Source organism: Xenopus laevis, chromosome 6S, assembly GCF_017654675.1.
Source record: "Xenopus laevis strain J_2021 chromosome 6S, Xenopus_laevis_v10.1, whole genome shotgun sequence".
Classification (NCBI taxonomy): Eukaryota; Metazoa; Chordata; class Amphibia; order Anura; family Pipidae; genus Xenopus; species Xenopus laevis.
The window spans coordinates 106,115,817-106,259,995 of NC_054382.1; the positions used below are offsets into that span (position 1 = coordinate 106,115,817).

The following is a 144,179-nucleotide window of genomic DNA, read 5'->3' on the forward strand; positions in this document are numbered from 1 at the left end:
ACCGGTGGCAAAACACAAAATTTTTCCATGAATTTGCGCCTGGCAAATTAATTCATCCATCTCTATTCAGAAGGCTTTATTCAGAGGTTAGAAAATGTTATGTGCTAATTGACACCATGCAGAAAATAAAGGCCCAGCGGGCAGAAGATGCCAGGGTTACTTTGTATTTACTAATAAATTGACTCTGAGGAAATGGCCCATATTTAGTCAACTATATAATTGTACAACTGAATTATAACAAGTGTTGGGGAACTGTGGAGCCCCATTCACAAAGATAAGTTGTTTTTTTTTTTTACCTTCCATTGCTCTTATTCTGTCACAAACCCATCCAGTCAGTTTGGGTAATTGCAGAATTTAGGACTGAACACTAGAGGAAACATTTAGACAAAACGAAACAAGCAAATGAAATGGAAATGTACTTTTAATTGTTAGACATAAAAAGAGACTGCAAGGGTTTTTGTCAGTGTTCGTTTATATTCGTTTGATTTACAAGTGCACGTTGAAATGATTTAGGTTAAACAGAGCAAAAGGCATTTTTTTTTCTTGTTTGACTAAACACGTATATTGTTGCTATGTAGAAGAATTTAACTGAAAATCATCTGAAGAAACTTCAAAAATTAAAGGCCCTAAGTAAGCAAATGTCTTTGCTGGTGCACTAAGGTTGTTTTCATAGCAACCAGAAAAACAAATAGTGAATAATAAAATTAAGGACCAGAGCTGTCTTTTGGGGCTGCAAACAGCGGCAAATGAGTCTGCAGACAAGAATTTAAAAAATTACTGAGAAAGACATAAAATTACACAGTCCCCTAAAGTTTCTTGCCATGTTTTGTGATCTGCATAAAGGTGAGATTCCAGGTAAAAAGGCATATTTGAACCCTCCTACAATTAAAGAGCAACATTTAGGAATTCTCTTTAATTCCTGGTAATGTATCATCAAAGACAAGGTTCTCAATGTGCTGCATGGAAGCAGCATTCCTAGATGGTTTGAAAAAGTAATCCATTTATGTCCAACATGCAACCTCTAGATTTGGGGCCATTAAAGGCTTGTCTACTAACATTCTACATGAGGCGGATGCATACATCTACAACTTAAGGGTGGTCATTGGTTTAAATAGAACAGGGATCCCCAACCTTTAGAACCTATGAGCAACATTCAGAAGTAAAAGGAGTTGGGGAGCAACACAAGCATGAAAAATGTTCCTGGGGTGCCAAATAAGGTCTGTGATTGGCTATTTGGTAGCCCCTATGTGGACCTACCTACATTAAGGCTCTGTTTGTCAGTACATCTGGTTTTTATGAAACCAAAACTTGCCTCCAAGCCTGGAATTCAAAAATTAGCACCAGCTTTGAGGCCACTGGGAGCAACATCCAAGGGGTTGGAGAGCAACATGTTGCTCATGAGCTACTGGTTGGGGATCACTGCTTAAGAACATGGATGATCATTCAAATTATAGAATGAGCATCTAACATAGATGTTATGTTAGATGTTATGTTATGATAGATGTTTTGGGATATTTTTATCAATGTTTTATGGGAAATATACTTGGATGAGGAATATTTTTGAGTCACAGAGTAGTTGAAGGGGGCCCAGCCCAGCCCAAACGCCAGTTAGACAGAGATTTGTAGTAAATATTCACTTATTTTCTATACACAGTATGTCTTCTTTTTTTGTAACTTGTAATTTTTATTGAATCACTTTTTATGAAAAACGAGAGAATCAAGAATAAAAGAACAGTTTTACAAAGCAGGTAGATTACAAATTGCAAACACAGAAAGTAGTTTAAGAGAGTATGGTTCAATATATATTGAGGAGAAATGAAAAAGGGTAGAAATAAAGGGAATTTCTCAGGACATTCCATTGTGACGGAGGGAGTCAATTGTAGATGTGTGGCGAGGTTGGTTAGGGAGATGAAGAATAACCTTGTAACTCTTATGTAGACTAGACATTGCGTTATTGAGCTGTGTTATTTTGCAAAGAGGAAATTCTAGATTCGAAAAGTCTTTTGCCATTGGCCCTTTTTAAGATTTCAGAAATGGGTCTGTGATTTTCATTTGGAAAGACGTGTAGCTGTAGGCACCTGGTTGAGTGTGTTTATGCAAGGGTTTGCACAGAAAAAAAGTCAGAATCTCTTTGGGGATTGGGTAACCCAAAAGGTGGCTCAATAGTGCTGCTATTTCAGTCCATAAAGGATGAATGAATCGGCAATCCCAAAATATGTGGAGTAGAGTGCCATGCACCCCACAGTTCTTCCAACAGGTAGAGGGACAGTTTGCGAATATTTTGTAAAGTTTGTCAGGAGTTTGGTACTAGAACATAAGAAACCCCAACAACAAAATTGGTATTCTTTGGTTACTTTGTCATTATGTGACTATATTAAACTGGCAATACCTGGCTTGCCACCATCTTTCAAAGTCCTATCAAAAAATGGACTACCAAAAAAAAAATCTTGACATCTGCTGGTTCAACCCTGGATCAATTTACTCAGCATGCTTATATGAACAAGTATGATTTCATTCTACAACAACCTCACAACTTCCAACACAGCCTGGAAATCTATAAGGGACACTGCAAAAAAATGGTAACGTGTACAACAAAAGGAGAAGATCAATACATTGCTTTCTATGTATTACTAGACACACAGCCTGATGGCCAGTTACAAGTAAGATTTGGTTCCATAGATATTATTAGATCTATAGCAGGATCTATTACATTTGTAACCTTGTGATTGTACCCAGAAAATATGGAAAACTCTGCCATAGAAAGATTGAAGGACATTTGTCTAAAGCTCCCCATAGATGCGACTATTCTTCTTGCCGAACGACCGATTTTAGGGAAGCCCGACCAATCCTTCGAAATTATCACGCGGTTAGTGGTTTTTGAATGATCGAACATCTAACTATTTTTCGGCCGACATCTGTCGGGAAATTGATCGGCCAGGTCAAAAAATCTTTATCGGTCCCAGTGCAATCTATCTATGTTTGCAGGGCCAAGCAGGTACGATCTTTCTGACAAGATCGTGGTCCCACGATCAGGATCTGATCTTTTAAAAATCTCAACATCTATGGCCAGCTTAAGACTGCAAATGGCTATTAAAAATTCCAAAGGGGAACGATGGGAATTGTAGAAGGGTTGGGGAAATACCATAAGGAAGAGTTTGAGAGGTAAGGTACTGTAGAATGATAATTCTGTCGAGGTGGTGAAAACTGAAGTATAAAATATGATGCCCTTATTAAGCCTACCATATTTCCGATATTGGGATTTGGCTAAAAATGTGCTCCTCCAGGAGCTCATGTCTTTTATTTTCAATATTTGTACACTGTTCTAGTGTGGAAAACATTAATGAAAGGGTTTGTTATTGGCTCTTGTAAAGCAAGAAATATATTTTACCCTGAAAGGGGACCTGTCAACTTAAGGAATAATTCCAAATCCTATTTTACGATATTAATCATGCGAATTAAACTTCACTTACATTATATAAATGATGTAAATCTTGTTCCCTTTAGTCTGGGAATTCACTATTACAGCAAGGAAGCAAGCACCATTTTGCAAACACTGTGATTAAGGCAAGCTTAGCCCAAAATCGAATTTATGTGCCAGAATGGGGGCCCTGATGAACATGCCCATGCAGTGGTTACAGAATAAGATGGTAAGGAAGGAGAGGGTATGTGGGCAGGGCAGAGACATCAATGATGTGCCGAATGGAAAGTGAAAGTAGTTACCTACATTAAATGATTGACAGCCAAGATTTTAAAATTAGTTTATAACAAGTATGGAAGTTTTAATTAAAGAAAAAAAAGAATTTAGGGGTTCATATTCATCTGAAAAAGGCTTCTTTTATACAGTTTTTTATGTCTGGGTGACAGGTCCCCTAAACAGTGGATTGCACTCTTTTCTCTCTTGGGTGTTTTTCATGAAAACGTCAGTGTGGTTGCATAATAGATTTTATAGCTTGGAATCTGCAGTGCATTTGCAATACCCCATATTAGCAAGGAATTTCTAACTTTTATGTACCAAAAATTCACAATTTCATTACAGTCAATACCCAAGCAAGACCCACCAATGTGTTCTCAGTGCTTTTGAGCATGGGCCCTACTAAAATTCCCTTCTAAAATCAGATGGGATTACATTTGGGAGAATAACTAAATAATTAAATCTATTCTTGGGTCCCAAGGCTGAATCCAAAAATTCATCTGGGTCAAATTCAGAACCACAACTCTTTGGTGATGTTTAAATTCTGTATTCTTTGTTTTCTTGTGGTTATGCTATTAAGCATCATAGCTATGATATCCAGTGATAATAAAACAGCTTGCACATTTAGTAATTTACTCTTCCAATTTGATTTCAGCGGATTTATTTTCTTCAACTTTTCTAGATTTTTTTCCTCTTACAGAAGCTCCCCAAAAAACACAACATACAAGTATTACAATAATTACAATAAGTACATGTAAAAAATAAAATTAAGCACAATTTAATTAATATTTAACAAATTAAAATTTATTAATTTAACACAAAAATTGGATGAAAAAAAAAAAAAACTATACACATTTTCTGTATAGAGCACACATCTTTTGTACAATAAGGCCAACATGTCTGAATAAGGACTGTTAAAAAAAATTCCTGTGTATTCTTCTCAGCAGAACATTAACACTACTTTACACTGTTGGTAACAAAGCAATTTGTCAAATCCACAAATTACTGATTCTAGCAGCAATATGATTCCTCTGCTGGGAGGAGTTTGCTTTTGTTTAGTCCCAAACTAGTTTTTCTCGTGTATATCTCTAGTGTAGAGCTGGTATTCCAAGCAAGCAGGAATAGAAAGGTAAACCTGTGTGACTAAAGGGATCTATTAAACCCTTTGTAAGGCTGAAATGAAAAGTACTGAGAAAGGAAATAAGCTTAATATGCTGTAGCACTGAATTACCCCTTGAACGGACAATTTATGCCAAAGAATAGGCTTTACAGTTCAGAATAGTCAACTCAGAATGTGATGTGGATGAGAAATTGTGTGTTATTCAAGAAAGGGGTATGGTTTAGTGGACCCCATCAGTCTGTGGGTCAACAAACACATTCATTATTATTACTACCTGGTAGCAGGGGTTCACAGACTATTTTCTATTACTAGGCCCAAGACAGCCAATCAGGTTCGAAAAGCAACCCCACTCACATGGAGAACTCCTACCTTAGAACTTTCCCTGCAAATAATTATAAAGGCTTTGGTGCTCCATTTCACCCGAAAGACATCATTTATTTGTTCTTTGGTACCATTGTATCCACTCAATATTTTTTTACTCAAGTGAATGTATTACATGTGTTATTTAAAATTTAACAAACATTGGGTTAGGTAACAACGAATCTCATTATGTGCAATAAGAACAACTTGGCTTTTTAGCTCGTTGTAACATCATGCAAATAATTACACTTTACATAGTCAGCCCCATTATTGATTATTATGATAGATCATAGCAGGGAAAATGCATTGCATGCAGAAAGCTGTAAGCTGAACCATTCAGCACTGAGGACATTTAGGGGCAGATTTATCAAGGGCCAAATAGTAAATTAAAATTTTAGAGTGTCAAAATTCACACATTCAAATTCTAACCCACTATTCAAATTAGGGATGCACCGAATGCATTATTTTGGATTCAGCCGAACCCCCTGAATCCTTCATGCAGTATTCGGCCCGAAAACCGAACCAAATCCGAATTTGCATATGCAAATTGAGGGTGGGAAGGGGAAAACATTTTTACTTCCTTGTTTTGTGATAAAAAGTCCCGGAATTTCCCTCCCGCCCCTAATTTGCATATGCAAATTCGGATTCGGTTCGGCCAGGAAGAAGGATTCGGCCGAATCCCGAACAGAATCCTGGATTCGGTGCATCCCTAATTCAAATGTAAATTTGAATGTGATATTTATCACAGCTCGCCCATGGAAACAGTCCTAATTAGAATATTTGCCACCTAAAACTTGCCGCGTTCATGTACAAGTCAATGGCAGAGGTCAGTTGAGCCATTTGGAGATGTTAATAGCCTTCCTGACATTCAAGGTTTTTTTTCAGGAGAAAAATTAGATTTGTACATATCAAATACAAATTGAATGTGATTCATATTTTTGGGTCAGAACCATTTGATCCAATATTAGCCATTCAAATTTTTTCTAAAATAACCTCCCAATCGAATTGTGAGTATATTCGAATTAAAAAATTTCACATGAAATCAAAATTCGACCCTTTGATAAATGGGCCTCCCCAGGTGTGTGGATTAATGCCAGGTAACAGAACTTTTCGATTCGTATACTGCAGGAACACCACATCTTGATTCAAAGAGAGCTAATGAGATATTTGGGAATAAGGATCAACATATTGTGCCTTAATTCAGTAGCTCACATATCAAACAGCCATCACCGATCAACCACAACATGGTGATCATCTTTAATAATACAAAGTTGTGGTCTTCTCTTACTATTGGTATATTTTATTAGATAAACTGAATGTGTACCAAAATAAATAAGAGAAAGACAACAAAAATATATAGACTAGATTGGAGAATAGTAGAGATAAAAGGGGGCACTCCTGTTACTGGAAACATTCCTGTCTGGGGGACTTTATTGCAAGTTGATTTGATATTTAAAGCACAACAATGCGGAGGGTAAGTTCTCACATATGTTTCACAGAAATGTCCACAAGTCAATGCTTTAATGACTGTGCTACTGTGCAGCAATCTGAATGAGTGGAGGCAGGTCGCACATTGGCTAAGGGAGGCTGAAACACCCTCAGCATGTCATACCTGAGAAGTTCCTTTGTGATAGGTAGTGATGGGCCAATTTATTCGGCCGGCGTGAATTCGCAGAGAATTCCCGTGATTCGCTGATTTTTTGCCGTTTCGGGAATTTTTCGGCCGAAATCTTCCCATCACTAGTGATAGGTTGTGTGTGAACTGCTTTGCACAAGGCAAACTGGAGCAATTATCTTACACTAATTAGTGTGTCTTGTCAATAATAATGTTAGTATTGGAGGCTTTCTCACAGTGAGTAAATGCAATAAGACAGTCGCCTGTTTTGACCTACCCTAAAATGTTATTGGGTTTAAGATGATATTTCTTTTTCTGGTGGTCAGTCACCCTTACGTTATGAACAAGCAAGCATGTTTTCTATTTTCATTAGTGTTGAAAAGAGGTAATGGTAAAAACATTATTGACACTTGACATCCATGCTTTTGGTCATAACAAATACCACTACAGTTAAAAAAAAAAATATATATCGACATATTTATATCTAACGCTTTGTTAAGGCACTGCACCACAGCTCACACACACGCACACTGCCCCGTATATGTGCCCAACCAAGGCATTGCTACCCTTTAAGAATATTTACCTAAACAATATGTAAAAGAATCCATTATTACAAATTTACACAAAATCTTTCTGTACATGATTGTCTCAGTGATGTGTATAGTTTAAATTACAGTATACAAGTTAGACTAAAGTCCAAATGAAAAAGCCTTTTAAAAGCTCACGTGCCTTACCATAGAAATCCTCATGTATCTGTATGTTAAGTCCATTCATAAATATGATTTATTACTTTGGATGCAAGAAGACAAACAGTAAACTCTTCTTCAGGCCAACAGAGAGAATGGAGCTGCATGGAGAGGGGCATTTATTTCAAAGACCCTCTCATTCCGATTACACTAGGTAGTCCAGTTTTTCTTCACAGGAGTAAACCTTTGTATTGTCTCTAGGAAAGTTATGACGGCTGATCTTTAATGTTTTTGAGGCATCGTTGCCATTTTCAAGCATTAGAAACGCCAGCAATATTACAATAATGATTTTTCAATGGCAATTCCATTATAGCTTGTTACAAATGACTGATTTGCATAGTGACAAAGGAAAGAATGTTTTGTGTTATCCTTTAAATCTCTCCACGGAGAACAAAGTGCCATTTGTTGCTATAAATATTCAAGTTCTAATGCATGATGCAGGGCCATCAGGTCTGAGTGGCTTGTGATTCTCCAAAATGGCATTGAATGCTAAAAAAAAAGACAAAAGAAATAATCAAATATAGAAACCATTACATTTTTGTATTAATGTTATTGTAAGCTTATATTAAAACTTTTAGCTTAAGAAGTATTTATAAATTCAATATTATGTTCTCTGGTTCAGGTCAAGGCCAATAACAAAACAGCCTTAATCGACAATGATTTTGCCTCCAAGTTTTCGTTTATTTCCTTCATAAATAGATTTCACATATTTATATTGGAATACACTGAGATATACGTTATTTTAAGATCTATCCATGCTGTTCCTATCCATATATAATGTACCTGGAATATTTTAAAGTAATTATAAAGCACACAATGATTACCTTTTTGGCTCCTTGTTCTTCCTCAGCTCCATCACCTACTACAACGTATACAACTTTCCTCCCAAACCGCTGAATAATTCTTTCAAAGCAGCTTTCTTTTCCTGCACAAAATAAAAAGGAACATTATAGTAATTTGCTGTTTATTTAATGCTCTAGGGAAATTGAGTGTAGATCTATTTAACAGGATCAGATTGTCGATAAGGATTTAGCAATGTATACTATAATCTATTCTGGTCATTTTAGAATTAGAAGCTAGTTATTAGTGCAGTTTCATGTACTTATTAGTAACTCTCAATCACTGGGGGACACCTGACACACATCCACATAACCATAGTTGACAATTCCATAGAACGGGTTAATGTAATAAAAGGAGCAAAGGTGTGAAAGGGCTGAGGATCGGCTGAAGTCAACATTGGAGAGCTGCACTTAGTGATGGGCGAATTTATTCGCCAGGTGCGAATTCACGGTGAATTCCCGCAAATACATTTGCGAAACTGCAGCGAAAATTTGCTGGCGTCAAAAAAAATGGACGCCGGCGTCTGTTTTTTTGGATGTCGGCGCATTTTCGCTGGCAAATGTGTGCCGGCATCCAAAAACCGGACACCGGCGTCAAAAACTAGACGCCTGCGCCGTTTCACGTTTTTTTTCGCAGTTTTTCGCAGGAAATTCGTGAATTTTTCAGGGAAGCAAAAAGGCCCAAATTCGCCCATCACTAGCTGCACTAGCAGACATATGCCAGTGGAAAAGTATTTTGCTGGAATGTTGGGATCTGGCTGTGGAGTAGGGTATATGGGTGGAAAGGTGTGCTGAGTAAATGTTGGGGCTGAGTTAAATGGCATAATGCTGTTACAGAACGGTAAACGATGGCTTTAAGGTAGGTTGGGATTAGTGGCCTATGCAACAGGGTCAAATCACAAGAGGAATATTTTGAGCCTCAGCTACCTTAAACTATCCTTGTTGGATGAGCAGCTTGAACCCTTGCCCGGGGTAGTAGGTAATGTAGTATAGAACATGCTGTGACACTTACATTTGCAAATGTGAAAAAATGTTTCATTTAGGTCAAACGACTAGGCAACATTTTTGGCCATTTCTTGCCCTTTCTCAAGTTTTTCTCAATAATCATGACAAGAAAGCTGTCTAGTAGGATTCAATCAGTAGGAGTATGCAGGAGGGTTGAGATTTAAAGAAGATAACCATGCCACTTAGGCTGCTATAAGTAAGACAGGGCTTAGGGTACGGCCACACAGGCTGTTGTCTCCGGCTGTTGTCAGTCTGCTTAATTTTTCAGGCTGAGAAAAGAAGATCTGTTCAGTGGCCCTGCTCCATTGATTTGAATCCAATCAGCCTGTATGCGGTCAGTTTCAGCTTCACTGCCTGTGACTGTAGACAGGCTGATCTGATTCAAATCAATGGAGCAGGGGCACTGAACACTCTCACTCTGCAAAAATATGTATGCTGATGACGGAGACAACAACCTGTGTGCCCATAGCCTCAGTAATGTAGGAATATGTGAATTGACTGACATAAAGGGGCTTCGTAAACAAGTGGAACCTCCATAGGTTTTGTAGTGGAGTAACCACTTTCTGTCAGCCTTTGTACCTCCAGGAACTTAAACAAGTGTACAGACAGCCCAAACCAAGTGAATACTCAGTTTCTGTCATACGATATTGGTGTCTGGCACTGACAATGGCAGAGAAAGATGATGGATATTGGAAATAGCAAAGATGACAAAGAAGCATGATATGGTGAAAAAAGACAGAGAACAATAAGGGGAATATGAGATGCAAAGTGTCGGAAGGAGGAATGTGGTAGAAAGTAGAAGATACTAATGGTGGAAAAGTGACAAACAGGTGTTAATCAGAGATAATTATAGAAGGATCATCATAATTCATGTGGGAACATTGCCATTATATGCAATCTGCTGCCTTATTGGTGGACTTGCAGGAGCCAAAATGTTAACCCCACCAACAGATTTAGTGTGCTCTGAGTGCAGGTGTCAAAACGAATTTCTCTTATAATTTACAATGGTACATTAATTACATTGCATTCAAGGGAAAAAGCAAATATAAACCATGCAGGTGCATCTGTCTTTAATAATCCAAACAAGAATCATTGCAATCACGAGAGAACCTTCTCTAGCATCCCACTAAAGACCTATGTGAGGTATAATGGCCTAGATAAAAGCTTCACAGTGTTGGCAATTCTATAATAAATGGTTATACTTTGTTCATTAGCGTCTGAAGCAATCTCCTACAGCATAAGGAGGAAATATCCAATTTGTAAGTGGGACTTACTCTTTATATTTTTATAAATGGCCAGTTAATCATATGGCTTTTTTAGCTAACAAAACAGTACCCCAGGTTGCCATATTGTCCTGAAAATGGAATAATTGATTTGAATGCATATTTGAGATTGGAATATATCTCAGGCAAAGAGGCACCTGCTTGCATTAGAGAGGGGAACTATTCCAAAAGCCACCTTATATGCCTATTCTCTGTTTTACCTAACTACTATAGCGAATAGAACAATTATACAAGGGCCCTGAAGTTCAAATCTGGTTATACCTGAACCATGTATTCAGTTATTGGTGGGTTTCCACCCCAACTATGAAAGCCAGCGTATTTCTACATCAAAAATAATATCTTAATCAAACTCACCTATTTTGGTTGCACTATAAATGTTCTCAATAGGGAAAGCTACTCCCAATCCATACAGCAAAACCTTTGCCAGGGCTGGAATAAGCTGTGTAGTTGTAACAAGTATATTTACACAGTTCGTCCTGTATGGGAATAAAGGCATACACATTACGACAAATGGTAAACGTGTCCTGGTTCTAATACAACTGATGGCTACCAATGATATTCTGTATAGGTATAAATTTTACCTAGAATGGATTAAAGTAAGGGCTTTCAGTGCAAGCGTTAACCAGGAATCTGTCAGTGCTTCAATTTCTGCCCTTAGTTGCAACCATGCTTCCCGTTTGGCAGGACCAAGTAGACCTAAAATGCAAATTAAAGATCCAAAGGATTATGAAATTGTATGTGTTAAACCCACAGATAGATTTTTTTCCAGTATGGGTTAATTATATTTGAGTTAGAATCATGCAAAATGTACTGTTTTAGGGGCTGATTCACTATGGGTCGAATATCGAGGGTTAATTAACCCTCGATATTCGACTAGGAATTGAAATCCTTCGACTTCGAATATCGAAGGATTTAGCGCAAATTCTGCGATCGAACGATCGAAGGATTATTCCTTCGATCGAACGATTAAATCCTTCGAATCGAACGATTCGAAGGATTTAAATCCAACGATCGAAGGAATATCCTTCGATCAAAAAACCTTAGGCAAGCCTATGGGGACCTTCCCCATAGGCTAACATTGACTTCGGTAGCTTTTATCTGCCGAACTAGGGGGTTGAAGTTTTTTTTAAAGAGACAGTACTTCGACTATCGAATGGTCGAATAGTCGAACGATTCGAAGTCGTAGTCGTAGGTCGAAGTAGCCCATTCGATGGTCGAAGTAGCCCAAAAAATACTTCGAAATTCGAAGTTTTTTTTACTTCGAATCCTTCACTCGAATTTAGTGAATCGAAAAAAGGTTATCATTTTTTAAAATGTAAATTATTTGATTAAAATGGAGTCTACGGGCTTCTGGATAACGGATCCCATACCTATGTAATAATAATATGTGATCACTAGTTTATTGCTGGGACAAAAGCTGGGTTTTCATTAATCTTTGCACAGACCATCCTGGAAGCAGAGCAGTGCAGAAACATCATAGTGGTGGTGAACAGAGTGTGGCCATTGTTGGACACTTGGAAGGTGCATCCCATTAACCCCATAGCTAATTAGCTTCCTACTTAGATTTCTTATTCCTTTATCCCTATTACATTATTTCAATTACCTGTTGGCCATTCAGGCTTTTCAATGTGTATGCTTTGTATTGGATAGAAAGGTTAGAAGGGAATGTCCATAGCTGACCTGGTTTTCTGGCTGTGGGTACTGGGAAATAATGCATGCCATAAATGATGAAAGAGAAATGTATTTTAAACAGAATATATATTTACCTCCAACGTTGTTTTTGTATGTGCTGTAGATCTCTTTTACTCTTCTATAACGAAAAGCCAATTTTCTCATCCAGTCCACCCCTCCTCGAACACCCGTTGCTAAACACAGGTTTGCGCTGGTTGCTGCTGCTGGAAAGCCATCTGTTCCAAAGTTATATGTGCTATAATAATAGGAACAGAGGCTGTTGAACATACAGTATGAAGGTATACAATGGGACTACATTTGCTGCTTACTTACAAATCAAAATGAGTTATATGAAACATAAACATGTTTCTTAATTGAGTGAAGGCTTCGTTGGGAAAGTCACAGTGGGATTTGGAGTCAAGTAAACCCTGATAGGATGCAGGATGGACATTCCAAGAGTATACACTAAAAATATCTGCCAATTGTAAAGTAATATAGGATCCTGTGAAACTGGGTTCCCAACAGCCAATATTCTCTTTTACCTATCCAATACCAGCCCTGCCTTTAAGTGTTTATGGGAGATTGCAGCTTTAAATTTCTCTCTGAGATCAGATTGGAACTCAAGAGACTCTGTCTAGTATGGGTTTCAGCCACTTGTGTATAGAAATGGTTTACAGAAAATGAATAGGAATATTTGTACAGAATTACAATTGTTGTCAAGATGGCTCAAATGGCTTATTGAAAAATGACTACTTTTAACAACACAAAATAGTGGCATGACAACAATGTGCAAAATGTACTAGAGGTTTGTGAACTATCGAACCCCTTTCCTTTTATAGAGATGAAGAGACAATAAAATTCTTTCTGTTGTCATGAAATCAGAGAAGCTTTTACCTAAAGCAACAGAAAGATTTATTTACACTGAATGCATTGAAGCTATGGAATTCACTGCCTGTGCAGTACATATCAAGAACAAGCCAGATATCATATTAACACTGATGTGAATAAAGAATGTAAGAGCCACAATAATGAATACAGGGGAGTATCCACTGAAAACTCTGCTGCATTTGATGGAATTTTGTTATTCTCTTTAGGCAAAACTAGAGAAAGCTTTAAAGCAGGGGTGTCCAATTCCAAGCTCAACGAGTATTCTTGTTTGGGTTATTGCATGTGGGGTGACTTATGTATTTCAGCTGGTAGAGATGGCCTGAAACTGCTTGTGTCACCTTTAATGATTTCATAGGGACCAGCTAGAAACAATCGAATGCCCATTTCTGGATTGAGAACAGGCTTAGTAGGCCTCCATTGAAGTTAATGAAAGGTCAGTGAAACAGTTTCAGGCACTTCTCTACAGGCTGATGCACATGGTTGAAAAGCCACTTCATGTACCCTGTACCCAAACTGGCCATAGACGTGCAGATTTTATTTTTTTGCACGACAAAAGATCATTTGTTGCAATGTAATGATCTACAACAAACCATTCAGAAAAGTAGGAAAAATAACAAAACAGATAATGTTCTGGGCATTAATTGACAGGCAGCAATCGTACAAAAGTTATGTCTGAGAAATAGTGGTGACAGACACCCATGGATATCATCAGATAGGCAATCTATGCAAAGATATTATCGTTAGCCAACAGAAATCTTCTGACCTTTCTGATCGACTAAGGAACGATTGTCACGGTTGGGATGATTATTCTGAGCCCACACACAATGCAAAACACATACAAAACTAAAGTTTTATATGACTAGATCTTTGCCTCTGTGGCCAGCTTTAGATTATGAGTAAGGTCTTGAAAACTTGAGGTCAGTACTAATGCTAGGCCTGCTAAGATTATAAGGCATCAAGTTAAGACTCCCATCATCTTTGTAAAATATATAACTTGATGGATTCATGATCTTTTCCAACCACAAAAATTCTGTTCAACCCAATGATTATAATATTCATCAACTATAATACCTGATAACATTTGATTTTACTAAAAACATACCTTAAATCTTGTCCATTGTCGTCTGAAGAAACATCATCAATATGACCCTGGTCACATTCCTAGAAGAAGACACAATACATATGTCCATACTGCTTTTTACACAGATACAGCTTTACCTCTAAAGCAAAACCACATGGGTCAATTTGGGCACCTAAGATATTTAGCAGATCAGATGGTGGGCCAAAATGCCTAAAAAATCCTGCATGTGTTCTATAGTTCTTTTTAGAAGTTGAAATGGTAGGTCAAAATACCTGAAATATCCCCCATGTGTTCTATAGTGCTTTTTAGTTTAGATGGTGGGCCAGAAAATTCCTGAATCATCTCTCATGTCTTCGATAGTGCCTGAGACTGCACATCAAAGTGCTTTTCAAATGACTGGATACATGTAGTGCAACTTTAACAACCTACAAGTGTTTGCGCTATTGCTTTTGGGTGATTGCTATAAAAGACAATGGGGGCCAGTTCTTGAGCTCCTGAAAATCACAGGCTAACACTATAAACCACTGTGTGCTATTGCCCTAGGATAGTTCTCTTTGTACTGGCAATTTTGTTAGAGACGTTGAGTTGAAAGCGCAGTGGTGAGACCCAGATTTAATAAGTAGAGTAGCACCATCTTTCCAAATATACAAACGAGGGCCTATAACAAATAGAAAGTGCTATATACTAAAAGAATAGTTTCATCATGACATATTCAAAAGCAAACACATGACCGCCATCTTTGCATCTGCCAGGAATATATCAAAAAGTAATGGAAGAAGAACCCCCCACCTCCACATGGCCAAAACGAAATTGTTCATTCTATTCTACTTAACCATGGAGTTTAAAACACATAGGAGCAGATTTAGATTTTGGGGATATTTAGAGTCATAGTTATCCAATGGTGAACTCTAACTTTTACGTGGCACTTAGCTTTTACAGTCGTTTACTCAGATAATGATCTAACCTAAAACAATTTTTTTCTGAAAGCCAGCTTGTTTCCAGATGCAAAAAATGAAGATGCCAGGAATTCTGATCTCAATCCACTAATGAATGAATGAATTCTATTTGTTGTATAAAATGCAGTTGTGCACTTGATTAGATGCTATGAGCCATTTGTTTTGGTACATGTTTCTCTAAGTTGCCTAAGCTATAGTTAACAAAAGATGCCTAATAGCAGTCTGCTTAAATAGCCGGAATTGGGACACTATAACAAACATTTCATTGGTGTTGAGAATCAAGATTAGTGTGCCAATCTCTTTATATTTTACATTCACTATTAATTTCACCTGGCAATTTCTTTTTTTTTTTGGAGCACTTCCCATTTTCCGTCTGCTCTCCTTCTCTAAATATACATAGTTTGCATTACTGTAGTCATGTGTTACACAAATGAGAAATGAAGAGCCACTTAGTCCTGGTAGTTACAGTTTGCCTTTAAGTGTCTTTTAAATCAGTAGGTGGCAGCCTTGTAAAATATCCATTTTATGTCTTAAGTGCCTTAAAAACTTTCAGCTGTCATTACATTTTACTGACGTTCGGATTCTTATTTTAAAGCACATTCTTAATATTTACTAAGCTGTTAAAAACAATTAGCCTATGTGCTTTATAAAGGCCCTTTGCTTTTTTTCAGGTACTTTAAAACATCTTACTGTTTAAAGCTGATGCAGTCACTATTTAGCTTAACTGAAACCAGACATTTCAGCAATGTAACATGCCACAAAAATTAAACCTGATGCTAACCGCCAATGAAATTATGACCTCTGATTGCTGTTGAGCCACACACTAACACAGCCTGAGGCCAAGGTTTCTGAAGAGCGGAGACAAAAATCTGTTACTGGTTTGCCATTTATTGGAGACCTGTGAGAATTATTTATTTTGCTTCAGTTAAAAACAGTGCGTACCCATACAGAAAATATGAATTTGAAACACTGAAACCAACCTCAATTTCACTCAATTTCAATTTTAGTAGCAACATTCCTTTTGCATCAAATTACATTTTTTTTTTCCTTATAGAGATACACCAGAATAAAGTACTGCTGGAAGCAAACAATTTTAAGCAAACTTTCTTCTTAACATTATAATGTAATAACTTGAGTCTGTCTCAGGCACTGTGATTTTAAGGGTCCTTGGATTTGCCTTGGACCAATAATTCATAGCAATGGAATATTAATGAAAGCCAAAGTCTGGTTGCTATGAACTACCTGATCAGGTCAAATATCACTCTGCAACTTTAAGTTTCTCTACTCTAGAGAGAAAGAGGGACAGTTATTCTGATGACTAACTGCTATAGAGTACAATAGGTTATAGCAGAAAAGGGGAAATTGTGCTCGCCACTAAATAATTCTAAACCATTAGGAAGGTGTGCAATGAGGGTGTGACCACAAAATTCATACAGGCAAAAACAAGAAGTCTTCTGCACTCATCTATTATCAATATATTAAAGGAGAAACAAACCCCTTATTAAAAAACCCCTACCCCACGTAGACCCCCTGCATTAAGCTACTAAAAAATATCTAGCCTGTAAACAAAACAGGGATTATTTGTTCATATATTGTAATACATTTAAGTTATTAACTACGTCAAAGTCATTCCTGGTCTTGCGGGTCCTACACTCACTTTCATCTGATTCATTAGTAATTCTATTGCTTTCTTATACATTTTTTACACCTGCAACATTATTTCCATGAGGAACCTCACAAATAGTTGCCCTTTTTATTGGACATCACTGGGATCACCTGACTGTACTTGGAGTATGAGTGGAGCTACAACATGGAGCTGGCCATTGCTTGTGTATAAACTGTAGCAAAAAAGGGAAAGTTGAGCTCACCACTAAACAGTCTTAAGCCATTAGGAGGGGAGCAATGATGCTGTGACCCCAAAATTCATACAAAGACAAGAGCTGTCAATCAAAATATGAGCTGTCAATCAAATATTATCTGCCCTGCCTCAATGCCTGAGGCATAGAGTTGGGGCAGTCAATTACTTTCACTTTCCATTCTGCATTTCCTAGATGCCACTGCTTTCTTCACATTCCCCCTTCCCTCCTCAGGTTCTAGAATTTTGTAGGGCACTGTGTACTAGCATTAGGTCCCCCATTCTGGTGCATACACAAGATTTTTAAGTGATACACAATTTGTCTTAATAACAGGGTCCACAAAATGGCTCCTGTCTGTGTGCTGTGTTTGTGGAATTCCTAGTCCAAAGGAAACAAAATGTAAATAATAAATATAGTTTAAGTTTTTTAATTTTGCTCAACTAACATTAAAGAAAATAATTTGGAATTATTTTTTAGGATAGCAGGTCCCCTTTAATTGATGCAATGTCTACAATAGCTGACCAAAATTAAATGCTATTGCTGAGGCTGGACCTATATGACCTAATATAGGTGCTGTAAATGCATGTTTACAAGCAGGTGCGATTGGTAGAAAGAGGGTAGTGAGATATTCTGTCAACATACACCACTTCTGACAGGTTATTAGCAGCATCATGGGTAACATAGGTTTTAGGACAGCACAAACTACAGCTACATTTATCAGCTTATATACTTTATATATCTTGTTAACACTATAATAATTTACTTGAATCGGTTTGGTGAATGTTAGATAACTGCTAGAAAAACAGACTTCTGTTAAAATAGATTAATTTAGCTACTCTGGGGCCCATGCAATGAGCTTGTGAAGCTGCGCTGCTCTTTTACTAGTCCAAGTTACAATATGGGGCAGATTTACGGGTCAAAGTGAATTTTCAAAGTTGAAATTTCGAATTTTTAACCATTTTTTGGGTACTTCGACCATCGAATAGTCCAAATTCGACTTCGATTTGAAGTAAAAAGTTTGACTTCAAAAATTGAAGTACTGTCTCTTTAAAAAAGTTTGACTTCAAAACTTAGCCACCTTAAACCTGCCGAATTGCAATGTTAGCCTATTGGGACTTGTAGAACCTATAACAAAGATTTGGCTACGTTTTTAGAAGTCGAAGTAAACTCGTTCGTTCGTTCGATCGATCGATGAAATCGCACGAGCAAACGTTTTTCGTTCGGCCGAATTTGACCAAATTCGATTAAAAAAAACTTCGACTTCGACATTTGAAGTCGAAGTAATCCAATTCGACCCTTGATAAATCTGCCCCTATGTGTCATTACAGTTTACTGTTAAGATGCAGGAGAATAGACAGCTCTGAGTTCCCTGGTAATGCAGGAACACTTGCTCCCCAATTTTAGAACTAATAAATCAAAGATAAACAGTCTGAGGAACTCCATCTGAAAGTTGTAAATCAAGAGCAGCTAGAGCACCACAGGTTGGGCATCACTTTTTAAAATGTTAAACATTAATACAATTAAAAAAGTATATATAATTATAGCTTCTACCTATAGTATTTATTGACTAAGGACCTTTCCTGATGCTGGGTTCCCTGGACAAGTGATCTGTTCTCCTACTGATATGTGGCTGCTCTGTATAATATATCCCATGTCACCCACAGCATCCTTTGCAAAGAGGCCTCCAATATCATCATACACAAACCCAGAGACCAAGGCATAAAAACAAGCACGAGGTATAGTGTACTAGCTTATTCACCAGCCTACATGCACTGGTGGAAATACACATGCTTGGTATTGCAATATACAGTATTCTGGCCTAAAGCTGGCCACTGATGCAAACAAAAATAAGAATTATTGATTTGACCTGAGATACTCTTTAATTCCTGTTCATATTTCTTTGGACAGAAGTCCTGTTCTTTATTTCAGCATATTTTACATCAGCTCTGTTGTGTACAGTCATCCTAAGGGTGGTGACACACGCTAAGATTCCGGGGAGATTAGTCGCCCAGCAACAAATCCCCTCTTTTTTGGACGACTAATCTCCCAGAAAATGGCACTCGAATGGCTTTGTTTTCCCAAGTCGCCAGATGTTTCCTCATGAGTCAACTTCGGAATACGAAACACTCTGAGCGCCATCCCGCCGGCGATTTCGATTCTAGCCAACGGAAGCCTTTTTGTGGGAGATAAGTCGATCGAAGAAGAGGAGATTTGTCGCTGGGAAACTAATCTCCCTAGAATCTTAGGGGCACATTTACAAAGCTCGAGTGAAGGATTCGAATTAAAAAAACTTTGAATTTCGAAGTGTTTTTTTGGCTACTTCGACCATCGAATGGGCTAGTTCGACCTTCGACTACTACTTCGACTTCGAATCGAACGATTCGAACTAAAAATCGTTCGACTATTCGACCATTCGATAATCGAAGTACTGTCTCTTTAAGAAAAACGACCCCCTAGTTCGGCAGCTAAAAGCTACCGAACTCAATGTTAGCCTATGGGAAAGGTCCCCATAGGCTTGCCTGCGTTTTTTTGATCGAAGGATATTCCTTCGATCGTTGGATTAAAATCCTTCGATTCGAAGGATTTAAAAATAATCCTTCGATCGTACGATCGCAGGATTTGCGCTAAATCGTTCGACTTCGATATTCGAAGTCGAACGATTTTAGTTCCTGGTCGAATATCGAGGGTTAATTAACCCTCGATATTCGACCCTTAGTAAATCTGCCCCTTAGTGTGTGTCACCACCCTTAAGCCATTGTCTAAAACAAAGTCTACACCTGGCCTATTGTGTAATTGAACCCGACATAATAGATGTTCACACACTGACCCTTCCAGAAAAACAAGTATTTTGCTTTCTAAAAAAGGGGCAGTATGTTTTTTTTCTTTTCCTGAGCAAACAAGGAGATTTAAACTACTCCAAGTTGATCCTTTGTGAGGTAGATAAATGACTGAAAAGGTGTACTATTATTAACATTGCTTCGAAAAATGTTCTTTTACTGCAAACTGCTCAGGTACATGAATATCAGAGAACTGAAGCATTGCTTAATAGCTCATGCAACCAGATATCAGGGCTTACCAACTCCTTCTGAATATTTTTTCTCTTTCATTTTTTTTATGGAGATTTCAAATGGGGGGGGGGTAAAAAGTTGAAGAAAACTCAAACCAGCTGTTCTGTAACAGAGTTAAACCGTGACCCTCAACCCCACTTTTAAAACATCTATTTTCCAGCCACCCTTCTCTCAGCAAGCAGCAAACTCTAGGAGGAAAAGACTTTGACCCTGTAACCTTTTACTCTCCTCTTAAGGTCAACTGCTCGAGATAATTAGGAAAAAGAGGGAATAAGGGGCCTCATATTATGGCTGTAAATGCATAATTATGTAAATAAAGCTTTGCTTTGAACTCTTCTGTTTATTAAATAGGTGTCTGACAACCTCAAAACAACAGCCTTCAGATCCCCAACGTTTAATCAGGGAACTGCCCACTGTTATGGATTTTATTCATTTATCAGGGATGTCACTTGCAACTGCCATTTACTGCAGCTTCTGGCATCTGCTCATAGCCAGAAAAAGTAATAGCGATAGCGGACACTGCTGTTAATATAATAATATAATATAGTCTGAATGTAAACGTAGCCTTAAATAGACTAAGCATTGTGGGGTCATTTCTACCAGTGGAAAACCATGTTTTGTCTAATTATAGAATATTTTCCCAATGATTTCATGGAAACATAATCTATAATTCATTCAAACGCTAAGGCAGCTTTACTGAATCATTGGAAACTGACACTGAGGGGGTTCATTTACTAAAATCTGAAAATGTCTCACTATTTTCTTAAAACCACTTCAACCAAACTCCTGTGCACATTTTTACCTTATTTATTAATAATAATTAAAACTCAGAACCGAAAAAAACATACTTTAAAAAATAACCCTTTGAAAATAAGGTTTGAATGGTAAATTCAAATTTGAATTTTCACATTTTTTTTGTTGGTCAAAACTCACAATTTCAAATTTAAAACCACCAACTCAAATTTGACTTCAAATGTGAGATTTATTACAGTCCGACCCCTGAAAAATTAGAATATTCACCAACTCATACCTGCCAAGTTCATAGTAGCAATGAGCAGAATTATTCGCCAAGTTTTGCAGCGAAAATTATGCCCATAGACTCCAATGGGAGAAAAAAACGTTCCGCATCAAAACAAAATTTGACGTGCAAGTTTTCTTTCCTGGAGTTTGAAGGACTATTCGATCAAATTTTAAAATTCAAATTTTTTCATAAATAATATACCATTAGAATTGTGAATAAAATCTAATTTATTAGAGTTTAAAAAAATTCTCATTATTAGAAAATTCGAACTTTGATAAATAACCCCCTCAGTTTCATTGAATCATATGGGGGAAAAGTTAAATTAACTATATTGCTAAACTTTTGTCCATGTACACACAGGATACTCACTGTCTTATGAAACCATTTAGTGATTTCTGAATACAGTATAGTTATGGGATCTTTTATTTGGAAATCGCCGAATTACGTAAAGACCATCTACCATAGGCAATACAATTTTATTGGCTTATTAATGTTTATATTAATTTTAAGTAGACTTTGGGGCAGATTTATCAAGGGTCATAGTGAATTAAAGGGAATTTTCAAGTAAAAAAATTCGAAATTCAAAGTAATTTTTTGGATACTTCGACCATCGAATAGGATACTACGACTTTGAATTTACTTAGACATTGATTCGAAGTAAAAATCATTCCAATATATTTTTATTCAATCTAATTTTTTATATTTTGATTTAAATAAGGAAATAATGATACATTCGATATTCTAAGTTAGCGCTGTTTGAAGTAGAAAAAATTTCTAACATTATACAATTTCTACATTTTGAGACATTCGTTTATTAGTTTGTTTTAAAAAAATAGATGCAGTGAATATAACCTCTACTTATACATTGAGCATTTTAGAGACCATAAAATAGGCAGATATAGGGGCAATATAAGTCACACAGTTTGCACTCTCTAGGTCTAGGAGGTAGAATTTACTGGTTTGAAAGCAAGAATTGACTGCCATGGGCTGCTAGATCTAGTGAAAATGTTACATTATTAAACTAACTTCTCCTTGTTTGCCTTTATACAAATGAGAGGGAAATGCTATACTACTTTCCTTGGCAAAGGCAATAACTACGCTCTATTTAGGGTTTAAAAGAAAAGTTTCCACTGGGAATTTTGTACAATTCTTTTGCAGTAAAATATTCAAACGTTTGCAGCTGATAAACCAGGAAACTCTTCATTGCGTCCTGTGATAAGCACTGTAATGATCCACATTCCGCTGCTTTGATTGTTGTCTCTATAATGACAGCAATGCACATATTTACTTTTATCTTCTGTTTGACCTTCTTATCTCTCACCTGATAAGGGGACAATTATATGGACTTCCTTATTGACATCCTACTGTTTGGCTTATTTAAGTGTGTTTTTTTTATTTTTGCTCTCATTAAAGTGTCAGTAGGTGTCAACAGTTTGCAATTGTCAATTAATGGACACAACTCATTGCAAATTGATTGTGGGTTGTGATGAGTCCATGCTAATCCTAGCTGGGTGATGGCACATATCATTTGGAATTCATGGAAAGGATACCTAGTACTGCCCATTGTCCATAATAGAGGAACACACAAAACAAGGCAGCAGAAGTTGATAGTGTTGTTGCAGCAATGAATAACATAATAATAAAAAAAAAACACCCAGTGCTTATTGTCATGTTCAATACCTAGGCTCAGTTAGTATATAACAAACAAGACAAAATAAATGTTAGCCCTTTGAGCTGTTTCTTCAAATAACCTTATAGAACAGGTTTCCTTAAATCTCCAAATTCTCCACCTGGTTAAAGATGAAAAACAATGAAGTTGACTTGAATCTTGCTGGGCATTTAACTGCAGCAATTAATGGTATAAAAAAAAAATTTTTCCGCAAGAAAACTTAGTTATGCCTCCTAGTAGTCTAACTGATATCAATGGGTTGTGTTCAGTATAAGCTGGTATCAAATAGGCAAATTAGGACATTCATATCGTTCTTAATACACCTTATTCATTTTTCACACAGATATATACATATACATGTGCACATTTCATACAAACTTCACATGCATTACAAAAACTCATACAAAAAACTCACACTCAGACTCATACAAACTTTACAATCCTCAATCGATGATGACAGGAAAAACACAAAGAATATATAAAGGCATTTACTTTGTATTTTTCAGTTTATCGTGAGAAAACTAACACTGTGCTCTTTTGGCTAATTGTTCCAATGCTTTACTTTGCACAGTAAAACAACACTCAAAAAAATTCCCCTTAGAACCAGCAATTTACATTTTCTTTTTACATCAGCGAGCCCATTGAGTCTGGTTGGAACCAGGCCAGCGTACAGGAAATGATCAGTGCATTCTCTGTTCTCTTCATATCTGTCATTAGGCAATTACTTCTACCCCTTCCTTCTCCGTGTTGAATAATAAAGAACCCTGCCTGAATTTGTGAGAACCTGCACTGCACTAAAAGGGTCCGACTTTTGTTCATAGAAATCACCATTGGGCTATAAACATGCGTAGAAAAATATAATTCTTACTATAGTCTTATTTTTAGTGTTGAAACCAATAATTATAGATTGGTGTACACATAAAACCCCTAATTTTTCTTTAACACTAACATGATGCAGGTCTGTTTAGCTAGAGATTTTGAGCAGTATGTCGCCCTTAAGGGATATTTATATAATTCCCATCTTGTGCTCAATTCCTTTGTACAATATGATGATTTTACTTGGGTATGTATGCATATATATATAAACGTAGATGCTATAAAACGGATTTCATTAGGAGTCATTAACAAGTTTGCAAAGAGTAATTTTGGACTCAATTCATCATATTTTTTTACCCACAATGCAGCTTTTCCCCTAACGTCATTACAGCTGAGCATCGCAACTAACACAAATCAGAAGCAAACCAGGTCTATTTCCAGAAAAAGGTTGTGTTGCTTCCAAAGTGTTGGCTCAAAATGGCATTTGCATCTGATTCGCTGGGCACAAGTCTGGAGCTCCTGTTGATGCAACCAATTATAAGATCCCTGGAGCTACTGCCAGGTCAAGGGTAGAGGTAGCTAAAGGGTTTCCTAGCATCAGTAAGTGAACCTTTCCTTGCATTTTGCACTTGTAACCACTTGAGCTGGGATATTTGGTTTCTGCCAAGCCATTTTCCTACATACATCTCTTTATATGGTTTTAGCCACAACAAGCTATTTCATTAATATGATGATATAACATCAATATCTGACGTGTGCTGTTGATTTACACTGTGCAGCCAAAGTGCCATATGGGCAAAGTTGGATATATTAGCCATTAATATGCATTGAAGCATTTTATGCCTTTCAGCTGAAAGCAATAAAAGTTGTAGAGCTGAATGTTGCTCCTCCATATCATCATTAAATTCCTTTAACCTTTAAAATGACTCCATGTGAATGGGATGAGTCTCCAGTTAACAGGTTTTCAACACTGGCAGTAAATTGGCAGAGTCTGTCACCCCCTTCCCTGGTGTAAACTCTGTGACCTTTACATCTTCTCTGCTTTCCCACCATTATTATTCTAGGAAGGAGGGGAAAAAAAAGGTGCGGATTACCTGTGGGTCCAGCACAGGATGTGAGCACAATGAGGTTTTGAAATCCCCTGCATTATGTCTGACAGCAGGGACAAGAGCAGACACAAAACATGAAGTTATTTAGATGGAGGAGGAAAATTATATCTACATGTTAAAGTGTCAACAGAAGGAATCTGTGCAGCTTTTAAAGCTTGCTGAGAAATCTTATAAAAATTCAGAAGAATAAAACTATTATAAAATTTTATATGAAACAAAATGAGAGCATGACTACATAGTTTGCCATGTTACACTTATCTGATTCAGAAATAAATATTTATATACTATTGTAAAAATTCCGACAAACATAGTAGGGCAATGGCACATGGGGAGATTTGTCACCCTCGGAGCTACCGTGGCCAACAAATCTTTTGAAAAGTTTCCATAAATTGCGCTGGACAACGAATCAACGCGTATGTTTTCCCATTGGCTAGTTACGTTATTGCTGGTGGGAAGGCAATCTTGTCACCTACGGTAGTACATTTTTAGCGCAGGTAACAAATCTCCCCGTGAGTCATTCCCCTTATTCAAGGGGAATTATTCATTCCCAGGATTGAAATTTAGTCCTGGATTTGGTGCATCCCTATTAAACAGTGATGCAGAAAATAGTATTAATCAACATTTCCTTTGTTAGAAGGTGTTGTGGCCTCCTTTAATATGGCCCCTCTGTTTGTTTTAAATCTGTTTCTCTCTAGGTGTTGTTGTGTTAAAGTCCAACCTATGAAAGATGTCAGCACAGAAAGAACCTTGATTATTTTAAAGGCAAAATAAATAAATACATGAATAAAATCATATGGATGGCAGCCCTGGGCTACTTATTTTTGAGGGAATTTCAACAGGCTATTCAATGTGGGCCAATGTTGTTAAGCAAAACAAAGAGACCCAGAGTAGTTGAAATGTTAATTAAATGTTAATTTCAGTAGAGTAGACAGAGGGCGTGGTGTCTAATTAGTTTGTCAGCACCTCTTTTTCACAGGCAGCCCTTATCTAATCTCTCACTTGCTGGCTCATGTGTTTACATTCTTTGGGCTTTATTCATCAGTTTGAAGGCTGTCCAAATGGAGGCTCCAAAAGTTATACCACAGTGTCCATAGACTTTTGTTGTAGGACATCACTCTTTCAATAGAACCTGGCCTGCTAACATCTGGCCCTAAATGATACTCAGCCTTCCATTTGGAAAATATTGGACGGTGCTGCAATAATAGCTTTGACATGCTAAAAATGTCCTCAATATTTTCATAGTAATTCTAGTAAAATATGCAAGTACAAACCATGCACAGAGTCATCTCGTAATCTTAGAAACAAAAATACTTGAAGGTCAAAACCAAGATATTTTTTGCAAATTTCTGAAAGCAGTAAGTTGTCATTACTGAAATAGACATTCTCTACTTATACTTTCACTCACAATGGAAAGCTGGCATTACATGGGTCTTTTATATACAGATAGTGGCTGTGGCCTAACTATATAGGCTAGAAATGTTGTAAATTATATTTTGGGCTTCAAGGCCCAAGGAAAACGCAGCCCTTTTGCAGGGAAGATCTGTGTCTCCAAAGATGCCCGAGTAGCCCCCATATTTTTTTCTGCTAAATCATTGCACATGCTCTGGGCTGCCATCAGTTACCTGAGCTTAGAGACCAACTCACAATATACTGTTTATTCAGAATAGAAATGTCACAATATAAGGCTGATTGGTAATTAATACAGATAATTACTACATGGCAGCTCAGAAACCAGTGCATTTAGCATCAGGATTTCATAATCAGTCTTGTAGTTTCAGCTTATATTACAGGCAAACCTAATTTTCTGCTTGTAAATTTGCTTAGCTTCTCAACAGCTGCTCAGAGCCCACTGAGCATGTGAGTGTCACAGACACTTTCCAAGATGGTGACCCCCTGAGACAAGTTTGAAGTCCTGAATCATTGCTGCTATTGAGAAGCTGAAACTTTAGGCTGGTGCAATAAGTTCAGTATATAAAATATGGCATTTAACCATATTAATTTGTTGGGTTTAGCTTTACTTAAAGTCAAAAAAATATTGTTTTAAATACGATCTCTTACCTCAGCTGATATATGATACCCAGTTAGTTAAAGACAGTATTGGGCTGTGGATTTGGCCAAGAACCAACAGGTTTACAATAGTTATAAAGCAAACAAATGTTAGGCACTGTGTACATTTGGGGAACCCTTGATTCATTTAGCCTTATCTAGATTTCTAAATTCTGAGACTTCTGCATTATTTTCTATGATGGCAAAAGCACCACCTACACTGTTTATAATGACTAAAAGATATGGTATATTTTTCATACCATGGGCATACAAGGTATATTGATAGGCATGGTCCTTTGAGGTAGAACCACAATGATAGATGATTAAAACTCATGCAGGGGAATGTAATAAAAGTCGCAAAGAGTAAAACAATTCGCACCAATAAGACTAAAAATCCACATCTCGCAAAGTAATATTGTTCCTTAAACTGTTATTGCATTGCGAATTTTAATCGCGCATTGCGAATTTTAATTGCGCACTCATAAGAAGTGCTTGAAGGTGTCGTAATCTTTTGGAGCAAACATAACGACTTTTTCAGTAAGAAGTTTTATTACATTGACTGCGCATTGGCGCAAACTATAAAATTCGCAAACGGTTTTTCACTGTCGGAAGTGGTCGCTAAACAGTTTCCAGGTTCGCAAAAGCTATATTAAATTCGCACAAAGCAAAATTTGTTCGCGCAAAGGCATAACTTTTCGCATTGCGAATAGTTTTTCCGTTAGCGATTTTTATTACATTCCCCCGTTAATGATTAAAACCCTTAATGTACCCACATGCAATACATCATTTTGGTAATTATATGGCACACTTATTAAGAACAGATGCAAATGTTGTAGGTAATTTCCTTGTTCTTCAATGAAAGCAGGTTGAAGGTAGGAAAATTCCCTTGCAACAAATGCATGCATGTGGGTTGTCTAATGGTAGAAATCTACTCCTTCAGCTACCAGATCAAATGAGGAGCTCAAATGAGGTGATCTAAAGGGACATAGGAGAAAGGAAAAACCTTTACTTAACCAGGTTGGTTATTACATTTCCTCATGTGCCTCCGGGGGGCTTTTGAAACTACCTACTGATGTGACACATAGGACAACCTAATTCCATATATGAATAGAGTTAGGCCTGTTGCAGTGTATTATGATTGTTTTGGTCTCCTAAGGAGAACCACAGCCAGGGCTAGCATCAGAACCTCTTGTTGAGGCTACTCAGAAGAACTCTGCAATTTTCTTTCATTCATTTTTTCTTTCTTTTTGGAGGGAGGTTGTGGTGTGGAATGTCAAACTTCCCCTATTAGTGCTCTTACTGACAAATTTATAATCCTACATCTACTGCCTGAGGCTTATGGAGATAAATTTGTCCAAGGTCACAGAGAGCTGTCTCAGGAATCAAACTCAGACTTCCCTGATTACAATCTACTATTCCAGTACCAACTCTGAGTCACTTTTGTAGCTATAAAATATATGTGTTTTCAGAAAGAAACATACAAGCTTTATTCTTGCTTTTTCCAAACATTTATGGTTTCATTTATAGGTTTCTAGGGTACAACAAAAATAAAAATGTCCCTCAAAACAAGGCAAGGCAGACATTTCGTCCCTAAAACATACAAAAAAAATATCACCAGCTTTTAAAAAACAGAGCCAACAGAAGAGCTATCAATAGAAATGTGTAAATACTTTGTGGTTTTCATGGCTATGCCTCTTTTTATCTTTTGTGAATGCAAAACTATTAGCTACAAAAAGACAGGTATGCAAATCATTAACAAGAGATTCTGTTGACGTATTTATTATATTGCTTTAGACAAAGAAATTGTAATAGACGTGCACAGAATGACCTGGGAGAAGCTGCATGTTAATGTCTGTTCAAATAAATATTAAGGGTAAAAATACCATTATTTTGCTTTTTCCGCCTTAGTTCGTTCACTGGCTGACCACAACCTTTCTTATCTCCTTCAGATTCCCACCTGTAGTTTTTATAATTCCCTTACAAATAAGTGGAATTCAAGGTCTAGGTAATTCTTTGAAAATAAGCCAAAGAATGAACCTGCAACCATATAGAATGGGAGACCAGTAATGTGATAGCATAAGTTAAAAACAGCATATTGAAATTGGACTATATACTGATGTGCTGTATTTAGAAGTGGCTGGGTTGGACTAACTAGGACTGTGCTCAATCAATTAAATTTGGTCAGATGAAGCAGAATTTGAAAACTGTGTGTATAACAAGTGAAACATTGTCAATGCAGGATCCAATGGTTTTAGTCAGTTAACCTGGAAAATCATCACTTGGGATAAGGCATGGTCATGGTTTAAATATGTAATTAATTGAAATGACTATAGAGAAACAGGTTATGGCAGTTATAATGGCAAGTGCTTGTAATTGGTATAAGTGCAATAAGTGAAATATAAACAGCAATTGCGAATAAAGCCCCTCATCCAAACCCATTAATGAAAGCTCACAACAGCCTACAAAGACTATGAGCCAGTTTTCTTAGCCAAGTATAAAATAGGAGGGAAAATATTTCAAATAAATTCAGTGGAGAATAAAAAGCACTTTGCTTTGAAATGGAAGGAAAATAAAGCCCATGCAAGCGATGTGATTGCACTATAAGTTGCCAATTTATCTGTGAGTAGTTCCTTTACAGATGAAAGGAAACCAAAATACAGGGCAGATGTTGAAGAAACCACATTTAAGGTCTGTCACATACTGGCATTTTTAAAATGATTTTGGCTCATCCATTAAATAAGGTGCATTTTGCTTGATTTTGTACGAGGAAACATCAGGGAATATTTAAAGGCCAATTGCTGCCAATTAACTTTGATCAGGGAAGGTTGTATTGAATCTTTCAAATTCCTTCTTCTGTCTGAAATAACATACATTTCCAAGATCCAGCAAAACAGCAACCTGATGATTAATGCCTGTTGGCAGCAATACCACAGGCTCACAAGCTTGCCTAACGGCTGGGTTTTAAATAAACAGCTGTCCGTACCCCGGTGCGACTGAATGTGGCCTCATTCGTGAGCTCAAGTATAAAAGAAAAGTGGCTTTCTAAATAAAGTGTACTTGGGCTAATATGCCAATCATTCTGTGGCTATAGGCATGTTAGAGAACAGAAAATAGAAATATATCATGGTAAATATTGATCTTAATAATGTACAGTGTGACTTGACACCAGAAGTGAACAGCGTTACTCTATGAAAGCAGTTTGGCCTGCCAGCAGTGTGTACATTCCCATGGTAAACCAGAACCACCACAGAATGTTGGCGAGGACCAGCAGGTCCATCAAAGCACAAAGTGGCATCCACTGTGTTAGAATCTGTATTCATCTTTAAAACTTGAACTGGTACTGTATCTTAAAGGGATACTGTCATCGGAAAACATGTTTTTTTCAAAACGCATCAGTTAATAGTGCTACTCCAGCAGAATTCTGCACTGAAATCCATTTCTCAAAAGAGCAAACAGATTTTTTTATATTCAATTTTAAAATCTGACATGGGGCTAGACATTTTGTCAATTTCCCAGCTGCCCCCAGTCATGTGACTTGTGCCTGCACTTTAGGAGAGAAATGCTTTCTGGCAGGCTGCTGTTTTTCCTTCTCAATGTAACTGAATGTGTCTCAGTGGGACATGGGTTTTTACTATTGAGTGTTGTTCTTAGATCTACCAGGCAGCTGTTATCTTGTGTTAGGCTGCTATCTGGTTACCTTCCCATTGTTCTTTTGTTTGGCTGCTGGGGGGAAAAAGGGAGGGGGGTTAAATTACTCTAACTTGCAGTACAGCAGTAAAGAGTGATTGAAGTTTATCAGAGCACAAGTCACATGACTTGGGGCAGCTGGGAAATTGACAATATGTCTAGCCCAATGTAAGATTTCAAAATGAAATATAAAAAAATCTGTTTGCTCTTTTGAGAATTGGATTTCAGTGCAGAATTCTGCTGGAGCAGCACTATTAACTGATTCATTATGGAAACATTTTTTTTCCCATGACAGTATCCCTTTAAAGGCAACTGCAGGCGCAGTTCTCCAGTCTTTGCAATTTTTCTAGAAGAACAACATAGATCAACATACAGCTTCAAAATATGGTGTATAAAAAGATGCTAACTATATACACAGAAGTGAATATAGCAAAAATCTGTAAAGCCTGAAACGTCTCATGTGCCATAAGAATAGACAGACAGTTGCCAAATAAGTGATAAGACCACAACTTGCTTACTGGACTGCTACACAAAATCTTCAAGGACCCCCAAACCTTGCAGAAGATTGGAGAAGTTATGTATCAGTCATATTATGTCATATATTTTTTTAACGTAGAAGATTGTGGTGATCTTTATGCTATAAACACAAAGGGGACCCCTACTTCACTGGCTTTAAGTATTCTTAAAGCCATATGACAACTGGTAGGAAGCTGCCTTTGAGGAACCCTTGAGATTTGTGGCTTTTTAGCACCCATAGCTTTTCCTGAAGCTGAATACTACCATGTGAATCTGGTGCTTCTAGCCTTATGATCTACCCACAGTGCTTTATAGTATCTGGTCCGATTTAATAATCCGTGTACTGCATTTGCATGCCCTCTTAATGTCGCAGAAGACTGAGTAGTGCCACGCAACTATTTGTCAATAAGCACAGCTTGATACGGAGGCTGAAGTAGACTGGAATGAATTACAACAAATGTTTTATAGATATATATACTCAGGAGTAAATGGAAGTTCTAAAGTAGCAATAGTTTATTTTTCAGGCTGCAGCTCCATGTTTAATGATGTTAATAAGCAGGGCAGTAGGGCTGCCATAACTTATTCCTGATATTAGAAGTTTCAGCATGCAGAGACAAAATTTTGTTTAGCATTTTTTTTATAGATGTAAAGTAACACTCAGGAACAAAAACGCAGAAAAATAACATTTGTGCCTGTTAATTTATCATGTGGCACCTACCTCTAAGTCGTTGAAGAACAAATGTGTGTCGGCCAAATTGAATATCATTTCCTCCATGCGAAGTCCAAGCGACACTGAAGTAGGTGGATCCTTGAAAGAAGAAAAATGTCAACATAAGTTTAGAACTAACTGGTCAAGCCCACTCTGCATACTGATATTCATGAATGACAACATAACAGACTACGGATATTTATTGTATTTATTTATTATATACGGATGTTTATTTCTTCTTGCTGAGATTCTTTTGGATCAGAAACAACCAGCAGCTAATTTAAGTATGAAAGTGTTTTCATTATTTCACTAGAACTGCCAGAATATGCCTGACAGCAGACTGGCCGCAACTTAAAGGGATACTTTCCCCAAAATGCTTCAGTTAATAGTGCTGCTCCAGCAGAATTCTGCACTGAAATCCATTTCTCAAAAGAGCAAACAGATTTTTTTATATTCAATTTTGAAATCTGACACGGCGCTAGACATATTGTCAATTTCCCAGCTGCCCCAAGTCATGTGACTTGTGCTCTGATAAACTTCAGTCACTCTTTACTGCTGTACTGCAAGTTGGAGTGATATCACACCCTCCCTTTTCCCCCCAGCAGCCAAACAAAAGAACAATGGGAAGGAAACCAGATAACAGCTCCCTAACACAAGATAACAGCTGCCTGGTAGATCTCAGAACAACACTCAATAGTAAAAACCCATGTCCCACTGAGACACATTCAGTTACATTGAGAAAGAAAAACAGCAGCCTGCCAGAGAGCATTTCTCTCCTAAAGTGCAGGCACAAGTCACATGACTGGGGGCAGCTGGGAAATTGACAAAATGTCTAGCCCCATGTCAGATTTTAAAATTGAATATAAAAAAATCTGTTTGTTCTTTTGAGAAATGGATTTCAGTGCAGAATTCTGCTGGAGCAGCACTATTAACTGATTCATTTCGAAAAATAAATTTTTTCCCATGACAGTATCCCTTTAACATCTCTTAAGTTCAATGGACGTGCCAGTAGGCGAGGCATTGTTTTTGTCACTAATGACCCGTGAGAGACTTGGAGTGCCTTATATATTGAAAATAGTAAGCACAGATGATCTCTTGTCTTTAGCTGCATGGATTTTGTGGTCATGCCCTGACTGCACCCCTTAATGATTTAAAATTGTTTGGTGGTGAGTGCAACTTGTGCATAGCGGCACCCAATTATGGTGCCTTTTTCACTCGCGTGACCCTGTGTTCAGTATTGCATACAAATGGCAATGCACAAAGTCAGTTGGTGTTCACTTATGCAGATGTATCACTGAGGAAATGCTGCAAGTTTGCCTTTGGTGGCACTCACTGTTGTGGTTGCAGGTAAGTGAAACATCAGGTGCCCTTCTACTGAATTTATGTCATATGCCATAATAAAGAAGTGGGACAATCAAAGGTAATATGCGATTACTTAAACAACGCTAACAATGATTCTCCGACTAAATTTGTTATGAGAATTAGGAAAGAACTATAAACCTTTTTAATTTGCTGCATGGAACAAGAATAAGTTATTTGACATCAATAGAATCTAAGTGTTCTCTAGCACATAAAACATCACTAAATATGTACACCCTTATATCCAGTAAATTTAAGAGAAGCCAAAATTGCACTCCCTTAATCAAATTTATTTTATAGGTTATGGATATTCCAACTTAATCAAAGGACTAAAAAAAAGCTGTAAAGAATTGCCACCATTATTTGGCCAAGGCCACCCACATAGAGTAAGGTCTTTTGTTTGCGATTAACGTATAACACACTTTATGTTCTCGGAAGAAATTGCCGTATCAACTAGCTCCTTGCTCAGCTAATAAAATAAAAACCCAGTGTCCAAAGTTGTGGTTTCCAAATTTAATGCAGATGTTTGTCATGTTTTCATTTGTATAATGCTTTCAGGGTTGTTATACATTGAACATACACTCTGAGCTCTACTTATACATGTTGGATTATGCATTTGGCAGTGTTTAAGATAAAAAAAACTACAAATAAATACCTCTTTTATTTTAAAGGAAATATTTTAGCGAATTTGCTGAATTTCTAGGATCCACTGTTTTGCATTTGCTTTTAAAGAATTTACATTTGAAGCATATATAAGAGCAAAAGCTCTTGCCACATGTAATTATGATAATACTGTAGCCACCCATTTTAACTTGAGGAATACATACTAATAAAAAAATTACTGTAAACCTCTTTTTCTTTTACAAAACATCCTTTACCATGTTAGCAAAAAATATTGTTGTGTAGTGTCAGTCCCTTTTGCTATATTTATTTGGGGGTATATTTATTAAAGTAAATCTATTAAAAAAAAGTTTATGTGGAAACAGTACAAATAGGACAATGTGCAGTGACAGTATAAGTTTGAAGTCTGGGTTTCCCATGAATTTACACACACGGGTTAATTTCATCAGCGGCCAATATACATGGCAGCATGTTTTTGGAATGTGCGGCAAATACACCCAGACATTAGAAAAAGATACAAACTCCCCACAGACAGTGCCAAAGCCGAAATTGAAACAGGATCTAAGACCTTTCTATATAGGCTTCCTGGGGCAGCAGCTTTAGGGTGCCTATATCAATAAACACTCTTTAAAAAATCACCCTCTAAATTGCTGCTAGGTAGTAATCCAGCAGCAGTACTGAGCCAAATGGCGGATACCCCATTGCAATTAGCGCATGCACAAAAATGTATTTTATTTGAGGAGGACAGGCAGAGGGCCAGTACCTACTGCAGTGCTGGATTAGTGGATCTAGGACCCTAGTGCTACAAAGCTGAAGTGCTAAACACTGAGCCACCATACAGCCCCCAACTAGTCACCAATTAAGCATAATAAGTCTAGTGTAGTTACAATGCTGAATTTTAATATATTCAAGTGCTGGAGTCCATTTTCCCCATATTATTGCAATATGTGTTAATATTGTAGAGGTGAAGTTGACTTTATTGGGGAAAGGTAGAATCAGAAAAGTGACCAAAAAGTTCCCCCTCCACCACTTTCAAAAAAATAGGCAAAACGGACAAAAGAGCAAAATCTCTATGTTGTACAGCAGAAGTGCATAAAATGGTTTAACGCTTTAATGTATTTGTAAAGAATTCTTTTCTAGCCCTAATAATTTTTAGGTTTGAGTTTGCAAAAGAGAATTTAGTATAAAATGCAATTATGGCTGAAAGCTGCTACACATCTCAAACGTGCTGAGGACTTTGCTGGGATGGGCAGGCTGACTTCAGGAAGACTGATTTGTACTTGTTCTTACTAGCAATTATGCTAAAATAACATATGCAAATTACTGTACCAACCAATATGATAATTTTAGTATGAAAACAAGAAAAAAATCAAGCCATGATTTGAAGGGCAGTTTATGTTGTTATGAGATGCAAACCTGTATTGAGGTGTTTAACTTGCAGCCCTTTAGCAGCTCTAAAATAATATTTTCTGGAAGTTTGAGGGTTGCAAGTTGACCATGTCTGTGTGGATAAAGATGCACAATGAAAATAGAAGCAACTTGTCCCTTTTGTCAAGCAGCAGAAAAAGTAGCAAATGTTTAAAAACTTAAAATGTAATGTTTTGTCTCTGTATTACATGCAGTTTAGAATTACTGAAAAATAGCCCGGTTAAAATGTATTGCTGTTTTCTTTTTTAAAGATAAGAACAGATACAGTATAACACCCCTAAAATACACTTTATGGAACGGTAACACCAAAAAATTTAATTGTTTTAAAGGAATGACAATATAATGTACTGTTGCCCTGCACTGATTAAACTGTTGTGTTTGCTTTAGAATCACTACTATAGTTTATAAAAACAAACTGCTGTGTAGCCATGAGGGCAGCCTTTCAAGCTGGGAAAAATTAGAAAAGGCACAAGAAACACACCAGATAACAGATAAGCTCTGTAGTATACAATGGGATTCTTCAGAACTTGTCTGTTATCTACTGTGTATCCTGTGCTTGAATGACTGCCCCCATGGCTACACAGCAGCTTGTTTATATAAACTGTAGTTGTGTTTCTGAAGCAAATACACCAGTTTTAGGGTAAGGCCACACAGGCACATTCGGGGGGATTAATCACCTTCTTCGGGGCGACAATCTCCCCAAAATGCCTTCCCCTACCTTCCCGCTGGCTATAATGAAAAATGGCACTCGCGACGCTACCTTTCCAAAGTCACCGGAAGTTGCCTCACGAAGAACTTCGGGCGACTTCCGTGAGTGCCATCCAGCTGTCGATTCTAGCCGGCGGAAAGGGCAGTTCGAGGAGATTGTCGCCCCAAAGAAGAGGAGATTTGTCGCTGGGACGACTAATCTCCCCGAATCTGCCCATGTGCCCTTACCCTTACCATTGCAGGGCATCAGTACATTATATTGTCATTCCTTTAAAACAATTTAATTTTTTTGGTATTGCTGTTGCTTTAAGAATGAAAAACCTATTTTCAACTATCATAAAAAATTTGTACCACTTGTGCTGAGCCCAAATATAAACTCCCACATTATTCAATTGTTTTTAAAAATGTAATATATCTGCACAAATGTAAAATATACAATTTATTTATAACAAACTCTCCATCAGAAATGTAAAATTTAGTTAATCTAACCTGCAAAAATTCAGGTTTTTGAAATAACAAATAATACAAAATATTTTCTAAATCTACATATGGTTAAAGTGAATCTTGAATTGGTTTCCGAAAACCTTCATCATTGTTTTCAAAACTAAGGGTAACAGCACATTTTTCTAATCATTCTTTTTCTCTGAAGTCTCTGTACACAAGTGTGAGTGACTATTAGACCACAGCTTCACTGCTTGTCCACCTGTCTCAAACTGTCACTTCTCTAAATGGAGTGCCAGCATATTTCTACCATCACAGCACAACTGAGAAGCAGCTGTTTTTTAACATCAGAATGAGAGGTGAAGCTGTTAAAGAAAATCTTATTTCTGTTAATCAGAAAGGATCAACACAGCAGTCTTGTGGGGCGTCTACCACTAGTTATAGAAAAAATCTCAAAATAACAGTTCTTTCCCCTAATATTTGGAATTCTAATCAGAAGGACTTGTGGATGAAAAAAAAAAAAAATGTATCCGTATACAAAATGTTTTACTTCTTAGTTTCTCAGTTATGTCCCCTTTCTACCGTTATTATGGAAGACAGGAATTTGCATAGGACAAGGTGTGGGAAAGCACAGCTGCAATTTATGCACGTGAGCCCACTGGTTTCTAATTACACCCTTGGTCTATACATCATGGCCTACTGCCCCTTCTCTCAGAACCTTGTGATTTCTTGAGAGATTCCTACTGACGGTGAGTCCTACAACCATGATCTCTGTGCTTGGAGAACATGTTTCAAACCTTTTGTTTCAGAGAACAACAATAACCAGAACACAACCAACTCTTCACCTTTTTGGTCCAGTCATATTTGAAGTTAAGCATATATAATTGAATCATTAATATATAAATTAATAACTTAACAGCATGACCCGTGTTCAATTTCTACAGCAGCCATTACTAAACAAAACAGTTTTAGTTTTACAAGGAATTTCCTTGATATCATAACACCAATTTCTTTTAGAAAGAGGGTTTTAGGGTGCCTGTGTTCATTTTCCGTGTAATCTTGAACCCAATGTACCTTTTTTTGGCCATGTGCACAGAAATGATGTGCAGCAAGATGAGTGGGTCTTAATAAGTGTTAATTATAATGAGTATGGGCACATGACTTGGAAAATTGACTTAAGCAAATTTCAATGTGCTCTAGTGAAAAGCTGCCCCCACATTTATGGTATAAATTCTATACAGCATTTGTCTTTATGCTCTGCTAAGCATAAAAAAACTAAAAATATGTTTTAATATTTAAAAAATATGTGTTTTTTTTAAATGTTTTAAATGTTAAAAATAAATAATAATAGTGATTTGAAAGATACTTTGCTTTTAAAGAACAAAAACAAATACCATGGCAATAACTGCTTGCCATTAGGGTCATATATTCTGCCTTTTATTTTACCATTGTCTGAAGGAACCAGGTATCATCAAGATCAATGTGAATAGACTGCACTCACTCTTTCTCCGCACAACAGTAGCAATTACCACTAATTTGAAGATTGCTGGTGCATTAGGCAAAATAAGTACTGTCTAATGAGATAAGAGAGTCCTCCAGCTATCTCCACCCCCCTTTTAGCAACAGCAGCACACATGATTATTGGGCGGATAATTGACCTTTGTCTTATTCATTCCAGAGCTTCAGACAATCATTAGCTAAGAACGGATTTAAAGATGCCCCACCTGTTCTTCCAGAAACAGGCAAATAGAAAGGAAGAGAGAAAAATATGTATTTTTTTTTTCAGCCAAAAAAATGGCTTTAAATACAGCTCCAGTGAAAACTTAATGCATTCCTTATCGAAGCCATGTGCCAAAAACCTTTCTTGGAATACAAGAAAATAGCACTTTAAAACAAATATCAATTTTATAAAGTGTTAAGAAAACGTTCAAAAAAGCTGAGAAACTGACTATTAAGAAAAGCATATAATAATAACAGGCATTAACTTTATAATTAACTTAGGGAAGGTGACTAAAAACTCTGTTTTAGAGACATATGGTTAAAAGCCCATTGGTCTTTGGTTCTCACCCCTCCCCCTCCTGTACTTTACCATATGCTGCTAAAAGTTTTGTCTCAGCAATTTCATTGGGTGCAGAGAAGCATTTAGCTACATCTCACCTCGGGTGTACAACAACTTATTTCTAACACTCAGCTTCTGCCTGTAAGTGTTTATAAATATAGAATAATAAACTCTATATATAGAATAGAATCATGGGATTGGTACCGATTATACTGCTGATATGCGTTTCATTTAACAGGATTATTCAGATGCTAATCTGTATATACTTTTCAGATATTCTGGATCCACTCAATAAGGCTTGCTGCAAGTGTATACTGTACTTTGGGTTCTGTGATGGTTCAGCCCCTGATTTCATCTATCAAGCAATTTTATCATTGGATATCAAACCAAGCAATCTTTTCTTACAATAGAATGTTATATCCCCTAAGAGTCATTGAGATGGATTTCATTCTTATGCCCTGGTTTGATAGTATAGGTTACCACTAGCCCTTCAGACTACAAATATCACAGTAGAGGAAGTTGAATTTAACATCCAGAGGAACTCCAGATGCCCATCACTGCCTTTTACTGTCTTAAAGGACCACATTGCCAACCCAGAAATTTCATTCTATGGCAAGATTTAAGATGGCCATACATTGACAGATAAGCATATTTATCAACCTTGCCAAATGAGTGGATCAAAGCCTGATTTGATCACCCATTCACAAAACCAACAATTCGATCATATGTTGGATGAGAACTGCATTAACTCTCCTCTCCTATTTTCATACCTTTCTGATTGCCCTCTGGACATTCTTTTCCCAAATATTGGTTGGGCAGGTCCATCGGTGTGCCCAATATATTGGCCAACCCAAAAGGGCCACATATTTTGGAGAAAAGTGATAACAAACTCAGAAAGGGAATGTGCTTTGCTGAAAAGGTGGTGGATGCCTAGTATAGATTTCAAAAAAACCAGATAAGAGCCACCAGGACCTGCTGACCAATGAACAAAAATAGGCAACCCTTCCATTCTCTGTTTTTCGTTTTACTACTTAAATGGATACTATCATCTGGAAAGATATTTATGGCAATAATAAATAAATAATAACAAATAAATAAAAAGCAAGGAGAGCTAAAAACTGGTAAAATGATACTGTAATCATATACCCTATTAAGAGAAAATATGCCTTCCTTTTCTCCCTTAAATAATGTATAAATGGTACATAAACACTATCTGAACTTCCAGATACAAATATAAATGTATTACTTTTTAAAACAGATACACCTGATTTCCCGGATTAAATGGAAACTGTGATACTCTAATGAATCTACATAGGTAATTCTTCACAGTGAGGTTGTGGAGTGCACTTCCGGATGTTGTTGTGATGCTGATTCTATTAATACCTTTAAGAGGGGATTGGATGATTTCTTTGACAGGCATGATATCCAAGGCTATTGTGATACTAAACTTTACAATTAATATAGATATTGGTATATGTAGTTTATGTAAGTGTAGATGGGTACGTGTAAGTGTGTGTATGTATGTATGGGTTTCATTTGGAGGGGCTGAACTTGATGAACTTTTTTCTTTTTTCAACCCAACTTAACTATGCAACTATGAGCCATTTCCCAATACACCCTGAACTCACAGTGTAATACAAACCCTCACTCACCTTGTACTATTGCAAAATTAAAGATTCTATCAATTAAAGTCCCAAATGGCACAGATTCTATGGAAAGCAGAATCCAACACAATGGTGCAGGAAGATGAGGAAGAGGGTTGCATTACACTGTGAGCTTAGCGGGTGGGGGACTAATTCCTGTGAACAGAGACACACTATCAAGATTTCCTTTTAATCTATGGAATCATGTCCCTTAGACTTCTGTAACATTTTGGCACATTTTAGGTAAAATCATTTTGATGTTTCATTTTCTAGTTTTTATTATAAACACTTTTTAAAAAAATAAACATGACAATTCTTTATACATTCCCCTTTAAATATAATTCATTATAAAATCTGTACCGTTTCTGAAATAATCAAATTACTTTTCACTCTCCCCTTCAGCAATCTATCTACAGGAGTACAGGGACTAGTCCGATTGTCATCTTGGAGTCAGGAAGGAATTGTTTCACTTCTAATGCAAATTGAAGAGGCTTCAATTTGTTGTTTTTGCCTTCTGCTGGATAAACTAGCAGTTAGGCAGTTTATACATCGAGTTAAAAGGTTGAATTTGATGGACATGTGTCTTTTTTCAACATAACTTACTATGTTACTATGTTAAAAAAGACAATTAGATCAAATATATCATTGGCCTTTGCTCCCTTTGCCTAGATGACGTATTTGCTTTAACTGTCCATTATAATTCACTGGCGCCAACTCTATGCCTGTATGTTGAGACAGAGACTGCTTGGAAGGTGATAGAGAAGATGTTGGTTATCTTAGCAGTGTTTTATTGATTATATTTAACATATTTCTTATTTACATCAAATGATGCTGAAATTAAATGTTTTGTTTTTATGATAGTTCCCTTTGATGATTCATAATAAATAAAAATGTATAAATATTAAGGATGCAAATTGTGCCCTACTGAAAGCAAAAACATTTTGAAAATGATTTGAGAAGGGTGGTTAGTATTTAATGCAGATAATCTATCCTCTATTCTAAGATGAAATAAAATCATCACTGTGCACGAGGCTATGCTTTTGCACCAGCTGAATATATTTCATACAAACCTATAAATAACACAAATACAAACCTAAACTCCCCATTTTGTTAGCAGCACCAGAAATGAACAAAGTGCCTTAACATTTATTAAAAACCTTCTTGAAAATCTGAAGGCAGTCAAAGCTTGCTGTTACATCCATAAATAAATATTATTTTCCGACCAGTTTGTAAAAACCCAAATATTTATATTGAAAACTGAACGTATACAACAAAAACTTACAAATATTTAGAACTGAGAATAAATGTTACTACAGATAGATATTGCATGCAAAAAGTAGCATGGTTTCGAAATATATGTAAACATTATATATGTTATGAATATATTTGTAGTATAAATAAAATATATATTTATACAGTTATTTCTGCCATTTTCCCACACCTTAGTATAGAGCAGGTATTTGATGGTAAAAACAAAGTATAGTAGGGAGGGATAGTGGAAATCATTTTTAGATTGATAATTATCGCTGGCATATCCAATAGGAAAATCAATGTAGAAAATATCACCTCCAAGCTGATACATTATGTTACATTCTGTTAAGATTTGGGGAGGGGGGCATCTAACACTGTCCATTCTAGTAGCGCTGCTGCCAAGCATGATAAAATGTAATGGTTAACTTTTTACTCAGCTAAATATTCAAGTGTCTGACGAATTTTTTAAACAAGAACATTTAAACAAAAATACATCTTCATGGCACATCACTATGTAAAACCCCACATAACCAACTGCAAAACTGCTGACTACATTCGCTGCTCCGACCCTATGAATAATTGCTGAGAAAATATACCAAGAAAAGTGATATGAAACCAACTGTAAGAGAATCTCGCTTTGTGGCCAAAGGCTCCTGAAAAAACTTGTTTTTTTTTTACATTAAATATACTTTGCTATTTAGAATGATGCTTTAAACCAGCTTTAAATATAATATACTCTAAATCCAAATTTAATGGCAAGTACATGATATCTGCCCTTTGCTATGACCCAAAAAAACATTTATGATCTTTTGGGTTTGCATAAACTACAGGTATGGGACCTGTTATCCAGAATGCTCGGGACCTGCGGGTTTCTGGATAACGGATCTTTCCATAATTTGGGTCTTCATGACTTAAGTCTACTAGAAATTCATTTAAACATTAAATAAACCCAATAGGCTGGTTTTGCTTCCAATAAGCATTAATGATATCTTAGTTTGGATCAAGTACAAGCTACTGTTTTATTATTACGGAGAAAAAGGAAATCATTTTTAAAAATTTGGATTATTTGGATAAAATGGAGTCTATGGGAGACAGTCATTCCGTAATTCGGAGCTTTCTGGATATCGGGTTTCCAGATAAGGGATCCTATACCTGTAGTACCTTTGCGCCTCTTGTAAGCTTAGTGGGCTATATTTTCTCAGCCTCACTAACTAGCAGAAGGGACAGAGGGACAAAGGTCCTGCAAACCCAAAAGACCCTCAATGACCTGCCAGACACAGCAGTCATGAGGTTTGCACTGGGCAGAGCACAGACAGTCATACAAGCACTAAAAGGGAATAAGTACAATAAAAAGTGTTTGCACTGGACTTATATTATAACAGTTATAATTGTAATATAATGCAGAACAGTTCAATTGAACACACTTTATAATTTATCAGCCCTCTTGAAGCTGTACTGTAACAGTCAATCAAGAAATTACATTTTTAACTTAAAGAATATGTAGAACACCATTTTAATATAAGGCCTATAACACTGGCTCGTGTTGAACATATATGAATATTGCCTGCACTATGGGTTCCTGCTCACTTTTTAAAAGACGTTTGAATACAAAGGCTTCTTTAAGAAACAGTGCTGGACAATAATATTTAGTTTCAGTGATTTTAAAGAAAAATAATGGTACCCAAATACCAGGCCTTGCAAGGAATGTTCCATAAACATGCCTGGTATGCAGTGTCTCTCAACTAGGCTTCATACACAAAACATATGGGATATATTTATGAAAGGGAAAGCGGACTGTTCACCACAGTTTACCAGAGGCGGTTTGCAGTGTAGCCATTTGATAAATATTCCTTATATTCTTGACTTCGTCTGCACGGATGTTTACCATTTTCAGTCCCTCATTGCCTCTCACTCTGCCTTGCAGAGACAATTTGGATTCATGGAAGTCCATGAACATTTATGGCAGAAAAAGGAAGCACTGCTATCACTTAGAATGTTTTGGAACTCTTTGGAATGTTGTTCGATCGACACTAAGTAGCAGAATTCTGTAACCACAATACAAACGTTGCGCACATTGACTTTTACATTACACTCACCCTTCCATATTTGTTAGCATAGGATCCTGTCAACAACGAGTGGAAAACAATGATTGTCTCATCCAGATCCCAAATGAAAACTCTCTGTGAGCACAAAGCAAATAAACAGTGACATTAATATGTACTGCAAGGCAATAATAACTCCCATGACTGTTAATACATAAATGCATATTAAATAACCATGAAAATACAGAGCAGGTATATTGCAAGAATTAGTGACCATAACAGGTGGGCTTGACTGTTAAATTTACACACTATCCTGACCAGAGAACCTACAGGCGCCTTCCTACCATACATACTTCAGATACTCCAAACTTACAGCATACCACAAACAGTTGAGCTGTTGGAGGAATTCCTGGAGTTGTACATTAGGAGAACTGGAGGTAGCCTGTACATGAATAGCTCAAAACTGCTCTAGATCTACAGCTATGCAGAGAATATCTGACTATGAAAAGTCATTGTTGGACAACAAATAATAAAACCTCAAAACCAGGGATTCTGTAAAAAAAAAAAAGCAAGCAAGTCTTTTTATTCCACAGTTAATTTTTAAAGTATGATGGCATGGATGATGAAAGCTTTTCAAGAAAACTAGATCACAGATACTAGGGCAATGCTTTAACAATGGCACCATTCTCCAATATCTAAAATCTCAAAGAATCCTATGGTTGCTTGATGCTTTAAATAGTATAGATTGGTATCATTTGGTGCCATGACTGCAAATAAATGCCACCAGCTTCCAGAAAGTATTTTAAAATGGGAATTTCCACTTTAAATGGTAAATGAAGCCTAAGGCACAAAGCCAAAGACGTGGGGTATGTCTTGGGTTTTTGGGCCTAGTAATGACCCAATAGGTGCTTATTTTATTTGTAGATTATGCCTTCTTTGTGCAACTAGTATGAAATGGAGCTGCACTGATGCTTGTATTTATGGACTGCAACCCACGTGTCCCTTATCATGTGCCTATTTTCTGTGTCTTTTATGTTAGTGGCGAATGTCTCAGCCAATGCAGTAGATATAGCCACAAACAAAATGGCAACATGCAACGATGCATGTCCGCTGTACACAATACCTTATGCTCTCTGATTAAAATAAATAAATATCTACATATTATGTGTAAACTATGTTATTCATTATAAAGCACAATGCCTAAATGCTTCAAAGAAATCGAAAGCATCTGTAGCAATGTTTAAGGACTGATTCATTTTGAAATAAGAATCAAATCCTTATTAATTATACTGTACCTTCATTTTTTATTTATGAAAGTGCAACCAGTTCTAATCATTTTTTAATGGCATCTCACATTGTTACAAACATTGTGTTTATGTAAAGTATCACGTTGCTTTATGACATACTTCAAGGTCAGAATCTGGAGGTGGGGAAGGGTTGTTGTTTCTCCTGCCTCGTCCCCGTGACTTTCCATCTGAACTGCGCTGCAATCGATCTGAATCTGAATCTTTAATAGGCGTTGATGGACTGTGGATAGTGCTGTATTCGGCTAAAAAAGGAGGAAAAAAATCACTTGCTTATTTATGCTCTGAAAGACATTTCTTTACTAGTAAATTTGGAATATATTACTCAGCATTTATGGTACATTGGAGCCAGTTTAAAATAGATGTGTAAATGTACATAGAATTATAAAATTCTATGTGCTCCCTCAGAGATTTCCTGACCAGAAACACGGCAGCTCTCAGGAAGAAGTATGAAAGCAAAAAACAGAACTTTGCCCATTAACTGGCTCATGTATGGTTTGTTTGTATGCCTCATGAATCTTAGGACCCCAGGGGGGGCGGTCCTTATATCTTAAAATGACAATTTTCTATATAGGATTACCCAATGGAAAATACTACTAAAAAAGCATGTTATTATAAAAATGGTTTATTTACATGAAGCAGGGTTTTACATATGAGCTGTTTTATTCAATATATTTTTTTATATACCCCCATTGTTTGGGGGTATAGTTTTCCTTTAAAGTGTCAAACTTTGTGCTTCATATTACTTAAAATCTGCTACTAGTAAAAAAAAAAAAATCGACATTGTTTAACTTTCTACATAAAACTATCATTACACCGAGAAGACAAACCATTGATTTTAATTGAATACTGTCCCTTTAAAAAGCACCTGTGGCTAAACTAATCATTAACACACAGGGAGCAGTCTTCCCCGGCAGACATGCACACTGCTCTCCCCACCATAACATACGTTTTGCTTTAAGCTCTTTAAAACTGGAATGAGAAAACTTTCATGCCACAAGAGTCGTGTTTCATAGACAGGCTTGTGACTACTTATTATGGAATGTACAGTTTTTCACAGCCAACTGTACCACAAGCATCCAGTGTGTTCACGAAATGCTCCTTGCAAACATAGCCAGCAGCAAGCAAAAAGTTTCATCACAAATGTAAAAGGCCCATAAGAGATGTATGAAACCAAGTATGGGGTATCTGGTGTGCTCAATACTTTGTAGCCCCCTTTTAGGTCCATTCCTTCCAACAAAAGGGAGAGAGATAAACTTGAAGGCCAAATAATTAAACATAAACACAGGTTTACACCAATTTAGTACCCCAATATATTTGCCATTATTCTAGCAGCAATGGAACAATCAAAAGTAGTTGCTGATGCCTCATGAAGAAACTTCTGGCGACTTCGGAAAAAGAAGCGCTCAGCCTCTGATTGCCATCCCGCCTGCGATCTACATTCTAGCTGGCGGGAGTCAGTTCGGGGAGATTGTAGCCCCGAAGAAGAGGAGATTTGTTTCCGGTCGACTAATCTCCCCGAATCTGAGCGTGTGCCCTGACCCTAAAGGAGACAATTTTATGACTACATTGATCCATGAAAAACCTGTGGCCAATAGTTGGGCCAAGGGCAGGACAGAGCTGCCAGTATCACAGTGTATGGTGAGGGGAACTCAAAAGCAGTCCTGCTACTTATGACTTGAAGTCAAGTGTTAACTTGCTTTTACAAGCTCCATTTCCTGAAATATGACAGATCTTAGCAGGCTAAAAGGAAACATGTTCATGTGTGTCTTGAAAGCAAGTGCTACAGCTCTGTTTAATAAGAGAACTGAATAGACCCATGCTAATACCTAAACAACTATCTACTTTTTGCACCCGTTGATTTGACTAATCAGGCTACGTGATTGTAAAGAAATGTTTGGCAAATACAAATCACAGGGTTGCACTGATTTCTGGGTAATTGCATTTAAACTGCACTGATCCTCATTCATTCCTTACACATGTGTTTTTAATATGGGCCCCTCTGATTTAGGCTATGCGGTAAGCCTAGCTAACATATGACATGTTCTATCTGGAGAACAGGAACCTGTCACATAATACAAGAAAATTACTCCCGCTGACCTGCCTCCCTACTTTAAGGGCTTGTTAAATCATGTATTGCACAACACTAGTGAAAGGACAGACATTATCTATTTTTGGAATGGTATTCTGCAGTGCCTTCCCTTCTTTGTTTGTCTGATAAGCCTGATATATATATAATGATGGCAAGGCAAACATGGATTAGAAGCAAATACAAAAACCCACAGCTAGGAAAAATGATGTTTCATGGCAGGATTTCTCCTACTCATCCCCAAACCCTATTTAAAATCCCCTTGTTGGGCTATTAAAGCTTTTACTTGTAGATGAATGAGAGCATGCACAGAAACATTTCTTGTTTTAAAGAAGGAAACTCATGAAATATACTTTCTATAGGAATGAAGTCCAGCATTGGGTATTGTCTCCTTCCTTAAAACCTTTGTTTGAATATATGTGGTTGATAAAGTCGTAATCTTGCTCAAGTAAAATGAATAATCCTGCACACCAATATACACCTAATTACCATTACATCTTTCTATTACAAGGTGTCAACCCCAAGATGTCAGCAGGTTGGTCTGTTCAGTATTCCTGCTCCCTTCCAGCTTTTCAGCCATGAGACAGTCAGCATGAAATGTGACTCTGCTAAAGAGCCATCTCAATAGAGACAGCTATGTCTATAGAGCCATTTAATTCAGTCAATTTTATTATCCAATGGCATGTTGACAACCTTATTTATTACATTTGTCAACTGCAGTCTGATTGGTTGCTGTGGATTCGACTAGACCTAGAGCAAACATATTAAATACTTTATTCTCCCTCAGCCTTCAAATATATTAAAATATAATCAAGTTATAGATATCAGGATATCGGTGACCTGATTGAGGAAAGTTGCACCCTTTTCCTGAACCAAGCGGGCAGAGCGTTTTTGGATAATATATTTCCTAGATATTAAAATATCTATGGGACAGGGAGTTGCATCTGAATAATATATGTGCATGTTTTATTGAGTGGCCTATGTTCTTAAATATATTGTAAACAGAAGTGATGCTCACCAACCCTTAGGACTCAAATAAGGTGCTCTTTTTGAACTCTGGGCTTGGACGCAAGTTTTGATTGCCTAAAAACCTGAAGTCCCCTGTAGACGTCTAGTCCACATAGAGGCCACCAAATTTCCAATCACATAATTTTGCATCCCCTGGGATGTTTTTCATGCTTGTGTTGCTCCCCAACTCTTTCAACATTTAAATGTGGCTCACGGGTAAAAAAAAGTAGGGTACAACTGGTATAGAAGGTTTAAAATGTGATGTTACCTGTTGAGTGATCTGTAACAGCTTGGCTGGTGATTCCAGATGGGGGATCCTGTAGCTGGTAGGTTGCAGTAGTTGAGGGAGTGGTCGGGCTGGTGTTACTGCTTGTCATATAATGTGAAGGATACGGCGAACTGTTATAATATTGTGCATACTGGCCCTGGCCAAAACTGGGATAAGCTGGATATTCCTACCACACAAAAAGCAAAATATAATGTTTTTATGAAACTTATCACTACTTTTTAGAAAAGATTCCAAAACATAACTGCAAACACATGTTAACCATTCAGCAACTTTTCATGAACATCTTACTCCACATGGAAAACATTGGCTCGGCTTGATGGTGCATATAAATAGATAACTGTTCCAGATTTCAAGGCTTATTTATACCACAAACGTATGATACAATGCTTACATGCATTTACGATTGGGATATAAGCAGCTATGCCAGACACATGGTACCTCCAAAGTGAATTATAGAAACATTCATCTGAAGCTCATCTGTCACTGACAGAATTAAATGTGTTTGGGTCTCTAAGACAGCAAGCAGAAACACTTAGATGTTGGAAGAGCAAAATCCAGCTCAAGGCTGAGAGGATGAGATGAAAACATGAATACATAGAAGACAGAACAGAGTATGTTTGCAGTTGAAGTTGAAACAGTCCTGTTTCTTTGACATTTACCTGCTGGGAACTATTAAATCCAGTTGAATTTGTGAGTGAATTACTTCCTGCATAGATTCCTGATGCTGTGGTAAAACTGCTCCCTGAAATGAAAGGAGAACATGCCTCAAATTACTGAAATGTGTATGGATAGACCTCCCAGACAGCAACATCAAGAGGTTATGTGTGTACCTCAAAGCTCAAAACATATCTGACAGAAAAGAACGATCCCACTTATTTCCTTTAAAGAATCTACTTATAAACTGCATGATAGAGGGATACATTTTGATTTATATTTGGTCCTTCTGTAGGCATTTTCACAAATGCTTTGAGATGGCCTGGGCATAGAATAGTGAAGCCAGTAACCTGTACATATCATAAAGCTTATTGGATGGAAGTTCACACATTTGACTCTCTTTACAGACATTTGGCCTGTGGGGTGCATTCTGATGTTCAAGGCTTTTGAATGGTCCACAGTGGATTATTCTGGTTGTATATAAATACAGATATGGGATCCATGCTTGTACCTTTGTTAAACTTGGCTCTGTTTTTTTATTTTATTCTGTATGATCATTTGGCATCATGCAAGCCTAATATGTACAGTAATACAGATCTAAATATTGAACTAAGAACATTCTGTTGAACATTGCACCAATGGAATATAAGATATAAGCCATAGAAAGCTCAAAACAATTAAATGTGGTTCTCATATTAAATCTGAACATAGCTAAACATAGTTCACATTTTCTAAACATCGTTGGGAAAATAGTCAACATTTCATATATGCACAGTAATATAAAATGGGGCTCAACTGTTGGTAAACACAAGCGTTAATCCCTATACATTGTAACATTTCACTCCCTGCTCTACATAGGCTACACCAGGGAATGCCCAATATGAATCCCTAAATATCCCAAACTGTATCCTCTTAACAGTAAGCCTCATTTCTTTACAGGGCCAAAGTTCAGGGTTAGTGATGGGCGAATTTGAGGCATTTCGCCGAAAAATTCATGAATTTCCAGCGAAATTTGCGAAACGGTGAAAAGTTCGTGAAACGGCACCAGCGTCTCGTTTTTGACACCGGCGTCCATTTTTGCGGCGGTTTTGCAAATTTATTCGCCGCCAGGTGAATCGCGGGAATTTGCCGCAAATTTGTGCCTGGAGAATAAATTCGCCCATCACTATTCAGGGTTATTCTGAAAATATGCCCTTTTTCAATAAAATTAAAGTCACAAGAAAGTTATTGACAGTTTTATTTTAGTTTATTTTAGTTTTAGTTTATTTTAAAATTAGTATACTGTAACTGTTGGAAGGATTTTGGCCTTTCAACATGGGTTAACAGGGTTTGTCTTAAAATCTGTTGTAAGTGACTTGTAACCTATATTTTATACCTCTCTCTCTCAAAAAAGAGAGCCTCTCCTCTAATGTAAATATTACTTATACCAACTATAAGAGCTTTTAACATTGTTAAAAGTTGTCATTCATGCTGTTAAGTAAGCAAAACATCTGCACATTAGATTATTCTGAATTCCTGAGACTGCATAAAATGTTGGCTTGGATCCCTAATTACTACAAGAATGTAACAAGTGAAAAGAAAATCTCATTTTATCGTACAATCAACAATTTATCTGCAAACCCATGAAGTAGATTAATATTTTTCTGGCATTCAGTTTTATACAACTGCAGGATGAGCGATCTGTTAGAGGAAGGAATGAGAATTGATCCCTGGCTGTTGGCAATAGAGGTGCATGACTTTTAACAATGGCATCTTCCCAAAACAAACTCAAGCTAGAGTAATGAGATAAACCAAAATACAGACACCGCCTAAAGATTTAAAATGGGATTTGAAAACAATCCCAATAATACAGTAATGACTTTCTAAAAAACAACAACCGTGTATAGGTCAAAAACAAGTTCCTGACAAACCAAATTACAAGTTTGCTGTCTATAAATCCAAATCTAGTTTTGGTTTCTACATCTCACGACTTTCAAGCAGTGAAGCACAGATTATAAAAGGTCAACTGTATGTAATTTAGCTGCCAACATTACTCACCATTAACTTTTAGAGATCTCTAACCTATGAGGCTCTAGTTGTTGCTGAATATATCTGGATCAATAACTTCAAACTGGGAATATCACAGAGGTTTTTGTGCAGTTCATATCACCAGCTGTTTCATAGTTTCTTCATGGAAGATTATTATATTGATGACTTCAAAATGGCTTTTTTTTAATGCACATGTAGGGTTGCCACCCAGCTGGTATTTCACCCCCGCTAGCTGGTAAAATACCTGCTAAGACATGGGCTGCTATTACAAATGTACCCGCAATGTAGTAGCTGGTAAATTTGAAATACACATAAATTCAGCCATGGCCCACCTCAATCTTCCCAGAATCCAGCTGAAACTTACTTTTCTCTCTTTCTCATTCCTCCTCAAGTCACCCCATAACATCATAGCTCTGCCTCTTTTTCACACGACCTACCCCCATATGATGTCACGGACTGGCCCTTTTGTCACTGCCCCCATGAGTCAATGCACACGCTTATTGAAAGCTTCTGGAATATCACGAGTATAAGTAATCTACACCTTTTTCCCATATATCACTTGTTGGTATATGGCTTTAAAAGGGTCTTTACATTGGAATTCAAGATTAAGATGACTTCAAGTCAAACTTCAAGTTAGACTCTTTGACCCAGCCAGCAGCAAAGCAATTGTTCACTAACATGCCTACTAGTCAGAGTATTCACCTTTATTGCCAGACTGCAATAGGTAATGTAGGAAAGTAATAACCAGACAGAGACAGGTTGGTAAACCCTAGAATAAAATTCTATTTGAAATGGCATTCTTGCAGCAATATTCAGTCTGGCAGCTTGCTCTACAGACGTATACAAACATCCTATGTGTTACAAAATAACCCAAACGGTTTCTGTAGGGAACTGCCTGATGTTCCTGCTTCTGATGTACAAAGAACATTGAATGTTTGCTAAGGCTAAACTTAATTGAGATAATTGCTCAATTCATATAAGTGAGGACCTCTCCTCTATGACCAAACCAATGTCATCGGAAAACATGTTTTTTTTCAAAACGCATCAGTTAATAGTGCTACTCTAGCAGAATTCTGCACTGAAATCCATTTCTCAAAAGAGCAAACAGATTTTTTTATATTCAATTTTGAAATCTGACATGGGGCTAGACATTTTGTCAATTTCCCAGCTGCTCCTGGTCATGTGACTTGTGCCTGCACTTTAGGAGATAAATGCTTTCTGGCAGGCTGCTGTTTTTCCTTCTCAATGTGACTGAATGTGTCTCAGTGGGACATGGGCTTTTACTTGAGTGTTGTTCTTAGATCTACCAGGCAGCTGTTATCTTGTGTTAGGGAGCTGCTATGTGGTTACCTTCTCATTGTTCTTTTGTTTGGCTGCTGGGGGGGGAGGGAGGGGGTGATATCACTCCAACTTGCAGTACAGCAGTAAAGAGTGATTGAAGTTTATCAGAGCACAAGTCACATGACTTGGGGCAGCTGGGAAATTGACAATATGTCAGTGCAGAATTCTGCTGGAGCAGAATTGACAGTATCCCATGACAGTATCCCTTTAAGCTAGAGGTACAAGAGCTGAATTTAGTGTACTAAATTGTGTACTCATTTTGGACTCACTGTGTGCTGTAGCTCCACATAGGCCAGGACAATCAATATATACAATAGGCAGATAAGCTTCTATAAAATTAATGTTGATAGCCAGGGTATGGTTTACGTCTTTTATTGGTTTTGTTTTTGTATTGAAACTGTAGGTTTAATGTAAGCACCCATGTATTGTACAGTGCTGCAGAATATGTTGGCACAGTAATTGTCGATTAATAATAATATTATTATTATTATATTGTTTTTTTGGCAAGATCACTACAGAGAGTAAGCGCTTGTATTTTACAGATGATCTGGAAAGTTGCTGACAAGATTCAGTTAAAGGTTGAAGCAAATATCTCTATCCTAACTTTTGATGTAGAATGACATTTCTTATCCTTTGGGCTATTTCGTTTTGCATTCATCTGCATCTGTAAAATCCCTATGACTTATGCAAAGTCTTGTAATACAGCCTATCTCTCCAAACAGGCAAATATTTAGTGGTAGGACTACACAAACGATTTCTGATTTCGGCGCAATCTGACGCGCTGCGACAAAACGCATGCGACAGAAATAAAGTAAGCAATAGAATTGTCGCATAGTGTCGCAGCATTGATCCGACGCGACTGTCAGATGCAGACGATGCACGCTGCGTCTGCATCCGACAGTCGTGTCACATTGGATCAACGCTGCGGCACCATGGGACAATTCTATCTCTTACCTTATTTCTGTCGCATGCGACTTGTATTTTGTCGCCGCACGTCAGATTGCGCTGAAATTGTTTGTGTAGTCCTACCCTTAGAAGTAAGCCAATGTATTGTAAGAAGCATATCTAGTTAGACATACAGGCTTACATTGCAAATAGCAAATCATTATGCACTAATCTGGTTCATGTCATGTGTGCCATGCACTCACTGAAATCCGTTTTTATTTCACCAATTCCAAGTAAGCTGCGTATTTGGCAGCTTTGCGTAGAATGACATTCATATAAAAAGACAGGACTTAAACAATCATTAAATGTTATGATCTGGCTAGTTTATGAAAGCTTCACCATATGTTTTTTTGACCCAAAAAAGGGTTGTCAGCTTTCACAAGGGGAAACCATTCTTTCCTAAAATACAGTGTGAAGAAGCGGCAAAAAGGTTTTTCATTCTGCAAGAATAAGTACAGTGGAACCTCAATATTACATCCCCTTAAGTTTTCCCTCATTTTACATTGTTGTTTTGTGGTCCCACCTATATATTATGCATAATACATTTCCCTGATTTTACATTTTCCTGGATTTTGCACCATTTTTTTCTGATCCCCTGAAAAATGTAAAATGGGGGTTCGACTGTATTACAATGCAAATGTGGCCACTTGAAAAATAAATACAAGCTTTACTTACTATATTTAATCAAGGAGTAACCTGATTACTTTAACAATTGTTAATGATTAAATGTTATGATAAAGTTGCCCCATTGGTGGCAAATTCCTGAGAATGAAAAAACACATGAGAGTTTCTAGTAATAAAGCCCAACTAAATTCACATAAAAGAGAGATTCCCTTATGTATTTAACATTGTCTTCATCTGGCAGGGCGAATTTATTCATCCCCTGGAATGTCCCTACCTTGCTTATCATTGTGTGCAAGTAGGAGAGCCAGGAGACTTGGGGGCCCTTTTCTGATTTGTACTGTATAAAGGGCAGGTCATGGGTAGAGGCACAATATGTTAGTTTATAGGCCCTGTTGGGTGCCACATTGTTCTTTGCTTATAGTGATTGAGTCCAGAAATAGTGATGGGCGAATTTATTCGCCAGGTGCGAATAAATTTGCGAAACGCCCGCGAAAATTTGCGTCAAAAACGGGCGCCGGCGTAAAAAAAAACCGTTTTGCGTTTTTCGTTTTGCGAATTTCGCGCGAAATTCAAAACGGCGCAAATTCACCCATCACTATCCAGAAACCAATAATCGGGTCAGTCTGAAGTCAAATATATAATATATGTAGATATTACACATGATTATTAAAATATATTCAATGCAATGGTCCAAAATTGCTTCAAAGAGTATAATAAAAAATCAAGTTTTAATTTCTCCTTTTTCAGGACAAGGAGGTGCATTCACAGCAGTAAGAAATTGTTTTCTATTAATTCATTTTTCATGTTGCAAAAAACTGTTGATTAAACAGTTATCTGTTTACAAAAGTGTTCATTTAGTTCATAAAGTAATGTAAAAATCAATGACATTTTCTTTTCTCGCTCTTTCATATTAGAATTTAAAGTTAATTTAATCTGGGATTTATCTAACCCAAGTTGATTTCCTTGTAAAAACAAATGAGACATTCGCAGCAAATGATGGGTGTTGCACAGTTTTACATTCATTCTAATTTATTTCTTGCGTACGCTTGCGTTTAATAAGCTCTGCTCAGCTGTCGAGTTTGATCTTTTTGATGCAATGAACCTTGATATACGTTCTCGACAAAATACTTTTTTTGGAGAAGGTTTCTTTATTTCTAGCATCTTACTGGCGGGTTAAAACATAGGTCGCACATTGAGATCTTGAACAGAAGTTCATTTGCTCTCTAATCAGCCTCCTTGCCATGGGCTATGTCTATCATCAGTGTACAATATATGTGGCAGAAGTTAGTGCAATCCTCTGGGGAAAAGTCTATGAAGGCCAGATGGACTCTTTAATCCCAGATCTTTCCCCCTCTTACATTTGCTGCTGTTCAGCTCTGTTTTTAAAACGTCTTTCTCAGTTCCTGGCCATTAGGCACAAACATAAAGTACTTTCTCCAAAAATCTGTTCTCACTGTACACTTTGCTGAATATAGTTTTTCTAAAGATTACTTTGTGCATTTTTTTCTCTGCAATACAAAGCAAATGTTGATTATTTTTTTAAACTGACTTAAGGGGCCCATGTCATGTATACCAATATCCCAAAAAAAAAAAACGTATGCCAGTTAAGTTAGGTTAAAACACGTTTTCATATTAGAAGATCACTTCTGAATATATAAATACATAGTTTGTTGAATTGGGGCTGATTCACTATGGGTCGAATATCGAGGGTTAATTAACCCTCGATATTCGACTAGGAATTGAAATCCTTCGACTTCGAATATCGAAGTCGAAGGATATAGCGCAGAAAATTTGATCGAACGATCGAAGGACAATTCCTTCGATCGAACGATAAAATCCTTCGAATCGTACGATTCGAAGGATTTTAATCCAACGATCGAAGGAATATCCTTCGATCAAAAAAAGTTAGGCAAGCCTATGGGGACCTTCCCCATAGGCTAACATTGACTTCGGTAGCTTTTATCTTCCGAACTAGGGGGTCGAAGTTTTTTTTAAAGAGACAGTACTTCGACTATCGAATGGTCGAATAGTCGAACGATTTTTACTACGAATCCTTCGATTCGAAGTCGTAGTCGTAGTCGAAGGTCGAAGTAGCCCATTCGATGGTCAAAGTAGCCCCAAAAACCTTCGAAATTCGAAGTTTTTTTACTTCGAATCCTTCACTCGAATTTAGTGAATCGGCCCCTTTATCTTTATAATTATGTAGACGAATATTGTACACAGAGTTTAGCTGCAATGCTAAAAATGGTTTAATAAATTTAGTTTTGGGTTTAAACCTATGCAGATATACATGTCGACTTATATACTGCAGGGGAAAAGCCTATCAGCAATAAGGACAAACACCTTTAATAACTGCACAATTTGCTTTCCCTGCATCCATCTGTAAAGGAGATCAAGCTGAGTGTCCGCACTTAAGGGAATTTGTATCAGATGGTCACCCCAGCCAAACTGCTGTAGCGCAACTAACAGTTCAAAGGTAAAGGTCTCACACCCTTCTGTGAAAAGCCCAAGATCAATATACAATACATTAAGTTCTGCCAAACAGAAGTGCTATTTTCTTTTAGTTAATAGGACTTCAATAAACATCAAAAGTTAAATTAGGTGATAAAGTCTACTGGGACATAAGGCTCTACCATATTTCGGCTGGTTTTTATGCTATATATACATGCCACCAATATTTTTTTATTTGCAGATATATAGAAATAGTTTACATTCAAATCTTCTGGTTTTACTGATGACATCTGTTTTTCAATACAACTAAAAAAAGGCAAAAACTTTACGTATCTATAAAAATTGCCAGGAAAAACATCCCAGGTTTGCTTTAAAAAGAGAGAGCATACAGCATTCTCCATGACTTTATAATTAGTGGTATTTCACAGGATTCTCATAGGAACATGTTTATAAATGTGTGTTTCATTTTAATCCAAAAACGTATAAAATGTATAATATTACTAATGCTCAGTTTCCCCTTTGCTATATATACAAATGTGCCAGTCTAGTAAACTCATATATGAACCAGAGTAATTAATAAGATAAGAGCTATCCAATGCAATTATTCTTTATTTTTTTTACTTTTACAATGGTTTATTCACACATACTCTTAAATACTTAGGCCAACAATTCTAAAACAAGTCAAAACCCTCGAATTCGACCCTCGAAGTAAAATCCTTCGAATATCGAATTCGAAGGATTTTACCGCAAAGCTTCGATCGAACATAAATAATTGTTCGAATCGAACCTTTCGAACGATTTTAAGTGATCGATCAAAGGGTTTTTATTCAATCAAAAAAAGCTTAGAAAAGTGCTGGGGAAGGTCCCCATAGGCTAACATTGCACCTCGGTAGGTTTAAAGTATTTTTTAAAGAGACAGTACTTCGATTATGGAATGGTCCAATAGTCAAACGATTTTTACTTCGAATAGTTCGAATCATTCGATTCGATCGAATTCGATTGAATTTGACCAATTCGATGGTCGAAGTACCCAAAAAAATACTTCGAAATTTGAATATTTTTCCATTCGAATTATTCACTGGAGCTTAGTAAATCTGCCCCAGAGAGTTTAAATGGAATAGCAGCAGAAATGCCTATTTTTATACATACATATATATCCATGATGTATATATAATGAGTACAAATATGCTATTAAAATATAAGCCAAAACAATGATCTCAAACATGTGGCTCATCGGCTGTTGTGTAAAGCTTTCCAAGAGATACCAGGAATTTAGCTTAAACAAATGGAAGAAGTTACTTTGATACCCATGCAGTTAATAACATGACAAAATCAAATCAGACATACAGTATGCTTTTTCTTTGGATTTTCTTTATCCTAAACTCATTAGAGTCACTTTCCATTATCATAGCATAATGTTATCTCGTATTATCCATTCTCAGCTGTACTCCATTGCTATAGTCATTACTCAACTACCATAGTTGCAATAAAGACATTTAAATAAAATAAAACTTGTCTCAGATGTCCGCTTATTTGATTTTGTTACCATCACAACATAAACACAACTTTTCTTTTTTTTGCCCTAGCCTCTCCTTTATGTAAATGATATAACCAGCACAATAGAAACTGTACTATGCTATAAAATAAGTATAATATAGTTGATTTCTGACATATAGTAGATCTTGACCTACCTTGCATTTGATAACTGTATGGTGCTTGTCCAGGTTGTGGTGCACTAAAACTTGAGCCATAACTTAGAAATCCAGTCTGTCCAGGTGACTGTGGCTGCGGTAATCCACCTTCCGTCTTGATGCCTGCCCACAATGCACCTAAATCAGTTAGTAACATCAGATGCGTCCAAACACAGGCAGTAAGCACATGAATAATCTTTCATTTCTTTAATTTGGGTAGCACCATCTACAGGCTATAGAGACATTGCTTTGCTATTAAATATAAATTTAAAAAAAAGAGACACGGCAAGGTCTTTATGTGTGCCCATGAGTACAGAGGCCTTACTGAAGTCTAAAGTTTAGTCATATACAGTGCACAGGTATCAAAAAATACCCCATTCAAAAACATGAGATTATTGGATGACGATCCTCTGTTAGAACATTGCCTCGCTGTGAACAATAGAGTGCAGTTATGTCAAGGTGGATGGTTGGGCTTATAATAAATTGAATAATGCTGTACTTGTTTTAGGAGTCCCATGCACACTGATGGTTTTAAAAAAGTGTCAGAAAAAACAGAATATATACAAAACAACTATATTTAACCTGTGTGTTTTTAATGGAAGTTGAGCCATGTTCGCAGTGGTAACTGGAAATAGACTCAGTCTACCTAAAATAAACATGGCTATTTCCAACAGTTTTGAAAATGCCTTTGCAATCTATTTCATGTTAACAGAAACACAAGTAGAATATTCAGAGTAGTAAAGCTGAAACTCCTCACAGCTTTTTTTAAATACAACGTAAATTCCATGCAACAATTATCTCCATCTTTCTTCTTGATCCACCGTTAAAAAGAATTCAGGGAATTACCAATGCCGCCCTATCAGTAACCCTACCAAGGCACACTAGAATTGCAGCAGTATTAAACAAAATGCTTGAAAGCATATATTTAGTGATGGGCGAATTTGTGCCGTTTCGCTTCGCCGAAAAATTTGCGAAATTCTCGAAACGGCGAAAAATTAGCGAAACGGCGCCGGAGTCTCGTTTTTGATGCCGGCGCCCGTTTTTGACGCCGGCATCAGTTTTTTCAAAAAACAATTTTTTGACGGCGGCGAATTTTTGCCGCGACTTTTCATGGGCGTTTGGCGAATTTATTCGCTGGCGGCGAATCGTGCAAATTTGCCGCCAATTCGCGCCTGCCGAATAAATTCGCCCATCACTACATATATTTAAATAAATAAAGTCAACCAAGACATCTTGCGTCAGTGGACACTCATTTGGCATTTTCTAAATTCAACTACATTTTATAAGTAATATCAGTTAGGCAACAAAAGTAAAATGTTTACAATACATTTGGAGCCTTACAGAACATTTGTTTTTTAGATGGGGTCAGTGACCCCATTTGAAAGCTAGGAAGCTAGGAAGTCTGAAGAAGGCAGCAAATAACTAAAACACTATAAAAAAAATAAATAATGAAGACCAATTAAAAAGTTGCTTAGGATTGTCCATTCTATAACATACTAAAAGTTAATTTAAAGGTGAACCACCCCTTGAAATGACATGTATTAGTGTGTACTTCTGGTTGACGACTGCGTACCATATGGTGGGATTCCATAAGGCTGTCCAGGCTGGGGGTATGTTGCATATGCTGTTGCTTGTTGCATTCCCGAGGAGAATTGTGTCTGTCCATAAGCAGCCATAGTTTGGGAAGAAGGGGTAGGCAGAATATGGGGATACGCTCTGCTATAAGTGAAGAAAATGGTAAATTATTACAACAACAGAGAAGAAAAAATACACTTAAACAAAAGCTAAGGCTTTCTTTGTCAAAGTAAACAGATATTTATTGCAGTTTTGAAAGAATTGCTATCAAAGTTATAGCACCATTTTTAAATGGTTTATTTAAAAATGATCCCATAAGATCATTAATGTCTAATGTGAAGGACATATTATATCAGGCAGCTGTACTAGGATTGTCCTTCGGTTGAGATGTGACACTCCAAAATGACAACGGCTATGAAAAAATGTTTGCACTGCAGAAGTATTAGAATGAAGCATCTGCCATAAATGTTAGGTAACTAAAGTAAATCATCTATTTTTTTTGTAAATGCATATTACATAGCCTCCGATGCCTGCGGACAAATTAGCATGATCATGTAGCTCTTTATAAAGAAGTCTAGATATTGTGCTATGAGCATTGTTTTACTTTATCACTCATATTACTCAGCTACAGTGAATTACTAATTTTTGGTTTTAGGCAGGCTGCTGTCAAGGAAATATACTACTTCAGGAAAAAGGAAATATAAGCTGCACTCCAGCTTCTAGATGCCCTCCATTGAGATGTAGGTTGGGGGGAGGGTAAACATCCTGACTACATAATATTAACCCGAACTGAAGCACTATCTTCCTTTGGCAGCAGTCTGAATAAAACCAAATTAATAAGGTTAAACCTCATCTCAACCGAATAGACTAATCACACACCATATAGGCGACTTGCAAAGAGCTACATGATTCTGCTAAATGTTCAAAGGCTTCAGTGATCATTCAATACAAATCAGTTTTAGATTCTGCCATCCTAAAAACTAGACTGTCTCATACTATAGGGTTCCAATTAACCCACGTTTACTCACTGAGTATGCTTTTGATTAAACTGTTATTTTGACTTTCTACTTCTGTTGACATTCTTTTTGATTTGTGCATGTCAAACTATATTAACATTTTGAAATTATTTTAAATGAGCATGTTCCTTCTAAATGTAATAGGATTTAACTGCATTTTAACTGCATTTGGGAAGCCTAGCCTTATGGTAAAATAAAAGGCAAATCATGCTCTGCAGTTGTTATCGGGCCCATAAGCCCCAACTTTTCTCTGACAAGTTACACTGAATATTCTATTAGTTATTTTCTCTCAAGTTTGGATGTTAAGAGGGCCTTACAATTTTCTTTGGGATGCAGAAACATCTATATCAGTGATTCCCAACCAGTGGCTCACAAGCAACATGTTGCTCACTAACCCTTTGTCTGTTACTCCCAGTGGCCCTTAAACAGGTGCTTATTCTTGAATTCTCGGTTTGGAGGCAAGTTTTGGTGCATTAAACCATGTGCACTGCCAAACTAAAAGAAAATGAAAAGTGCTCTAGAATAAAAGGTGCACCAGCCCCAGACTCCCAGCTTCAGGGAGTATCAGTCCAAAACACAGCAAAATAACAGGGCTATAATATAAGTTAAAAAGTTAAAGGAAAACTATACCCCCCAAACAATGTAGGTCTCTATAGAAAGATATTGCATAAAACAGCTCATATGTAAAATCCTGATTCATGTAAATAAACCATTTTCATAATAATATACTTTTCTAGTAGTATGTGCCATAGGGTAATCATAAATAGAAAATTGCCATTTTAAAAAATAAGGGCCGCCCCCTGGGATCGTAGGATTCACTGTACTCACAAATATACCAACAAACTATACATGTTAGGTCACATGAGCCAATTAACAGACAGAGTTGTGTCTTTTGCTTCCTCACTTCTTCCTGTTACAGTTAGTGTTGTAGTATTTCTGGTCAGGTGATCTCTGAGGCAACACAGAGACCATCACGAAATGGTGGCTCAAGGCAAGAGATGTAAAAGGGAAATATTTACTTAAATATATATTCCAGTTTGGTAAGATTCTTTAATATGCCACTTAATATGATATAAACTATCTGTTGCTTAAGTGTTCATTTTGGAAGTATAGTTTTCCTTTAAGTCTTTATTGGTCAAAATTAAAGGTATAAATTCATCTCCATATCATCTCCAATGCATAGGGCCTATGGAGATGAATTTATATTTTTAATTATAACCAATAAAGACTTAACTTTTTAACTTATGTTATAGCCCTGTTATTTCTGGATAGCCTTGTTCTTTTTCTGTCAAACTGAGCCTTCTGTAGCCTTCTGTAGGCTGTCAGTGCCCAAAGGGGCTACCAAATGGTTAATCACAGCCCTTATTTGGCGCCCCTGGGAACATATTTTATGTTTGTGTTGCTCCAAAACTCTTTTTACAATGAAATGTGGCTTATTAATTAAAAAAAATTGAGGACCCCAGATCTAGATACAAGTAGATGCTGGAAAGCAATAGGCACATTATAGATATCATTGTGATATTGTCGCTGAGGAGCTCCTTGGAAAAGGAAAATGAGCTATCGGTATTGAAGTACAAAAAATCAAGGAGGAGCATGAATTAAAATTAAGCTACCTGCAATAAATTATAGTGAGTTGATTTTTGAAGGGTCAACAATCTGTTACTTAATGCACACTTGCTATCACAATAAAAAAAAATTATGCAAAAACAATAGAACTTTACTGTGTATTCATTGTATATTCTTTTTCTACCATATATTGTATTGTTCTACAATTCATTTAAAAATGGCATTTTGAATTCTTACTTGGATGGATATATTTGTGGGGAAAATTGGTGGACTTGTTGTGGGCTATATCCACTGCTTCCAATCACTCCACATAGATAAAAGAAAAGAAATGCAACATCAAATACACTGTCAAATACAATAATTGAACATAAAGCTTTACTAAATTATACTATACCATGCAATACTTTCATTTAGTTTTATATATTATATTGGTTTGGCAGTATGGGATGCATTGTATATCTTAGTTGAAGCTTTTACTAAATCCCATGCTGTACATGGATACTATAATTGAATCTATAGTTCTCCTGTGTATGTTTTTTTGTAGAGTTGACTACATATGCTTGTTGGCTTTTGGACCTGGGCTTGTGCAAATAAAGGCAAAGTAATGCAACCAGTTTGTCTGTCACAGACACCCTCTTTTTGTTGCTCTGTAAAAAATCTGCTAGAGGAGTGTTGTGGATTATTACAAGCTAAATGGATTCTTGTTGGATCCCCTGCTGTACAAAATTGTTTGGCTCTAAAATTCCAATTGATCTATAAATCCCAGCACTTTCAGGGTAGATTTCAGTATTTGTCTTTCTTACCTGACCCTGAGAAGTTGTCTAAATGTCCGTCTGAAGTTGTGGTCACAGTGTCACTGCTGCTCATGGGCTCTGTTTTAACTGGAAAGGTATCAGATTTAATAACACAAATATTTCTCCTGATGTGTGTTATTACACATAATGATGTATCTACATCAGAAAAATTCTGCTGTAAGCAAACTTGTTGCCAAAGGGAAATATTGCTTAACAGTCAACGATAAAGAGGATTTAGAGTAAAAAGTGGATTTAGAGTTAATCAAGTGCAAACAAAGTGTTTGCTCTGTTAGAACAAAAACATAAGCAACCTTCTTTGTGACCAATGGCATTGCATACATTCATAAATATGGAATAATACGTTTAATCTAAAAAACTTCATCTTAACTTTTATAAATGCCTCCATCTTTTTCCCTCATAATTATGAATTGATTTTCAAAGAAGTTGCTGTATTTACAAAAAAATAAAAAATTGGTAATGTAAAAACACAAGCAAAGTGTTGGTGTTCTATAAACACCGGCTGGTCATTGCTGCAGAGCTTGGAACATGGACATCAGAGGCAGGTTTTCTAAATGATAAAGGAGCAGCCTGCCTCTGGCCAGAGAACAACTAGAGGCCATTGAGTTCAAGCCCAGGAGTAGGTCTCATGAAACAGTCTCATTATCTACTTTTTTATTCGAAACATCATCCTTGAATTAGAAGCACAAATGATAATGCCGTTGTACCATCAGTTAAGAAAAACAATAACTGTTGTCATAAGTGCCTTGGTATAAAAACATGCATATACCAATTAGTAACTAAGAATTTAGAATATAGGGGAAAAATGAGGGAAACATACTCTAAAATAAAGGGGATGGCAGTGAAACAGAATGTCAGGAACACAATCCTATTTTTGGTAGATGTCACCCATGTCTAGGAGAGAAGGAAAATCCTAATTATTTTTTAGCACAAGAGTTATCTGTCTGTCAAAGGGTCAAAGAAGACAAATCCTATCCTTAATGACAAGTTCGATTTTTTTTTCTGGTCTCGGTAGATTTAACTCTTTACGAATGACAAAGTGCAGATATTCAGTGCCAGAGCTGACAGGTAATAGTCCTTACATTCATTTACCCCTTCTAGAACTGGAGTTAGAAAAACAAAATTGCACGCAGCTATAGATTTACTAATATATCAATGTTTTTATCTTTTTTGTTATTTATACATTTAAGGATTTGTGCTGATCTAAGAAAAGAGCACAAAACAAACCAATTTTCTCATCATAGGTAACAATGTGATGAATTAGACAGATACAGAATCTATAATTTTTGTATTTTTAAACATCTAAACCTTTATTTTTGTTTTTACATTTCAAAAGAGAAGTTACAATTTCAACTTTAGCATTTGCTGGCCCAGAGCAAAAGTCACATGACAAGAAGGGTCCAGATTTGGTTTGAATTCAGACGAGACTTGAATATCAAAAAGACAAATACAGTAGAACCCCAATTTTACATTTTTCAAGGGACCTGAATAAAATCATGTAAAATCAGAGAAAATGTAAAATCAGGAAAATATATTATGCATAAAATACACAGTAGGTGGGACTACAAAACAACTATGTAAACTGAGGGGAACCTTAAAATCAGGGGATGTAAAATTGAGGTTTCACTGTATGCTGGATTTGATGCCTCCCTATAAGAAATGTCACAGCTGGGAAACTTCCCAACAAATAAAAAACAGCTATGGTACTATACAAGGTCAAAAGTATATTTGCTTGCAAAGCCTATTCGATGTTTCATTTACATTAAAAACATATCAAGTTATGGGTAAAGTTTCACATGCAGATATGAATTGCAGCTGCAGCATTGTGGGAGCATTAAATATAAACCTATTTTGGGATTGATTCCCAGCATGACATACCCTATTTAAATATCACACACACATATATTTATATTACAGTATCAGAAAGGCAATACACATCATCATTTTAAAGACAAGTATTTTTTATTTCTATATTTATTCTTGTGGCAAAATGATCAATTACTTGGTTTCTCCCATGGCCTTTCTCAAAACATTAGGCTGCAATAAAGACATTTCATTTGATTAAAGTTCATATTATTGTCCTTTATTTATATAGCACTGACAAGTTATGCTATGTTTTACAAAGACCATCATTCATATCAGTCTGCCTGCACCAAGGGAGAGTACATTCTTAGTTCCCTATTGCTTTTACACCTCCTACGTTTGGTTTTATCAATCATTTTAATGTGTTGTCCTACTCTTCTGGCTAATTTAGTGGAACTATATTTTGTTTTAGGATATTCTTCATTTAAAATCATCATATAACATCATATACATCGTATAGGTGGGTTTTCCCTAGTTTTGCAGGTAAACAATTTTTAATTTAAACAACTTCATGCAGCAGACAGATTTGCTCATGACTGTAACATTTGACGGAATTAAATTCCATAAGTGTCAGACTTCTGCTTTTAGTCAATTAGAAGAGCAATATAATATACTCTATTTTGTTTTTTAAGAAGGGTTATAAAATTCTTCATGACATCTAGGGGCACATTTACTAAGGGTCGAATTTCGAAGTTAAAAAACTTAGAAATTTGACTATCGAATTTTTTTTCAGTAGTCGAAGTATCTTTTTGTAAAATTGTTCGATTTGAACGATTTAATCGATCGAACAAACGATTTTTACTTCGATTGAAAACGGCCATTTTCAATCGAAGTAAAAATCACTTGTTCGATCGATTATATCGTTCAAATCGAACAATTCAAACAATTTTACAAAAAGATACTTCGACTACTCAAAACACTCAGAAAGGTTATAGGAGGTCCCACATAGGCTAAACAGCAATTTAGCCTAGTTATTTTTAAAGAGACAGTACTTCGATTTCCGAATGGTCAATTTTGTGAAGTATTTTCAATTCAAATCGAATTTTGACCTATTCCATGGTCGAAGTTTCAAAAATTACTTCGAAATTCAAAGTTTTTGAAAATTCACTTTGACCCTTAGTAAATGGGCCCCTTATAGTAAAGGCCTTGAATAGACTAAAATGCTGGTTCAACTCTGATTTTGTAGTCTTGCAATTCATAAAACCTGATGCTTTTCTATGGTCTTTTATTGTTATGGTTGTGGTCCCACAATCAATTGTACAAAAAATCCCATTAATTAAAAGTACTTGGCCCTTCCATTTAGTTGCACTTTATGCAGCTCTTGTCTTCTGTTTGGAATCATACTCACTTTTACCTATTGAACAGGGGAACCCCAAAGCTACTGTCTGGTTTGGAAGTGGTGACAGCTGTAGGGGTACCACAGAGGCCTACGTCAATTGCTGCACTGCTGTTGCACTGAAAAAAAGGTGCATAAGCCATTCACACTATAAATACCAGAAATTGCTACACCATTTATGCAAGATTTTGACACAGTGTCTAAAACTCCCCCACCTGGTGCCAGCCCCGATGCTGGGAAAAAATGTTGCATTTTGGTGAAAAAACATGCAGTCATAAATGACCCCTTTTTTCAGTTTTCAATTTTTTAACACATATATATAATTATTTATACACATAGTGACAGAGTGACAATCTTGTGCCCTTACACCCTAAGCATTAAGTATACTATAAAATATAAAGTATTTACTGCTGTGATTGACACGTATTGCGATGAGAGTAATACCCTTACATTATTGGCAGGGGTACAGACTGCACAAGGCACTTAAGTAGTTTGAGATTTACAGCAATTGGCAGTAGGAAATAAAGAGTGGCAGAGGGTATTTTAGCATAGCATGTTGTATGCCAGGCTATTTTTCACATCCAAGAAGACATAGAATTAAGAAGCCAAGCAGCAAATTCACACTCTTATTGAAGATGCACATATGATATTCTCGAAATGGTTCCAACATGCCATAAGTTAATCAAATGCATATAGCAAGGACTTTTCAGTGCCAATGTCCATCTGGTACAGATGGTTATTCAGATAAGGGTACCTTCCCAGCTAGGCAATTTAATTGGTCTTGCCAATGAAATTGCTGCTGCTGCAAATGTGATTTTTCTATTATATTTTTGCTTTGCTTTAAGTAGAAAATGCCCCAAAGATCTTTATATTAAATGGCACTGTTCTAGCATCCATCATTCCAGCCTTTCTGAACACCACAAATGTTTCACTCACTTATTATTATTATTATTATTATTAACATTATTAACATGTATTTATATAGCGCCAACATATTGCGTATACTTAATGATACTGCATACGTTTTCAATAATATCTTTTTATGAATTTGCTTCCAAACTTATTCTATACTCTCAATATTTGGTCATAAATATGAATCATGGCTATATATTACTTTCCCTGCAAGCTAAACGATTCCAACTAAAATTTATTGAGGAGGAACACTTACTTTCTGGCCTAAGGGGATAATAATTTTGATATGGTGTCACTTTATCCCAATTTTCAAATCAAAAGACTATAAGGGTAATTTATGACTGAAGTGTGCCAATTGCAATTTTGGGCACAAATATATCATGGTGATGCACCTGATGCAAGTTCAGACAATGTATTAAAACTAACACCATTTCACATGTGCTTAAGAAGAGGACACAATTGCACTTAAAATCTTAATTAGTCATAATTTCTGGTGCCTGGCTTCAAAATTATGACTGCTCACAGTTTTTTGGAACAAGTTTTCTGTGTCAGTTGAAGCAGGCTGCTGTAGGAAACCTGGAGCTACCGACACCTTTTAGGGTTGTACTAGTTCCAGGGTTCCCCTGTGTCAATAGACACACTGCACACAATTTGCAAGAGAAAACGGGAAGAAAACAGCATTGATGACGATCACAACTATGCAGAAGTGCAAGCAGTGACTTTAGTTGCAAGTACCTTTAATGAATGCTGTTTTTTACATGTAAATACTACAGCAAACTTTTACTAACTGCAACTGTGCTGAGTGATCAGAAATGAGCCCTCTTATATAAGCCAAGCCAAGCCAAGCTTCCCTACCCTGGAGAAGACTACTCTTGATATACAGTTCACAAATAAGCTACAACCTTTGGGGACCTACTGTCGCAACAAATCATGCTTTATATTGCAAAACAGAAGGTTAAAAATATTCTCTCTATGCATAAACATCAATATTTCAAACGGAGGAGAAACACTTCCTGCTATTCCCTCTTACTAATGAGGCTTAATGTGGAGAAGATTGGGTAAAGACTCTGTTTTAACAACTAGAATACAATACATATATACTGTTTTGTTTTTCAATCACTCTCCATATCTAGAAACTTCATTCCCAGTATGTTATTCTGGCCAAGGAAAACAGGATAAATGGGATTTCACCTATGGTGATACCATCCATTCTGCTTGGCACAAAGGTCTGCATTTACAGGCTCATATAGATGAATAGAAACATTAATAGCAATATTTTAAATACGTTTACAAAAAATACATCAGCTAAAATCTTTCCTACCTTGATAAATAGCTTGCTGATTATTTAACCACACTTTAGAACCTGAAATATAAATCATTTTGTATAAAAATGTCTTGTGATGGATTTCTGAATTCTCCCAACAGGCAACATTCATGACTCTGGCAATAATATAACAAGTGAAAAGGAAAATCTATCACTCTCTGAAATTATACATTTGTTTATATTATATGTGTTGTAGCTCCAAAGTCAGCTTCTTGTGTTAAATGCGTTGGCTTGATGTGTAAGGAAGAAGTCTGCATTCCCATAAATTAACACTATTGGAAAAATGTGTAGGTTTCTATATCATTTAACAGAGAACATTGGTCTTAAAGTCAGCTGCAGTTTCAGTGCTGTTGCAAGCACCTTTGTCAGTACAGTAAATCCTAATATCAAGCAGCTGTTGTGTAGAGCAGCCACTGTGCATAGAACTTCTCTTATTTTCCATAATTCTTAGGCAATGCCCATGGACAGCTTTTGATCAATGTGCGTCACACTACATCACATTTTTAGTCTTTGCGGGATGTCAACACCAGTGAAACAGGAATGGCTGATCCCTGTGGATCCATACACAAATGAGTCCATGTAAATATGAATGCGGAAAAGTAATGAGCATGCTGGTTTCCTGCGTCCGAACATCTGGCAAATGCCACAAAAAGGACAAAGCTGAGCATATATATATATATATATATTGGGTGGATCAAGACCCCTCTGAGTAAACATGTGCTTAATCTGTAATCTAAGAAAAATGTCAGGATGTCTTTCTATTTCTAAAATTCTGATCTCTGGCAGAAGCCTTTTCCATCATCTTTATGGCATTTGCATTCAACGGCTTAACCCTATGTCTACTTTTTTAAAACCTCTATGACATTACACAACCATTAGCTTTTGGCCAAGTCACTGGATCCTGGTTCAAGAAAGTCAGGATCCTCAGCCTATGTCACCTCCTGTGTTCGCTTATTGAAACCTTGGGTAAGTCACTAATCTTCTAGCAACCCAGCCATACAACAATTCTACAGGGTAGGAATTGAATGTGTCTGAAACATTGTGCGTATGGACTGTATCTACATAAGCTACCAATATTGGGTTTTCATGGAGAGCTTAACTATATACTTATATAAGGCAGTTGGTTCCTTTTTAGGGATGGTAAGCCTTCATTATTCTCCACTGTAAGAGTTTACTAAACAAAGATTCTACACATATTTGCATTTACAGAAACAGAGGAACAGGCCAATACATGTAATAGTTTAGCTGCTAAATACAGATAAAATATATAGTGAATAATGTACCCCCTATTATAAAAATAAGGATATTATAAGTCACAGATGAGTTCCATGACCATATAAAGCAGACAATGCTGAATGTCTTTTCTACAGGACATGGAGGTGATGTCTAATATCCTCATGCTTTATAACAGAAGGTACTTTATAATGCTTAAGTTCCAGTGAGTCAGGTGACACATGTAATCACTAAGCCCTATTTATAAGGATGTAATTTACAGGATATTCATGACTCTTGCATATTATATAAAAATGTATTAAATATCAATATTGAGTAAAATTCACTATCCTGAAACCATTTTCCACTGTGCTTGGTAACATTCGATCTTTAGCAATTGTTCTTTGCTTTAATTTTTCCCAGTGATTGGTTAGAATCAACAGCTCCATAGCAAACATATGTTAAAGTGCCCTTCAGAGAATCAAAGAGAATTCTTATTCATTAATGTGCCAGCATATAACAGTCTCTCCCCCACAGCTTACAAACTGCCTTTCTAACTTAGATGCTGTAGCTTCAATTTAATCAAAACTTAAATAACTTTTTGAATGGTCATTGGATATCGTAATCTTCTTAATTGTGCTTTTATCATAGAAAGCATGTTGATATGATGTTGAGAAAACGACACAAACCTGCAGCGCTCTGGGTAAGATTGCTAAGCAACCAACCCACAGTGTTCACTAGGCTCCTGCTGTGCCTGAAGGGAAAATGCAAAACAAAAGGAGCCGTTGGGCATAATTTCAAACAAATGCTACTTTTTTTTAATGCTACTTTTTGTGTGTGTAAGTAATACTTCAGCTGAACTTTGTTGGTGAGGCCTCACTGTTTCAGCGCTATCTTTAGACATGTGGACAAATCTTAACTGAACGTATCATAAGAGAATGCAGTGGTAAATACTATTAGACCTGAAGGTATTTTTTGTTGTGTATTGCACGATGAACAAATTAACTCTACAGAAACCATGTTTAAATGGGACTCAAATCAAGAAAAACAGTCTAGTTTATGTTTCAGTAAGACTACAGCACTAGTGTCTGGGTTGTGGCAGGCTCAGGAACACAATGTTAATTGCTACTTCTCATTATATTAAAGAACATTTTTTTAGGCATGGGAATTCCAATGTGATAAAAAATTGTCATTGTAAATGTAGGTACCCATAAGGTTAATGCTCCCCTATGACTTTAAATACCCACACTGCCTTGTTCTCCAGTTGCTGGGCAAAAGCCCATGTATCTACTTTTGCTTATTAGCATCATTTGTACAGTGTATGATTGGCCCAGAGGCTGATGACAAGTTCCTGCCACACTTCAGTATAGTGCTGGGCAGAGGGTGGAGCGTCCTCTTTCCCCTGCCACTTCAAGAGGGAGTGGATGGTAATGGGAGCCTGGGGCTTAGGTCTTAGTAAAGGGAAAGCTTTGGTGAAGTCAGGGATACGGGGACCCCATGAATGAGGTGAAGTCAGGACAGGGTAGTTCTTTGTAAAGCAGATAGAACTAGTGAGCAATAGCAGCCTGGCTCCAACTAGGAGGGATAGCAAGGGGGTCACTTTCCCCTTAGGAAACAATGGCCTGTAGTGTAGGGATCACAGCCTGAAAGGGATTTCGGTTTAGTGCTTTCCCTGATCCAACGTGTGGGATCCAGGTCATGGTACAGAGATTCTGAGGGTGCATCTATCCATGTGGTAAGCTATTTCCAAGTGGGATGTCACAAGGTGCTGGCTCTGAATTGCTGTGATGTTACCTGATATGTATGTGATAAATCTCAATTGTGCTTTAAGAGAATAAAGCATGTTGCTGTCTGTTGTGTTCAAGAACCTTCTGGCATCCAATTCTTTTTTTAAGTCATGCAGCACAAGTGAGGTATAGTTACACAACACCATTCCTTCACCCTTTCATGTAGCAAAGTTCCATCCTGTGCAGAGAGGGTCAAATGTAACCCTCTAACTGTTTCCTAGCCAGACAATGTCTAGCCTAGCCTAGATGGGGTTACATACATTATTATAAGACTTAAAAAACAATTGTGGAACACATTAAAAGACCTTTGCCACATAAAACAAGTACAGAAGTTGAATCTAGAACAATACATTGTGGGTATCAGCATGTAAATATAACATTCAAGCTTCTGGACCTGAAACCCTTTGCCAAATGAACCACAACTAAGTGAGGTTCTCTGGTTCAGACTTTCTATCCATAACAGAATTTAAAAAAAATGTATAAAAGTGCTGATCGCAACAAAATGCTGGAAACCACACAAAGCTGAAATATAGGGGTGCTTTCTTTACCAGCTCACAGGGGTGCTAGGGCATAAGAGGGCAAAAGAATCAACAATTTAATCACAGGAGAAACTGGAGAAGATGCGGAGCTCATTAGCCACAAGTTCAGCCAAAACATCTGTCAAAATGTGTTCTGTTGTTTATTGGAATGGTATATTATAATGCACTTATATTAATAAAATGGACACACGCCCTTTAATAGTATACCATGAAAGTAGACAGTATGTATAGAAGTTGAGGTCCTATTTTATATTAAGTAGCAAAGTGATGTGAGATGTGCCTAGATTGTTCAACTATAAACCTATTCACCTAGTATATATATACAGGGGCGATCCGTGGGCTGTTGCCGCCTGAGGCAGCAACCACGATGCCACCCCCCTCTCCCGCTCCACGCTTAAAAGTTTAGCGTCAGAGCGGGTCAAAAGGTGCGGCATCGCTAGTGTAATGAGTGTGTACTGCGCTTTCTGTACTAGCAGAGCCAAATTTCCGGTTTAAAAACCGGAAATTCGGCTCTTAAAGTTACAGGAGGTGGCTTTTTGCCGCCCCTTGTAACTGGCCGTTCCCTGCCGCCTGAGGCAAGGTGCTTACCTTGCCTTATGGCACGAACGGCCCTGTATATATATATATATATATATATATATATAATATATATATATATATATATATATATATATATACTGTATATATATTTCCAGCAAATCCATGCTGTATTACACATAGGATTGTTTTTTTTTTGTTCCAAACATGCAATACTCAGTTGATAAGCTAGAATTTTCAGCAGCTCCAATGAGGCACTGGTGTGATGGAAGGGAGTTCTATTTATTATTTATTAACACTTATTTATATAGCGCCAGCGTATTTCGCAGCGCTGTAAAGTAAATGTGTTTATACAACTAAATCCCATTAATTACATACATAGAACATATGGAGTTACATACATCACAACCAATATGGTACAAAAGGTGAGGAAGACCCTGTGCAAAAGAGCTTACACTCTAATGGGAAGGGAATAAGACACAAGGTGTGGGAGTGGGCAAGATCAGAATTAAGTGAGTGAGAGATGTAGTACTGTATGTGGTATTGCATTTGGTAGTTAAGCAGAGTGAGGGTATGTTTCTCTATGGAAGTGCTTTTTAAGAGATCTTTTGAAAGCAGAAAGGTTGGGAGAAAGTCGGACAGACCGTCAGAGAGAATTCCAGAGGAGGGGTGCAGCCCTTGCAAAGTCTTGAATGCGAGCATGTGAGGATGTAATGAGAGAAGAGTTGAGTAGCAGGTCAGTAGAGGAGCATAGTAAGCGGTTGGGTGAGTATATAGACATGAGATAAGTCATCAATATCTAGATGCTTCCAATCGGAAACAAATGAATAATATATTAGACTTTTCTTTTACCAATTACATTTGTCTCCTGCCCTATAAGCAATAGGCTAAAAGTCTATCTTTCAGCAAAGAGTTAATTAATTTTATAGCAAAGGGAGTAAAAACTAAGGCAAATGAAAAAAAAAAATCAACTTTAAGTGAACCACTACATTTTATCTCTCCCCTGTAAAAAGACAAACAGTCACTTGCTGGCAAGAGCTGCCATTACTGACCAGGCAACACATTAGCGAGATATTATCTCAAGCACTGGAATTTTCATATAAAAGCTCCATATAAAACGTAGCAGTAAAAATCAAAGATTTCAATGGAGGAAATACTAATGGCACACATGATTTACATCTATTTACATTAGCTCTTTCATTCGATTTAATCAACATTAAGTGGAGAACTGTTCATTGCCTTCATTTCACTATCGGGCATCACCTATGCCCTCACAAATGGTGTATAAACAATACCTGTCTTTAATATAAAATGAGCAGGCCAAATGCCTTTACCTTAAAGCCTGCCATTCTTGTGCAGAAAAACAGCACAGCAGGGGGCTAGCTTTCAAACAAAACCAAATCTCAGTTTAAAAGAACATCACAAATAAAAGTTGTTTTCCATCAATAAGCCCTTTTCCTGGAGGTTATTTGCCTTCTAAAGCATTGTCTATACAGTATGTCTATATAGTCCCTTCCATAGCAAGTGCCATGTGTGTTTGGGCACTTGGCTTTCGGAATTTTAATTTTAACCACATAGGGGGCCTTTTTTTTTAATCAAAATCTGAATTTTTCTGACTGTTTAAATAAAAAAAGTCCAACCAAGCTAGAATCCACAATTGGAGCTTATTTATTATTTAAAAAATCACAATTTAATCGGATCTGGAATAAACACGAACAAATCCAACGAAAATCCAAATTGTGTGATTTTTTCGCAGTTTTCTCCTGAATCATTTACATTTTTCGGGCTTCGTCCTGAAAAGTCTGAATTTTTTGTATTTTTGCTCGAAAAGTCAGAAAAAGTCAGATTTTCAGGCTAATTCCAGCTCAGACCACAGTAACTTCTGCCATTGACTAATATCCAACCTAGGCAGGTCTGAGGTGGTGTATTTTCTGATTCAGACTGTTTCCATGGTCGGGATATAATAAATCTTGAAAAATTCAAGTTTTTTTTCCACTAAAAAATTTGATTTTATGGTTAAAAATAAGCGAATTTTTTATTTTGTGGATTTGGACTTTGGAAAAAAAAGTTCTTTACATGTTAAATTAGTTTATCAATGGCCAATGTTCAGCCATAAAACTCATAATGACTCTAATAGAGCTAACAGAGTTAAGATCAACCAAAAAACCAAAGAACTTCACATTCTCAAAGTATAAGAATTTTTACAAATTTGTATTCCAGTTTTTGATAAACAACTGATTTATGTTTTCTTACAAGCATTCTCAAAAGCAGGTCCCTTTTCAAGACACTAGTCATATATTAAAGGGGTGATTTATCAAGGTTTGAATTAGAATTTTTGCCGTTATTTTAATCTTTTTGCACAAAACTCACAAATTCTGAAATATATTTTCAAAAATGAATGTTTGGTATTTATTAAGCAATAAATCTGCATATTAAAGCTGGCAAGTTCATTTAGAAGTCAATTGGGGGAATGTAAATATTTTGTTAGCTAAAAAAAAGCTCATAAACACCTTTGCAAACCTTAGCGTCCATGTTTGCTCCATTTTTGACTAAACAACGTCCTGTCAAAGTTTGCAACCAAATTGCTTTTGTGAACGTTTTGCAATTGCAATGCATCTTTTGCAAAAAAATATTTAACAAAACTCCAGAGCAGGTGTTAAAGGTTTACAATGTGCAATTAAGATTCACAATGCAATAAAAGCCTTACAAAGTATATTATATTGCAAAAGGTGAATTTTTATTCGCAAAGTTTTGCTCTTTGCAAATTTTATTACGTTTCCCCCAATGGGAGTTGTCCTATGCAAAATTCAATAAAAAATATTGAAATTTGAGTTTTTGACTTTTAATTCAGGTTTTCAAACTCACAAATTCGAGTTTTTTAAGCCTACAAACTTAAAGAATTTGAGGTATTCAACTTTGTGTTGAACAGAGTTTTTTACATTCTGTTTTTTAATAAATAAGCAAACATTCAAGTTTTTTTTAAATTGTGAGTTTATTCGAAATATTAAAAAAACTGTAAACCTCACAAATTCGATAATTTTGATAAATAGGCCTCACAGTCTCTCTGAAATTTGAGCTTACAGGTGACCATTAAGCAGAGTAATCAACAACTCATTGGCGATTTGTTTCGATTTTCTTTTTGTTCTCTCTAGTAAAGGGTTTCACAGTGATTCTGAAATTCAGAATTTTCCAAGATGAGAATAAGTCTGAAATATCACAAGAAGCAAAATACAGATATGGAATATGTTATCTAGAAACCCATTATCCAGAAAGCTCCAAATTACAGGTCATCTCCGTTCGACAACATTTTATCCAAATAATGAAAGTTTTTAAAAAATGATTTGCATTTTTCTCTGTAATAATAAAACAGTACTTTGTACTTTATCCCAACTAAGATATAATTAATCCGTATTGAAGGCAAAATAGTCCTATTGGGTTTAATTATTATTTAAATGATTTATTAGTAGACAATGTTTGGTTATCCAAATTACAGAAATACCCCTTATCTGGAAAACCCCAGGTCCTGAGAATTCTTTACAACAGGTCCCATACCTGTATTAGAATATTACATGATAGATATATGCATAATAATAATACAAAAATTTACACTGAAACTAATCTGGACATTTTTGGGAGCTCACTTGTTCGGTATGTCTACTGTCATAGGGTTCCACAGGCAGCATAATCAGTGACTTCCTACCCTATATATATATAATACACGTCTACATAAATACAACAGTTCTACAAATATTCATTAACCAAAGACAGGGGATTCTGATTATGGTGGCTAGTCCTTTAAACATAAACACATATAACACATTTGGACAGACACGAAAGCAAACATCCATCAACCTTATTCTGTGTTCTAAATCTGCTGTGATTGACATGATTCGGAACTTTGTATTTTGCCTTCTGTTCAGTTCTTGTAACCCATGCCATTTAACTACCAACTCCCACCCCTCCATAATATATGGTTACACTTAGCCAAGAATATACAAAACCAGTAAAAAGTGTGTAAGAAAAAGAAAGAATTACAATCCTTCATCAAAACTCTTGTCTAGCTTGTACTGAGGGATGACTAGACAGGGTATAACAGGCCCTTTATTAACCCATATTAAACATCAATACTGGTATAATAAATAGTGAGCCAAGAAAAAAAAAAAAGGATTCAGAAGTTCGGACGTTGCCTCAAAACTGTGTTTTATGAAGTTTTATGCCACTGGCTGGTTAAGGTCATGGGAAGACCATTCATTCTGCCTTAGGGTCCAGTAACAATCATAACGTTTTCCATAACACGTTCCATTGATTTCCATATAGAGTTTTTAGCTGACCTAGCCAATATGGCTGCTCCAGCTGATCTACATGCAAATATGAGTGTCTGGGCACACAATTATGCCTTGATGTTTAAGATTTAATATTTATGTCACAAAACAAATATAAAAATATTTATAGTTCGCAAATCAATTTTACTATATTTTCAAGCAGAAATGTCTTAATTTTACCTGTATAATATAATATAATATTTGTGAAGTTTAAACAAAGATTTTTACAAATAATATCAGGATACAATATTATATTATATGGGGTATTACTGCATGACTTTTATCAAATCAATATATCTACAGTAACTTTTTAAACTGTGTCACAATGAAAGTATTAGTAATGGGTTACTGGTTTTAAGATACTTGCAATTCACAGTTCATGCATATGCATGTATGGGATCTCTTATCCAGAAACTGGTTATCTTACATGAACCAGCTTAGTTGGCAGGAAGCTTTATTAGTAAAAATTAAAGGAAATAATTCCAAAGAATCATTTAGACTTATATGGTCTCCTTACTTTGAGTTCTGTGACTCCAATACCAGAAGTCAAATATCTCAGTTTCTTCAATTGTAAAATGTTCGTAGGGGGTTATCTGACATTCCCAAGACAATGGGCTTTTTCTTTCTTATTTTTCTTTTAAGAATGTCTATGCGTCCACTGGCTTAGTTAGTGATAGTTAGTTCTTGTTAGTTTCTATTTTATTTTACATATTACTTCATTGTAAGTTATACATTCTGTATAATATGTCATTGTATTAATCTTCTTATTCTGCATACTATTTGTTATCATATTGATTTTTATGGTTTATTGTGAAAATCGAATAAAATATTTCAAACAGAAACTGGTTATCTGGAAAACACCTGGTCCAGAGCATTCAGGATCCCATAGTACAGGTACCATCCAGAATTTACCTATACATATGGCAAATAAATCTAAAATATACCAACAAAAATGAAAACTCTACCATATATAACAGAGCTTCTTCTTCATTCTCAAATAAAACCCTAATGTCACATTTCAGGCAAGATTACACCATGGCAGCTCCTACAAGTGTTTACATATTGATATTGTTCTTGTTCTTAGTATATGGGCTATTTTTGATTACAGTATAGTCTCCCTAATATTTTCTCTCTCGTTTAATGTATGTAATATGGTTCTATGCTTGCTATAAACACATCATCAATGGAGATATATTTGTCTAACCATTAACCAAGCCCTGGGGTTTCTATACAACTGTAAAGTGAATGGGGTTAGCATAATTGTTACAGGTGTGTTAATGACTTTCCCATTAGGGGATAGCACTTATTGCTTTACATTTTAACAAATAGCTTAGTGATATTTATCTGTATTTGCAATGAGGGATCCTAGTCTTAGGCCTACTCTGAACTAACAGTGGACTGGGAGCAATTCACTTTATCTCAGCTTGTCTCATGGGCTAAAATTAGTTTTGCAAGCACACATGGGTAAATAATTAGCACGCAAATTAAAGATCTGGTAGCATATGTTACTGCACAGCAAGAAGCAGCAGAAGACCCCATCCCCTCTCTGAATAACCCATAACATCAACAAAGTCATGGCATGAACAAAGGTTTTTTTTGGGTTTCATGGCTTGTACATTTACTAGGTACAAAAGCCTTAAAAACAACAAACATTACCCAGAACAAACACTGTCTCAGACGGGAACAATAAAATGGTTCATAAATACAATGGCTTGATGGGACTCACCTTCTGTGCCATTTGGTGTCATGGAATTGCTGTTTATGTGGGAATTATCGAGGCCTGTCCCACTGGGAGAATCACCACTGCCACTAAGTCTACTATGTGGGCTGGCTAGATCCTGCATTTCCATAGACCTAGAAACAAGAGAAATGCATTTCAGAGCCGTGTGACCCTCCAGACATCTCTGCTCAGGTAACTCGCAATCAAGGCCTATTTTGCATAAGTAGCAATGAATGACATAACAAGCTCCTATATTATCCTTAATGCAGAGAGCTCTGAATTATGGGACGGCCATCTCCCATAGACTCAATTTTAAACAAATAATTCATGTTCCTTTTTTCTCTGCAATAATAAAACAGTACCTTGTACTTGATCCCAACTAAAATATAATTAATCCCATTGGGTTTTATAATATAGTATAGTTTTTGTATATTTAAAGTATGTTCATCAATATTACTGAAAGATCCCTTAACTGGAAAACCTCAGCTCCTGAGCATCCTGGACAATAGATCCCACACCTGTATTAAATTGTATACGATTTGTTAGCTATATACATACAAGTATGTCCAGCTTCCCTCATCCTTAACAGCTGAAAGCTGTCTGGGGGATGCTGGGGATTTGCAGTTTAACAACAGCTGGAGAGTTGCATGTTGGACAGCACTGATTCATACAGTTTTACCCTCTTATTTATATGCCCGTATTGACTAACTAACACACATCAACAACCCTGGCAACACTTCAAGGTGCTGGGAGCTGTAATTTAACTAGAGCCACAAGTGAAAACAATTACAGCAATTTAAATAGGAAGCTAGAATGTTTGCAAAACTTTCATTTCCTAATGCTGTCATTAGAAATATCTAAACCATTGCTTTAGGAATAAAAACATATACGTAAATGCATCAATCCTGAATTTGATTCCTAGCTGTAAATGCTGCCAACGTGTGACTAATGTGATTCTCTCTCTAAGCATCTGATCAGAGATAATTCTCTCTTTACTGTTGGAGATAACAATCTGCTATATCAGTGCAAACTGCCTACTGTCTGGGAAATTAGCACTCAGCACTCTCCAATGGCCACCATCACCCCATAGTATTGTAAGGGGCTTCCAGACACTTGAAGCAAGTGATATAGCCTTCAGCCTTGTGACAGGGGATGAGATATCCCGTGATGTATGTGTTTACTCTGGCAAACTGCTTAATTATCTGTCTGTTTCCGTTGAAACAAATGCAGCATTAAAACATTATTATGTCTGTGCTGTTGTTTGCTTTGCGGATTACATAAAGCATGCCCAATTGAATAGGGATAAGGTTAATATAAAGGCAATCCATGCAGGCTTTAGAATACTTTGGTACTGTCATCCTCCACTCAGCTGTCCCTCAAGCAAATGCGCTGACCCAGAGAGTTCCAATAAATCCTTTTAATTCTAGGGAATGATCCTCATTCATACAAAAAATCTGGGGATTAAAAGTCACCAATAAAAACCAACACTAAAAAACTTCCTTTCAAATGAATATACCAAGCCCAATTGAATACATATTGTATTGCGAGGCCTTTGTAACAGCGCTTCTACAGCTTTTCTTGAATGGTAAGGGGTTTTATATTTCAATGTAATATACAAATGAGCGTTTCTATCCAGTGATCAGTGTTTGCTAGCTCTTCAAGACTCCCAGCTCACAGGATATATTTTACTACAGTCAGCTCCCAGGATCCATGGTATATTTGCTACTCAAGTTACACAATAAGAGCATTAGGGTTCATTTATAGATCACAGCACAGTCGCAATGCAGACAGCGTTGGACTGAAGAAATGGACGGACGTGCTTCCTGCACTGCCCTTTAAACACATTTCTCTGCACTATATAATAAGCGCGCTATAGACGATAATTTGCAGAGTTGACTTCATCAGATAATAAAGAAAAATAACAACATCATTCATGCTTCCCTCTTTAGAGATATGATGATAAAGACTAAGAACTTTAATTAAACAGCAGGCTCATGAAATAAAATGAAAATAAATGTAATTTTCAGTGAACGAAAAGCAACGTTTTCCTTACCTGTGACTTCAGGAAACTGCAACATTGGAGCGGGATTGTTTTGTACACCTATAAAGTCCCAATGCACATGCTGTTATGGATATAGATCCCGGCGGAGGCAGAAGTGGAAGTTACAATGATTGTTAGACTATCAGTGTGAGACCAAGCGCAGGAGAAGACACTGTGCTAGTAAAGTCATATTGTCTTTAACTTAGAGTCTCAACTGTGGATTCTCCCTGCTGTTCTCCTCCTCTTTCTCCCTGTCAGGGGGAAGGCAGCCAAATGGCAGGGATAGTGATTCATCATTGGTCTATGACAGCTGCAAAAAAAGGATTTCCCCTCCCCCAATCAACATGCAAAGCAGTTTCCCTAAGGTAGTTAGGACAAGGTGCTCGAGAAAGGTGGCTATTAGCAGAATAAGCACAATAACTGAAGTAGCTCAAGCATTACACCCAGCAGTGCCCTCAAAGCATCTTTCATCTTCTCTTATCAATGCTTAAAATGCTTCCCTTTCTCGCCCTTTAGCTCGACTGACGAATCAATGTCCTGATCTTATAATCGTCACTATTTTACATTTTGTTCTTTTTATTTTTTCCTTTCATTCAACAGAGTCGCCTTCAGAAGTGATCTGGAAATGGGGAAATTATCTTGTAAATGATTCCTGTTCAGCCTGACAGTATTTATTGCTCTAATTGGAATTAAGTGGATACTGAACACGGAATAAAAGCTGTCAGGCATTCTGCAGAGAATTATTTTGGAGCAATATCAGAGGGTAGGTGAATGCTTGTGCATGGATGTATCACTAGGTCTAAAATGCTAAAATATTATATTGTCTGTTTGTTATACACCAAATACATGTAGCTTTGGCACAGGTTTTAGTGCCTGCCTATATGTTATGTGTGCTGTTTATAATGTGGTTTTCTGCCCAAAAATTGATTATATATTTGTGCGATTTTTGTTAGAATAATGCTTGTTTATAACAGCTAGCACTTTGGGAAGTTACAGTCATAAATACAGAACAATAATAGGCTGATAATGCAATCATATTTCAGTGTCCTGCTGCCTTTGATACATTTTTACCTTTTATAAAGGAATAAGAACAATATTAATTAACATAAGGGGACCCTTTTACGGCCGAGTAAAACGTCCAGGTGTAGAAAGGCTTTCGCAACCATGAAAGCATAAACAAACTCTTCATCAGAAACAGGGATGTATTGTCTAAAATGCCTGTATCCAAAAACTTTGATGTGCATTTCCATTCGACCTGAACTGACATCTCTTTGATGATCACTAAACAAAGGCTAAAGATGAGGTATTTTAAGTGCAATATATTCACTCAGACAAACTTCACTTCTATTTTTTTTTTCTGTTGTTTGTTTTGCCTTGATCTCCATAGAAGCACTGACTTTAACACACAAAAAAAGGAAACCATAGTGCACAACATCAAACAGTTTGATTTGGATAGAAAGTAATGCGAGGAAGTATTATCGCATGGCACCAACGCAGCCCTTTTCTCTGCAGCTCAAATAGGCAAAGTATAATTGATATTCTGCTGATGGCAAAGTAGCTAAGGTGATAGGACTTACGGATACTGCTGATATTAAACGCCTGGAGCTGCCAGTGAAAATAAGAAGCCTTCGTAACTACTTTTATTTTCACATTCCACATACAGAAGGCATATCTAGATAAATGTTATGAATTTGTATTTATTGAGTGTTTACAAAAATGTAAATTTATTTACTGAAAAAGTAAATACTTAAATATTTCTGTATATAGTTGCATTGCGTACGATTTCTATCCACGTAATTTTAAAGCTCTTACTATATTCACATTGGGCAGAAAATGTTTGACTCGTGTCAACAGACAAAATGTAAAAGTTCTTGTTCAAGGAAAGGGACAAGCGTTAGTGACCTACAAGGCACTCAGTGGGTTAAGCCATCTGTTATGGGTTACCAGATTAAGAAGAAATGGCTCCTTAATCAAAATAACTTTAAGAGACCTAATCCTCACTTAGGCTGGTCAGCTGAATCCACAGAGTGGCCCAGAGAAAATAAATGTATTCTGTAGAAGGAGAATGCAGACAACAATTAGACACAGATGTGAGCGAAATTAGTTACAGTTTACAAAATGCTACACTTCACATGCTCCCCTAACCCTCTTTATATGCATGGTAAAAATTATGATGTAGAAGCAGGGGGAAGAAAAAAAAAAAAATCGAGACAAGGAAAATATATCTCTGCTTAGTGCTGACATTTATTTTTTCACCACTGTATGTGTTATTTTTAAGCGATCCCACACTTAGGCTTGATAAGTGATAGACGTATGGAACGCTTCCACTTTGTAAAAAACCCCAGTGACATGAAACAGCCCACAGAGTTTTTTTTTTTTTTCAAAAGACAGAAAAAGTATCTTTCGAAAAAAAAAAAAAGAACCTAATATTAAACAAAGCAGCTTGATGTTTAAAATAAAATGCCAGCACTTTCCAGAGGCCACGTAAATGAGACATATTTTCCTTGACCCCACGGAGTATCCCGACTGCATCTCTAACAGCATGGGGTGCTGCAACCCCTGACACCGCGCAATACCCTTTCATAAAAACAGACTCCATCGATGTAAATTTAAGGCTAGCAAATTCAAGTTCTGATTAGTTAATGAGGTCATTTAAGTCTCCTGTTTTTACTAATTAAATGTATAATTCTTCACAGATGTAGGTTTCACTGACAGGCCAGACAAACTCTCCTATTCTTTAAAGAGTATAAAAGCCTGAAAATTGCTGCTGTGCCTCGGTTTGCCGGGGGGCCTTTGATCACGGAAGAGTTAAACTTTGCATCGTATCAAACAATCTATTGAATGGCCACATTAAATCTGTTAATAGCATGCTCTTCAACCTCGAAAAATTATTTCCAGACGGCAGGCTTGCTTAGCAAGCTCATCAAACAAGACTTTAAGTTCACATTTTCTCACATTTTCCCTACCACAGAGCTCAGGATGCAGTGGAAAATTCATGACTTTTTTAATGTTTATTATACTTTGTAAAATGGCAAAATCAAAAGCGCCTGACAGCAGATCTAGGACGAAGCCCAAATGTTTAATAATGACCTATGTAACGTAAACTGTAAATGGGACCGGGTTGGAAATTTTCAAGCAAAAAAAAGCAGAATCTAAGCAAATTATGGGTTTTTTGAGCCTTGTATTTTTTGCTTACTTGAAGCAATTTTTTCATAAAATGACTATAATTTAAAGCTGTTTTTCCAAAGGAAAAGATGTTTTAGATGTTTTTCAAAATGGAAGTATGAGTCTTATCAAAATAAATGTAGCTGACGTGCGAGACATTTTTGTTGAGTTGTTTTTTCAGTCTTTCCAAGGAAAACAGACAGGCAGAGTCATTTTCTTACTGTTCAATTTGTTTATATGAAAAGCGGCACAGAAAAGGTTTAATAATAACATTAGTGCCATTATATATGTGTGTGAGGCCAAGTTTTGCCATAATATATATTTGAAGTGCTGTTTATATAATAGAAAAGTGCTTGTTCTTAAACAAATTGTGAACTGTAATCATTTTAGCTATTCACTATAAATTAGAGGGATGAGACAGTTATATAATAATTATATGACAATGGGGAAAATGTGTGTTTGTAATTTTTTTAATGCTTTTTTCCATTTTTCCATATTCAGTGGCAAACTCAATAGACCGCAGATGCTGAATAACAAAAACACATTATCGACAATGATTTGGATGAAACATTCACACATTTGTTTGTCAGTTTTATTTAATAGTATATATGTTAGCTGATGCGTGAATGTTAGATAATGGAGCAGAATGTCTGTGAAGTGATAGGATCGGCTCTTTATTCCTTTATTTTAATAAAATTGCTATTAAGGATGTTTATAATATATAGCAAAAATAAAAAGCATTTCATGATAAAAGATTGCAACTCTTGTTGGTGTTTGTATTGGTAGAACTGATATATAAATATGTTATCGTGCGAAGGATTGTTTTTTTATTTGTCTGTTAATCTGTAGAATAATGAAGTATGAAAACATTTGCCACACATTTTTTTATCTGTAAAAGAACTGCAGACACTGAAGTTGCCGACAGATGTACAGTATTTCAGTAGACAGAAAAAACGATGGACAGGGCTGTATGTTTGCAAAGTGAGACATATTCTTTCCAAAACGCTGCTGGAAATTTGCAATAACAATAATATTCCTTTCTGCTAACTGTATGAAAGTATAGTGTAATGGTATGAGTTATTTCACATGCCTCAAAGAGAATGTCACCAATGCAATATAAACATTTGTATTATTGTTTAGATTATTCAAGAAATGTTATACTCACAGATATCTGTTCTGTCAGTGACAAATCCTCCACGTTCCCTCCATTCAATAACTCCAACAACAGCAGCAGACTCCTGGGGAGAGTACAGTTGTGTGTTTTGCTCCTAAGAAACCTTATAAACTGAGCATGTTTGAAAGGAACAGCTCCTCGGCACAGTTCACTTGTACGTTTGCTTCCAAGAGAGCCTTATAAACTGAACATCTCAGCTGAATTGTCTGCTTCTGGAAGGTAAAACCAGACCTCTGGAGGAAAATCCCTGATTAATGTTGCAGGCTCAAAAGCCTGAATGTCTGGGAGGAAAGAACTGCTTTGGAGAAAGGAAATTAACACATTGGATTTTCTCAGGAAGACTTTAACAGTAGCTTGCTCTTGCGGAGGTTGCCTGCATGCACTGTAGCATCAAGCTCCAGCAATCAGCCGGAACTCTGAAGTCAGCTCCTTTCTCAGTAAATACAGATACTATCTCAGATCCCAAGACAAAGAATTAGAATCCTCTTCCCTCCTATTTGTTTGGGTTTTCTGGTAGATCTGCTCACATATCCAGAGGGGTTTTTTTTTTGGTTTCAGGGAGGCAAACCACACTGGTTCCCTTGTTCAGACCTTATTGGTTTAAAGAGAACAATTGGAATGAGTGGTGTGCTGCTGTCTGAGTCAACCTTGCAGCTTCAGAAAATAGTATTATGTAAATGAATCCATAGTGGTGCCTGGATATACAGCTGTGTTTAAAAAAGCCTTACTCAAGCCTTATGTCAACAAGCTGTGTGCTCTTCAGTGGCTCCCAATTAATATTCCTGGGCAACAATTACATCATGTCCCTTTAAACCAATAAAAGGTACCTTGCTTATACACAAACGTAATGGTTTTACCCATGTCTCATTGGTGATAGAGAAGAGAATCTTCAGTTTACACAAAAAAAGTGAAGATATACTGGTAAGAAATAGAAAAAAAATATGAATATTTACCAAGTTTTTATATTTAGCAGCAGAGCTGCACTAATAAAGTCATAACCAACAGAACACATGGAATTAATAAAAAGAGAATGTATTGTTTATACTGTATCATAATTCCCCACAAGAAACTCATTCTGAATGTTGTAATTTTTAACCTTCCTAAAATACCTATTCTATTCTATTCTCTTAATCTAGAAATATCACCAGATGTAGTTTTTCATTATAATTATATATTATTATTACTAGTTCTGTTGCTTATTATCGGTGACAGAAATGGCAAATATAAACTGTAAGTGGGTTATTTACTAAACTCCGAATGCAAAAATCTCAAAAAATTCGCGTTTTTGTTTTTTAAATAAAATCTGACTTAAAAAATCACGAATTTTTCAGAATTAATTAAACCCCGAGGATGGAAAAGTCCGAATCTGAAAATCCGGCATCTCAGACCTGTCGAGGTTGCATATAAGTCAATGGGAGAAGTCCCAATGATTTTTTGATGTGCGCTGGGTTTTCGGGCAATACCCCAAAGTTTTCAGAGTTTTCAGGTGTAAATTAAAAAAATATTGTGAAAAACTTGAAAATTGGATGATAAAAATCCGAAAAAATTTTGAAAATCGGATTTTCTCCCGCAAAGCAAATTGTCGGGAAAACGTAAAAATAAATAAGCGTAAAAAAACCGATTGGAGTTTGCAGCAGAAAAAATTTAGATAAATACGGACTTTGATAAATAACCCCTTAGCGTGCTGTGCTTGCATTTTCCCAATGTTCCGCTTGTGTAAGTAGAGAAAAATATAATTTTTTAATTGCTCGATTTAATTGACACAAAGCAGATCACTATGCTTCTCAAAGCCATGAATGAAAGAACTATAGAGCACAGGCATCTGACCTGTTATCCTGAATTCTTCTTGATGAGAGATCTTTCTGTAATGTGAATTATGTTTATTAAAATATAATTTAAATATTAAATAAACCCAATAGGATTGTTTTGCCTTCAATAAGGATTGATTAGATGTTAGTTAGGATTGAGTGCAAGGTACTGCTTTATTATTACAAAGAAAAAGGAAATGATTTCTAAAAATTAGAATTATTTGTTTAAAATGGAGTTTTTCTGGAGCTTTCTGGATATGTTTTTTTTTGGATAATGGGCCTTATATCTGTAATATATTACCATTAGTGGTCATTTATACATAGAGAAACAATGATTGAAGAAATGAAAGGAAAATAGGATGTAACAATAAAATATATTTCAATATGTTTGTGAAAGTTCTCATTCATCCAGGTCACGGTTCAGTATATCTATAGAAATAAGTCAAATCAACTGGACTTGCTGTGTTTTTCTTGAAGACGTTTCGCCAGTCATCCAACTGGCTTTCTCAATTCAGAATAACTTGTGAAGCAAGATCCTATGTACAAGTTATTCTGAATTGAGCAAGCCAGTTTGATGACTGGTAAAACGTCTTCAAAAAAAACACACCAAGTCCAGCTGATTTGTCTTATTTCTATAGATATAAAATATATTTCACATAGAAGCATACCAGCAGATTAACCAACACCTTTAGAGTATAAAATAACAAGTGGTAATTTGTTGGCCATGTGCTGCAGTGCTATGTTTCCCACTACAAGTCTTAATTGTTTTTATTTTCCCTAGAGGGTTGGTTCCCACGGAATGAAGACCAATGCCGAATGCAGAAACATTAGATCTTGATATATTTTTTTTTTTGCATGCAGCATTGGTCAACATCCCAGGAGGTGCAGATGCAAAAGAAAGAATGAGATCAGCATTGCTGTATAGTGCTGCACTGAAAATGCATTAATGTACAGTATGTGCTTGGGTACATGTCCTGTGCCTAGAAGCTAAATAAAATTGAATGTTATTAAGAACACAGAAGCAATCATATTAATCCCCATGGATTAAATGGGGGATAGGACCTTGGTTCAGGCACTGGCACTGGATTTTATTCCTGTGCCAAATTTTTATGGCCTTGAGAAAGACAATTATGGGCTACTACATTCCACCCCCCGCCTGCGCTGAAACATATGCCAAACAATCAGCACATTTCTCTCAGTCTAGTTTAGTTTTAACAATGAAATGTCTAGCTGGTATGAATTACAGCACTGTGGCAAAATTTGTACCATGCAAAAAAAAGATAATCAATTTCCCTTTGTGCCAAGCATTGAGAGCATTTAGAGTTCTTTTTAGTAAAGGTCGATTTTCTCTGGTTGAGTTTTAAAGGGGAAAAAATAAACTCTACTTTTTGGAACATGTTTTTTACCTTCAGGATTCTCTAGAGTTTGCGCTGGTTTTCGTTCGATAATCCAATAAATTCGAGTTTTCAGGCAACAACTCAATAAAGTCGAGTCTTCAGAGCATCAAATAGAAAAAGTTGCAGGAATCGAATCGATGCTCGATTTTGTGGCAACGTTTGTGCCAAATTTATGAGAACTTTTATCAGTAAATGAACGGGATTTGGGTCAATTTTTTTCGCCAAACAGTGAGGAAAAAGTCAAGTTTTGGTCACTTAGAATGCAATTTCCCCATGGCACATATATGCTGAAAAAATATGCAAATAAGAATATGCAAGTATTAAACAAAAGTTATAAGTAAGGAGGTAGAATATGTGAATAATTTAAACACAAAGTACATAATGATGTGTTGAAATATTTAAAAAGGCAGTCATTTCTCCCCTGTTTCTACACATGTACACAGCTAGTGTTTAAAAATGATTTAGCAAGGAAAGGGTTATACAGCACAGCATGGCTTGACTGCTCTTTCCTCTTTGTCCCCATAGGAGGCTCCTTGTATCCACTGATGTGTTCTAGTCTAGCCAGTTCCACAGAGAATAGAACTCAGTAGGGGAGGTGAAAGGCTATGCGTGTTTTAAAGTGATAGGGCTGAGGGAAAACAGAAAATATTTTAAAGTCAGAACCAATGGAAAGTAGACTAAAATGCAAAAAAATAAAACATTATACAAGGCTTGTTATCATAGCTGAGCACTATATGTTTGCGTATGAAGCCTAACTAAACCTAAAGCAGGTATATTAAGGGGCCCATTTACTTAGCTCGAGTGAAGGAATAGAGGAAAATAACTTCAAATTTCGAATATTTTTTTTGGCTACTTCAACCATCAAATGGGCTACTGCATGTTTGCGTATGAAGCCTAACTAAACCTAAAGCAGGTATGTTAAGGGGTCCATTTACTTAGCTCGAGTGAAGGAATAGAGGAAAATAACTTCAAATTTCGAATATTTTTTCTGGCTACTTCAACCATCAAATGGGCTACTTCGACCTTCGACTACGACTTTGACTTCGAATCGAACGATTCGAACTAAAAATCGTTAGACTATTCGATAGTCGAAGTACTGTCTCTTTAAGAAAAAACTTCGACCCCCTAGTTCGCCAACTAAAAGCTACCGAAGTCAATGTTAGCCTATGGGGAAGGTCCCCATAGGCTTTGCTAGTTTTTTTTGGTTGAACAAAAATCGTTCGATCGATGGATTAAAATCCATTTTCGTTCGATTGAACGAATAGCGCTAAATCCTTTGACTAGTATATTCGAAGTCAAAGGATTTAACTTCGACAGTCGAATATCGAGGGTTAATTAACCCTCGATATTCGACCTTAAGTAAATTTGCCCATATGCGTTTGCTTTATGGTATAGGATGGAGATATTCCTTGAGGTTGGACATTCTCCCTTACAAACTTTGCCTTTTACATATTGTCATACTGTAGACTTGGTAATAAAACTTGGAGACAGTCTCTGTCTCATAGTCTAGTTTTTAACTTTATTTATGCCCATTGACATTCAAATAAAGTTAGAATAGGACTGTTGCTTTGAGGAGTTATTCTTAAGCATGAGACATAGATGCACAACCTCATGCTCTCCAGTTGCTTGTGATCAGCAGCACCAATCAACCCCTGACAGCTTGTTGGAATTCTGGGAAGTGTAGTTTATCAGCAGTCTAAGAAATACAAGTTGAAGGTTTGCAATTGGACAAAGCATTGCGTTAGAATCGGTGATTGTTGTTTATTATTTCACTAGTGGAAGCAATGCATGTAACTTAAAGTTAGTCAAACTTTTACATATATGGTTATAGGATCTATTACCCGGAATGCTTGGGACCTTGGGTTTTCTGGATTAGGGAACTTTCCTTAATTTATATCTCCATACTACAGTCCACAAAAAGTCTACTGAAAATCATTTAAACATGAACTAAGCCCAATAGGATTCATGCAGCTTATTTACCATAAAGTACAAGGTTTTGTTTCATTAATTATTAAAAGGAAAAAGGAAATCATTTAACATTTTTTTTAAATTACAGATATGGATCCTGCTATCCAGAATGGTCAGGACCTGAGGTTTTGCGGATAAGTAGGTCTTTCCGTAATTTGCATCTCCATGCCTTAAGTCTACTAAAAAATTATTTAAAGCATTTATTAAACACACAAGGCTTGTCTTATCTCCAATAAGGATTAATTATATCTTTTTTGGGATCAACAAATATACAGTTTTATTATTACAGAGAAAAAGGACATCATTTTTATGAAATTTTAATTATTTGATTAAAGTGGAGTTTATGGGAGATGGTCTTTCCTTAATTCAGAGCTTACTGGATAACGGGTTTCGGGAAATTGGATCCTATACCTGTATTTGTTTATTATGGGGAATCCCTTAATTCTGTGCTGTTTGGATAATGGGTTTCTTGATATACGTATTATAAATCTGTGTTAGAGAATTATGGCAATGGCATGTTGGGTATAGCTTACAAAACCTAGAATCAATATTCCTTCACCCGTCGTCTTTAACCCTTTACTGAAAATGTGGAAACCTCCAGCAGCTGCTTCCCATTCTGCTCAAAGGGATCGTGCTGCCTGTGGCACATTGTAATGAGTATAAAGTTAGAATGTGATAGTTGCCATTTCTTTCATGACACTAATTACTATGTGTCCTAGGTACCATGATGTCTATTCACTAGAATGAGAAGCGGCTTCCAGCAGTTTCAGGCATTTTTATTGCCACAGTTCTCCATGAGAAAACCCACATCAACCCAAGTTCTCCATATGACATTGGCCCTACACTAATTACAGTTCCTTCTGTATGTGAAATGTTTACTTTTGATTTGGTGACATGTATTCAAGTTTTAGATTTGAATAAACATGATACAAAAATGTAACTATTGTATGAGTTAACTGGTGTCCAGGCCAAACATTCCACCATGCATGAAATATAAAACCTAGAGGGTGCACATGGAAAGTAATAGTTGTATTAGGGTTGCTAGGGCGGCAGGCCAGTGACATAGGGTCAGGCCAGGGATATCATTGGGCGGGGAAGTGATGTCAGGGAGTGGGGTGTTGATGTCAGGGGCGGGACTGATAATGTGGCGATCAGCGATTGGCTGGTCGCCATGTCATTCACTTCAATGTCCTGTCCGGATTTCCTAATTCCTAATCACCCAGGCAGCCCTTCCAAAAAATGGGCTGTCCTGGTGAAATCTGGACAGGTGGCAACCTTAAGTTGTAGTTCTCTACCTTACAGCGCTGTGAAATATGTTAGCGCTATATAAATACATGTTAATAATAATAATAATAATTATCACAACAGCAATGGACTGAATGTGATCTACTTGATTTAAATCTGTGTACTTGGGTTTGCAGGTACTCAGGTTTCCCCCCACACACTTTTTGGATAAGACCTCCATTATTCATCTGTGCATGGGTTTTACTCTCCTTCTTTCAGAATTCCAGAACTAAATTCCCCTTGCAAATGTTTTCTTACCAGGAATATATGACTTACAGACAATCGTGTTCCTTTTTCAGACACAAGGTACAAGATTGACGTTATACCTCTCTTATGGTACTGATCCAAAAAGAAACCGAGTCTATAAATATATATAGTGCTCTGTGGAGTTGAATAGGACATAGGAGGATGTTACCTAATATATATAAGTGATTTCAAAGGACAACTTCATTCTTCATCCTAATTTGAAATCAATTAGGGAGAATAATTGGCTGCTCCTTTTCTAAATGATATAATAATCTGTTCTTGATCCCCTTTTTTCATTCTACATGATCATTTTTGTAAACTTTTAGCCTCTTCTGCTTCAGTTCTCAATGAGATTTACTTTTTGGACTATACTATACTATACTATTCAAAACATGTTAACATTGTTTGCGCTTTGCAGGTACTCAACAACATTTTTTTTCCTTGTTATTTAATCTGTAAAATGTCACTTAACTTGAATTGCTTCCTTATACCTAATACCTAATTTACCGCCATGTATTATGCTTCAGATGCTTTTGTTACCATGTCTTTAAAAAGTGATATGACTATTTTTAATGATTTGCTTTTTCTCTGTAATAAGACCATGCCTTCTAATATTTTAACAAACCCAGCATGAATCAGAATTAATGGCAAACAATTGTATTGGGGTTTTTAATGTTTACCCACAAATAGTAGGCATGGTGCACTATATTTCGAAAAGCAAGCAAGCCCCAAGTTCCAACCATGCCACAATTTATCCTGCTAAAATATTTGGGCTTTTGGTCAAACCTCCTTCTGCAAAGAACTTTGCCAAAAATAGCAATTTCAAAGGCTGAGAAGAACAACATTTTTATTGATTTGTTCTTCCTTCAGTTTACTGACTATATAGTTTCAATACCCAATGGAAGATGAAAAATGAGCTGAACAGAGAGATGCCCTAAATGAAACAGCCACCTTTTGGGATGTTTTATTATGTAAAAATCAAAGTATTAGCTTCCAAATGTGCCTCCTTGAACTTTATGGGCTTTTAGCGCTGGTTTCCACTCAATAATCTGAGTTTTTGGCCGACAACTCAATAAATACGAGTTTTCAGAGCAACAATTCAGATGTCGCACCTTTCAAAATGGTGCTCTTTTTTGTCTATTTTTTTCTCGATCCAATTTTTCTAACCTCATTAGTAAATTAGCCAAATGGATGGGAGTTAGTTTGAGTTTATTTTAATGGAAAAATTGGAGATTTATTAAATAAACCCCTTAAAATCTGATGTACAATCACAAGTGCCAATTTGCTGGTTACAACTCCTTTGGTACATGTAGCACAAGCCAAAGTGCACGCTGGGAACCATCTAACTAATACCTGTCTTGAACAAGTGGTAAGAATGGGAATCATTTTTGTACAGTATGTTGTATTATGTACCTATAAATGCTTACTATTACACAACTAGAATTGCATGGAATTGTAGGTCCTGAAGTGTAAGCCTATGCTCCACATATTTCCTAGCAGGTAAAGGAATTATGCTGGGATTATTACACAACTAGAATTGCATGGAATTGTAGGTCCTGAAGTGTAAGCCTATGCTCCACATATTTCCTAGCAGGTAAAGGAATTATGCTGGGATTCTTGGAAGGAATGTTTCTTTGTTAATGGTAAAATATGGCTAATTGCAACAGCATTTTGTTTTTTTATTCTTTTCATACTGACCTATGTACAGGAATGAGAGTATTTAAATATTGGCGTCCCAATAATGTTCACACGCTACAGTTTTAACGGAAACTACTTTTCTGACAAGTGAAGCGAATTTATGTGCCGGCGGCAAAACTCAGAAATTCGCTGTGAATTCGCACCTGGCGAATTTATTAGCCTATCACTAATCATAAGGCCTTAGAAATTCTAGGAAAATGTTAGGCACCTACTGAGGAAAGCTCTTACCCCAATTTAGGAGGTTAGATTTGGCCCTATAGATGTTCCATGTAGATGCCCCCTGTTACTGTAAAGAACTGAGTAGCAACTTATGTGCAGGAGAAGAGGACGGGAGGGGGAACAAAGCAAGGACACTGCTAAAAACCAGAGGCAATGAGACTCAAGCTACCCTGCTAGAGCACATAAAGCACTTGCCTTGTGGGTGTTGCTGAGCCCTGCACCTAGTGTCACATTATAAAGAACAGCCCCATAAAAGCCCCAATTTCAGTAAAAAATGTAAAATATTATGTTTTTAAGAAAGCATTTTCTAGAGAAACTGAAGCGGAAATTCCGCTAAAGTTTGCAATTGGAATTGCAGATTATTCCAAAAATCTAAGTGGATAATTGTTAAAATATTGGAAAGGTTGTTTAAAATGACTACTGTTCTAAAAAAAAACAAAAAAAAAAACAGAGGCATTTTCAAATTGTGCAATGCTGTCTGAGTTTTCTCATAGATAAGCTATGTGATAATTTGCTTTCTAACGTGGTTTCCCCTTACAAGACTGGACTGTTGCCTGGTTACATTACACAGCTCTGTTCAACAGTATTTACATGCCCTGCTCGCTAGTGAAAATGAGGAATGAATCCTGGCAGAAAGCACTGTTGCTGTTTTTAACACCAATAAACTGCTGTATTTCAAGTTTTTCTTTGACTAATAATAATTACTTGTCCTCCTAGGTACAGTATTGGCCAGCTACAGTTCCGTGCCCCTTACTAAGGTCTCGGCTGCACTACAGAAAACAGCTCCATCCACCTTCCCTTAACTACCCTTGCTTTATGAACCATAATCCACTTTTCCTGTTAATACAGTTGAACATATAATATGTTCTCTGTCTTTTCACAACTCAATTCACTTATTTTTAGTAATCAAATATTATATTGTTTTTTCATTTTTTTCTTCTTTCTCTCAACTAACTCTGAACTTGCTTTTCTCGCCCCTCATTACTTTGTCCCATTTTTTACTCTACTTTTTTTTTTGTAGTTTCTAAAGAGAATGTTTATGTATATATACTTTATGTCCACATGGTTAAACAAGAGAAAGAGATAGTCCAACCATCATAAGAACTAGGCCATACCATGTAAGTAAAACTACAGAGGTACGAGACAAAGCAACCCAACCATGTATTTATATGGGAAACTGCAATTCATGTGGGTATAGATTTATGTATGTTGCACATCTACAATTTAAGGTCAAGAAATATATCTGCCAAGGAATCTACAGAAGACTGATGCTATTATTCTGAAGAGTCCTCTTTTTTGTAAAAGACACTGAAAAGTTGACAATGTACAGCATTTTTTCTTTTCACATATCTGGTGAACCACCTCATGCCAAATATTATATATTGCCAACTTTCGAATGTCTCCCTACTTTGCCTATGCTACAAATGAAGTAGAGCCAAAGCTGCCTCTGCTGTCTAATACATTGTATCAAGGTTAAGTTGGTTGCAAACCAATACATCCCTGCCCCAGCTGGAATCTGTTTTGCCCCTGTATTTTAACAAAACAAAGGTTGTCAGATGGAGGTGAATGTAGCCCTCTCCCAAAGCATCTGTATGCATCTGCTTTGTGACTCTTCTGCTGTTCATGTGGCAAATGATCAGACTAGGCCAATTTGGTCTACGGTTAAGTGGCTACAATGGTGAAAAATCCACTTATTTTCAAACTTGCCAGACAAGCAGAATATGGCTATATTATCAGTCAATGAGCACTATCACTTTGAGAGTGTCATGCTGAGACCACCCCCTGTACTTGTTTGGCTAAATAACATCCGTATTTGCAGCTATAAGTAAATGCTTGAAATTAATTTAATTGGTGTTCAATGCACTTTTTCTTACCCACTTTTCAGTGGCAAAACCAATTCTACAACTGCTGCTATGGGATCATCTTTATGATGGCATGACCCCAGGGCATTTATCATTTTGGTCATCTTTGCTTTGTCCTAAGAAAGCTAGCAGTGCAAAGAATTGTGCCATTGTTGAAATTTCAACAAAAACTACGGCTGTGCTTTTTATTCAGGTGTATCAGAGTTTCATTGAGTAATTGAGAATTCGGTACCAATTGAGACCGTTGGAATTGCCACAAATATGGTACACTGACATATACTGCCCTGTTTTCAGAAAGTCTACAATACATTATCTGCCCATACATGGCCACCCAGGCAGTGATATTGCTGTTTATCTCTTGATTATGGTTAAATAACAGAGAGGCCACATGTAATGATGGGTGAATTTATTCGGCAAGCATGGATTTGAGTCCAAAAAAAAATCTGTGCGTCAAAATTGGCGAGCGCATAAAAATTGTTGCACGTCAAAATTATTCGGACGCCCATTGACTTTAATGCATGTGGACAAAATAGTTGTGCATATAAAAATTGTCGCTCGTGTCAAAATTGTTGTGCGTGAAATTTTTTTTGAGGCCCATTGACTTCAATGCGCTTCGCCGTTACGCACAATTTTTTTGCTGTTTAGCCCATCAATAGCCACATGTATATCTTCTTGCCTGACATCTGAGTAAGCGTTAACAGTTTAAAATTTTAACCCTGTTCACCAACCTTTAAGCTACTTACTCTTGATTGCACGATCATTTTAGTCCAGTATTGCAGAGAAGGAAATGAGCACTTGCACAAACACTCACACACACATATTTTTTCACATCACCCTTTTATATGTTGCCAATACTGTCTCCCTTTAAAAGTCAGTTTGTATACGGTATGAATTTGTTTTTAGTCTAAAAAAATGTAAGACTGCTAGTAATTCTGGTTTTATAGTCCTCAAACATTTCTGGATTGATAAATTGTTTATAATTTGGTTCCTTTGCAATGACCTCTGATTGAAGGCATATTTATATTAAACCTTTACAGATTCTGACTGCACTTAATTAATTGCACCTTTTAAAAAGGAAAGGTGATGGATTGAAAAATGTTTAGTGCTGCCTTGAATAATTGATAAAGTCCCTAGTGCAAATAAGTGTCCAATAAATAATTAATTTTAATCTCATTATAGACTTTTTCATAATGGGATGATTTAATTAAATAAAAGCCAATGGGTTTCAAGAGGCTGAAAGATACTGCTGTTTCTATATTTGGCTAATGGCTTGAGCATGCTTAGAAAGATAATTCACAAGGGTGCATGCATTATTTAGCAAAGCCCTAAGAGATGAAGGCACAGACAGATCAATGATAACTTGTAGTGGTGCTTACAAAGCACATTTAAACAACTCTACAAACTAATAAAAAGAAAAAAAATATATATATACTGTATATTTATATATATATATATATATATATATATATATATATATATATATATATATATATATATATGAAAGCTATATACATCAGGTACTTATTTACTGTATACATCAGAATTTATTGGACATACTGGATTATATGGTCCAATTAATAAGTCTTTATTTTAGTTCCTGGTGTGAATCAGAATTTATTTTTTAAAAAAAATGTATTATGCTTCTGATTTGCACCCTAGCATTTCATTAAATACAGTAAGGGGCAGATTTACTTAGGGTCGAATATCGAGGGTTAATTACCCCTCGATATTCGACTGTCGAAGTCAAATCCTTCGACTTCGAATATCGAAGTCGAAGGATTTAGTGCTATTCGTTCGATCGAACGATCGAAGGAATAATCATTCGACCGAACGATTTAATCCTTAGAATGGAACGATTCGAAGTATTTTAATCCATCGATCGAACGAAATTCCTTTAATCAAAAAAAGCTTAGAAAGCCTATGGGGACCTTGAGGTTCGGTAGGTTTTACTTGGCGAAGTAGGGGGTCGAAGTTTTTTTTAAAGAGGCAGTACTTCGACTATCGAATGGTAGAATAGTCAAACCATTTTTAGTTCGAATCATTCGATAACGAAGTCGAAGTCGTAGTCGAAGGTCGAAGTAGCCAATTCGATGGTTGAAGTAGCCCAAAAAAACGTTCGAAATTTGAAGTATTTTCTCTTCTATTCCTTCACATGAGCTAAGTAAATGTGCCCCTAAGTGTGTGCCTGAGCACTAAAAATAATTGAACTGAAAATAATATGGTTCCGTCTCAAACCAAAAACCATTTGGGGCAGTTCTTGGAACCACGTCTAAAATCACATTCTCTAAAATCACTAATGTCTTTGGCACCAAATGCATTGGAGTCAGTGGGTATTTTTTCTCATGCTGAATGCACTGAAAGTAATTGTCTTATTTTCTCCAGTCAAATGCATTGAAGTCAATTGTCAAGGATTAACCGGGCAAATCCAATAATTCTGGCCCTATGCAACGACTTTATAACACTGGAACTAGTGTAGACTCTTCAGCAGAAACAACATTTGGTCCTTATTATTGGAATTTCCAGCCCCAATCTGATATCAGTCAGGGAAGCTGTCTTTTTGGCTTTATACATAGGACAATAAACCAATACCATGAAGAGTGGCCAAGTTTGCAGCCCATATGATCCCATGTGTGGCCAGCTTTACTTATGTCTTTTTCCAGGTACACTTGCTAAGCTAACCAATGAACAATATCAGTTATTCTTGTTCTAATAATATGCTATAATTCCAGATATCCCTCTTTTACAAAGGACCGTCTATGAAAATGAACAATGAACATCTGTTTTTCATTTCAGTGAGATTAAATGCTCATAAGCAGTCTACCTGACTTTCTGTATTCTACAAAAATGCAATCATTTAAGTCTAAAATTAATGAAAAGCAATAGTAAGCCCATTTCTAATAAAAAAAGCTATTTAATTTAGTCTTGAATTTGTATGTGAACATATATAATACCTCCCAGAGACACTTCTTTTCTTCACTTTTTCATCAAGGATTTTCTAAGCTTGAAGAACAAGCAATTTATAGAAGTGACAAGGGGAACCCAGGGACCTCTCCATGTCATTCATTTGGATTTGTACTTGGTACACAAAGTACATAGCATTTTATCTCTCTTTTTTTCTTGCTGCCTACAAAATTTAGGGGGGTGGTTAATTAGTTACTTTCTCATCAGACATTTTGTTCTATAGTTTGAAAACCAATTTAATTTTAGGTTAGAGTCTGTGGAGCAATTATACAAACTATTGATTTGCCAATTGAATTGCGCAGTCATAGAGTGTTCTTTTTTGGTCTTCCTTTTGGAATCTGAGCTACAGAATCTAAAGTGCAGTTTGCGGCATTGATGGGGACTGAAAATCTGGGGGAAGATAGACTGCTCACTGGGCATGCACTGGCAAAGATGAATGAAGTAAAAGTAAGAGATGGATTTGTAAAGGTAACAAACTTCAGTGGAAAGGCAGAGTAACAAGTCAGTAGCTAGTTCACGCCACCAAAGTGAGGTTATAGATGAAGACATCAGAGCTGCCATCGGGAGGGACAAGGAGGACAATTGTTCCAGGCCCAGTGGGTTTTGGGTCTTAGGGGGGCAGCTATGTTGCGCTTAGTTGGATTATCTGTTATTGGCCTGCAGACTTCAGGAAGGCAGGAGTATGGGCGTCTTTGAGACATATCTGAGCTTGCATGTGTATCCCAGCTGACTCTCAGAGCATCCTAGGGGCAGCCACTTCAGTGCAGGAGAAGAGTGGCACATTAGAAAGGCAAGACGCTCAATATGATAATATGCGGTCAGTTCCTTGCTTGCAAAACAGTATAAAAATACATAAAAAATAGAAATGCCATTATAAATTAAAATCTAGGTTAAAAAAAAGGACTTCCTGGATCTTATATCGTAGATATTACCCATACTACATGCTGTGATAGGGAGGCTGTGGCCGCTAAGGTATATCAATGCACAGCAATTTAAATGCTCTAAAACCACTAAAATTAAATAAATAGGTCACCATGTGTTATACAGCTCAACAAATACTATCCTTAAACACAGAAACTGTTTTTTTCATGAAAGTACATCTCCATTACCTTAAATAAATAAAACAATATAACACAAGTGTCTCTACATATATGAAAAACACACCACCAACAAAGCACTACACATATAGAGTGTGCACATTATTTACATCCTTCAAAATGTACCACATCCATTGATCTTTAACAAATGATACTTTGAATGTTGTACAATAGGAGGCTACTCATCATACCGGAGAACCCCAGAGACTAATATATAGCCAAAACAGTACAGGTAAGAAGAATAGCCAAGTTGTTTTGTTAAAAAAAATGGGGGGACCCTATTATTGATCCGCCATATATAAACCAATGATATTCAATGTGTTGACCATTAGGTGTGACCGTATTCAATCTGTAGATCCAACTTGTTTCTTATGCAGCAAAATCCTCCCCCTGTTCCCCCCTCTCCTTGGTCTAGGAACATGTTGAATTATTTGTGACCTTAAAGTATTTGGAATTATGACATTTCTCTTTAAAGTGCCTGGCAATCAGGGTGTTTTTATCCAAATCAGTATCAGTTTTTGTTTGCTATCCTGTCTTTATCAAACTGAATGGTTTAACCTATATAACCTAGTTCACAAGGACATTTTAGGTAATATACAACAAACATGCTTAAATCGTTATGCTAGACAAAAATAGGTTTTTCCCATGCTTGGATGCATCACATATTGGCATTAATGATATGGTGCAGTTTACACAAGGAAATGTTCAATTTAAGCTCAAATCTTAGCTCAAATGTATCTGCATGAATAAAACTTTCCAGTCTGTTTAAAGGCAAAGACAGGTCTCTTAAAAATAATAATAATAATAAAATAATAAGACAGGTCTCTTTTATTTTGTTGGACTGTTGGTAATATGTTCGGACACATAATGCCCTATCATCAGTATTGGATGGCTTAACTTATGGGAGGGATTGTCTATCAATTTCTTGAAGTTTCTGTTCTTTTCTGTTCTGCCACATATAGGGTTCCTGCTCAAAACCCCCCTATCAAAAAATGTTTGTTTAAGATCAAATATATTTTTGGGAAATAGATTCGCATTACTTACAATTCTTTTTACCCTTAGAATTTGGCTAAATGGCAAGGCTCTTACCTGTGATCTTGGGTCAATACTGAATCAAAGTAGCTGTTTGTGGCGATAGGTTTACCAGAATTTTTTTCTGTACTTTCACTGTAATTTCACTGACTCTATAGAAGAGGTACAAGAGAAATGAATTGCTGTTTAGACAATTGTTAAGATATAGATAATAAATGCATCTAACTGTTCTTGGGACCCAGTCCATAACATAAAGCAAAATTGTCTATATAACTTATCTTTGTTCAGTGAATAAATTCATTGTAAGGGTGCTGTTAATAGACTAATTATTCATCAAATTTCATCATAAAGATGTTGGCACAGGAGGGTGCATTGTTTGTTCCTATAACGGTTCCCCTGGGTTAATTCATAGATTCATACCAAAAGTAATTTTTGTTAAAACAATGCTTTATTTGTCTTTACAGGCGTACAAAAATTGTACAACAAGAGTTGTTAAAGGAGAAATAAACCCTAAAAATGAATAGGGCTAAGAATGTCATATTTTATATACTGAACTTATTGCACCAGCCTAAAGTTTCAGCTTGTCAATAGCAGCAATGATCCAGGACTTCAAACTTGTCACAGGGGGTCACCATCTTGGGTCACTTACATGCTCAGTGTGCTCTGAGCAGCTATTGAGAAGCTAAGCTTAGGGGTTGTCATAAATTATGAAGCAGAAAATGAAGTTTGTCTGTAAAATAATATGATACTACAAGGCTGGTTACATTTTGACATGTATTTTCTATGGGGAATATTTATTATGCTGCGTTTTACATGGCGAAGCCTGGGGATGTGTGGTTTATTAGCTCACTGATTTTTTTTACACAGCATAATAAATATGCCTCTCAGTGTACTTTATATTGTGAGTGGGGCCCTAAGCTCAGTAAGTGACAGAAACACAGAGCACGTGCAGTGAATCAGCAGAAAAGAAGATGGGGAGCTACTGGGGCATCTTTGGAGACACAGATCTTTACTGCTAAAGGGCTGTTGTTTCCTTGGGCTGGTACACTGCTAAAGGGCTGTTGTTTCCTTGGGCTTCATTGGCAGATTGTAATATTAAAGGGATACTGTCATGGGAAAACATTTTTTTTTCAAAATGAACCAGTTAATAGTGCTGCTCCATTTGAAAAATACACCACCTTTCTGCAGGTCTTAAAAATGTTCAGTTTAATTTTACAATGTAATAAATTGAATAAATTGAAAAATATTAAATTCCAAAATAAAACATATTGTTCCTGTTTATACATTATTTTTCCTGTTACAATTAATAAAGTTCCTTTTGGGATTTAGGGGCCGGTGTATTATGTTCATGTTTTTCCCTGAATCAAAGTTTTTAGGGTTAAAAATCATGAATAAGAATAATAACAATAAACCATGAAAAAATGTATTTATTGTGTTTATTGTGTAAAAACCATGAAAAACCATCTAAAACTGACAAGGTCATATAAAAGTCAATGGGGGCTGTCCTTTTCCAATTGTAAAATCTTTTTTGCTGTGAGCTTTTAGAGGTTTTAGTTTTTTTTTTTTATATTTGTAATTGTAGGAAATTTCTTCCAAAAACGAGGTTTTGTACTCATTTCTGGACTTTATCCCACGCTTCTGTGCTTATTTGGTCCATAGATTCAGGTTAGTCGGATAATATTCTTTGGAACGGAGTTCCAATGGATAGTGTAATGTAGGGGATGGAGACTTGACTGGGTAAGGTACTGTCGGTGCAGGTCTTAGTGGGTTAGGCAGGTTTGTGGAGTAGACAAGTGTGAAATTGTAAAAATGATATAAGAGTGCAGGAAGGTGGGCAGGAAGTTGTGCAAGTGTTGGAGGTCAAGAAGGGGCAGGTTCTAGAGTGCAATTCCATCCAGAAGTCAGACTTTCTATAGAAAGGTAGCAGAAAGAATGGTTGCAATCTACTTTTCCTATTTTCTGGTTCTTGTAGAGATCGGTAGAAATGTTTGCCAGGGAATTGGAGGTATATGCCTTAGGTGAAAAGCACAAGGGTACTGGGTGTATTCAGTGGTCTCCTCTGTATATATTGCCCAGATTAAATACTAGTACATGGGATCCGTTATCAGAAAACCCGTTATCCAGAAAGCTTCGAATTACGGAAAAGCTGTCTCCACTTCATTTTATTCAAATAATCCAATTATATTTTTAAATGCTTTTTAATAATAAAACAGTATCTAGTACTTAACCAAAAATATTTAATGCTTATTGGAAGCAAAACTAGGCTATTGGGTTTATCTAATGTTTACATGATTTTCTCATAGACTTACAGTTATCTGGAAAAGAAAACCCAAGCCCCTGAGCATTCTGAATAACAGATCCCATATCTGTACTACTACTAATAACTATTATCAAAAGTAAGAATGAGGTGCTAATAAGGTACAATAACAAGAACCTTATTAAGTACTTTTAGGAAAGAAAGTTGCAGTCATTTTTTGAGTCAATTGTTTAGGGATGATGATATCCCTAGTTTAAAAAATTATATTGTATAATGTGCAAAATCACTGTCAGCATTGTTTAGCCCGCTAATCCTTATTCCCTGACCCAACTTAGTCAAACATTTACATACAAGTAAAATATCTAGACACTGAATGACTGGATTTCTAGGTAAAAAAAATAAATTCATTCAATTTATATAGATAATAAATCAGCAGAGAGTCTGCATACAGAGAGAGCATATTTGTTTTTAAACAAATAAATATTGATTGTGTCTATATAGAACCCAAACTGGCAGCATGTTAATTACATTTCACATAAACATCTGTAGCAGTTTGCGACTCGTTACTGTGGTGTAATGCAATAATACACACTTAGGGAAAAATGTAGCCCTGGGATGAGTTCATGGGGATTTTCTAAGAGAGCTTGATTAGATTGTGCTAATCATATTACTAGAAATTACTAATGACACTCAAAACAAAAGGCAATCTTTGAAGGTAAATGGAACATAGAATACATCCAAGCATCGGTTTAAAGCAAACAGCTTTATTTTAGGGCCCTTGGTTTGGTCCTATACCACTTGATCTGCATAGGCTTCTGTTATGAACTGAGTGTTGTGAGCTATAGAGTTTACTCAAGGAGTTTTTTTCCACTGCCATAATTCATCCAGTGCAGAGGATCCCTAAACCATCCTAACTTCAGCTGATTTCACTGGAAATTGCCATCAGTTCTTATAATATAATTGCTGATGGTTCTTGAGTAGTGATGGGCGAATAAATTTGCCAGGCATGGATTTGCGGCAAATTTCTGTGTTTCGCCGCCTGCAAATAAATTAGAAACTGCGGCAAATATTCGCCGGCAAAAAATCTGCAAAATTAACAAAGTCAAAACTATTTGGATTATTTGGATTGACTTTAATGCATTTGGACAAAATAGTCATGCATATAAAAATTGACGCTTGGGTCAAAATTGAGGTGCATCAGAATTATTTTGACGCCTATTGACTTCAACGCATTTTGCAATTTTTTTGCCGTTTTGCTAATTTTCCGGTGAATCGAAATGAGATAGATTCGCCCATCACTATTCTTGAGCTGAAGTGTTTGTTTTGGGCCAAGAACCCCCAGTGCTAGAGGTGTCAGGCAGCTCCAGTTGAAACAAGGACTGGTGGAAGGAGCAATCCTAAGCTAGTTTAAATACGTTGAAAATTGTGTGTGCTATTAGCCTTTATGTCATTTTTTTCTGCAGAATACTTTAACTTTTCAAATCTTTTAGCCGTAGAATAAATCAGTGAGTTTTCCATTTAGTTTCTTACATGTTGATTTTCTGAGCAAGTGCATACTGCAATTTTTTTTAAATACAACTTACCATGCTTTTTGTCAAATTGCATAAGCATTGGACACCCTTTAATGAATGGAATCAATTCATACAAGGACTGTACCCTTTTCCTCCCAATCACATCTACAGTTGCAGTTATAAATAAACCCATTTGAGTTTCCCATTCAGGGGAATCATGGGAAGTACCTGCCTGTAGAAAAGGTTGTTTTCATTCCCATTCTTCTCTTCCGCCCTTAGGTCTGTTTGCAAGTATAGCAATGCACAAGTAAAAGTCAAAAATGATCACACTTTGGCAATGTAAATAAAATCTTTAGTGCCATATGCATTCATGTGATAGACATAATGATGGGTACATAACTGTTTTTTTTTTTTAAAAAAAAGGTGGAATTCTTATTTGGAAGCAAAGCATTTAACAAATGGTGAAGGGTAACTACATTGGGAAAATTACGGACAGGGCTACTGAGATGGTGCGAGGTCTGAGTCTCAACCCCAATGCAAATTGGCCAATTATGGATTTAATCTGCCTGCAGTAACTTGCACAGTGAATGCGACCCCTAATGCCAGTTTTTATTTGACAAATTATCTACAATAATTATTGGTCAGAAGTGGAAGAAAAGAAAGCAGGGATGTCACGGCATGACTGTGTCATGTTTCTATTTATTTTTTTGTTTCCCACATTGTATATCCAGTAGTTTACCCGTAGATTTCTATATCATTACATCAATGCTTGATCTGGTGCCCCTAGGTAGCTCCACGTTGAGATCACAACATATCTTCAAAAATTGGGAGCAAAATATCTATTGCATTTGTCACAAAAAGACAGATAACATGTTTTTTTATGTTTCATAATAAAGGCACTTTAAAAGATGTTTAGCCAAGGCACAATGCATGGTTGCATAGCAGCACAATATAGCTTGTGGACTAGGTACTGCTAGAGGAACTGAAATTACATATAAACACCAGTGATCTTATAGGAAAAGTTAAGTACAAACAGTCAAGATACAGAATATACCGATGAATAGGAATAACAGTTGATCTTTTAGGAAAAGCTGATTATGTGCAATGGCTATTGGGCTTTGACAGGGTCATACATATTGCATTCAAGAGAACAAGATGGGAGAAATGTCCTTCTGTTGTTCCAAGATTAAGCCAAAGCCTCCAGATATAAAATCAAACCTGGAGGAAACAGACATCACAGAACAAGTTAAAACCAAGGCAAAGAAGGGATTTGGCTGTTTATGGTGTGCCTTAGGGACCATTTACTATAAGTAATGTAGCTATATAATATTCTGTCCAAATGGGCAAGATCATGTTATGAACTGAAATGAGTTAAAACTGCACCTAGACCCTGAATTCTTTATTAGACATGGGACAAAATAATTAGGATGACATTATGCTACGCAGTTTTCCAGTGCTTCTAAATATAAGCAGATTCTTCTATGTCTCTACAGCTTCTTGGTTTATAGACTCTTATCTGTTGCCTGTTTCCTATTCAGGTGCACACTTCTTTACAAACTGTTTATCTATTTACAGATTTTTAAATTGACAAAATATTCTAGAGCTTGTTTTTTTATGGAAAACAAGCTGCACGACAGCAAGAATCACATTGATCCATTCATTTTAAATGAGGCTGAAAATCTTAAACATTTTAATAAACTGTGAAAATAACTAAATAAATAGGCAGCTATTTTTGTTTGGTGACTTTCCGCTGTCTTTTTCTTTAATAAATTCTGACTATTTAAGGTTTCAGAAAATACACATTGTTTCCACGCCCATGTTTATTGCCATGGTTTTTTTCAAAATGAGATTAAACACCAACTCAATTAGACACCCTTAGGGGCAAATTCACTAACCTTCGGAGTTGAGCTAGCAGAGGCTTCGCCACACTTTCCACTTCACCAGGCGAAGTTTCGCCAGGGCACCGGTAATTTACTAAAATCCAAAGTTGCGCTCAGGGAGGTGAACGGTAGCGAAGTTGCGCTAGCGTTAATTCATCAAGGAAAGCAAAGTTACGCTAGCGATGCCTAATTTGCATACAGCGCCAAGTTAAAGTATATGTAGCAACAAATACATTACACTACTCAAGCCTGGGAAAGCTTCATAAGATAAAATAGAGTTGTTATATTGCCCTACACATGTGCCCACTGTATAGTTTAGGTGCCATATGTTAGGAAATGTAGGGGGGAAGGAGGGTACCCCCAAAAAAATGTATGATCTTTTTCAGCCTATCACCCTTAAAAAAGGAAAGGACGCCAGCGGTTTTTTTTTTCAACTTTTTTTGAAGCAATCCCTATCTAATCTATTGCACTTCGCCTGGTCTGAGGTGGCAAAGGCAAGTCTGGCACAAGAGGTAAAGTTCAGTAAAATGCGCAAGTTAGTGAATTAGCGTAGTTACATCCCTTCGCCATAGTGCATCTTTGCCTATGTGCAAAGTAGCGTTAAAGTAGGTCCACTTCGCTAGCGAATTTATGCCAGCACCCGTTAGTAAATCGGCGAAGTAACGAAATGATGTCACGCTGGCGAATTTGCGCTAGCGTTAGGCGCTTCGCACTTTAGTGAATTTGCCCCTTAGATACCAAAGGATCATGTTTAGTTGAAAAAATTCAAAATCAAACATTAACTGAAAATAAAAAAATTAACCAAAATAACGTATTATTTATGTTTGGTTTTGCCGGTTTTCTTTTAGTGCTTTAGGACAGTGACTTGTGATGAGCAGATTTTTCCATCAGGCATGGATTTGTGGGGAAATTCCACACTTCACTACATGTAAAATTTTTAAAGAAACTGCAGCAGAAAATATACCATGGAAAATTTGCAACAAATTTCTGCAGGGAAAAATCAATAGTTAAAACATGCCAATGTTTAGAAACAAGGGTGTGTACTGTTGACCAGTGTCCATTAAAGGAAATAATAAGATCTAAGTCCGAATGATTGTTTCTTGTTCTATACTTAGGTTGAAGAAGTGATTTTCTATTACTTTAGGCAGCCCCAGCTTTTGCTTGTTTAGTAAGAGACTTGCTGTATCCCCGTTGTGAAATCTATCTGCCAGTTCACTTGCTCTATGTTTGAAAACCTGTGGGGTACTACAGATTCGTTTTAATGTAAAGAATTGTCCTGTTGGTATTCCGGCTTTTAACTTCATTGGGTGGCAACTATCAAAATGCAGCAAGGAATTTGTTGCTGTTGCCTTACGATAAAGGTCCGTTTGTATAGCCCCATCCTGATCTATCTGAATCCTAACATCCAAAAAATCAACTGAGGTGGGGGAGATAGAATAGGTCAATCGGATCTGCAGATCATCTTGATTCAAGCCTTCAAAAAAATTCAGGCACTGGACCTCTGAGCCTTGCCAAAAGAAGAGGATGAACGAGGATCAATGAAGCACCACCAACCTTAAATTGGTTGCTGAATTGTCCTTTGAGATCTGTTTTTCCAATGGTCAAAATTCTCTTCCCGTAAGCTGCAAATAATATTTGCGATCAAAACAGATATAATTATGAGTCAAAGCAAACCGTAGCAGCTTAAGGACAAATGACTGCAATTCTGGGTCTGAATCACTCTTTTCCAAAAACTGATATACAGCTCTTAGGCCTAGTTCACTTCTAATATGAATGAAGTGCTTCTACATCACACGTAACTTGCAAATCCCCAGGACATAGCTGTATATCCTGTAGTTTCAGTATCAAATCATTTTCACAAATACTGCCTATCCTGGCTACAATGGGGCTATCCGGTGGATTCTGTAACCTTTTGTGGACCTTAGGAAGGGTATACATTTTGGTAAAACTGGAAAGGACACCAAGAGGAAATCCTTGTTGTGATTAGCCCTTCCTGATGTGCTTGTTGAATCAAGACATCTAGTTGTCTCTTGTAGACCCATGAAGGGTCAGAACCCAAAGATTGATAGTTAGCCAGGTTAGATAATTGATGTAAGTTTTCCCCCAATATATTTGTCATAAGTTTGTACAACAATATTGCATCCCCTATCTGCTGATTTAAACACCAGTCTGTTCAAATTAAGATAAAATGGAGGCACCCGTAAGTTAACAATTTCAGTCACCATCATGTTGAAGAAGACCAAGATATAGGGGAATTTTGATAAAGTAGGAATATATCTTGATTTTTTTTTAACTTGTCCTTTCTGGACACAGTCTGACCCTGTTCACCTACCTCCAAGAGGTCTATTAAAATATTTAGAACCTCTTGATCCATATCATCCGGCATTAATGAGGGTGTATCAAACTGTGCCCTTAGGACTAAATTATGACAAAAGAGGTATAGATCTTTAACCAAAGTAAATTTATCCAAAAACCTAGTGGGCACAAAATGTAGACCCTTACTCAAAACCTGAAGATGGGAGTCATTAAAGGTTGCATCCATCAAGTTAATTGCCTGTAATGTATCCTGAGGATTCGTGGGGGTTTCTACCACCTGGAAAATCTGGGCATAGATTGTTTTTTCTGATATCTCCTTCTTGTAGTCTGATTCCTTTAACCCCACCGATCTCAAGCTCTTCGCTTTCTTTTTCTTGCGACTTTGTCTGGTCTTCCCAGACCTCCTTGGTCTAAAAAAGAAACACTTGTTGTTGATGCTTCAAGGTCAGATTGTCCAAATCCAGCGGCTTGCGAGAAACATAAACTACAAGAAGACGTCTCTGATGGGGCCATCTATACACATGTTTGTTCTGAAAGTCCTGTAAATCTTGTAAAGTTTAATAGCAGCAATATTAGATTGAAATTTGTCCAGTTCAGTATGCATAGCATACATTGGGGGGCCGATTCATCAAGAGTCGAATATCGAGGGTTAATTAACCCTCGATATTCGACTAGGAACTAAAATCGTTCGACTTCGAATATCGAAGTCGAACGATTTAGCGCAAATCCTGCGATCGTACGATCGAAGGATTATTCGTTCGATCGAACGATTCGAAGGATTTTAATACAACGATCGAAGGAATATCCTTCGATCAAAAAATCTCAGGCAAGCCTATGGGGACCTTCCCCATAGGCTAACATTCACTTCGGTAGCTTTTAGCTGCCGAAGTAGGGGGTCAAAGTTTTTCTTAAAGAGACAGTACTTCGACTATCGAATGGTCGAATAGTCGAACGATTTTTAGTTCGAATCCTTCGATTCGAAGTCGAAGTCGTAGTCGAAGGTCGAAGTAGCCCATTCGATGGTCGAAGTAGCCCAAAAAACACTTCGAAATTCGACGTTTTTTTAATTCGAATCCTTCACTCGAGCTTTGTAAATGTGCCCCTTAGATGTGTGATGGACCTTGGATTGTGACGTGCCTGTAGTTCTAATTGACACTTTTCTATATCTTCTTTAGTTTTAACTAGATGCTAAGGATCATATTCCACCAACAGGTGGAATAATTGAGTAGAACATTGATTAAGTATAGTTTCCCATCTAGCCACAAAGTAGGAATCCTCCACCCGCGAGTCTGGGAAAACTTGTACTCTCAAGCCCAGTGAATCAATGCATTTTTAATTTATTCTTGTAATGATTATATATTCCACCATAACCTTGCATGCTAAAATTGCAACGTTTTTAATTCATCAAATGTTTGTTCATATTGTGCTTGTGGGGGAGTGGAGGACCCTAAATTCTCCACTGAAAAAAATTGTGATACTTTACTAGCCCACAGGTTCTCATAGAACCCTATGTCCCGCCTTAATGCCATTGCAAATGAAGTCAATAGTAGGGTTGGCTGTGGCCACAAAAACGGGTGTGGCCAATACATTTGGCGCCCTCCGCGCAGCAAATCTTTTTCTTCTTTTTTCTATTTCAAAAATGTTGGGAGGTATGTGTTACTATTGAGAAATGAATACATAGTCCCTTCTGCCTTGCCTAGTTGCCATTATCTCTCAGGAATGTTTTTGCAAACAAGTCTTTTCACCTGCTAGAGCACTCCTCCCCCGCATAGGAATCTAGCTGGCATGATTAACATCTAGAATGTATGGTTTGAGGTCTTTTGTGTTGTGGAAATTCAGGAACTGGAGATCACTTAAAGGAAAACTTCCCCCCCCAACAATGTAAGTCTCTATAAAAAGATATGTAAAACCCTGCTTCATGTCAATAAACCATTTTCATAATAATATACTTTTTTAGTAGTATGTGCCATTGGATAATTGTAAATAGAAAATTGCCATTTTAAAAAATAAGGGCCGCCCCCTGGGATCCTACGATTCACTGTGCACACAAACAAACAATAAATGTTAGGTCACATGAGCTAATTAACAGATAAAGGGGTCCGTTTACTAAAGTGCGGTAAATCTGACTTTAAGTTTCCGCATGTTATCGCTGAGAATATTTTTACGCCAGAATATTCGCAGCGACTAAGTTTACTAAACAGCGATGCGCTCAGAAGTCATTGCGATCACTTGCGGTAACTACGTTAAGGAACCAGCTTACGTTAGCGGTAATTTTAGCGAGTTGCGAATTTTCTGGCGAAAAATTACGTTTTTGCGAATATTTATGCTATAAAATAGTCTTGTTTTATGGCGGTTATTATGGCAATTTTTACTGTGACATTTATGGCCAGAAATGCATCTTCAAAACTTATAAACTTTATTGACTGATGATTATACCATCCAACAACATCACCAGAGTAACACCAATCAAACATTTATGCATCATATAAACCCTTCTGCCAATAGAATCATAGGAAATGATACCAGTCAATCTCTTTGCTTCATAGAAATGCACAGTTTAATGTAGCCAATCACAATGAAACCAAAAAGTGTAGAGGCTGACGAATCCTTGGACTGTGATGCCGCTGCCAATAATACGACTCTGAGCTGAAACTGCTGCTGTTGCACCACATGGAAGCAGAAGCAAAACATCCCATCAGCAATAGCTACAGATCTCCCTCCTGTCAGCAAAGAATGATGGGTAAAAAAAAAACATTATTATGGGATATTTCCTGCCCCTTGAGAATTTTCTGGCGGAAAAAATACTTTTACGCCACTTCATATGTGGCGGTAAAAGTTTGCGAATATTCTGGCGTTAATTTTGTCTTTAGCACATTTCGCTGTTTAGTAAACCATGCGTTAATGTGTACGTAGCGTTATTTTCAGCAAATGCGATAACTGGCGAACAATTATTCTTGCGCAAGAAAATTCGCAAATTTATATTTACCGCAGGTTAGTAAACTGGCGATAACATATTTGGCGAAAATTCTGTCTATATATTGTGCGAATATTTTTAACGCACTTTAGTAAACGGACCCCAAAGTTCTGTCTTTTACTTCCACACTTCTTCTGTTTTACAGTTAGAGCTGTAGTATCTGGTCAGGTGATCTCTGAGGCAGCACACAGACCATCACGAAATGGGGGCTCAAGGCAAGAGATGCAAAAAGGAAATATTTACTTAAATATATATATACCAGTTTGGTAAGATTCTTTAATATGCCACTTCATTTGATATAAACTGTTACTTAATTATTAATTTTGGGAGTATAGTTTTCCTTTAAAGGAAAACTATACCCCCAAAATGAATACTTAAGCAACAGATAGTTTATATCAAATTGAATGACATATTAAAGAATCTTACCAAACTGGAATATATATTTACATAAATATTGCCCTTTTACATCTCTTGCCTTGAACCACCATTTCGTGACTCTATCTGTGCTGCCTCAGAGATCACCTGACCAGAAATACTACAACTCTAACTGTAACAGGAAGAAGTGAGGAAGCAAAAGGCAGAACTCTGTCTGTTAATTGGCTCATGTGACCTTACATGTGGTTTGTATGAGTGCACAGTGAATCTTACGATCTCAGGGGACGGCCCTTATTTTTTAAAATGGCAATTTTCTATTTATGATTACCCAATGGCACATACTATTAGAAAAGTATATTATTATGATAATGGTTCATTTACATGAAGCAGGGTTTTACACATGAGCTGTTTTACTCAGTATCTTTTAATAGAGACTTACATTGTTTGAGGGTATAGTTTTCCTTTAAAGAGCGTTTGACTTCGAATGTCCACTTCCTAGCAACTTTGCAATTGGTCTTCATAATTTATATGTTATTATTTTTGAGTTATTTGCTCTTTCTTCTGACCACTTCCAGCTTTCAAATGGGGGTCACTGACTCCATCGAAAAAACATATGCTCTGTAAGGCTCCGCATTATTGTTATTGCTAATTGTATTACTCATCTTTCTATTCAGGTCCTCTCCTAATCATATTCCAGTCTGTTCAATGCAATGCATGGTCACTAGGATCATTAGGACCCTAGCAGCCAGACTGCAGAAAGTGCAAACTGGAGAGCTGCTGAATTAAAAGCGAAATAACTTAAAAACCAAATATAATAAAAAACCAATTGCAGATAAAGATGAACAACCCCTTTAAGGTAATAGACTAAATTTAATTTGACACAAGCTCCATGGATTCTGAACCCTGAACAAAGGAATCACTGAATTTTTATCAACTTGGAAATGTATGACATGAAAACATACTCATACGGGAATGAAAGGGATTTACCAGTGAGAGACCATAGGGATATTTCTTCACAGGACAGAAAAAAAAAAGCCGCCAAACAGGTGGTTCTGCCTCAAATCCAGGTTCCTAATGACCAAGGCTAGCTTGAGAACAGTGTGTGTGAATAGTGGTCCCATGACTTCAGAAATGGGTGTTGGTCTGGGCAGTCTCTCTCTCGCTTAAAAGCTGCAAACAGGGGAGGATTAAGCTGAAATTGCAAACTGGAGAGCTGCTAAACAACTCAAAAACCAAAAAAATAATAAAAAATGAAAACCAATTGCAAATAAAGGTGAACAACCCCTTTAAGGTATTAGACTAAATGTAATGGATTCTGAACCCTGAACAAAGGAATCACAGAGTAGACGTAGTTGATCATCTTAAATTTATTGCAATATATGGACAAACAATCCCTGTTTTGTGATTCTGGCACAAAAAACGACTTTTCAAAATATGAATGTACATCAGAAGTTACCTATAGGTCGTGTTAGCCGTTTTGTGCCGATAGTTCTGCTTTTGTAAGTATTGTCACTTGGAGTTCCTAAAACTGACTGTTTTGCCAACCTGACTGTTCCTTCTCAGTCTGTCGGTGACAGTTTCTAATGCTAACGGACTCCTGCTGCACAAATATGGCAGCCCCCTCATAGAGGAACATGCGGGATCAGTTCGATAATGTAAAAGCATCAGGCAAACACTTTTATATCAAAGGTATATACAGCACAATATTGTGATTAATATTGAAAAAAACTATTTGGTGTCAGTATCTCTTTAAAGGGTAAAGCATTTTTAGTAGCTTAAGGCACAAAATGTTTCAATGTCCTTGATAATGGGTTGAGTGCAGTGGATCTCTTGTATTTGTCTATGTGAATTTTGTGGTCACAACCTCATTGCACCCCCCACTTAATGTTCTTTAAAAATTAGTGGTGAGCACAACTTTCACTTGTTTGTAACGGTTTTTCAAATCAGGCAGGATTCCCTATGAGTGATGTGGCGATCGGCCAATCACCACGTCATAGCCCCATCCCTGACATCACGACCGCCCCCACAGTGTCATGGCCCCACCACTGTTTTGTCTCAGCCCTGCCTCCTGCCTGGATTCAAACAGACCAAAAGGTGGCAACCCTACCAACAGATGCCCCCTTATAAAGTGCCTGTATTTATAAGCATCCTGGCAGAGTGTAACTATTTGGCAGTGCAGTTCAGGTCATTACTGTTATGTTTTGGGCAGCAGAGGATGAGTAGAGTATAACAGTGCTTTATTAGCAGAGACTCATGCAGCCATTACACAACAGTAACTTTCACTTTCAAGCTGTCAGGAAGTATGCAGAGTATAAGTCTGGGCACAGTGACATCTACAGGCCATTTGTATAAACACCACAATTACCTCAGAGAACTTTGTGAATGTTGATTATCTAGGCACTGTTGTTGAGTTACAATGATATGTTTATCTTGTACCACTACAAAATGTGAATGACGTTTTTATGCAGAGAAGTAGAGAGCAGAGCACATGTCAGGTTTCAATGCAAATGTATCTGAGAAACACAATATTTATTTGGAACAGAGGTATAAATGCATAGAAACATGCCTGGCAGGATCATGAATGTGTTTACAAGTGTTTGCTTACATTGTGTTCCGTAGCATGGCAGAGATCCAAAACAACCATTTGGGAGCTTGCCTGTATGTCAGATCCCTCTCGGCATAGTGTCTGGGCACCACAAAGCCTGTGGCTATGGCAGTGTTATGTTTAAGACGGATATGCATTTATCTTTCCTCGTTAGGTGTTCTGTCAAAATGCCCGATTAGCCCTTTTGATTACTAACAAAATAAAGCATTTTATGGCAAACTGGAGTACAGAATGCTTTTTAATGCAGTAATTTGAAGCAGGTAATGAGGAACAGGCAAAGCTTTTTTTAGGAGGGGGACAGATCCTGCTTCTATGTGACTGACCCCACAGACAAGTCGTTTTGTGCGGAGGGGAAACTAAAAACATTCTAATGTGACTCAAAGATTTATCTCTATTCTAGTACGGGACAGAAACAGGCTTATATTGTAGTAAGGCAAGAAGGTGTCAATAACACTTATTATTAAGGCTGTCCAACCTCAAGCCATTGAACTACAACTACCAGAATCCCCTGTGACTTCTGAAATTTCCAGGTCAGAGGGTTGTATAAGGGAATATTGTACCATTTAATTCAAGTGCAGTTTAAGCTGATAGGAGCAATTATTAGCAAGTCAGCTCTGGGTCATAAAATATTTTTACAATAAAAATATGCCACTAGTAAGTACTAAATTGTTGCAATAAATTTAGTTGACCTATATAAAATATATGTTTGATAGTTGACCCTTGCCCAGAAAAAAACTTACATTGTGTAATAATTTAAGACTATGAGGAGCTGCTGTTGGTTGTAGTTCAGAAAAATCAGATTGAGATTGTCTGGGCCATAGTGAAAAAATCAAGCAGGTTTCTTAGTCAGCACCTGTAGCCTCCCAATTCTTACAGCCTGGTGCACGTTTAGTGTTGGGCGAATTTGTGCCATTTCGCTTTGTCGAAAAATTAGCGAAATTTGCAAAATGTCGCCGGCGTCTCATTTTTTACGCCGGCATCCGTTTTTGACGCAGATGTCCGTTTTTTTCCCAAATTTTTTTTGACGCCGGCGAATTTTCGCCAGCGTCAAAAAAAATTTGGGAAAAAAACGGACGTCTGCGTCAAAAACGAATTTTCACGCAAATTCGCGCCTGGCGAATAAATTCGCCCATCACTATGCACGTACAATGGTTTCCACCATGTATCCGTTCACTCACAATTTTCAAATATTGACAGCACCAGTCATGGATTTCTTTGCTTATAATGCCTTTATTGAGACATGGGCTCAGACCCCAATACACTTGGCCAAGTGTATCGGGGTCTGAGCCCATGTCTCAATAAAGGCATTTTAAGCAAAGAAATCCATGACTGGTGCTGTCAATATTTGAAAATCATACTGAAAAAATGCCTGATTTTAGATTTTTTTTCTCAGTAAGGGACCCCATTGTTATGCATTGTCTTAAGACCCCTCTTGCCATGCATGATGGTTGGGGAGACTGACTGAAAGAACAGGGATCACAATTTCTCTTTTTTTCCTACTGTTGTGTCTATTTGTCTGTTCACTGTGCATGAAATGATGATGCCTGTATGGAGTTGTGACATATTAATTTGCATGTGGCATGAGGGGAAAACACTGAATAAGGTTTTGAGTAGTGATGGGTGAATACATTTGCCAGGCGCGAATTCGCTGCAAATTTTTGCGTTTTGCTGAGGGCGAATAAATTCGGAAAACTGCACCGAAAATTCTTCGGTGTCAAAAAATTGTGGACGCGCATTGGAAGAGTCGCTCACGTCAAAATCCATCAGGAGTCAACATTATTCAGACGCCCATTGATTTTACCACCGACGCCAAAATTGCCGTGAGCGTCAGAATTGATGTGTGCTTCAAAATTAGCATTTCGCTGGAAATTCACTAATTGTTTGGCGAAGCAAAATGGGACAAATTCGTCCATCACTAGTTATGAGCACTGCTTTTTGTGGTTGAACCTCAGAAAAGAAATCAAATAAAATCGAAGTAACCAGTCATTATTGTCCCTGGGATCATGAGGCTCTGCTTCCCTGCTCCAGCTGATCAAAGGGAAAATAGCACAGATGTCTAGGCCAATGGCTGGGATCAAGTGACACAGCTCAGGAAACATCCCCAGCCAGTGGGGCAGGAATGTAGCAGGGAAAGGATCGTTCCAATTTCACCGAGCTCTTGGGTGTGGGAAAAAAATCCGATTAGTGATCTTGAAAACTGCAAAGGAGAACAAATGGGTGAAATTAGGGGCTTTACTGCAAATGAGGAAAACTGGACCTTAGAATTAAGGAAAAAGAGGAAAACTAGACCTTGGAATTAAGGAAAAAGCGTTCTACAAATGAGGGAGGAAAAGGGAGAGCTGGAAAAAAAAGATCCAGAGAAATTAGAAAAGAAAGAGAACGAGTTCATGGGTGACTGAAGGAACAAGAGAAATTGTACTTGCACCTACTGATCTATGATCTCACAATATAGACTTATCTTTCTTACTTATTGGCTGATGACTTCACTGCTGGCTTTTCACCATTTCATTGTATTTCATTCTTTCAGTGACCAAACATGGTGACTATGCCCTTTGCTGATCAAGGAAACCTGGATTGTACATGCAGATTTGACTACTGCAGACCCTAGGGGTATTTGTTGTGTTCCTAGCAGGAAGAAATGTGTAAATTGGGCAGATTACAATGGAAGGAGATTCACGGCTGCAGTGGGAATGTGTTGTGAGCAGTTTGTGTCCGAAAAAACACGAGGTGTGACAGATGGTGTTATGATATGAGGGAGACGGTGTGTTACAACTGTTTCCAGGGAAGCATGAATATGTACAGCGAGACCAGCAATGAACAATACAATGTGGTGTTTGCAACATCATTCTGTATTTCTAAACTTCCCCTGCATACATTATATTGTATCACTCTCTAATGATATTCTTATAGGAAAATGATTTGTAGTCATTATACTGTGTATGTTACATGCAGGATAAATACTATATATATATGTACATTTACTGTATGATTTATAGCTATTTCATTCAAATTAAACGTCAGTGCATCTTGTTGCAAACAAGAAAATAAATTCAATGAAACCTCGATTTCACACATCCCTGATTTTACATTTTCCCTCATTTTACCCTTTATTTTTTGCAGGCCCACCAATATATCATGCAAAATGCATCTCCCTGATTTTACCCGTTTCCAGACTTTACACCATTTTTATCCTGGTTCTTGAAAAATTTAAAATGGGAGTTCTACTCTATTCAATCTCCCCCAAAACATATTAAGGATTAATAGTAGGAAGGGGCTTGCATTTTCTATGCCAGAACCTGAAACTTTCCACAATCTGTAGCATTGTGTATTTTATTCCTACCTAGTATGAATACACTGCTCCTTATTTACACTAACTGTATATATTTCCAATAAAATGTAGGGGTTCCTTAACCAGTAAAATGGTGTGGCTTGTCAAATAATTTCAGTGGAGGCTCCTCAGGAGAACCTGTAAGTGTTAAAGCATAGAAGTAGGAACAGGCAACATTTGACATTGTTGCCAAAGACTATTGGGGGAATGTAATATCACACGCAATCACATAAACTGTTCGCAAAGCGAATTGCGAGTAGTTTGCGCGCGAGAGTGGGTATGTAATAATTTGCTTTGCGACTGTTCTGCTACATTTGCGACTGTTTCCACCGTTTCCCTCCACTTTGCGAACTTTTGTTATTGTCTCTATTGCGCTGTTGCGCTATCAATGTAATAAAACTTCTTATCGCAAATTGCTTATATTGCGCTTGTTTTTTTAACGAGGCGTGTCTGTAGCCGCTGTTCAGTGCAAATGTTATTCGCAATCTAATCGCAATGTAATTGTGTTCACGTGACTTTGCTATCAGTGTTGTGAGAAGAAGGTGTATGTACAACTTTTGCCGAAAGATATTCGTGGAGCAATTCCACCGTTCGCATTGCGTAAATTTTTTCGCTATTCTTCATGTGATTTAAAAATGTGGTCAAGTTATATGTGGTAAAGATATATGTCAGCATTTTTTTTTTATATGTGGTAAAGGTATATGGTTATTAGTTTTTTTCCAGTGAAAACATCTTTCATTGCGACTCATCTTATTTTTGCGTTTGCTACTGTTTTGTGCTTATGTAATATATCTGTGCGAAAAATATTGCATTCCGCTTAGCGCAAATATACTGGCAAAAGTGCGAATCCGTGCTGCGATAACGCCAAATATTACATTTGGGGGTGTGGCTCCCAATCCCCAGCCAGATTTTCAGTGGTATGTGGGAATTGTAGTTCTGTAACAGCCAGAGGGCCTGAAATAATTGTTTCTAGTATAGTACTTCATAGCAGCCAGACTAAAAATTTCCTTTGTTCTTATATGTAAGCAGAATAATGAATATAAAAGCTGATTGGCTGTCACTGACCATTGTTTCAGTAAGAGACATTTTCCCCTATGGAGCCATGTGCCTAAGTAAACACTTGCCCCACAATATAATTTCTCCCGTTTTGCTTCGGCAAAAAATTATTGAATTTCTTGTGAAATCCGCAAAATGGCGAAAAATTTGTGAAACTCGAATTTTGACACCCGCGTAAATTTTGATGCCCATGTCAATTTTGATGCCGGTGTTAAAGTCAATGGGCGTTGATGTGCGACGTTTTTGACACAAGCGACTTTTCAGACAAGCATCCAAATTTTTTTGACGTCGGCAAATTTTCATTGGAGTTTCGCCAATTTATTCGCTTGCGGCAAAATGTGGAAATTCATCGATAATTCTCGCCTGCCGAATTTGTTCACCCATCACTAGTGGGTGCATTTTTTTCTGTACATGTATGGGCTCTGTTATCCAGAATGGGGCCTGCGGTTTTCCAGACAAGGGGTCTTTCTGTAATTTGGATCTCTCTGCCTTAAATCTATTAAAGACCATTTGAACATTAATAAAAAACCAATAGGATTATTTTGCCTCTAATAAGGATTCATTATATTTTAGTACAGGTACAAGTTACTGTTGTATTGTTAGAGAGAAACAGGGAAAACATTTTTTAAAAATGTAATTATGTAATTAAAGTGGAGTCTATGGGAGATGGCCATCCTGTAATTTGGAGCTTCCCAAATAATGGATCCCATACCTGTACATGTATAAGATTTCTAGGTACCTTTGGAGATTATTAAATTAATGTCCGTTAGTTTCTTTTGTCCTGGTTATACATACTTGGATGTAAATTGTTGAATCTCTTGATTATTTTTGTATGGACCAGTCCACTCTCAGCTTCACATGGGTGGCTTCTGTGTTAATCCCCTGAAGTGTGAAGCCCATGTGTGTTTGAAATATTTTTCATTTCATTACCAGGAATTCTGCAAAATTGAAAGAGTTTATTTCCTGAGAGTTGTGGGAGGAAGGTTAGCTCAGTGCTTGGGGAGGCTAATAAAAGCCTGGGTTCTCCCCACCTAGAGCTTTTAAAAGGAAACTACCATGAAAAGCAAAACATTGGTTCATATATTTCAAATACCATAAGACAAACCAGAGCATGTATAAAAAAATGCAGAACTCGAATTTCTCAAATAAAACGTGTGCTTTTAATAACTGGAGATAAAAACTACACCCACATGACTTCCTCTACTCAGGTTTAAGAAATGCAGAACTTTGAAAATTAACACAAATATCCATCTTTCTGTCTGAGACATTTACAGCAAGGAAAAAAAGTTTAAATTAAGTCTATCGGGCTGTTATTTTAGGTAGCAACACCCACAGAAGCTCTTGTAATTCGCCAACAAGTTGCGCAGATTTACTGCAGTAATTTGTATCCCACTGCTCCTTCAGGTTAGGGAACACGGTGGTAGTGAAGAGCTAAATTTTTTTAGCCAGGTATGGTTTCATGGCAAAATTCCATTTCATTTGCATTTCGGCATCTGCAAATTTGTTCATAAAACTGCAGCAAAAATATACAGTGAAAAAAATTAAAACAGAGACAAAAAAGTCGCCATAAGAAAAAACGCCCATTAACTTTAATGCATTTGGATGGGGAGAAAACTTGAGAATAACGCCCATTGACTTTAAGGGTAAGGCCACATGAGGAGATTCGGGGAGATTTTGTCACTTGGCGACTTATCGCCTCGTCTTCTGAGCCACTATCTCTCCGAACTGCCTCAGCGTGTTTTCCCATAGGCTATAATGAAAAGTCGCCTGCGCTAATGCACACGCGGCGATGCGTTCCCAAAATCTCCCCGAATCTCCTTGTGTGGACTAACCCTAATGCATATGGAGGGAGAGAAAACAAGAAAAATGGCCATTGACTTTAATGCATTTAGACAAAAAGTCGTGGAGACAAAATTTCGCTGTGACAAAAAAGTTGCCACAAGAAAAAATCGCCCATTCACTTTAATGCATTTGGAGTGGGGGAAAACTTTGCACACAATTGACAGATTTGCTCATCACTACACAGTGGCATTCTTCTTCTAGAAAAAGAAGGGTATCATTAATGTAGCTTAAAACTAAACCCTATACAGCTATGGGATCTCTTATCTGAAAACTCATTGTCCAGAATGCTCAAAATTATGGGAAGTTCCCCATCAACAATGCAAGAGCTAGCTGGAACCATACAGGTAACATGTATTGATCATTTGTTGAAAATCAGAGAGTTGTCATTGGTTTCTAGACCTGGTACAAACATAACACCTTTTATTAAATACTTTATACTGTATGCCTCTAGAAAGTAGCACTTCTTTAGACTCCATGGGTGTGAGTCAAAATTTCACAAAAATTCTGGTCATTTGCTTTATCTTGGTCCTAATTACAGGAAGCATTATGGCTCATAACAAGCATAATGTATAATCTGAGTGCTGCACGTGCATAGACTTGTGGAATATCAGATTCTTATTATTGGTTAAATTTTCACATTAACAAGAAAAAAAAAAGGGAGGAATAAGTAAGGAAAGAAGAAGAAATGAGATAGCTAAAGTGAGCCATAGTGGGCACTCCATTTAGTTAAATCTTAGGTATTCCATTTGGTACACATCACACACTTGGACATTATTATACTTTATACATCTGACAACCATTTATCCCATATTTCTCCAAATTTGCCTGGACAACCTTGTGCAACATACAGTAGGTGAGTTTTTGACCTGGGAGACTGCCATTCACCAATTTCTTCCAGAATTCCTGCGTTGGAGCTTCCACAGCCTTCCAGGTCATTAGTATGGCTTTTTTTGCATAGTGCAAGAGATGTAACAAGCACAATCGTTCACTTGACTTTAACGTTCGTCCCTCCAAGTGGCCCAATAGGCAAAAAGCAGTAGTCCGTATGATCGTCAGGCCTAAATTGGAACCCACAACCCTTAATACCTCAGTCCAAATGTGCTGTATTTTGGGGCAATCCCAAAAGACGTGGTGGTAAGTGCCAGCGTCCTGGTTACATTTCACACAGATGTCCGGGCACCCTGGGTATACCCCTGCCAGTCTATGTGGAGTCAAATAGACCCTGTTGAGAAATTTAGTATAGATATATCTGTCCCGTACGGCAATGCAAGTGTCTGGTATTTGGTCTAATATGTCTTTCCAGGCACCTTCCTCTATGTGGGGAAGATCTTGGGACCACTTCAAGGAAATTATTTTAATGGAATCTTCAGAGCCATTTTTACTTACGAGCAGGATTTTGCCAAGTCATGGAACAGCATCGCTTCTACATTTGCACTGAGATTGACAGTTCTGTTACTGGATACTGCAGGTGTAGTTCTCTACGTTTCTCATTAGCATAAGAACCAAGGTCAAAGGTCAGTTTTATTATTAAACGCAAAACGAAGGCCGATTGCAAACTGCTGAGAATAACACTGTCAACAGCATACTTACTTTAAGAGGTTTTCCTTTACATGTTTATTTTATGCTTAAATATTGCATATTTTCTCGTTGAGGAAAGGTAAATGCCCACAACCTTTTATATTGTGCCTAATCCAGCATCTGCATATTTGGGATCTGTGTTGTTGGTAGCAGGAACTTACATTGCAAGGAATAAACACAAGTCATTTCCAGTTTATCGTTTGCACTGCTTAAAAATGCAGCACATTTTTTTTGGATGTCTGTATCTCATACTGTAAAGTGTGCTTATTTTCCTCAAAAATCCTTCTTCACAATAAAGTAGCACAATATGCTTATTCTCCTCAGTACTACACCACCCCCAATGCACATCAGAAAAAAAAAGTAGAACACCTAATTGAATCAAGCCTTTCATAAGTAATGATGGCAGGGAGCATCCAGAAATATCCTCTGCCTAATATTACCATCAGTGACTGTCAGCTGCATGCACTTGCTGCTCTGCCAAAACTCTGACTGCTCCTTATCAGCTGAAAGAGAACGGTTATTATTATCATTCCATACCTGCACTGCTTCCTAAAAATGAAAATATAATTTCACAACTACCGCCTCCTACTGTCAGATCAGCCTCTGTAATTCTGCCAAGAGGGGGCACTAGCAAGAACTTATTTTACAAATCTTTTCTCTAGGGACTTTAAATTTAAATATTTATGCATGGGCCCTCATCCCTGCAGTTACAGGGGCGATCCATGATTTCAAGCATTGCAGGTTACTCAGAGGATCAGACGCGGGGCCCCTACAATATGCACCAGTCTTTAGCAATTTCACCTCTATTTTAATAAACGACCCCTTACATTTCCTAAAAATATTATCCATAATATAATTAAACGGACTGACACCTTTCTGTCTTATCTCCTCTGTTGCAAATTTGAGACAGTTTTTGATTAGTGATGGGCGAATAAATTCGCCTGTCATGAATTTGCGGCGAATTTCTGCATTTCACAGGCCGTGCATCAGCACTATTCGGAACGCCCTTTGACTTTAACGCCATCGTTAAAATTGACGCAATCGACTTTTCGGACGCGTGTCCAAAATTGGACGCGGGCCTCAATTTCGATTTTCACACATTTTTCTCAAATTTTTCTCCGCTTCGTGAATTTTGCGGGAAATTCGCAAATTTTTCAGCTAAGCAAAACGTGAGAACTTTGCCCATCACTGTTTTTGATGAAAGAACTGTGTATTGTTTTAAGGATACTATGGGGCAAATTCACTAAACGACGAAGCGCCTAACGCCAGCGTGAATGCCCCAAAAAACGCTGGCGTTTTTTCATTTTTTATGGGTGATAGGCTGAAAAAGATCGAAATTTTTTTTGGGGCTACCCTCCTTCCCCCCTACATCTCCTAACTCATGGTACCTTAACTATACAGTGGGCACATGTGTAGGGCAAAATAAAAATTTTATTTACTGTTTTGAAGGTTTCGCAGGCTTGTGTAGTGCTGCTACATATACCTCCATTATAAATTGAATTTGGTGCCATATGCAAATTAACCATTGCTAGGATTTTAGTTAATTTGCGTAGCGCTGGCGTAAATACGCCTGGCGAAGTGCGGTGAAGCGGACGCTGGCGCAACAACGAATCTTAGTGAATGTCCCACTATAAGTTTTAGATCCTTTTACATGTAAGGGACCTGTTATCCAGAATGCTCAGAACCTGACGTTTTCCTGATAAAAAGGTATTTCTGTAATTTGGCTACAGGGGGGTCACCATCTTGTTAAACATCTTTGCAAGACTAAGACATGCACATGCTCAGTGTGGTCTGGGCTGCTTAGGGATCGTCATAAACAAAGCTGCTTGAGTTCTGCATGGCTGGGAAGTAAGGCGGGGGCTCCCCCTGCTGTTCATAAGTATGATTGTTTCCTGCTCAGCAGTTAGGGACCATCTGACAATTCCTATCCACAGCAGTAAATGAAGGGAGAATTTCACTGCATACAGTCTGGTTTCTTATAAAAACTGAACACATTTTTTAATTAAAGTACATTGGAGATAGGTTTCTTTTTCATTAAAGAAAGTAAAAATGGGATTTAATTTTTTTGCCTTTACATGCCCTTTAAGAAAATAATGTCAACTTTTGAAGCTACTGCTATGTATAAAATGAGCAAATTAACTTTATTTTCCATCAGGCACTCCATAAAATAAATTTCTTCCTCATAGCTCAGTTCAGAGAGATGTCGGCTGGAATAAAGAACATAGTTAATTCTTTCAAGCTCCATCTGTGGATATGATAAAGTGCGTCCATTATGGAAGACTAGCAAGTTAAATTAATTAGGTTTCTCCATTATACTGCAGACTTCTGAAGATGGCTGCAATTTCCTCCCTAAATGCCATTATCCCAAGGTCTATTTTGCAGATGATGCAATTGAGGTGAGCTTAATGTAAATTTAACAATACAAATAACACTTCCCCTCATGTATGTTTGAAAGATCCACATAAAGCTACATCATCTTGCTGCAAGTCCACCATAAACAACAATTAAACCATCTTTTCTATTTTTAAACAAACGGCCTTTTCCTTTTATGATGAATCTTGGATCAATAGGTTCATTTTGTGTTTTCGTGTTGCAGATGATGTAAAAAAATATTCCCTTACCTCCACTTTCTAGCAGGAAAGAAATCTATCCCTGCTGTACACACTTTTACCTCCACCACACACTTACCAGATACTCTCAAATGATGGTCCTTTTCATTTGTAGTATGATTTCCCTGTAACAATATTTTGTCACATCCAACCTGACTGTCATTTGCAGAACTGAAGGCACGTTAACTTCTAATCAGGTAAAATTCAGGTTATACACGCTTAAAGTGGACCTGTCACCCAGACACAAAAATGTATATAAATGTATATAAGTCCTTTTTAAATTAAACATGAAATCCAATTTCTATTTTTTATTAAAGCATTCATAGCTGTTGTAAGTTTATTTAAAGATCTCAGCTGTCAATCAAATATTGTCTGCCCCTCCTCTATGCCCTGGGCATAGAGGCGGGGCAGACAATTACTTTCACTTTCCATTAAGCACTTCCTAGATGTCACTGCTCTCCCCACATTCCCCCGTTCTCTTTACCATTTAATTGATGTAACCAGTGCATGGGGATGGACATCAAGTCCCCCATTCTGGTGCACAAACAAGATTCTTAGATGATGCAAGGCTTGCCTTAATAACAGTGTCCACAGAATGGCTCCTGCCTGCTTGCTATCATTTTAAATTCCCAGACCGAAGGAAATGAGATTCAAATAATTTATACAGTGTAATTAAAGTTCATTTTGCTTGACTAATGTGATAAAATAGGATTTTTTTGGGTGACGTCCCCTTTAACTGTGTGTATGGGCATGCATATTTTAAATATAGTTTTCTGTTCTGTGTCAGAAAAGACAAAAACACAAAACTGTGTTAAAACTCCATTTTATTTTCTAATTTTTTTGTCATGTCCCATATTATTTTTATTATTCTATATTTCTCTAGAACAGTGATCCCAACCAGTGGCTCACAGGCAACATCTATAACAGAGGGTTTTACACTGATTAGCGCCTGTGCCTTACTTCTTGTGATGGTTCCCTGGATGCTCCGTCTCTGGTACCCTGTATATATCCAATGTATTGTGAATGTTGCTCCCAGTGGCCTCAAAGCAGGTGCTTCTTTTTAATTCCAGGCTTAGAGGCAAGCTTTTGTTGCATAAAAACCATGTCTCCTGCCAACAGAGCCTCCTTACTAAATGGCCAATCACAGGACTATTTTGCACCACCTAGGAAAATTTTTCATGCTTGTGTTGCTCCCCAGCTAATGTTACATCTGAATATTGCTCATGGGTAATAAAGGTTGGGGAACCCAGATCTAGCAGCTACATATTCTGTAGCACTTTACAGAGATGTATCAATTCCTTCCTCAGGGGAGCTTATAATGTAATGTCCTTATTACATTCACCCACACTGGTCAATTTTATGAGGAGCCCCGAGAAAACCTATTACCCACAAACCCTAAGCAGTGCTGAAATTGAATCTAGAACCCTAGTGCTTCAGGGAAGAAATCCTACCGACTGTGCCATTGTGTTACCCCATTAGACCATTTCAGATGATGCAACCAGCCCTAAGTCATAGACTAAGTGATGGTTTTGCACAAAACGTGTCAAGCTAATTTAAGGATTTTCTGTCAATAAATATACAGGTTTTAATTTTACTGTTAGCCTGAGTGGTTCCTTGCGAGTTAATATTTTGACTTTTGCATTTTGGTACTATTATCATTGTTGCTGTGGAAGGAAGATTTGATCTCTGTGGATCCACATTACTATAGGTGACTTGATTTTTTTTCTATTTGTTTTGCTCCTGTGTTTTTTCTAGTTTGGTATTTATCCTCAGGGTTGAACTGGGCCAGTGGGACACAGAGAAAAACCCAATGGGCCACGGGTCTCCCCCTTCCCTGTTTGGTTGGCCCTAAAAGAAAAATATGGCGTTCATGCACTCGCTTGGTGAACTGGCGTTCTTACATGCGCATGGCAATCCCTGAAGTTTGGAACCCGGTGGGCCCCAATTTGCCAGTATGCCCCTGTTTAGCCTTGTGCTCAGCATAATTTGGTTGGAACATTTAGTTATATGATCAATTTTACATTGTGAGTATCCAACCCACATCACTGATTTGGAAACTTAATTTTTTTTTCCTTCAATCTGTTGCCCATCCATGGACAGTTGAAGGTAATCCCTATAAAGTAGGTTATTATACATTCTCATTTCAAATACTGTCACAAATATCAGTTTATAGCTGTAGTGCAATTGTAACATAAGTTACCTGCTACACTATATTAACAACTTGTTTTTTGAAAAAATAATTCATGGCTATACGGTAAATTAGAAGAAAACCATGTCATCTAAATGCTTTCTTTCTGAAGTGACCTTATCAGATATTATTTTCTAGGTTTGGACAGCAGATTGCTTTTTAAAGAATAAATTATATATGTTTGTTGTCTTGAATTACATTTATAAAGAAGTCCAAACCATATTGTTGATCCTTAAGATAACCAATAAGTCAGTTATAAGCCAAGAATAAGTTCCAGGTGACAGTGGGTAAAGCAGGGTTATCACAACTACTGGGGAATGATTGTAATATTGCATATACTCATGAGAAGACTGGTCTTATGTAAGCACTGTAAAACCTAAAATAATTCAACATGATAGAAAAACTATATCCCGTGCATTTTGGGTAATAGCAAGAGAGAATACCATCATGTTTTTAACACAACATTGTCAGATCAACAGCCATCTCTTCTTATGAACAATGCTAAACTGTTTATTCTTGTTTAAAGAGATACTGTCATGGGGAAAAAACATTTTTTTTTCAAAACACATCAGTTAATAGCGATGCTCTAGCGGAATTCTGCACTGAAATCTATTTCTCAAAAGAGCAAACAGATTTTTTTATATTTAATTTTGAAATCTGACATGCGGCTAAAAATATTGTCAGTTTCCCAGCTGCCCCAGTCATGTGACTTGTGAAAGCACTTTAGGATGAAACTGCTTTCTGGCAGGCTGTTATTTCTTCTACTTAATGTAACTGAATCAGTCTCAGTTGGACTTGGCTTTTACTATCGAGTGCTGTTCTTATATCTACCAGGCAGCTGTTATCTTGTGTTAGGGAGCTGCTATCTGGTTACCTTCCAATTGTTCTGTTGTTAGGCTGCTGGGTGGAAAGGGAGGGGGTGAAATCACTCCAACTTGCAGTAAAGAGTGACTGAAGTTTATCAGAGCACCTGTCACATGACTGGGGGCAGCTGGGAAACTGACAATATGTCTAGCCCCATGTCAGATTTCAAAATTAAATATAAAAAAAAATCTGTTTGCTCTTTTGAATAATGGATTGCAGTGCAGAATTCTGCTGGAGCAGCACTATTAATGGATGCATTTTGAAAACAACATGTTTTACCATGACAGAATGTACATAAATGTTCACAAAATGAATAATATTCTGCAACCAAGTGACCCCTAATGAATTTAATAACTGATCACAATCCAGTATCAATTTCTGTTTGTGTCTAAAACATTTTGTAGAGATAAGTAAATATATGTGATTTTGATGTTGAATGCTGGTAGAGTATGAAAATGTTAGCCACTGTTGCACCCTAATCACAAATTAAAAGCACTCAGTTGCTTTCAATCTGATGCATTGGCTGCAATTGTGTCCACTGCACTGCTACCTTATGACCACAGTTACACTAGAAATGTGGGAAAGAAACTCTGCTTTGTGAGTAAAAAAACATGGACTTTTTACTCTGCACTTGCACTCTTGCACTCATATATAAGCCCTTACGTGGAAGCGCAGTACTTGTGTCAATAGAGGGTTATATTGTATTCATTTTATATGCTTGCTTTCTTAATAAACCCCTATGTTAATCTTGTGATTGTTGTCAGAGTGGATGCACCTTTTCTCAGACCTAAAAAACTAGCCGTTTTGGGGGGTTGTAATCTCTCATTGGCAGAAGCATACATCACATTCTGATTTAGCAAAACATCTTTTCTGGGGAAGGTTAGTGCAATCCCTTCCAAAAGAACTAGACATCCCAATAGAAAAGGTCCTACTAGCTCCTTGTGATATTACAGGTGTGGGATCTGTTATCCAGAATGCTTGGGACCTGGGGTTTTCCAGAAAATGTATCTTTCCATAATTTGAATCTTCATATTGTACTGACAATTCATTTCAACATTAAGGGGCAGATTTATCAAAGGTCGAAGTGAAAATTCAAATTAAAATTTTTTTGTGTACGTCAACTAAGGAATAGTCCAAATTCGATTTGTTTGAAAAAAAAATTAGAAAAATTGAATTTTGAAATTTATCATGTACGGTCTCTTTAAAAATTCGACTTTGACCATTCGCCATCTAAAACCTGACGAATTGCTGTTTTAGCCTATGGGGGACCACCTAGAGTCAATTGATGGACTTTGAAAAATCAAAGGTCTTTTTGGGGAAAAACTGCGAATCATACTATTCAAATGCACTATTATTCGATTCATACAATTCGAATTCGATAAAAAACGGACCTATTCGATCGAAAAACTGACCTGTTCGGCCAAAAAAAAAAAACCTTTGATTTAATTTCAGTTGGTCTTTTTTAATTCGAATTTTGAAGTTTTTCAAATACAAAATTCGACCCTTGATAAATCTGCAGCTAAATAAATCCAATGTGTTTGTTTTGCCTTCATTACTATACTGTTTAATTATTACTGAGAAAAAGAAAATAATTTTTACAAATGTTAATTATTTGGATAAATCGAGTCTATGGGAGATGGCCTTCTTGTAATTCGGAGCTTTCTGGATAATTGGTTTTCGGATAACATATCCCATACCTGTATTTCTTCAAAGAATGTAATCAGAACAATCATCACATTTAAGAAATTATAACTATTGCAGAGTAAGCAAGAGAAAATAAATATGTTCTGACTTTTTATATTAAACAAATATTCCTTGACATTTTTAAGCATATGAGTAAGGAGAATATAAAAAGTAAAATGATATGATATTAGCATACATTTATCATACATTTTACCCACCAGATATTTATGTTTATACATTTCAAGATTTCTCAAGCCAGTTATATTATGTAAGCTACTAAGATATTGTGTATGTAGGATTCTTATTCATATAAACTATAGTTGTGTTTCTGAAATCAAAAAAACACTTTTACCAGTGCAGGGCAACAGTACATTATAAATTAATTACTTTTAAAAACATATATTTTTTGGTGTTACTGTTCCTTTAAGTGTATTACTAGTGGTGCCTGGAAAAGCCGACTATGGATATGGGGTGATTGTTTAGTTCCAGGAGGAATCTCCTAGGTGCATTCTTAATACCAACTTACTGGAAGAACGATCCAGGTCATGCCGGCTTGTCCCCTGGTAAATATTTAGCTCAGGGAAAAATATCACTGACTCTGCATATTGTTAGAGTATGCTACAATTTCTACAGCTTCCCAATTACTAAAAAATGTTGGGTACTATATGGGTTTATCCCTTCTGGTATTTTCACTGATCCAATTTTATTGAATCTAAAATTGAAGTGTATTAAGGGGGTTATTTATCAAATTCCAATTTTTTGTGTTCGAACTTTTAAAGGGAAAAACAGTTTTTTCAGAGAGAGAAAAACTCACATTTTTAGTGATTTTTTTAAACTCCGATGGTGTTAAAAGTCTGAATAAAAAAAGCACTCTAACTCAGACCTGCCGAGTTCACATAAAAGTCAATGGCAGATGTCCAATTGATAAACTGATCTGCGTTGGGTTTCGTTCAATAATCCAAAGATTTTGTGGTTTCTTGCGTCAAATCCAAAAAATTCACAGTTTTCTGTGACTAATCCAAAAAATTCAGAGGTTTTGGTTTTTTCATGATTTTATTGTTTTTTTCCCCCCAGCACAAGAAATTTTCGGAAAGTCTGTGCGGATTTGGTCAGAGTAGTTTTCAGAAAATAATAAGAACTTTTCAGATTTTGATAAATAACCCCCTAAATATTTGCACAATTTTTCAAACTAGGGTTTGAGTTCAGTGATGGGTGAATTTATCCCATTTTGCTTCGCCTAAAATTTTCGAATTCGCAAAATGGCGAAAAAATAACGAAAAAATTGTGAAAATCGTAATTAACGAAATTTTGGATGCACATCCGAAAAGTCACTTGCGTCAATTTTGACACTGGCGTTAAAGTCAATGGGCATCCGAATAGTGTTGACACGCGGGAATTTTGATGCGATTGACTTTTCGGACGTGTGTCCAAATTTTTTTGCCGCAGGTGAGTTTTTGTTGGAGATTTGTGAGTTTATTCGGCGGCGGCGAAATGTGGAAATTCGCTGTGAATTTGTGACGGGCAAATTTATTCGCCCTCACTATTTGAGATTTGTAATGACATTTTAACTGATCAAATTAATTTAGTTTTATTCTATATATTTTTGCAGATTATAAAGTAAGTGCATAAAATTGCAATTTCCCTCTCATATTATAGATTTAGCTCTGCTTGTCTGTTGTACTGTGGAGACCATATTAAATTAAATGTAAGTTTTCTCCTAGCAAATCACATACTTTATAGTGAAACATTGGTACAAAAAAAACCCTAAAGGAGCCTCTGAAACGCACTACTTAACTAATACAAGAGAGCAGATTATGCTATGTGCTTTATATTATATATAAAATAGCGGAAAAATGGAGTTGGGTTGAACACTATGCACATACAATAGCACACTGCATTACACTGTTTAACCTGAGAACTGTGAATAATTTTTAATACAGATTTCATGTATATAAATAAATTGTATCAAGGTCATGCCCTATCACTTAAACAACTGTTACTTCCATGGCCAGCATGGACATCTTGTTATTTTTATATTGCCAGGTCAGTAGGTGTGATTGAACATAGATGAAAAGAATCAATGCAAAATACGTTCTGCCACACTCCTTTGCAAACAGTGTCCTTGGCACAACCTTAAATAAAACCGCAAGCCAAAAAAACATTGTTCAGTATTTTCACAGCAGAGCCAGGAAAAATAAAAGGGAGGCTCAGTCTCCAAACAAAAAAAAAAAAGGGGGGGGGGAATGAAATGAAGATGTAGTAAAGGAAAACAGTAGTCTCTCTGCCACCGCCTTACTCAATCCATATGTGGACTTAAAGACAGGAAATACCCACCATTCACCGCAATCAAGCCAGAGGGGCTGTGCATCACAAAGTGCCTTGTGGAACTAATTGGCCTTTATTAAGATTGTCATTGACATGAGAAAGCATTTTGAAACGTTAAATCAGAACATGCAATGTATATAGAAAAAGATAACACTCTTTCAGTTGATTTAATAATAGAAAACAAAAGTCATGCTCCTATCCAAATGCAGAACTCATGAAGTAGATGCCTTGCCGAGATATCCAGTGTGAAACTCAGTTGGTTGGTGTGTGTGTTGCGCCCCCGGTATTGTGTATCAGTGCTGAATAAATCTTTCCGATGTAGGCAAGTAAGGCTGAATAATCTCTGGCACCGCTTCACAATTTCTACATGCCAATGCAAAATTATATTAAACAAGGCTTGTGGCACATTTCATGAAACCCATATCTGCAACAAAGGAGTAGAATAAGAAATTTTTTTTTTTTTAATTGGAAAAACCTGCCAAAACATTTTTGAAAATGCCTTGAATTTCATTCTTCAGGAATCTTCCTTTTACAAAATGTATTTATTTCATGTGGTTTGGGAAAAAAATATTTGATTACTGCTTTTAATTGTCGACATAAATAAATGCATAGGCCTCATGAACATAAGCCTGACTTTGCCCTAGAAAACATGTTTTCTATGATGCTTTTTAAGGGTAAGTTTTAAAACGAGCTTCTTGTTTGAGGACTGCATTGGTACCCTTGCAATTCTGCCACTGGCCTTTTCCTTTTTTTGCTCTTATTGATAAGTTTTGATATCAGGTCAAGGAATGCATTAGTTCTTCTAAACTGTAGCAAGTCAATAGGATATTTGCTTTCAATCAGGTGACTAGTAAATTAGTGATTGATAACAGTTGCGTTATTGGACCTACTGTGGCTTTTATAATATTACCGCCTTTTGAACTTTAATTTTTGCCTCACTTAAACATAGAATCTATCCGGCTAGATGGTTGCTCTTGTCAATGACCTTTCCACTTGGAAAGCAGATTGAATTTTTATATAATTTCTTTCTTGTAAATCAACACCAAGGGGCAGATTTACTAAGGGTCAACGTGAATTAGAGGGAATTTTCGAAGTAAAAAAATTCGGCGAAGCAAAACGCCGCAAATTCTCCCATCACTACTTGCAATGAGGATAGAATGCCCTATCATCCTTAATTTTTTTGCATAACATAAAATCTATTGCAATAAAAATGCAAACAAATGGTTTAGACCCAAACAGCAGGGCTTAAGCCACTGTCAAAGGTACAATATGAACTTGCATTCATCATATGCCCAATAAATATGGCTATGGCTGTTATTAAAACTGGATTCAGACTGTACTAAATTCAGAAAACAGCAATTAATGGAGGGCACTCCCTTTATACAAATTTAACAAAGGGTGCAAGAGTCAAGGCTCTTACCAAAATAGAGCCAGAAAATGCTTCAAACCACAGAAAGTTACTCTGCACAACACATCATTAATATCGACACTTATGTATGCAAATAAGTGGTTTAATAATACATAAATTTACAACAGTGTAAAATTACAAAGTCATTAAAACATATAATTTAGCACATATCAAACACAGTGTCCCAAAAAATCCCAACTCAGGGTTGCAAGGCAGATATGTTGGTGTATGGGAGAATCCCCAAATGTTTCGGACACTAAAGCTGGCCATAGATGCAACGATCCAATTGTTCGAATCCTCAAACAATCGGACTTCCCCATCTCCAGACCTGCCACTAACTATCAACTATAGATCTAATAAAGTAGTAAAATAACAGATCAGCTTCGTAGGAATCGAGGATTCGTATGTTCGGATCTTTGCGTCTATGGCCAGCTTAAGTCCTTTTATCAAGGGGATTAAACAGTTCAGAAACCTTGAACTGAAGTTCAGTTGAAGGTTGAATCTAGAGCAAGTAAGATCCACTATATTCTAGCCTCAATGGTCAATGTTATTGATATACTAAGTTATCTGTAATACAGTAGAACCCCCATTTTACATCCCCATATTTTAAGTTTTCCCCCATTTTACATTGTGGTTTTGTGGTCCCCTGAAAAATACAAAATGGGGGTTCTGCTGTATTCACAAACATAAATCTCACAATGTAATGTAATAGAAACTAAGTCCATGTTTAATTCACAAGCCTATAAATAAATTCAGAATATACAGATGCTATGATAGTGACCATAAGGTGTCTTGAAACAGACCTATAGTATAATAAGAAGGTCAATAGATGACAACACTGCCATATATCTCAATGAGAATGGAAAAATAATAGTGGGCAATCCACACCAACTGGTAACTTCCATTTGAAGTGTCTGCTACTTTAGGGAGATGTGTCGACATGGAGGGTGTCATGGGCCAAGTATGTTTAAGAAAGGACTCCTTGGCTGCCATTGGACACAGATGCAAGGAAACCAACAAACCCTAAACAGTGAGAATAACAATTTATTAACAAACTGCATTCAAAAAAGATCCAAGTGCATTCAGGATTGTGTGTATGGTCCACAATTGCCTGATGAGTTTCATACCCTGAACTGTCAATATATGGGTGAAATTCGCTAAAGGGTGAGTTTACGCCTTGGAAGGCTCCGCCACACTTTGCATCACTTAGTGAGATGTTAATTCATAGCGCATCTGCTAATTCATCAAAATGTTAAGTTACGTCTTGGCAGAAAAAAGCTGGTAAAGTTTTGCCAGCGAAACTTCATCAGTGAGTACATTCCATAGTGGATTTTCGCTACCGTTCATTTCTGCCTAGAGAAACTTCGTTAACACACTTAGGTCAATTTGAATAGGGCGGTTACATATAGGTCATATATATACGTCTTTATTAGAGGTGTTGGTGAAATAGCTTGAAGTGGCCACTTATTATTAAAAATCTCTAAGGAAGCAAAATAAAGACAAAAGAGATCCTCTACTGTCCTAGACATGAGCCCACCCTAAAAAAAATGTGGCATGACCCTCAAATGGTTAACAAAAAATGTATTAAAAAATATATATTTAACAATTACAACTTTTAAACCCAATTCCACTTTAAAATATGAAAAAATGCCAGTTTTATGTCTTTTTTTAAGACTTTTCAGCATATAGGATATGATGTCACTGACATAAGATTGAAGAGGATGTAGCTTCAGCTTATCAGTTCACCAGGTATAACCTGGCAAAGCAGACTCTGGCGAAAAGGGTTACGAAAATTCGCACTTTAGTGAATTTGTGGAGTAATGATTGTTCACCTGAGCGAAAATTCGCTTGGCGAAAGGGCATACAACTTCATTAGTGATGAACTCTTTGGCTGTGTGATTTAACTAGCAAAATGTCTTTTAGGCTAATTACCATTTTGTTTCACTTACTAAGAAGTCACTCAAATGGGTGAATGGAGACTCTAAGGAGCAGATTTATCAAGGGTTGAATTTCGAAGTAATTGGAGTTTTTTTGAACTCCCATAACTTCAAAATTCCAATAAAAAAAGACCAACCAAAATTTATTTAAAAAATTAAGGTTTTTTTCTGCAGGAGAATAGGCTGTAATTGAATCATTCGAATTGAAGTAAGATCGTAATCAATCGAATTCAGCTCAAAGTATTTTCAAAAAAACCTTTGATTTTTCAAAGTCCACCAATTGACTCCAAATGGGTTCTAGGAGGTCCCCCATAGGCTTAAACAGCAATTCGGCAGGTTTTAGATGGCAAATGGTGGAAGTCAAAGTTTTAAAGAGACAGTACATCAGATAAATTTAGATATTTGAATTGTTTTCCAATTTGATTCGAATTTGGACTATTCCCTAGTCATAGTCGTAGCTCGAAATTTGATTTTTTTTTTTTACTTTGAATTTTCAATTTGACCCTTGATAAATCTGACCCTCAGACTTCATCATTTTGGAGAATGTAATCCATTATATTTGCTTTTGTCTTAAAGGGGTTGTTCACCTCCAAACAACTAGTTGTTTTCCAATAGATGACCAGGAAAAACAACTTTTTCCAATTACTTTCTATTTTCTATGTGTGACCGTTTTTCTAATATTGAAGTGTAAAGTCTCTTTATAAAGCAGCTCTGGGAGGGGGGTCGCTGACCCTGTAAACAGTTCTAAATTGATACATTTAGTTGATACATTTCTTATCTTTGTCCCTGCTGAGCAGAATCCCTCAGTTTCATTAAAGGCAGCTGATAGAATTTATACAATAGTTGCTAATACTCCAGAGATGCTGCTGAGAAAAGTATCAACTAAGAGGCAGATTTATCAAGGGTCGATGTGAATTTGAGGGAATTTTCGAAGTAAATAAATTTGAAATTCAAAGTCATTTTTTGGATACTTCGACCATCGAATAGGATACTACGACTTCGAATTTACTTCGAATTCGATTCGAAGTAAAATAGTTCGAATATTCAATAATCAAAGTACTGTGTCTTTAAAAAAACTTCGACTTCAATACTTACTTACTCGACTTCAACCAAATTAAACCTGCCAAAGTGCTATGTTAGTCTATGGGGACCTTCTATAGCATTTTCTTAGTTTTTTGAAGTAAAATCTTTCAAACGCTCGATTCGAACAATTTAATCGTTTGATCGAACAATTTTACTTTGATCATTCGATGGCCAAATTCGGTGAAAAAAGTATAAATTCGATATTCGAATTCAAAGTATTTTAATTCGATGATCGACCCTTGATAAATCTGGCCCTAAATGTTGCAAAATAGTAACAATTTACAGTCTGAATTATTGAGCTGCCAGACTCAAACACCAGAGACAGGAACATTCAACTTTATATTTTGATTTTGGAAAAACAGTAAAAAATAAATAATGGAAATAATTGAAAAAAGTCTTTATTTCCGGGGAACAATCTGAAAAAAGTGTTTGGAAGGTGAACAACCCCTTTAATGAATAAGGAAATCAAGTAAAAATGTTATTAAAACAACAAGCTGTACATCCCAAAAATAAAAACAGAGATAAATATAAACTGAAGAGAGGACTTTGTTTCCGACTAACATTACAACATATGTTATATTTATCATACAGTAACCACAGCATTTCAAATGATTGCATTACATTTGGGACAAATGTGTAGAAAATTGTAAAAAATATAAGACGAGGAGCTTGAGACAGCCAGGATTCCAATGCTGAGTATATCACTTTTTGCTCTTTGGTTAGTTCTCGGAGTGGGAAAACATTATTTTAGCATGAGGTTGTTATCAATCCCCAGTACCAGCACAGACATACCAGTGGTTTATTTATTGGCATCTCTGATGTGTTAAGGGCTTAACATAAACCTCAGCCAGTCTAAATGTGTGGGTCTGAGAGCAGCATCTAATGGGATAATACAATCAGCTTCTCACTTAAAGCTTTGACATTAAAAGGAGAGATCAGACCATGTCATTGTAAATATTGCAAAAGTTTTGTTTAAATAATAATTTATTACATAGGTGCTAAATCACACAAGTTTTTGACTTTCAGATTTCTATTTTCTTTAGTTTTATATAAATAAAAATATTTTTCTCTGGTTAGATTGAACCACTTTCCATTTTTTTACTACAGATATGGTATCTGTTATTTGGATACCCGTTATCCAGAAAGCTCTGAATTACGGGAATGCCGTCTACCATAGACCCCATTTTATCCATATAATGCCAATTTTTTAAAATTATTTTCTTTTTCTCTGCAATAATAAAACAGTAGCTTGTACTATCATCGTATTTGGCAGTTTGGCTCCTCATATATCTGGAATGATGAGAAAGCTTAATGAATCTGCCAATGTCAAAGAATTGATGCTAAGCAGCCTGGTCTCGGCTCTTACTTCAGCCTTTAACAGCCGCCTTTCATCTCGGGAGGAGCCCACGGCTAATCGGATGCCGCCAGGTCTTAATAAGAGAGGTGCAAAGCGAGGGTTCTGAACAAGCACAGGGGCACAACGGTAAATGCAAAGTCTTTGGGCAGAAGGTCACGGTACAAGGCTTAGGCAGAAGAGTAGTCAGATCAGGCCGGGTCGAGGCAGGCTGAGTGCAAATGGAGTTAGGCATGCAAGGGTCAAATCAGGAGATCAATCAGAGGAGATATAGAATAAGCGAAGTCAGGCAGGGTCACTTATGTGGAGCGCTCACCTCCCCAAATCACACTTTTGTAGTGCCAGGTGCTGTACTGTGAGACCCACTCCTGTCACCGGGTCAAATCAATATCCAGAAAAATGCCAGCAGCACACTGAGTCTGGTTGCAGTAGTGTTCAAAGATGAGAATTTATTAAGCCCATATGCAAGAAGGCAACGTTTCGAGCCTACCTTGCCCTTGCCCCTCGAAACGTTGCCTTCTTGCATATGGGCTTAATAAATTCTCATCTTTGAACACTACTGCAACCAGACTCAGTGTGCTGCTGCTGGCATTTTTCTGGATATCAGGCAGGGGTCAGGATACAGATGTCAGAATAGTCAAAAGCCAGGCAGGGGTCACAACAGGAATCAGGATCAAAATACAGATAGCACAAATGCTCAGAAGCACCAGGAACAAATCCTATAACGGGCAGTGAGGGTAGTGTGCTGTAGCTTTATATACACTTGAATTTTGTGCCAATGTGCGTCAACACGCCAGTGCGCCTATACATAACACAGAGGCGCATCGCGCGCATCTTAAAGAGCAGCAGACTTGGAGACAGAGGCACCTCGTGGTGGGCGTTCCCGCCGAGGGGGAGACAGGCGTCCCTGTCGGGCCCCTCCCGCTAGATCACCAGGGTAAGTTGTGACAGTCCCATGTGAACATTCTTTATAAGTGTTCTATAAAAGTCAAACTATAACAAGCAAACCCAAAATAATAAATGATCTGTCATATACAAAATTGCTTATAGATGTTTGGAAATTTGCATAAAAAAATAACTTTATGACACATATGTATGTATGTATAAATTTAAAACTTTAGACAAATGTCCTACTCTCAGTATTCTTCCTCTTCTCACTCAACCTCTATTCTCCTAGTCTCTTTTCTTTACATACTATGATCTATTATTCCATCTATTTAGCCTCTTTGTTAAGAAAATAAGGCATGGCCATGAAATAGACAAATGGGGGAATAAAATACAAGTCGGTAACGGAATTACTATTCACAATGTGAAAAGTTATGCCTTTGCGAGAACAAATTTTGCTTTGTGCGAATTTAATATAGCTTTTGCAAACCCGGAAACTGTTTAGCAACCACTTACGACAGTGGAAGACCGTTTGCGAATTTTATAGTTTGTGCCAGTGCGCAGTAAATGTAATAAAACTTCTTACTGAAAAAGTCGTTACGTTTGCTCCAACAGATTACGACACCTTCAAGTACTTCTTAAGAGTGTGCAATTACAATTCGCAATGCAATAACAGTTTAAGGAACTATATTACATTGCAAGATGTGGATTTTTAATCTTATTAGTGCGAATTGTTTTGCTCTTTGTGACTTTTATTACATTCCCCCCTAAGTGTTTAAAAGCAGGAGGGCCCACTGACACCTGAAATAGACAAAACCATGTATAGTTCTATATAAAAAGACTAGCTCTGCTGTAATACGGTATAATTTATATACAGTATTCCTTTTGATTGCTGTGTCTATATGCTCAATTCTAATTTAACAACTCAACATCTCTAATGATAGCATTATAAATGCTAGGACAAGTGTAATAATAGGTTTCACACTTACAGTATAAATATAAGCATACCCAGAAAAAATGTTCAATGCGACTCATTTCCATTGTTCATTTTTATCTGTTTTCAGGAAATAAAACTGAAGATAAATCCAACTTAAAATTAGGGCATATGCTTTTCCCTATAAAGCATGCCTGAATGAGCATTATTTATTTTTAACTATGTATTCACGTGTGGGTTTTGATTAGAATGCGTGTGGCATGGTAATTGGATTTCATTGAAGGGAATCTCCCTATTCATTCAGGAAACCATGTCCAGCTGAGGGAGATTAAGGCTGGTTAGGGAAAACAAAGTAGGTTTTTTTTTAATGAATTTTTAAATAAAACAATTTCTCAACATTGGCTTGCCTGGTACTACTGAAAATACAACAGGAATAATCATTAACATTGAAACATTTGCTGAAAAAATTGTGAAATTGTGGAAAAGTTTGTAGAATTGTGAAATTTTGACAAACACATCGAAGGTGTTTTATTGCCATCATCTTTCTTGCACCGAATACAAATGAGTTAATGGGTGTTTGTGGTTTTTAATCAAATGCATTGAAGCCAAAGGGCCTTTTTCTCACATTTTTTCATGCCAAATGCATTGGGCAAATGCATATCTATGAGCTTTTTTTCTCACATTTTTTCTCACACTAATAAAGGAATACATGGGTGTTTTTTTATCTTCGTGTTTTTTCTTGCACCAAATGCATTGAAATCATGGGGCTATTTTGCTCATGTCAAATGTGTTGAGCCAATGCATGTCAATAAGCATTTCTTCTCTGTTGTTTTTTTCTTGCACCAAATGCATTGAAATCAATGTGTGTTTTTCTCACACCAAAAAAGGAATCAATGGGCAATTTTTTTCCTTTGGATTTTTTCTTGCACCAAATGCATTGGAGTCAATGGACATTTTCTCATGTTTTTTCCTGCGCCAAAAAATATGCAAATTGAATGTGTTTTCTGGGAATTACTAAAGGTTATGGAACCTGGCATATCTGGATAAGGGATCTTTCCGTAATTTGGATTTGTCTCTTAAAAATCATTTAGAACCAATAGGATTGCTTTGCCTCCAATAAAGATTAATGATATATTAGTTTTGATCAAGTATAAGGTACTGTTTTATTATTACAGAGAAAAAAAGGAAATTATCTTTAAAACATGTAATAATAATAATAATAATAATAATGGAGTCCATGGGAGATAGTCCATAATTTGGAGCGTTTCTGGATAATGGATCCCATACCTGTATTTATACAAATGTGCCCAGCATATCAAAGATGAAACTCAACACTCAACACTCAACATTCAAGGCATCAGTTGCAGAGATTGCAATATATAAGAGAAGCATGTAAAGAATATATTGTATTGCATATTTACAAGAGATGCTTTGAAAGCAATTCCTACATCTCAATGTTTGTTGTTGACCTTAACAGTGTGTGGTTGGAACTGCTGGGATAAAATCATGGCACCCACAGAAAGAAAGAATGCAATAATGATGGCAACAAAGGCGCTGTTCTGTTCTGTATCTACAATAAAGGCATAGCATTAATAAGATATACTGTAATTGCTGAACAAAACATTTTGTGAGTAGTGATGGGCGAATTTGCGCCGTTTCGCTTCGCCGAAAAATTTGCGAAATTCGCGAAACGGTGAAAAATTCGCGAAACGGTGGCAGCGTCTCGTTTTTGACGCCGGCGCAAGTTTTTTCGACGCCGGCGCCCGTTTTTTGCGCCGGCGCCCGTTTTTGCCGCGAATTTTCGCTGGCGTTTCGCGAATTTATTCGCTGGCGGCGAATTGCGCAAATTCGCCGCGAATTTGCGCCTGGCGAATAAATTCGCCCATCACTATTTGTGAGACACAATGTTAAGTGTACAGCACAGTGGGAGGTTTTTTTGCTACAATTTCACATTTACAATCTGTATCATCTTGGATCATGACAACACCTAAGCTGATTTCCACATTTTCTGGTTAGAGGTCTCCTTTTTTTCTTCTAGCTAAAAACATGGATTGTTGACTTTCTTCTGCTGCCTATCACTTCTACTGTCTGCTGTGATTCAGCCTGACAAGAGTGTGATCTTTTTTTGTCTCTACAGACAGTACTTAACCCTTAAAGGGTCATGCTGACACATGCAAAGCTTTCTTTTTTCCTGCAGAGAAGCAGCAGTGACAGCCTCTTCTTCAAGTTTTTGACTTTGACCAGTGCATGACATCTGTAATCAACAGTCTATGCAACAGGTCTAGATTAGGGTAGAACAGAATGCTTCTTAGTTATACAGGATGATCTACAGGGTATCAAAAAGCCTTTAGCTTCATATTGCACAACATTTCCACTAATGATTTTATTTATGACCCACTAATCCGGGATATGGGACAGTAATTTAAAAACAGCAGAGCAGAAGAATCACAGAGAAAAGCAAATGTTTGTAATTGGGATTGGTAGTGAATGAGATTCTTTATAATCTTTACCCTGCATTGCAAGGAATAAAGAGCCCTTTTAATTATCAAAGTCCATTTTTTCTGGTTTGACTTTTAACCCTCAAATTATTCGACATTTTTTAAACCCCAATCATGGGCGTCCACAGAGGGGGGCAAGAGGGGGCAGTGCCCCCCCTGGGACTGTAGCAAATAAAGCAGCAGCACTCCGGTATTTTTGAAAAATTTGCAAAACTTTACTCAAATGCCATAGGCAACGTTTCGGGCTACACAGGCCCTTTGTCAAGCCATTAATTAACAGTGTCTAAACGTGCTTAACCCTTTAAGTGCCAGCAGAATTTCACATTTTGGTTACGCGAAATGCCAGCCGTTTTTAAGCATTTTGTGCTCTCTCACTTTAGGGGCATTTTCTGAGGGGAAACCTATAGTTTACCTAGGAAAACTATACATTGTTTTTTTCGGTAGAAACTGAGCTTTCTAAATCTGCCTGAGTTTTCATGTATTTCCACCTGTGCAAAAAAATTTATAGTGCTAAATAACAAAAAAAAATGAAAAATTACCATTTTTCATTGTATATCAATTTATACCAGAAAAATATTTCATTTTACAGATGAAAATCCAACTGATTTGGAAAGCCTTATGTCTCTCGAACGTGCCAATACCAGATATGTATAGTTTTAGGGAGATTTAGGATTTCTGTACAGCAAAAACTCCCGGCAGTATATTACTGAATTTTGAAAGCACTAAGGCAGAAAACGGCATGCTTTAGATTCCAAGGCAAAAAATCCTGAAACCATAGGTTTACCCCAGAAAACCATACATTTTTGAAAAGTACACATTCTGCCGATTACAAAATGGGTAACTATGTCTCTCTACTCCCAACTACCAAACAGAAAAGCTTGTCTGAACATAGCGGTTTTTCAAAATAAAATTCAAAATTTTGAAAAATCATTTCAAAGGTTTTATTTTGCTGCTCCGCATATCCCAAACTATATTACGTACCAAGAAAAAGCACCTGAAATATGATTGCCAGGGGTCCACTGAACAGTTTGATATCCATTATGCATAGGTTTACCAAAGTATCTGGCATTTAGAGACACAAATATGAAGTTAGCGCATCCAAATTGTTCAGGACTTTACTTCAGCTACTGAGAAATCAACACATTGACTGCATTTTTTGTGGGGTAAAAACACAGAAATATATGTTTACCCCCCAAACCCATATATTTTTGGAAAGAACACATTCTACAGAATCTAAAATGGGTACCCATGCCTTTCTGCTCCAAACTACTGAGTCGCAAGGCTTTCCCAAAATTGTCGGTTTTGGTGAAATATCTGAAAATTGCCTCAAAACTTCAACTTCCCAGCACCATATCACCCATGTATCATTACGTACTAAGAAAAAGCACCCTAAATATGATTGCCAGGGTTCCTCTGAACATTTTGGTGGCCATTGTTCATAAGTTTACCAAAGTATCTGGCATTTAGAGGCCCCAAAATGAAGTTAGCGCATACAAACAGTCCCGTGAGTAACTTCATCTAATGAGAAATCAACACATTGACTGCATTTTTGTGGGGTAAAAACACAGAAATATATGTTTACCCCCCAAAACCCATATATTTTTGGAAAGTACACATTCTACAGAATCTAAAATGGGTACCCATGCCTTTCTGCTCCAAACTACTGAGTCGCAAGGCCTTCCCACAATTGTCGGTTTTGGTGAAATATCTGAAAATTGCCTCAAAGCTTCAACTTCTCAGCACCATATCACCCATGTATCATTACGTACTAAGAAAAAGCACCCTAAATATGATTGCCAGGGTTCCTCTGAACATTTTGGTGGCCATTGTTCATAAGTTTACCAAAGTATCTGGCATTTAGAGGCCCCAAAATGAAGTTAGCGCATACAAACAGTCCCGTGGGTAACTTCAGCTAATGAAAAATCAACACATTGACTGCATTTTTGTGGGGTAAAAACACAGAAATATATGTTTACCCCCCAAAACCCATATATTTTTGGAAAGTTCACATTCTACAGAATCTAAAATGGGTACCCATGCCTTTCTGTTCCAAACTACTGAGTCGCAAGGCTTTCCCACAATTGTCGGTTTTGGTGAAATATCTGAAAATTGCCTCAAAGCTTCAACTTCTCAGCACCATATCACCCATGTATCGTTACGCACCAAGAAAAAACACCCTAAATATGATTGCCAGGGTTCCTCCAAACAGTTTGGTGGCCATTGTTCATAGGTTTACCAAAGTATCTGGCAGTTAGAGGCCTCAAAATGAAGTTAGCGCATACAAATAGTCCTGTGGGTAACTTCATCTAATGAAAAATCAACACATTGACTGCATTTTTGTGGGGTAAAAACACAGAAATATATGTTTACCCCCCAAACCCATATATTTTTGGAAAGTACACATTCTACCGAATCTAAAATGGGTACCCATGCCTTTCTGCTCCAAACTACTGAGTCGCAAGGCTTTCCCACAATTGTCGGTTTTGGT

General features: G+C 36.8%; 1 protein-coding gene across 6 annotated transcripts; it reads right to left on the reverse strand.

Annotated features, from left to right (window-relative positions):
* Positions 1–6,448: 6,448 nt before the first annotated feature.
* On the reverse strand, positions 6,449–85,332 carry eya1.S (EYA transcriptional coactivator and phosphatase 1 S homeolog). Of its 6 annotated transcripts, none has more exons than XM_018223792.2 (17): positions 84,621–85,329; positions 78,256–78,383; positions 62,689–62,766; positions 62,123–62,189; positions 59,302–59,447; positions 57,729–57,866; positions 48,654–48,736; positions 47,974–48,160; positions 44,711–44,853; positions 43,359–43,442; positions 31,762–31,851; positions 14,321–14,379; positions 12,426–12,586; positions 11,241–11,355; positions 11,014–11,135; positions 8,357–8,457; positions 6,449–8,021 (listed from the first exon to the last, which is right to left on the reverse strand). In XM_018223792.2, exons 2-17 carry the CDS (start codon positions 78,377–78,379, stop codon positions 7,941–7,943), a joined length of 1,779 nt encoding a protein of 592 aa, XP_018079281.1. In that variant the 5' UTR covers positions 78,380–78,383; positions 84,621–85,329; the 3' UTR covers positions 6,449–7,940. The 6 variants fall into 6 exon arrangements, with proteins under 6 accessions (XP_018079281.1, XP_018079284.1, XP_018079282.1 ...); XM_018223795.2 differs by lacking the exon at positions 84,621–85,329 and adding an exon at positions 80,303–80,496 and having other exon boundaries at positions 57,729–57,851; positions 59,302–59,444; XM_018223793.2 differs by lacking the exon at positions 84,621–85,329 and adding an exon at positions 80,303–80,496 and having other exon boundaries at positions 59,302–59,444.
* Between the last annotated feature and the right edge of the window lie 58,847 nt (positions 85,333–144,179).

Excerpts from the sequence above, each read along its gene's own strand:
- eya1.S (XM_018223792.2), bottom strand. The coding sequence starts at position 78,379 with ATGGAAATGCAGGATCTAGCCAGCCCACATAGTAGACTTAGTGGCAGT. Across the intron at positions 62,190-62,688 it reads AGACAACTTCTCAGGGTCAG|TGATTGGAAGCAGTGGATAT; the intron begins GTAAGAAAGACA and ends ATCTATGTGGAG. Across the intron at positions 44,854-47,973 it reads TGTTACAGATCACTCAACAG|CCGAATACAGCACTATCCAC; the intron begins GTAACATCACAT and ends CTCCTTTTTTAG.